The 101,804-nt window shown below is 44.3% G+C and overlaps 1 protein-coding gene across 6 annotated transcripts; it reads right to left on the reverse strand.

The window, feature by feature from the left end:
• Positions 1 to 11,723: 11,723 nt before the first annotated feature.
• C4H4orf19 (chromosome 4 C4orf19 homolog) lies at positions 11,724 to 100,225 on the reverse strand. Of its 6 annotated transcripts, none has more exons than XR_005987291.1 (5): positions 99,814 to 100,223; positions 30,895 to 30,944; positions 16,426 to 16,479; positions 12,323 to 15,424; positions 11,724 to 12,060 (listed from the first exon to the last, which is right to left on the reverse strand). XR_005987291.1 is itself a non-coding variant. In XM_041751857.1 (5 exons), the coding sequence occupies exons 4-5, from the start codon at positions 16,455 to 16,457 to the stop codon at positions 14,767 to 14,769; spliced, it is 690 nt and encodes a 229-aa protein (XP_041607791.1). In that variant the 5' UTR covers positions 16,458 to 16,479; positions 30,494 to 30,681; positions 30,895 to 30,944; positions 99,814 to 100,225; the 3' UTR covers positions 11,724 to 14,766. The 6 variants fall into 6 exon arrangements, 5 of the variants coding, with proteins under 5 accessions (XP_041607791.1, XP_041607790.1, XP_041607789.1 ...); XM_041751857.1 differs by adding an exon at positions 30,494 to 30,681 and having other exon boundaries at positions 11,724 to 15,424; positions 99,814 to 100,225; XM_041751856.1 differs by adding an exon at positions 19,137 to 19,258 and having other exon boundaries at positions 11,724 to 15,424; positions 99,814 to 100,224.
• Positions 100,226 to 101,804: the final 1,579 nt, after the last annotated feature.

The following is a 101,804-nucleotide window of genomic DNA, read 5'->3' on the forward strand; positions in this document are numbered from 1 at the left end:
AGGCCAGCAGGCTGCAACTGAGGTGTCTGCAGGCTGATTGTGAAGTCCCTGAGGGAGAATCTGTTCTGTGCCTCTCTCCCAGCTGCTGCTGGTTGCTGGCCATCCTGGCTCCCTTGCTTTGTGGCCGCTTCACTCCCATCTGTGCCTTTCCTGCGCATGTGCCTTTGTCTGCTCTTCCCATGAGGACACCAGTCATTGAATTCAGGGCCCACCACATTCCAGCCAGCTTCATTTTAACTGGGTTGCATTCGCACAGACCCTAATTTCAAATAAGATCCTATTTGCAGAAACCAGGAGTCAGGGCTTCAGTACCTCTTTTTAGGGAACACGATTTAACCCGTGGCACCATCCACTGGTGGATCTTACCTGCAACAGTTATGACTGGGGTGCGGCTCTTTCAGGTTGGTACCTGTGTCCTTTTGATGGGGCTCTGTGTTCTCTTTCTCCCCCTTCCTTCTCTTTCTCCCTCCTCCTTCCTTTCTTCATCCCTTCCTTTCTCCTTTACCCCTTGGCTCATTCTCACTTCGTGGAACCACAAGATGTTCCAGGCTCATCTTGTCACCTTGTATCTTCCTTGCCTTAGCCCTGGCACTGACCACTAACCAAGGAGCCCTGGTTCCTTTTTACTGTAGAATTGGGTTCAGGATGGTAGATGTGCTCATGGAAGCAGGACCTCACTGCTTCTAGGTTTCTACGTGTACACACACACACACACACACACACACACACACACACTACTAGCCCATGTATACACACACGTAGGTTCCTTTATCTTTAGAACAAGCATGGCCTGGGATTGGTTCTCTGACTGGAGTCCAGCTCTACAGAGCTCATGCCAAACGTCCTGCTTCCCTCGTTTGTCTCCTACAAGGAGAAAACTTGGTTCCTACTGCCTAAAATATTTTTACGTTCAATTTACGTTTCAATTTACGTTTTAGTTCAATTCTAACATACATATAAAGTCGTTTGAATATATAGCCCTGGGAGAAGCCAATTTACCAGCTAGAGCACAGTGTGTGTATACAGTTGGTTTAGTTTTCTTTAGCCTTACAGTAGGCAGCCTGTGCGCTGGTGACTTAGATCAGCTCCTTGGTTCCCCACCCCTCAGTGTGGTTATGTGATTCAGTTTTAACACAGAGTCATTTGTCATCATCTATACTCCATCCTTCCTTTATGTCCTGGTTAGAATTAAAAAAAAAATAAAGATTTTATTTGTATGAGAGAGAGGGAGAGTGAGAGAGAGAGAGAGATCACAAGCAGGGGGGAAGGGCAAGGGAGAAGCACACTCCCTGGTGAGCAGAGAGCCCGATGCAGGACTCCATCCCAGGACCCTGGGGTCATGCACCAGAGCCCAAAGCAGATGCCTAACCCACTGAGCCACCCAGCCTGAATTTTTAAAAATTTATATGCAGCAAAGTTCACTCTAGTGCCTCACTGGATTTTGATTTTTCTTCTTTTAAAGATTTTATTTATTTATTCAGAGAGGCACACAGAGAGAGGCAAAGCCATAGACAGAGGGAGAAGCAGGCTCCCCTCAGAGAGCCTGATATGGGACTCGATCCCTGAACTCCAGGATCAGGCCCTGAGCTGAAAGCAGAGCTCAATCTCTGAGCCATATAGGCATCCCCTGGATTTTGATTTTGAATTTGTGTGGGATTTTGTGGTTGTTGCCTTGAAAATAAGATGGTTGATAGTGGCTTATGTTAAGGAAATGGAAAAGCTGACTTGATGATTTCGGTTCATGAAAACCAAGAAATCCAGAATGTATCCGGTAGGGAGAATGTTAGACATTCCCTCCAAATTCCTTATTTATTATTTTATTTTATTTTATTTTATTTTATTTTATTTTAATTTTATTTTTTAAAAACATTTAATTTATTTATTCATATACACACACAGAGAGAGAGGCAGAGACACAGGCAGAGGGAGAAGCAAGATCCATGCAGGGAGCCTGATGTGGGACTTGATTCTGGGTCCCCAGGATCACACCCCAGGCTGCAGGCGACGCCAAACCGCTGCGCCACCAGGGCTGCCCAAATTCCTCATTTTATAGTCAGAAGGTGTCACTTGGAGTTGCGGGGTTTGTTCTTAGTTGGTCAGCCTTTGTTTTTTTAAAAAAATTTATTTGAGAGAAGGAGGTGGGGGGAGAGAGAGAGGGAGTGAGTGTGCTTGGTGAGGGAGAGGCAGCAAAGAGGGAAAGAGAATCTGAAGTAGAACCCGTGCTGAGCGTGGAGCCAGATGCAGGGCTTGAAACTATGACCCCGAGATCATGACCAGAGCCAAAATCAAGAGTCCAGTGCTTAACCGACTGAGCCACCCAGGCCCCCCTCCCTGTTGGTCAGCCTTTTGATCCTCTGGCACCAGTGTGATGCAGAATGGGTGAGGCGGTCGCTCGGCCTTCATGTCTAGCTCAGCTCTTAGGGGAGCAACGGGCAGCTGGGAGCGTAGGGCCTGTGGCCGTTCTGTTCCACCTGGAGACGGACGCCAACCTTGCAACGCCAACTTGAACAATGAGTTCAGCTCTCTCCCCGGACCAACAGGTCCCGAGTGACTTTGCCAACTGTCCGAGGCCTTGCTTGCTCCTGCACTTCCTTGTCAAATCATTTTGGTATCTTAGGCATCTTCCATCCTAATCTGGTGTAACAGAAAGGTGAGGAACCCTTCCTTTTCTCCCGCTGAGGACAGCAGAATGTTAAAGGCTACAAAGTAGGGGTCCCACGAGTCCGTCCTGGTCACTGAGGGCTTGGCTGTGGTCAAGGGGGACTGTTCTGCACCTGACGTCCTTGCCAGTTTCTGGATCCTCTGACCCTTTTGTCTGTGGAATAGGTTGTTTCTACCTGGGCTTCCCGTGCACATTCCTCAACTTCCCAGGCCCGGTCTTTAGGTCTGGTCTTTGATCTTCCCTGGGGGCCCCTAACTGTCATTCCAGAGACCTGAAAGGACACCTGAGACTTCTCTGCCTCTTGCGTTCTACGGCAGCTGGGCCACCGGGATCAGCAGAGGTTGCACCTGCTGATTTTCTGCGGTCACAGAGCTGGCACTCGCCCCCTCTGCTGGTCAAACGGGGGACCTACGGGGAGCTTGGCTTTTTTTTTTTTTAGAGGTAGATTTTATTATTTATTTATTTATTTATTTATTTATTTATTTATTTATTTATTCATTCATTCATTCATTCATTCATTCATTCATTCATTCATGAGAGACACAGAGAGAGAGAGAGGGGCAGAGACACAGGCAGAGAGAGGAGCAGGCCCCATGCAGGGAGTCCGACGTGGAACTCGATCCCGGGACTCCAGGATCACGCCCTAGGCCGAAGGCAGATGCCAAACCTCTGAGCCACCCAGGGATCCCCGGGAGCATGGCTTCTAAGGCCATTTGTTGGTCTATCCTTTCAGGGCCTGGCGCACAGAAGGCATTCGTGGTTATTTGCTCAATGAATAAATAAACAAAGTCTACCTCTAAACATGTAAGACCATCATTAACTCTTCGATGGGAATAAAAATTCAAGTTTGGCTTTTTCCTAACTCCTTTTCTGGCTGCCCGATTTTTCTTCTTTTTCTTTCTCTTTGGAAACCGGTTTGGTCCCCGGGAGCTTGTGTTACGGCAAGGGTTAGCTTGAGTGCTGGTGGGAACGGCTGGGTCCCAGGGTGGAGGACACCCATGGCCTGCGTCCTGCCATGGAAGTGGTGTGCCTGGAAGCAGTGTGGTCATGGAGGAGTAGCCGGGCCTCGCTGTTGAGTTCGAGCCCTGGCCCCGCCACTGCCTGCTGTGCCACACTGGGAAAGTCTCCTGCCCTTTCTGAGCCGCAGTGTCCTCATCTATAGCATGACCTATCTCACAGGGCGGCTCAAGGGGTAGGGAAAGCACGCAAGGTCATGGTGCCTGCTGTGGTCTGCGCGTCTAGGTGAACCGAGGCACTGCCATTGTTAGGGGCCATCCGTGGTGACCTGGCAAAGGGTCTGTGGGCATCTGTCCCACCACAGCTGATCGACGTGGCCCGTGAAGGGGCCGGCACGCAGCTTTGTCCGAGAGTGGCGCTCAGCCAGGAGTGTCTTGCTCTGAAGGTGAACCACAGTCCGCGTCCAAGGCCTCCCAGAAGAGCCACAGGATGGGGAAGGGTCTGGGCTTGAGGGGGAGGAAGCACAGGGTAGGAGAAGGAGCTGAGGCAGCACGTGCAGGGGCCTCACCTCTCCCTCGTGGGAGTGACGCCTCCTGCTTAGGAGAATTCCTCACCTCCTCCTCGGAGCCTTGGCGTGTGGGCCCGACTCCCCTGACCTCAGCCGGACTTGACCCAAGTGGACCCAGGACACCTACCTGTGACCTGGCCAAATGGAGCCCCCTTGGGATGTTTGCCAACTGGCCCTGGAGAACATGGCTCCTCTTCTTGGGGGCTAACGCAGTGGGCCCAGGGGCTGGCGGAGGCCATGGTCCCTGCCGGGTGGAAACTGAGGAAAGGAAGAGACATTGGTGCCACGTTTGCGCACGCAGAGGGGAGAGGGGCCGTTCTGTTGCCTTCCAGCCCACGCTCTGTTGCCCCGAGGACCCGCTGGCCTTCTGAGCTCCGCGAACATTCCAAGGACGGTTCTCTTTTGTGTCTCCCCTAGCTTGGGTTGAGTTTCTATCGCAACAGCAATGCCAACAAAGCCCCATGACTAATGCACTTATCCACCGAAAACTGGCCGTGGGAGGAGTTCTAGAGCCACGCGAGCAGTGAGGCCCTGGCGTCCAGCCCCGCAGCGGAGATTCCCAGAGCGGCCTTGCGGCCGACGCCAGGCGGCCTGGCCCACTGCGTGGTGGCCTCTGTCCTGAAAGATCTTGAGAACCTTTGTTGCTTTAGGGTAACCTCCCCGAAGAGCACATATTTGGGCTTTGGGTGCCTCTGGCCATCTGTGACCTTACATTCTTGGGACTTCAGTCTTCTCGCTTGAGAGTGAAGAGAATGTGTCGCTTAGGGTGGCTGTGAGGATTACCTGGAGGTGGGGGTGTCGTGCACACAGCCTGGCCGCCCCCCCCCCCCCCCCCCGTACAGCCAGCGGGGGGCTTCAGACGTGCCAAGTGCAGATCCTCTTCAGTGAAATAAGTGCTAGAAGGAGGAAAGTGGTCTTTTGAGAGTTGGTTCTTGATGTTTCTGCCATAATCGCTTTGCTTAGCATTTGAAGATGAACTTGGGGTGGAGGACTGGGTGGGATTGGGGGGGAGGAGGAGGAGGACCCGGGTAGAAGAGGGAGCTATAGTAGCTACTAGTCCCAACAGTCCCTGGGCACCAGGTTGGGTACTGAGGTTAAATACCAGTCTCTCTGCCGTTATTGGATGGCCGCAGATCCACAAGGGGCTTTTTCTTTCTGTGTTTATTCAGGCTGCCCTTTAACCTTATCACCCTCATGGTAAGACATGAATGTAGTAGAGTCATCTCTGTGAGTTTCAAAAGAATTTGATTTCGGGGTGCCTGGGTGGCTCAGTCCATTAAGCATCCGGCTTGGGCTTGGGCTCAGGTTGGGTTCTCAGGGTGGTGGGATGGGCCCTGCATGGGGCACCACCCTCGGCAGGGAGTCTGCTTAGCTCCTCTCTCTCCCTCTGCCCCTCCCTCTGCTTGCATGAGTACCTACATACCCAACTCTCTCTAAAAAATTAATCTTAAAAAAAAAACTTGAGGAATCTAGCTGAGAAATTATAGGTTAAAATGTCCTTAGAATCGAGGTGCCAGGGATCCCTGGGTGGCGCAGTGGTTTGGCGCTTGCCTTTGGCCCAGGGCGCGATCCTGGAGACCCGGGATCGAATCCCACATCAGGCTCCCGGTGCACGGAGCCTGCTTCTCCCTCTGCCTATGTCTCTGCCTCTCTCTCCCTCTCTCTCTGTTACTATCATAAATAAAAAAAATAAAAAAAAAATTAAAAAAAAAAGAATCGAGGTGCCTGAGTGGCAGAGTGGGTTAAAAGTCCTGATTTTAGGTCATGGTCACATGGGTCATGGAATTGAGTCCCATGTGGGGTTCTTTTCTCAGTGCAGAGTCTGCTTGGGTTTCTCTCTCTCCCTCTCCTTCTGCTCCCCTCTACTGTGCTCTCTCTCTTTCTCTCTCTCAAATAAATAAATCTTTTAAAAAAATGGTCTTGGAATCATAACATTATACCCAACCCACAAAATTTATGGGTTTCCTTATTATGGATACCTTAATGTTGACGAAATCAAACAAAAACCAACCCAAACAAATCCTCTGAAATAACAAACCAACGCTGCTAAACCTCCCAAGTTTTCTGTCTTGCATTAAATGCATTTTATTTTATAAACACTTCCTTGGGGCAATGAAACATAAAAGAAATAGGCCAATTTTAATGCCATAACTATTCATGTCAAATACGGTACGACTTAAATTTGTAACTGAGCATAAATTACTGTGTCCTAATAACGATGAAAATAAAGAATAATCATAAGAGTAAAAAATAGACTGTTTGAAGCACCCCCAAGATGCATTTTTGAGATGATTGTTAATATGGTAGGTAGAAAAGGATTTACTTAGTTGAGAAATTATTTAAAATTATTAGAAGTGGTTGGGGCAGCTCGCTGGCTCAGGTGGTAGAGCGTGCGACTCTTGATGTTGGCGTTGTAAGTTTGAGCTCCACTTCAGGTGTAAAGATTACCTAAAAAAAAAAAAAAAAAAAAAAGGAAGTGGTTCAGGAACTTTAGTGGTCATAGCAATTGAAGTGTTGAGTGTTACTCATAAAGAAAAGGTGGTCCAGTGTGAGATGATATTCTTTGGGTAGTAAAATCACATTTAACATTTAGTATTTATCTAGTGCTGGTAGGTGCAAAGCACTTTTTCTCATGTAAGTCTCATCAGGGCCCCAGAGGGAGGCATAGCCATGGCTTCTGCTGTCCTGGACCCAATCTGGGGAAAGGAATCTCAGCATATATTGTAATGGCTGTTCCTGTGGCGAGCATCATGTATGGTCATGGGGCCACCTCATTCTTTGTAGGATGAGAAATTTATAGTCCTGTGATCATTTAAAAACACAAGTATCATTGATAATAGACAGTCTGAGAGACTTTATAGATAAAAGCCGAGACTAATTTTTCAATGTTCTGTTAAAATCTTTGGAACCCGAAGATAACCTTTCCTTCGCAACTGACAATACATATAATTTTACTTTTCTGAAATTGAATTGTCTTTCTCGCCACCATTTTGTTTTAAAGTTTCCTCACCTTTCAGATCTCAGATTCACTTTATTGCTGTGATTGATGTGTTGCTTGAAATAAAGATAAATTCTTTATCTACCTTCTGATTTCTTTTCTCAGAAATTTCACATTTTGATTCAGCCATTTTTTTGTTTGATGGGAACATGGCTGTTTCCATAGGGAGGCTGTATTATGTTGTCCTTACAAGGACCAGTTTGTTGTTCAATCTGTATGACTGTGGATGAATTATATAGCTTTTTTTTAAAATTGATTTTTTAAAAGATTTTATTTATTTACTCATGAGAGACACGGAGAGAAGCAGAGACAGAGGCAGAGGGAGAAGCAGGCCCCATGCAGGGAGCCCGATGTGGGACTCGATCCCAGGACTCCAGGATCACACCCTGGGCGGAAGGCAGACACTCAACTGCTGAGCCACCCAGGCCTCCTGAATTATATAGCTTTTTGAGCCTCCATTTCCCCATCTCTGAAACAGGGATAATCCTATCTCCAACTCATGGGATCATGGTGGACTTAAATGAGATGATGCATATGCACAACTTAGGTTGTATGAATGCATAACAAATTGTCATTCTAAAAAATGTTAAGCTGTATTTGTACCTATAAAAAAACCTAAACCCATAACTGGATGGCTCCCATAATTATTACTGGATGAGATTTCTATATCAATAGTTGCATTATTTAGCAAATTATTTTTTAAAAGATTTTTATGCATTTATACATGAGAGACACAGAGAGAAAGAGACAGGCAGACACAGGTGGAGGGAGAAGCAGGCTCCATGCAGGGAGCCCAACGTGGACTTGATCCTGGGTCTCCAGGATCACACCCTGGGCTGAAGGTGGCGCTAAATGGCTGAGCCACCTGGGCTGCCCCAATCTGGCAAATTATTTTGAAATGGTGTCTTTGCTGATACATTTTTCTGGCTAGGAATTTTTTTCTCTATAAAATTGTAAATGCCATAGCAGTTCTTGATTTATGTGCTGGCTAATGGCTGATATCATGAAAATCTGGGGGCCTATGATCTTATGGCTTCATAAATGGGTAATTTGAAATTTCTGATTCCTTTTTTTTTTTTTAATTTTTATTTATTTATGATAGTCACACACATAGAGAGAGAGTGAGAGAGAGGCAGAGACACAGGCAGAGGGATAAGCAGGCTCCATGCACCGGGAGCTTGACGTGGGATTTGATCCCGGGTCTCCAGGATCGCGCCCTGGGCCAAAGGCAGGCGCCAAACCTCTGTGCCACCCAGGGATCCCTCTGATTCCTTTCTAAACATCAATATTTAAAACAGGGAAAGCACATTTGTTAATGGGAAGACACCATTAACCCTCCTTGCCCTGTGAATTTTTTTTTTTATATGAGTACCAAGGTTTACATGCACCATTCTCCATAGCTTTTTACCTATTTTGGAGAATGGAAAAGGATGAGTAGGATCTGGAAATGAAATTATTTTTGTGATTTTTTTTTTTTTTAAAGTTGGTAACTACTATCAAGAAAAAATGTTATGGTTTTTTTTTTTTTAAATGTTATGGTTTTGCTTTCAAAATAGCAAGATCCCAACCAAATAAATATTCTGATTGGCCTGTCCCCCAACTGTCTTGCTCATACTGGTTCAGAACGTGCAGTTTTGATAAGGGAGATGAGTAAAATTTTTTGTCTACCTTCTGATCTCTAGGTCATATTTTACTCTAGCTTTTTTTAGCTACTCCAAAATGCTTTTAAAAGCAGAAAATACAGGTGTTTCCTAAAAATCAGGCTCAAAGGGTGAGGCTGAATGGTAGCAGATGAGTGTGTTTTCACATTTGTACACAAGCTATGGAAGTGTGTTTTCACATTTGCTTGTGTACGGCTAAGTGTGTGGCTCACACGTATGTGTATGCCATATGTGTTGTCAAAAGCATTACCTCAGGGGCACCTGGGTGGCTCAGTAGGTTAAGGTCTGCCTTTGGCTCAGGTCATGATCCAGGGTCCTGGGACTGAGTCCCACACTGGGCTCTCTGCTCAGGGTAGAGTCTGCTTGTCCCTCTGCCCCTCCTCCCTGCTCGTGCTCTCTCTCATGCCCTTTCTTTCACTCAAATAAATAAAATCTTAAAAAAATTAAAAAATTCAACTTCAGTTTTGTCTATTTACAAACTGCTTTTATAGATAGTTCATCTGAGCTTCTTCTAAATCAGTGGTTTCCAAAGTTAGGTTTCACATAACAAGGGGCATGGGAAGAAAATATTAAAACTTTGGTATGTAATTGTTAACCCATCTTACTATTGCTTTGTCAGGTATATGACACATAGTACAAGAGGACGGTACGTTGAATTCTAAGTGTACTTCTATTAGGGGTAAAAGCACAAACTTTTTTTTTATCGGTAACTGCTGCAAGATCAGGAAGCTGCGGCAATTCTTAGTATATAGTTTTAGGGTTTCTCCACGTGTGGCTGGAGAATTACCCGCATCAACTATGCAGATGCCAGGTCCCCACTCAAGACCTGTGGAATCTGAATCTCTAGGAGGTGAGGCCCATAAATCTGCTGTTTGGAAACAAGCACACTGAGATTTGAGAACATCTGCTTTCAACCTGGAAGGTAGGAATGATCCCCATTTTATGGGGCGGGGGGCAGCGAGGGTCAGCAAAGTTAAGAAGTTTAAACTCAAGGGTCACCTGGGTGGATCAGTGGTTGAGTGTCTGCCTTCAGCTCAGGGTGTGGTCCCAGGTCCTGGGATCGAGTCCCACATCAGGCTCCCTGCATGGAGCCTCCTTCTCCCTCTGCCTATGTCTCTGCCTGTCTCTCTCTCTCTGTCTCTCATGGATAAATAAATAGAATATTTAAAAAAGAAATTTAAAATCAAGATCACACAGTGAGCTAGAGGCACAGACTGACTCGGATTGCAGAGGTGCATGTGTGCGAGGGCTTGGCACGTGCCACGTGGTCACCACCTCAGAGACCTGGAGGTCATGACACATGGCTGCAGGCAGTCACTGAAGAGCCAACCCCGAGGGACAAATGAGTCTTGTTATACAAACATGCAGCCTTTTCCTTTCTCCCTTGGGATTTTAAAGATTGAGTTCAGAATGAGTGAAAAATGTGGTCAGCCACGTTTCCCATTGCGGGCAGGGGTTTCAAACCCCTGAAGTTTATGTCTCATTTGGGGATTAAGGTCCTCAGAGTAATGTAGCCTCAGTCTAGAGACCAAACCTTCACCGCATGCTACTTCACCACCTTGCCACAGGCCACTATAAAGCCCCGCTGTTCAGAGCAGGGCAGTCTGAGAGGGAAAAGCATGAATAATAAATGCAATTTCTTTACTCTCAAATTCACATAGACTTGTGCTTCTGTGGCCCCGCATTCATACTACCATGTGCTCCCAATAAGCACCCCAAATCTCAGCGGCAGGAGGTCTCCTCAACTATCTGGAGGGGAGCTGTGACTCATCTGCTCATTGAGTTCTCATCTTCCGTCATATGCTGTCCTCGATCTAGGCAAAGGCACTGGTCTGTTACAGTTGGTTTCGTTGGAAACAATTGCTAGTAGTCAACTCCAGCCGACTGATTTCATGTGGCAGGTAAGAATCATCTGTAACCAGCTTTTTATTTATTTATTTATTTATTTATTTATTTATTTAATTTATTTATTCATGAGAGACAGAGAGGCAGAGGGAGAAACAGACTCCCCATAGGGGTCCCGAGGTGGGACTCGATCCCAGGACCCCAGGATCACGCCCTCTGCCCAAGGCAAACACTCAACTAGAGGGAGCCACCCAGGCATCCCTCTAACCTGCATATTTAATAGGTGTCTCTAAAGTGTTGTTTCACCAAGTGGCCGGTGGTCACTTGAAGGTTAGACTGCTCACAGATGTCTCCTATAACCTCTCGCATCGGAGGAACTTACCAATTTAGTAAAGAAATGTGCGACTTATTTTTCCCATACGTTAACAGGGAAAGCATCTACCATGAGAAACTAATGTCAGCTTGTCTCTGTTTAATTATCACCAGTTCCAAAATAGAGGGTTTCCAAAATAGCCGAGGTTTACTCTGAAGTTAAAAATAAACAAGCAGATGGCAAGAATTTCCACGTTTTCATCCTAAGATCCCCATCCCAGACTGGAGGCCTCATTCCTGTGCCCCGTGGGACACAAAATAAAGGAAGTCAGGTCTTCGGTCACGTTCTCGGATTCTGAGCCTCCTTCACTGTTTGGAGGGTCCTCCTGCTTGGAGACACTGATGGAAGACTTAGGAAGAGAGTCTGATGCTTTAGGTCACAGGGAGAAGGAGAAAGGGAGAAAGAGTGACTGGCCAGCAGTTACTAAGCATGGACAAATGGGTGTGTGCTAAGTGGCCTCAAACTCTCTTCGTGCCTTTAAAATTCTGCTTTGACAGCTCTAACAATTGGCTACTACTTGCCTTGGAAACTAGGGAAAAAATATTTTCTTTCCTATTTATATGGTAGTTCATATGGTAGTTATATGTATTTATATGGTAGTTCAACTTCCCCCAGCAAAAAAAAAAAAATGTATATACACACGTTGCACACACACAATATATAGAGAAAATCTTATATTAAAATCAAGATTTAAAGTGGTAAATAGCCACAATACAATTTGCTTCGATCATGAAAGATCAGGATGTCCCCTCCTGATCACAGCCGGTGCCTTACATCCAGACTGCATCCGTGCTTTCAAGTCGTCCAGAATATTAGAAAAGTTGACTATTGCCAATCATCACTTTCCTGATATCGGGTGGCAGCAGGCTGCAGAAAGTCACTACACAGAGTAGGATGCTTAGCCAGTTGCTAGACAACCTGGTGGACAGGGCTAAAATCTGGAATTTCTTTTCAACCTGAAGATTCTGATTATCCTCTGACATCCTTTGGTAGAACCTGGATATGGGGGTAGACAAAAGGAGCCACGATAGCTTAAAAAAAAAAAAAACACTAAACAAAAAAGACTTGAAAATCTTGGTCATCAGCTAACCTTTCTGAAGCAGTTTTTTGCAGAAAAAGAATCTTTAAAACTCAGGGGAATTGTTAATCATGGTGAAGTATCTGCAATAGTCTCAAAATGTGAAATTACGTACATGTGCCAGGCGCAGAAGTGTGTTTCCATGCAAGACAAAGAGACCTGTCTGCACTAATTCCTCACCTTACCCCTTTCCTGTCTGAATTTTCTTCTCTCATCCTTCTGTTGTAGAGACAGCAGCAGGAAGTCAGGACTGGACCAAAGGCTGAATTCCCATCTGTGTTTTATCAAATGTAAATACAACCTTTCAACCTCTTGCAAACTGGCTGTATCCTGGGCTTTTGGGTTCTGAGGGCCTGGGGTGGGAGAGACTGCAAGCTGACCACCTCAACACTCAATGTCTATTCTCCTTCTCAGTAAGCAAATGCTGAATTTATTTTGAAAATTTAGACAAAAAAAAAAAAAATCCAGACAGACAGAGAGATAAGTCTCCTTAGCCTTTCTTGCATCTCAGGGTGACCAAGTGACTAGATGCTGACCCAGGAGGTATAAGTGTAAGGATCAAATTATACTTTCAGGAGATCCTTAATGGGGAGGGAATGAGATTCCTTTATTCATTTTCCTGCGTGGAAAGCAAATGTAATGATTGGATGGAACACTATCGCCCTGGACCGCTAACCCTGGATTTTCTTACATAAGAGGTAAATACATCTCTATTTTTATAAGCCATTTATCACATGCAGCTGAACCTAATCCCCAGCAGCTACACTTTGGGAAACTGTTGAAGGAATCGCTCTCAAATATGAAGCATGCGGTGTGCTAAGTACGGTAGCAAATACAGCCACAATGCAATGAGCGGTGACAACAGTTTACATTTTAAGGGCTCTGCGTGACCTTAGAAGCAGAGATGGCGCGTCACCAAACACACTCAGGGTCATGTATGTCTCTTAAGCATTTGTGAGGGTGCCTTCCTTAAAGATGCCGGAAAGCTCAGAAATCACATTTTATTTCAGTGATTACCAAAGTGCAGTGATGCCATTATTGACACTTGACAGTATGGGAGTTTTCCGTGGTGAGGACATACAACCATTTTTAAAGGATTTGTTTTTAACTGGTAAGACTTATCATTTTATTGAGCGCCTACTGGGTGCGAGGCTCCGTGATAAATACTTGCGTCACCTCATTTCATCTGTCCGACTACATACTGTTACTGTCCCTTCACGGGAGGGCGACTAGAAGGGAGGAATTACTTGCCCGAGGTCATGTGGCAGAGCTGGAAATCGAACCCGGGTCAGACAGATTTCAGAGCCTGTGTTGTGAAATGTCATCCTATGGCATCTTCCACGTTCATATTTCTCTGGATAGACTTGACCATCCTCTAGAATTTCCATGGAGTCTTGTCAGAATGGCAGTTCTTGGTTTTTTTTTTTTTTTTTTTTTTTTTTTTATGTTAGAAGGCTGGAATCCAGGGAGGGCTGTTGTTCATCCTTAGGTAAGATGGGCCCACGTGCTCATGGTGTCACGAGTTTGAAGGGCAGGGACAGGCAGCCAAGGCCATTCTCAGCAAGCGTCCCCTGGGACTTAGTAGCACAGCTCTTGAAATGGAGAAAGAAACCTCAGGGCTTACCTGGCGCTCCGTCTGGGAAACGAGAACCACCTTTGAGTTACCACAGACAGACACGTGTGTTGTCACATTTTAATCAGAACCAGACATTGAGCGGCATGAAACATCCATCTCTTCGCTCTTCCCAACCTCATGAGCCTAAGACTCCACTACAATGCAGGCCGTTTTAAGAATGACTTTGACCGGCTCCCCAGTCCCAAAGGAGATGGATCACGAAGTGATGCGTAAAAAAAGTTAAGGTCGAGGTGTCTTGGCGTCGCGGCTGACGACTGACCATCTGTCTACCACGGGCTCCTGTCCCCCCCTGGGAGCTGCTGAGCTTAAGCCGACGCCGACCAAGGGGCTGGTTGTCAGTCCCCTGGGCGCCGTCCCTGCAGGTAAGCCGTGCCCTGGGGACACACAGTAGGCACTTTCAGTGGGGGGCGGTCACCCTTCCCGGGTTGGGCGCACAACCCGCGGGCCCTGGAAAGCACCACAGAGGATGCGCGCCCGGGGCGCCCCGCGGCTCTGCACCCCTGGGGCTAGGCGCCGGCATCTCAGGGGTGGAGTCCCCGCGGCTCTGCACCCCTGGGGCTAGGCGCCGGCATCTCAGGGGTGGAGCCCCCGCGGCTCTGCACCCCTGGGGCTAGGCGCCGGCATCTCAGGGGTGGAGCCCCCGCGGCTCTGCACCCCTGGGGCTAGGCGCCGGCATCTCAGGGGTGGAGCCCCCGCGGCTCTGCACCCCTGGGGCTAGGCGCCGGCATCTCAGGGGTGGAGTCCCCGCGGCTCTGCACCCCTGGGGCTAGGCGCCGGCATCTCAGGGGTGGAGCCCCCGCGGCTCTGCACCCCTGGGGCTAGGCGCCGGCATCTCAGGGGTGGAGCCCCCGCGGCTCTGCACCCCTGGGGCTAGGCGCCGGCATCTCAGGGGTGGAGCCCCCGCCGCGGGGGTGCGGGGAGCCGCCCGGCTGGGCAGCCGCTGCCTGCGCCCTGGGCGCGCGAGGAGCACCCGGGGGGCGCGGGGGCCCTAGTCGGCCTCGTCCACGTCCTCCCCCGCCGTGGCCGCCTCGAGGGCCGCCAGCGCCTCCGCCACCGCCGCGTCCTCGGGTGCGTCCTCCCAGCGGCCTGTGGACCCCGCGGCCGGAGCGGCCCCCGGAGCGGCCCCCGGAGCGGGCCCCGCATCCTGCAGGTAGAGCCTGCGGACGTCCGTGGCCGCGGGCTCGCTCGGCGCGTCCCGGCTGGCCCCGGGGGGCTCGGGCGTGCGGAGGCCGCGCCCCCCGGCCGGTGGGTGCCCCCGCCCCGCGCCCCCGGGGCGCCCCGCGCAGCCCTGCGGGGCCGGGTAGTCCGGGGGCGGCAGCCGCGGGGCGGGCGCGGGCGCGGGCTCGGGCTCCTCCGCCGCAGGCCCCCCGGCCCCGGGGTCCGCTGCGCCCGCGACCCGGGGCTCCGGCCTGGCCCGCCGCACGCTGCCCTGCGCCCGGGGGCCGCGCTGCGGGGCCGAGGCGGGGCCGACGCCGTTGAGGGCGCTGCCCGCCCCCCGCGGGGCCTCGCTCGGCTCCTCCTTGTGCACCGGCGCCTCGCAGCTCCGCTTGCCTCGCGCCTTGCCGGGGCCCGCCTCGTCCACCTTGCAGCTGTTCACCTCGTTGACGCAGCCGGGGGAGGCCACTTGCACCGGATCAAGGAGATAGCTGGGGGGACAGGAGGGGGGCGGGTTAGACTCCAGCTGGCTCTGCCCGCCAGCGCCCTGGGAACGCCCGGCTCCCGCCGTCCAGACTCCTGGGGGCCCTGCTCCCTTCCACGCTCCCGCTCATCGCTGTGGTTGCCCCGTGGAGCCTCTGCGCGTGGCTCATCCAGCTCCAGTTGGTGTAAGCGGGTTTTGAACCCAATGTGCAAGCACAAGGGACAAAGTGGCTAAGCGCTGACAGCCCACCCCCTTAATGGAGCATTATGCAGTCGTTGGAACGACAAATATGAAGTCTGGACTAACAGGAACGATACTTCTTCTTCTTCTTATTATTATTCTTATCATTATCATTATTATTTTTAGGAACGATACTTATAATGCATGTTTATTCTGATGTTTTTTGAATAGTGCCTACCATCACATCGCATTTACAACGGCATAAAACTTACACACACACACACGCACACATGAATGAATGGGTGTAGGTATGTAGCTATAAATGTAGAACTAGAAATATTAAAAAGTGTTATTTGTGAAGGAAGCAGATTAGTTAATTCCCCCCCTCCCTCCTCCCCCTTTATTCTGCATAGAATTCTATTGAGGTGATCCAAATTATTCTGAAATAGAATCTGGACAAAATTAAAAACACATAAGTGACTGGGGGAAATTCTTTTCAGGGACGCGGTGTCAGGCACCATCGCTGAAACCCAAGCTTTTCTTTGCACTGGAGCTCCCTGGGGAATTGTAAATCCAACCTAAACCAAATTCAGGCTCAGAGCGTGATGTTGTTTCCAGCACGCTCTGAGCGGTGGGCAAAACCGGGTTTAAAAATCCAGGCCACATGTCTTCTTACATGATATCAAAGCAGTTCCTAACTCATAATTTCTTGGCAAGGCTGGTCATGCCCCAAGCTGGATAAATGCACTAAATCCACGCAGGGTCTTTACAAGGGCCTCCACGGTAACCACAGATCCCTCCGCTCAGAGGTCATGGTTGCAACTTTACCTTTGTATCATTTTACAGCATCTGCACCCCATCTGGATTATTTTTTGTTACCGTCTGGAAAAGAAAGTTAAAAAGGAGAGAACATAGTGAATAGGAATTACGTTTGCTTTTGCCTTTCTAGATATTCCAAGTGCGTTGAATCACAGTGTTTGGCAAAAGGATACCACGTGCGTGAGGGAGGCCACGGTTCCTGGGGACATCTTCATTGACCCAGCATTGCCCATTCAGAGTTCTCAAGCATCTACTGACACTGGCCTCTGTGCCAGGCCCTTCCGCCCATCCTGGGGGTTCCACATGGCACCTCCACTTGGCAAAGGAGGAAATGCAGGCTGAAGAATGCCAGGGAGAGAAAGGCGGGATCAAGAAACATCCAGGCCACTTTCTATCTCACCGCCTTGTGCCAGGGGCCTCAGGAACTGACTAGGGTGCCACCACTGTACCGCAGCGGGGAGGTGACGGGGAAGAGCGGATTCCTTACCCTTACCAGTCCTTAGCTCCTCAAGTATTTAGGGACCTCTGGGTAAGGTGGCTGCCCTGCGTGTTCCACTACAGACACCCATGAGGTTACAGCTGCGGTCATCATCCAAGCTTCTGGGGACTAAGCTGCACCTGCTCTGCCTCTCCCGCGACTGGGCCAGCCCTGGCCTCAGTCCAAGGGCTCCACTCTCTAGCAGCCCGAGGAGGTGCCCCGGGGGGCCTCCTGGCAGCAGGTGGGCTCGGCTCTGGGCCACTTTTATCTCCCACCTGTGCCTTTCCAGGTTTCGAGTTTCCAGATGCTTGCCCCCTGACTAAATCTTCCCTCCGTGTAGAACCCACCGAGTTGTTCTGATCTCCCCATGAAGATCCTAAAAATGGGCGTAGAAGAGTCTCTAAATCAGTTCCCTTGTCTGGTTTCTACAACTTTTAAAAAAGCCGAGCCAACAACAGAATCTACAGCCCCGGTCTCTGGAAGACGGGAATCCGAGGAAGAGGCAGAGGGCATTTGTCGTTGGCTGTGTGGCTGCCCCCCCGGCCCCTCGTCTGTCCTCTTCCACCTGAATTCCCAGGGCACTGCTTCACGGCCACTTCATGAGGCTTTACCCACATGGAAAATGACCAGCGCTCTCTTTTTTCTTTTAAAGTTTATTTTTTTTTTAGTCATCCCTACATCCAATGTGGGGCGTGAACTCACAACCACAAGATCAAGAGTTGAGCGCTCTTCTGAGTGAGCCAGCCAGGCACCCCATGATGGGCAGGTTATGGGACCTAGGTAATCCACAAAGAACCTGGAAAACAGCCCCCGAAAGATATCCCCATCCTAATCTCTGGAACTTGTCACTGTTCCTTCTTATGACAATCAATCAATCAATCAATCAATCAATCAATGTCTTTGTAGGTGTGATCATAGGTTGGAGATGGGGAGATTTACTTGGATTATATGGTTTGGGGCCCAGCTGTACGACTCTGGGCCTCAGCTATTTTTCCACCTATAAACAGGGATAGTGCTATGTCTATCAGATGCCATCATCCGGGATTATGTGAGTTAACATCCACAAGAAGCATATACTTTAGGGCTCAGACCTGTTTGGACACAGCATGTTAAAAAAACAAAAAAAGAGGATGGAGGCCTTGCACCTAAGAAAGATACAAGTTAGTTGCCACAACACACACATGAACAAAAGCCTGCACAATACCAAGTAATCGTTGTTTTCTGGCATAAGGGCCAAATGGTGTATTTCTATCAACTGTGGCACCAAGTGAAAGATATAAGCCCCAAGTGCCACAGAAGTTCCTCAGAGGGAGAGATCATTGGGAACTTAGCCAGTGGTTTGTGTGTCCAACCATTTCCTTCTTCAAAGCACTCTCAATTAAATGACCCCGTTTCCAGAGCCCGGGATTTTGTTCCCAGCCTCTGCTCCCATTTATGCCTATTTTCTGCTAATAATTTACAAATCAGCTGGACAAACAGGATAGATAAATACTGCATGCTCCTCCTCGCCCCCATCAGCCCCTGTCTTCCCCTCCCCTCCTCCTCTCCTCCTGCTCTAAAACCATGCCCCTTGGCCTGCTTGCGGTACTTTTATTTATCTTGGACTCTATTTAAAAACACAGTCGGGAGGATTGGTGGCAAAGGCAAAAAAAAAAAAAAAAAGGTCAAAGAAAAGGAAAAACCTGGCTTTGAGGTTTTTGAGAGAGGGCAGACTGTGGGTCGTCACCACATAATTGAAGCCACCCTGAAATATGGCCCATTGTAAAATATCTGGTGGGTCAGTCTTAGGATGGGGAGTCCAAGAGGTGTGGGAGGGGAAGGTTTGCAGGAAGGAAGAGAGAGGAAAGAAGGGGGGAGGTGAGGAAGGGGCCTGCAGCCCCACTTTGGGTTCCCAGGTCCCAGAGGTGGACCATTGTCGACCGACAGTGGGGAACCCTGCCTGGGCTGCAGGCCCCCACCCTCTCCTGGCCTGGCCAGGGCCCCTCAAATGCAGTGACTGCTGAGATTTCACAGGCCAGCTGGAGAGCCACCACTTCCCCGTTTCCTACAGAATTTATAAGTCACCTGTGGCTTTCAGCTCCCCACCTCCTCCCCCAGGAAAAGCAGAGGATCCATAGTTTTCTTCAAAGCCATGAAATGCGAAGGATGTTTCAGGCTCCTGTTTCTGGCTTGCCTTCCCCCCACCCACCCCTTCCCCCCGCCACCGTATTGCCTGGGTTTTCCTCCAGGCGGGGTCCCCTACCTGAGGGCCATGCTCCGGGCCTCTCCTCCTGGGCAGAGGCCCTGCCTTCTCGCAAGGCCCCGGGTTTTCCCTCCCCGGCGGTGGCATTCCTTCCCTCACTGAGGCAACTCCTGGGTCCCGGGCTGTGTGACCATGACAAAAAGGGTGGGGACTAATGTATTTACACCCGAGGCCTGCTGCCCGCATCCACAGTTTCCTTCCTTATATGAAGAGCCCTCATGGCACATCCAATCTCTCTCCACATGTCACTGCCACGTCCACGTCTTGCTCTGAGCTGCTGAGCTCTCCCATTTCCAGGAGGGGAAGGGACTCATCTGTGGCCGGTGTGACACAGGGGAATGGGGGGCCGGTGGGGGAGGGCGGAAGGCTTGCTCGTTTGAAATTGAGACTTGGCTTCAACATGGGCTGTCCACCTGCTATCTCTCTGTGCCCCCGACCGGCCCCCCAACTTTGACAACGGCTAGCTTGAAGGCCAGCTCTCAGTTGTCAGGTGCCTTTTATTATGTAGCAGAATCAAAATCTGCTTTCTCTTTGGAGTCTGAAAAAGCAACAGAGAAGCAAAGGGCAAATCCTTTGCAACCACCGGCTGGTTTACACAGGGGAAAAGCAAACACCATTAGGATGGTAGGTCCATCCACCCCCGGCGCCCGCCCACTTCTGCACTGGGGGGTGGCCCTGCCCTGCCATCAGTGTTGAAGTTAAACAGTCCTGTGTTTGAGGATGGACACGCTGACGCTGTCAGTTACTAGTCGAGTCTTCTTGCTAGAAAGTCCTGTTCCACAAGGGGGGGTCATGGTGGCAGTGGGGGGAGGCCAGAAGATCACAGGAGTTTTCGAACCAGGCAGAGACACTGAATATTCATCAGGAAGTCCAGAGGTAATAGAAAAAATCTCCATCCGGTTGCCAAGGGCTGCCTTTGAATAGTGACAGTCTGAGAAAGTGACAGGGGCAGGTCAAAGGACACAGGAACCAGATGGCAAAGGTTCTACTGGCCAAGTTTGGAACAACTGGAGCATCAAAATAAATACGACTGGTATAAAGGATTATAACCTGCTGCATAAAACGAGGACCTATGAATCTACACTGATCGAAATTTAAATGTCTACCTTATAAGCAGAAAGCCAGTTAACACACACACACACACACACACACACACAAGGGACTAGAAATGGGACTAGAAAAATCACCATCATAACAGTAACTGATTCCAGCAAAAGGCATCAGCGGATGCTGAGAGTAATGGGCAAGAGTCTGGGAAGAACAGGATGGTTAGTCTGCAAGCGTCTCCCTGCCACATGCGTAAGGGTAAAACCAGATCTGGGCGGTGGAGAAATAGGCACACAGCACCTGCATCCAATAACACTGCCTGCAATCATCGAGACTAACCAGCTTCAGGTGCCCAGGATGGGTTATGCTAAGAATTCAGCATCACGTTTCTGGTCTTCCTGGCAAAAGAACGTAAGCTGGGTGGGAGTGTGAAGCAACATCTGTCACCCCACATGGAGGGATGTTCTGCAAAACAGCTGGCCTGTACTCTTGAAAAAAAGTGCTAGTTGGAAAAATACAGACAGACTGAGGAGCTGTTCCAGAATTGAAGAAGACAGGATGTACGACGGCCAGATGACACGCATAAGTTTTTGGCTAAAAGGTCATCATCGATACAACTGCTGAAGTCTGAGTAAGGCCTATTGATTAGGTAACATTATCAAGTCAGTGTTAATTTCCTGATTTTGATCAATGCACTGGGGTATGTAAGAGAACAGCCTTGTTTTTAGGGAATACCCAGGGACGTATTAAGGAGGAAGGGGGGCATGATATCTGTGATTCATGAAAATGATTTAGAAAAAAAAAATTGCATGAGTGAGCATATCAAGAAAGAGAAGGATAAAGCAAATGTGGTGCCTAGGACTGGCACCCTGGTAACTTCTGGGAGCTGTGCATGGAGCATATATGAAGATTCTTCGTACCTTTCTGAGAACTTTTCATTAACCTGATGTAATGTCAAATGAAAAATTAAAAGAAAAAAAAAACAGGAAATAAAAAAAAGCGCCAATCTAACGTCAGTTCTTGTTCTCTTTATCCCTAGAGTAGGACCTAACACCTACGGGAAGTCATGGATATTAAGATATCCCCCCCCCGAAAAAAAGATATTCCTATAAAGAAGCACAGGGAAAAAGGTTTTGGAAAAGAGCTCACCAAAAGCCCACCAATTTTTTTTTTCTGGATTTAGTTATTCTGAGTACGTCCTGAAGACCTTTCCTCAAGAGCCAGTCCTAGGCACTGGGATTCTGAAGGCAAAGAAGGTATGGTTCCTGTCCTCAGCTGCCTCCTCTTCTAGGGGGACTTCCAGGCTAGTGCTTCGGTATCCTCAGCTGTCTGCCTCCCCTTCCACTCCCGAGCTCCTCGCAGGCAGCGCCCAACACTGGGCAGCGTCCAGCAGGGCCCTTTGTGCTTGGTATTCAAACAAAGGAATGACTGGTGAGTGATGGCTGTGAGTGAATAAAGGATGCGCAGGAGATTTTCTAAGTTATCCCAACAGAGGGCCTGCCTCTCCTGGTGATCACACTACCCAGGGGTCCAAATCAAGGAGCCAAGCGCAGCTGCTGGGAGAGATGGGTGGGACTCGGTTCTTCCCTCCCGGCTTGGGAAAAAGCAAAACCTCCCTTGGGCAGTTCCCAGGGTCAAGGGTGTTCTGCTTCCAGGGTTCTAGTCCATGAGCTGTCTGTAGAGGCAGCTGCTGGGAAGTGGTCTGAGTTTATCAAAGCTGGAATGTTTGAGAGAGAGAGAGAGAGAGAGAGAGAGACCAAATGAAACCCTTAAAATTTCAGCTCCGTTTTTGAGAAAACCAACTTGCCAGTGTTTGCAAAACAGCGGGGATTCCACGTTTCACCTGGGCAGCAGGTGAAGTTGACGAATATTTAGTGAGTCATGTCTGGGTACTGAGCTCCTGGGCTCGGGAGGACTGAATGAACGTAATGGCCAGGTGCTGAAGAAATTGCCAGGCGCTTTATAGGATAAGTAAGGGATGGCCTGCCCAACTTCAGTGGCTGTGCTGAATTCACAACAGGAAAGGGACAAGATAAATCCCTAGACTACTCAATCCATTTCCTCCTTTTGGACAGCCCTTAAAAACTCCTGGTGTGTTTCCTTTTCTCCTGAAGAGGCTGAGCTTGGGTGATTTTGGACAACCTGCAAGACTATGAGGATCTTTATTATTGGCGCCATCACCTAGTATTTTATGCATTCTCAACAGCTGGTGGGTGGGGTGCCTGGGTGGCTCAGTCAGTTTAAGCATCTGGCTGTTGGTTTCGGCTCAGGTCATGATCTCAGGGTCATGAGATCAAGCCCCGCATCAGGCTCTGCTCTCAGCTGGAGTCTGCTTGAGATTCTTTCTCTCTCTTCCTCTCCACCACCCACTCCCGCTTGCTCTCTCTCAAATAAATAAGTAAATAAAATCTTCGATAGTTGATGTGCTATGATATACGTGTCACCCAGGGCTGGGTCTGATGGGATATTTATGTGCAGAGATGTGTTTGTAGGTTTTTTCCCTCAGAAAGGGGTTCTCGGTCAGATACGTTTGGGAACAGCAGAGATTAAAGACGAACACATTTGTGGTTATGAAAAAGAACTATTTCATCTTGTTTATCTCAGTGTTTCCCAAAGTTATTTGACCACAGAGCTTTTTTTTTTCCCCTATAAAAGACTTATTAACAACCAACAAAAACTTGTGTTTTGTGAAACATTTTGGGAAGAATGACTGTTGAAGTGACAATCCTAGCTATCAGGGTGTGTTCTGTGACACTGAAAGTGTCATATGGTGTCTGGGGGAACCTGGGCAGAGAGAGTCCCATGGTAGCAACAGCTCCATTGCCTGCCCCACAGATGTGGGAAACTCTGTGATCTCTTGATGCCTCAGTTTCTTCATCTGCAAAAGGAGTCTTTGATGTCAAAGCTCTCATCCAAATCTGATGACCTAAGAGGTGAATTGGTGAAGAAAAGGGGACTTCCTTCATGACCCCCTTTTCAACTTGGTTTACACACCGTTAACTCTTTGAATGCTAAGGCAAGGCGGCCACTTATAGGATGCTGGCGCAGGCCAGGTTTCTCTCAATGGCTTGTGAACTACCCCATGGCCACACCACTGAGGTGTGTTTGGGTCTCGACTCCACACTTGCCCCAGCCCGAGATCCCTACTGAATGCACAAAGCTTCTCCTCCTTGTCCTCTCATCAGGCCTTGGGTTCTCCAGCTCTTTCCCTCATGTGTGCGGCTCTTTTGTGGCGGTCTCCTCGGCCTCTCTCCAGAGAGTACTGGGGGAGAGAGAGTAACAGCAAAGCCCCTGCGAGGGGTGAGGACTCGGGTCCTGGGGATCCCGTGAGGCTGGAGGAGGTGCGCTGCTGGATTCCCTTGTCCACTGGAGTGGGTGATGGGGAGGCGCGGGCTACCGGCCAGGAGGTCAAGTTCTCAGGAGCCAAGGAATCGGTCTCTGGGGATGAAATGGCAGGGCTGAAATAGGTGCTTCTCGATGAAAGGCTGCCCTGGGCCCACTCAAATCATAATATTTAAAAGGGCTGCCTCCCTGGCCTCTCCCCAGGCTGTCCTTGCTGGTATGTTCACCCGAGGAGGGTGTCTACACTGGTCCTGGGGTGCTTCCATTGCAGGAACCTGCAGAACAAGCCAGGTCCTGGTCCCAACACTTTACTGCGGCTGGGGTCACAGGATCCTTGGTGTCCGTGTTAAATATGGAAAGACGAGACTTTTACAACAGTTAGAATGTCACTCCATTTTTCTCTTCTAGTGGACCATATGCTGGCATGTTGTAATCTTTCTGAAGGATCTTTAAAACATTTCCATGGCCCCTTCTTCTATTCAAAAATCATTTTTTCTTTGCTGACGTGGTCCTCAGTCTGCTGTCCCTAAGCCAGATGTTTCGTGAATGGTCACAGTCATTACACAGTGTCTCCACTGATTCTTTGGCTCTTCAGTGAATCCCTGGTGTGCACCAGGCACTGTACCAGGTTCTGGGGAAACAGCAGAATCCAGGTGCTCCCTGAGAGAACTTACAGTCTTGAATGTGTGTGGTGGTGGTGGTGGTGTATATGTGTGGGGTGGGATGGGATTTATATAAACATTTGGGAAGATTCATCACACCACAATGGCATTTCAGCATAGTGGTCAAGGGAGTAGTCTAGGGCCAGGATTGTGGGTTTCAATTTTCCCTCCACCACTTTTTTTTTTTTTTTTTTTTGTGATTGAACACAGTAAGTCCTTCATTTATGAAGAAGCTATGCAGGATTCAGGAGTGTGTCATTTCAGTTTCACGTACAATAGTAAAAACTAAAAACTCAGCTTATAGGGAAAGAGATTTCTGGATCCTTTGGAGCGGGGTGACATTTTGAAGCAAACTCACCCCAGTACCATACTAGATGAACACAGTGAAGTGTGAAAATGTGATAAATATTACTGTGATTAATAGCTCAGTTTATTAGCTGTTTTAATAAAGTACAGCTTTATAGTGAAAATAATGTACTAGAAATAGCTTTGTGACCTCTACACAAATTTCTTAGCTTCTTTGAGCTTCAGCTGGCTAATCTGCAGAATGGGAATGATAACTCTTCCAGCTTGTCAGGATCATTTTGAAAATTAAATGAGATAGAAGGGATCCCTGGGTGGTGCAGCGGTTTGGCGCCTCCCTTTGGCCCAGGGTGCGATCCTGGAGACCCGGGATCGAGTCCCACGTTGGGCTCCCGGTGCATGGAGCCTGCTTCTCCCTCTGCCTGTGTCCTCTGCCTCTCTCTCTCTATCTCTCTGTGACTATCATAAATAAATAAAAATTAAAAAATAAATAAATAAATGAGATAGAAGTTTGTAGGGTATTTACTATGGTGTCTGGCCTACTGCCGGTACTTATTAATACTTAATAAGCAGTTAACATTTGAGTGTTTCCTATGCATCGAGGACTGGTTTGGGAACTTTCACGTACTCATTCATTTTGACAACAATCCTGTAAAGTGAGTACCACTATTTTGTAGACAAATGGATGTAAGTTAGAAAGGGGCACAGTGGAGCTATTATTAATGCTGTTGTTCTAATTTTCATTATTATTAACATTTCCTGGCGTCTGTCTTGGTAGGTTCTGTTGATTTCTGAGTCCGCTGAATTACACAACAAACAGCAGTAGTTTTTGCAAAAGGGAGCCGGATCCTCTGAATTTGGGCTTTGATGGAGTTTTACAGGCGTGCTTGCTCTATGACCACCAGATGGCAGTACACGGCGGTTAGTTAATTGAACACTAACTTCAGAATATTTTGTGTTAGAAAAAGCAAAATGTGCAGGATTACTGGAGTTAAGCAGAAGGCATATAGAAGTTCCAAGTCTGTTAGTAGCTTGGGGCCAGCCGTCCAGATAGCTCACCAGTACCCCCATCCTCCTGTTCCCTTGGTGGGAACTGTTTTAGGGAAAAAGTTTGACTAGCTCTGCCTTTATTCTCTGGAATGTAAATTCCTAAGAGTAGGCTTCTGGTTGGGGCAGGTGCAATGTAATGAATAACTGAATAAAGGCTGGGGTGTGTGGGCGGATCCTAGGGGACACAGGAGCAGGGGGCACGGGGTCCACCTGGGTCTGGGTGGGGCCTGATAGCTTGAGTTTCTAACAAGCCCCAGCTGGTGCTGATGGAGCTTCCTGGGGACCGCACTTTGACAACTGCTGCTTTACTGCTGTGAGGGTAGCAAGGCAGTCCAGGCATCTGAATTTTGGTAGGAAACTAATACCTGTCATCACTGATCCAATCCCATCCCTAATTGGAGCAGTTTTCCAATCTTTCTAAGTTTCTAAAAACTGTTTTTTGGAATTTGCATTTTTTTTTATTTTTTAAAAAAGATTTTATTTATTTATTCATGAGAGACACACACAGAGAGAGGCAGAGACTCTCAGAGGCAGAGGGAGAAGTAGGCTCCATGCAGGGAGCCCAATGCGGGACTCGATCCTGGGACCCTGGGATCATGCCCTGAGCCAAAGGCAGATGCTCAATCACTAAGCCACCCAGGCATCTCCAGAATTTGCTTTTAAACACTTTGTAAATTATATCTGTTGTTTTTTAAATCCTTCTCTATGAGGGTTGTAACAGTTGGAAAAGTTAAAATAACCTAATGTCTAGAAATATGGGATCAACTTGAAGAACTTAATGTTTACTAACTGGGAAATAACTGGAACAAATCCATGACCCCGGGCTGATCCGCTGCCTGTCTGCTCTGAGATCTGCGCCTGCCTCCTCTTGCTGGCTCAGTTTCCCAGGGCAACACAAGGCTGAGGAGCCTCTGCCCTCTGGATGTGGGTGATCCCCACCAATGGGAGGTGCTGGTGGAAGACCAGGGAAAAGATGGGAGAAGCCAGGGTATTTTCCCCTTTCTCTCTCTCTTTCTCTCTACTTGGGCAGTATCTGATCCATCCTGGCCGACCTCCTTCACAGCCTTTGAGGCAAATAGCTCTGAGCTCCATGGTTCCAGCTACTGCCCCAGCATCCGGTTCTGCATCTCTCCCTAAGGTGGAAATGTCTTCCTGCCTTGACCATATCCGTGTTGCCTCACCAGCTGGTTTCCTAGCTCTGCCAATATCTGCATAAGCCACTGACTCTAATCTCCCACTGTCTGAAAGGAGGGCTTCCTGTCTTTGACCAGACCTAGCCTAAGAGCAACAGTATCCTGGTCAAAGGCTTTCTAGCTAACCTACTAAAGAATATATGGCAACAGTATTGGACTCTGCAAAAACTGGTATTCTCGGGCACCTGGGTGGCTCAGTGGTTGAGCATCTACCTTTGGCTCAGGTCGTGATCCCAGGGTCCTGAGATCCAGTCCCATATCAGGCTCCCTGTGGGGAGCCTGCTTCTCCCTCTGCCTCTCTCTCTCTCTCTCTCTCTTTCTCTGTGTGTCTCTCATGAATCAATAAATAAAATCTTAAAAAAAAACCCTGGTATTCTCTAATGCATATGTTGTTGCTTGTTGCATGTCTGACACAGGATGGGCACTGGGGACGTCAATGGTGGTTGGGGAAAGGACTTAAGCTCCTCCATCATCTCCATCAAGTTCTCCTTCCTTTCTCACAACAAATCAGTCTGTCTCCTGTACAACGTAATGTCCTTACAAGTCTCCTATCTTCCCCTCCAAGCTGTTAAACGTTGCCTATATCTATTTACAGGTATTCTTTTTATTTTATTTTATTTTTTTATTTACAGGTATTCTAAAACTGCCACTGGAGATGCTATAGGGCCATAAAGACCTTCATACTATTTCTAGTAATCTCATGAAAATACTCAACATCATTGAGGAGTGTGGGTGACGGCAGTTAATAAATAAGCTTATAGATGCTCCTTATGGCTGGGAAAATAAGGAAGTTGTTCCCTATTATTAGTATAGCATGGGGCATATTGACCCTTTCCCCTATTGTTACTATGGTGTCAGGAGGCTAGTTTTTAATATGCCCCTAAATACTTCAGTGAGGATCCACATCAACAGCTTAATATAAATATCTAAAACTCCTAGCGTTGGTAATCCAGATATCCCCATGTGCTTATCAACATGCTTTTGAAATATATGTTGAAGAAGTCGTGCAGATTTTCCCAGACAGCTCTGAGGAGAAAGTGACTGAGACCATACATACATCTCAACTGATCTTCATCAGTCACGTGGAATTTTGATGTTTCCCCCCAATTCTACTACTTGAGTAGAATCTTGTTTGCTGATGAGCCAAGAGAACGTGCCATTGAAAACCAAACCAAGCATGCTGTTCAAGGATAATCGCCAAAGGGATCCCTGGGTGGCGCAGCGGTTTGGCGCCTGCCTTTGGCCCAGGGCATGATCCTGGAGATCCGGGATCGAGTCCCACGTCAGGCTCCCGGTGCATGGAGCCTGCTTCTCCCTCTGCCTGTGTCTCTGCCTCTCTCTCTCACTGTGTTCCTATCATAAATAAATAAAAATTAAAAAAAAATGGATAATCGCCATGGCACCAAGACTCAGACCCAACTGATGATGGGGAGGGGAGGGTAAACCATGATCTTCTGAATGGCTTTCACTTTCCAAGAATTTGAACAAGTGCATTCTGGAGCATCTTCAGACAATAGAGATATAGTTTATTTGAGAATATTTTAAAGACCTGAAGATGGTATGTTTTTATTTAACACGTGCAGTTCTCCTTTTCGTGTGTGATTAGTGGGCCCCCTTCTTCATACTCTTGACCACCTTGGTAACAGTATCATCTGACAAAACCCAACTCAGTTTGTTGGCTGATTGAGTGACTTTGGTTCAAGCCATATAGGAAGCTTGGCATTACCCACCAGTTAGCAGGTATCTGCTTAGAAACATAAAAGACATCCCTGGCATTAGCACATGACCACTTTCATTTTTCTGGCCGTGTTACCAGAAGGATGGGTCAAAGAACATGTACAAAATCACATAGGGGGTCTAGGAGAAGAGGAGGAGGAACTTGAAAATCCAGTGCATCGAAGACGGTCTAGTGTTATAATTATGGGAATGGGCTCTGGAGTCAAAATCTGGATTGGCCTCTTCAAAGCCGGTGATCTCCAGTGAGCCAGTGAGCCAGTGAGCCAGTGAGCCATTTACCTTCCATTTTGCCAATCACCAGATGGGGAGCATAGTAACACGCAATCCTGCGGGGTTCCCAGTGAGATCACATGATTTAAACATGTGATGGGCTTGGCAGAGTGAATCTGGCAAGTAGGAGGATCTTAAAAGTTGACTGCTCTCAAGTTCATGGTCGTTGTCCATGAGAATATTCTTGAACCATGGGTGCTATTTGTTTTTAGACACTGTGAATAGAAATAATTGATGTTCTGACCGAATCCTCCCTGGAACTACATAGGAATCAGGGTGCATCTCCAACACACAGTACGCCTCCTGTTTGGTAAATAGCTTTCTTTATCTGGGAGTGGAGAGAAGTCTGGAAGAAACCTGAAGTATTTAGAAAAAGCTAAGTTCTGGAATGATGAGGAAGCCCCAGAGGAGGCGATGTGGATCGAAGTTTATACCACAGGGCCTTAAAAGGCTACAAATAATGATAGCTTACAAGTAAGAATAGCTCAGGGCTAGAGGCTTGGAGTCAACGAGTTCTGGGTAAGTCCCAGTATCCTAGAGTGCCCAAAACATAGAGAATCTTCGAGAACATTCCACTCCACAACCTCATTTTATAAATGTGCTCAGGACTCGAGGCTGGAAGCATGAACTGCTCAGGGAACAACAACAACAAAAAAACCCCAGATGGTCTCACACTTCAGATGACCGCTACATATATAGAATCGAATCCCCAGTGTTTCTCTGAAGTACAGGAAAAACAGTTTGTGCACTTGAAAAGACTGAACATGATTCTGAGGCTTTAGTTACTCCTCATCACCCAACTGGGAGCAACACACTCTGCTAGTTATCAGGACACAAAGAGACAGAAGAAAGGGCTCCCACCCACTCATGCAACATACATTCTCTGAGCACATGTTACGTGCCAAGGACTGAATTCAGTTCTAGGGATCCAGCAAGAGTTTACAGTCTAGCAAGGGAAAAATGTATAAACAACTACGAGCTGATGACTAGTCTAGTGTTAACATGATTGCAATGCGTCACCTACACTGGAGGCGGGTTGGGGGATGGGGCACCTGGGTGATGGGCATTACGGAGGGCACGTGATGTAATGAGCACTGGGTGTTATATAAGGCTGATGAATCAATGGCCTCTACCTCTGAAACTACTAATATACTATATGCTAATTAATTGAATTTAAATTTAAAAAAGAAAAAAAAAAAGATGCGTCACCCAGTGTTACATAAGGAGCTCCTGAGTAATCTTGGGAAGATTAAGAAGGCTTGTGGGCAAAGGTGAGCAGATAATAGCGCTGGTGGAGTTCTGAACCACATTCCAGGGGGAATGCAACATGAAGGCAGAAATGCTACCTCTTACACGGTCTCTCTTAGCGCCACCCTTCTTTTCTCCATGTCCACTGCCACTGCCCCGTCCCACAACATCGTCCTCCCGTCACCTGCATCCACCTGATACCTTTGCCACACGGAAGTCATGTGATCTTTTTAGGACACAAATCTGAATCATAGCACTCTCCCTGCCTATAAAACTTTTCAAAGGTGCCCAATGCCCTCAGGATATTTAATAACATATAATGATGATGATGATGATGATGATGATGATGATAAAAGTATCAAACTCACACAAAGCTTCCTAGGTACCTGGTGTTAATCTACTTGCTTTATGAGTCTAGTTGATCCCTGTTATTTGTGGATTCCATCTTTGTTTTAATTCATCTAACTTGCTAAAATGTATTTGCAATCCCCAAATAAATACTCACTGTGCTTCTGCAGCCACAGTGGCAGTGGGCCGAGTGGCAAAAAATTTGAGTCATCTGATGTGTGTGTTTCTAGCTAAGCTCACACAAGGCAACGTTCCGCCATCTTGTTTCAGTTCCTCATACTGTAAATCTTTCAGTGTGAAGACTTGGTTGGGTCATGCTCATCTCACATGTCCTACAATTGTATCCTGAAACAACACAAGTAAAAAGGAAACAACGAAATTCTACTCAAACCTGAATGAAGCCTGAAAGACAGACTTTGGGGATTGCTTGGTTTACTGGTTTTAATGTTTCTGGTAATAAAAACTGTAGTGAAAGGCCAAGTAATAAGAAGATGAAATGGAAAATGGGAAGAATAGACTTTTCCCCCAAAACATAAAGAAGAGAAGAAAATTGCTTACCTGTTGTGGAGATTGTCCATTAGGTCTCTCTCGAAGTTTAACTTCTCTTCCTGCAACAACAAAAAAGTTGCAAGTTGAGTCTGCAAGTTGCCTCCTGTTCACAGCCAAGTTGCCTCTTGAAACGGACAGCAGACAGCATGTCCCGAGGGGGTGCTAGGCACTGATGTAGGGGAATGGAGTTCCAGGCCCAGGAAGACCAGCACCTTAAAACTTGCCAGGCCCAAGTCTGCAGCCTAGGTGCTGACAATCAGCAATAAACTAACAATCCACCCAAACTTCAGTGTTTTCCTCTGTAAAGTAAGGTTGTAGTGAGATTTAAATGGCACAACATGCAAGCAGTCTATCATGTGCTGTGCATGCTGGACTCAATCAATTACCAAAAGCCACTGTCGTTATTTACTACTGTTGATAAACATCACACGACAACACAACTCTTCTCTGATGGGTGACGTTTCAACTAAGCAGAAAAAAATTCAAGGAATTTGCTTCCTGGAGGCATATCAGTCAGAGTTTCAATGAATACATGTACAATATTTTAATAAAATACATAACTTAGAAAATAGCTTTGCTCTGTGAAAATAATGATGCATAAGATTTGAGGAGGTAAAGCTCATGTTCAGATTTTTACCAACTTCTCTGTGATTATTAGAATCTGAAATCTGAGAAAAACAGTGGCAGATAGAAACATAATGATGGTCAGATGTGGTGGGAGGGCCTTTCGGGTAGAGGAAACATGACAAAAAGGAGACAGGAAGGGATGGAGTATTATTTAGTGAACAAATAACTAAATTCCTACTGTGTGCCAGGCACCAGGAAACTGCAGTGAATGGGAGACCATGCTGTGTGGTCTTATGAAATAACAGTCCTATGTGCAAAAGAGGGAATATTCCAGATTGCTTGGTGTTTAAAGAACTTGGAACTAGCCATGTGGTTGGTAGACTTGCCATGTGCCAAGTACCTCGTAGGAAACCCACTGGATGCAGTAATTTGGAGTTACAGTTAAGAACCTATTTAAGAGTGGGGAATGAGGGAGCACCTATGTGGCTCAGTCGGTTAAGCATCTGCCTTCAGCTCAGGTCATGATTCTAGGGTCCTGGGATCAAGCCCCACATCAGGCTCCCTGCTCAGCCGGAGTCTGTTTCTTCCTCTCCCTTTGCCCCTCCCCTACTCACACACATGCACACGTGTACATGTGCGTGCACACTTTCTCAAACAAATAAAGAAAAATCTAAAAAAAAAAAGTGAGGAATCCAACTTGAAGAGGGAGCATTTAAACTGAGTAAACTGAGATGTACAAAATGAGGTGGAGCCAGCCATGCGCTCAGTAAGCCATCCCTTTAACAAGCCATCCCTTTGTTAAGAAGCCTCAAGTGATGGGCCACCTGGATGGCGCAGTGGTATGATCCCACATCTGGGGATCGAGTCCTTGCATCAGGCTCCCTGCAAGGAGCCTGCTTCTCCCTCTGCCTATGTCTCTGCCTCTCTCCGTGTCTCTCATGAATAAATAAATAAAACCTTAAAAGAAAAAAGAAAAGAAGCTGTAAGTGGTTCTGCATTGCCTACCAAGTCTTTAACATTCTCAGCTCAGCATCCAGGGCCTTCCACAATATGACACCAGTGGCTCTGCCAGATTATCTCTGGAACTTCTCTAGCTAATCTTATTTTCAGTCCATCTGGATTTTTTGCTCTTTTCTAAACATGCTTATATTTTCCTATTTCTGTGCCTTTGTACATATTATTTTTCCCAGTCAGTATGCCTCCGTGCCCATTGATATTTTGCAAAATTCTTTTTTTTAAAAAAGATTTCATTCATGTATTCATGAGAGACACACACACAGAGAAAGGCAGAGACACAGGCAAAAGGAGAAGCAGGCTCTATGCAGGGAGCCCGATGTGGGACTCCATCCCAGGACCCCAGGATCATGCCCTGGGCTGAAGGCAGGCGCTAAACCGCCGAGCCACCCGGGGATCCCCTATTTTGCAAAATTCTGATCCTTCAAGCCTATTGCCCATATCACCTCCCCCATAAAGTTTTTTTTTTTTTTTAAATCCATTAAACGTAATCACTCCATTCTTTTCTATAGAATCCTTAACTTCTTGGATGGTTCTGATGACTTTTTGCCTTGCATTATAGTGATTCACTTATATAATGTTCCCTCTGTTAGACAGTAAACTTTTAGTAGGGAGGGGTCATGGCTTCACCATTTTATCCACATGTAGTGTCCTCTGACACAGTGACATGCATATAGATGGTACATGGCATATCTTTTAGAAATGTGTTATAAATATCATTGAAAATGTTACGGTGCTTAATACCAATGTATTATATAATATTGTACATATTTAGCCAAATCTAAGATGCATATGTATTCATTTGCCTTTTAATACTTTTTAAAAAAGATTTATTTATTTATTTGAGAGAGAGCAAGCTGGGGGCAGGGAAGGAGAGAGAATCCTGAGACAGACTCCCTACTGAGCAAGGAACCCAACGTGGGGCTCCATCCCAGGACCATGAGACCATGACTTGAGCCAAAATCAAGAGTTAGCTGCTTTACTGACTGAGCCACCCAGAAGCCCTTGCCTTTTAACACTTCTAAAACTGAAACGCGTCTTACGATCACTGGCACATCATAGTTAAGTTGGTGACATTATTTTCTAGTTTTGTGTTATATGAGATGTATATAAGTACATGTTATAACCCCTGACATCTAATATTCAATGAAATACGGTATTTTAATCCTATATTATTGTTTGTTATCTCAGGAGCATGTTATGCATACACTTTACTAAATATATCCTATGTTAAATGAGTGTCTGCCTTGGACCCAATTATATGAATATTATATGAGTATAAGACATGGCCCATTTACCAAGAATTTCTAAGATGAAAACTAACACTACCCAGAGATGCAGTAAGGATTTTACCACCTGTAAGCACTATATAAAGACTATGTATCAAAACAAAAATAATAACCACAAATAAGACACTTCAAAGAAATTCTACTTTTCCTCCAGGAAAGACTTTTTGAAATAAATTCTTTCAAAAGAAAGTGTTTGTGCACCTGCTTTGCTGGCGCCTTAGGTACATGACTAATTTATTTGTTGGGCAAGATAGCATTGGCATTACATTGGGTTGTACATGGTGAGGACCCAGTGATTAGTAAAGCCAATCAGTTCTAGCCAATCATGGAAGTTTAGGAGAAGTAGCAGTCCCAGTGTAGATGAGATGCCAGGAAGGCTTTACGGAAAAATAGGGACATGAGAGGTGTTAGAAATGAGCAGAGACAGTTTCAGTAAAAGGAAAAGGCTACAGAAGATTATGACTTGTACAAAAGACAATGGAGAGGCCCATGCTGTGGATTTGGGGATGGAAATGGCATGTGCGATGATGTTACTGGGGCTCTTGAAAGTAGGCACAGAGGACCACATGTGACGTGATGGGTGATGGGAGTAGGTTCTCAAGCAGCAAATGGCAGGATGGTAGCAATATATCAGAAAGCCCCACCTGCTAGCAGCAAACAGGGGAAATAACAAGAGTCATGTACAGAGAGACTTGCTAAGAGTTGATCCTTAGAATTAAGTGATGAGATGAAAAAGCCTGGTGTGTGGTGGTATCAAAGAGAAATCCAAAGGAAAGAGCAAATTTGGAAAACTTTTTTTTTTCAAGCTTTCCTTGGTTTTTGAGTTAAGCATTGATTTCTACCATCTGGTTTCTCTTAGCACTTTGGCTTATACACTTATTATATATAGTGTCTTGGGAAAGTTGTGTTGCCCCACTACCTGTTTTCTTATGCGTAAAATAACATATGGTAGTGCCCTTTTCAGAGGTAGTTGGGGTTAAATGAAAGAACACAGTAGAATATTGAGCACAGTGGTTTGTGCAAACTATAATCTTAACGTTAGCTCTGATTTGTCATTCATTGTCTCTACCACTATCACTATCACCCTCATTACCACCACTACTCCCACCACCATCGTCATCATCTACCACTTTCTGTTTTTCTACCTGACACTCACTGGAAGTTCTTTGATTCTAATGATCACATCTCATTATCTTTGCTTCTTCAAAAAAGAATACAAAGTAGGACTTTCATAAATATGTACTGGGTTTTGTGAAAAGTAAACAGCCAGATCTCCATGAAAGAAGGAAGTAGTGTGACAAAAGAAGGAATTCTTGAAATTATCCTATACTTGGAGGCTGACAAGTGGGGAAAATGGTGGTTTCACAAACAGGGCAAGTGGAAGGAGAACCACGTGCAGTATTTGAGAGAGCCTGAGTTCAGCATTTACCGTCCTGTATTGAAGTGATGGGTGGGGAGATGGTAGGAGAAAGGTGCAGACTGAACAAATGCAGCCAGCCACCTTCCATTACAAAATAAGAAGAGGCATACATATGCTTACAGAGAGAGCAAGAGTCAATAAAAACAGAAGGCCCATGGATGTGAAGTCAGCAAGTCAGCAGTGTAGAAAGCCAAGAACCAGCCCAATTTAGCAGAATCCCTAATGGCTTTAGGACACTAGGGACAAAGAGGGGAGGGCTAGAATCAGGATGATTTGGAAGGTGTTTAAGAAGCAGGTTCCTAAATCTCTTTCTGCACACTCAGCTTTTGGGGTAGTTTCCACTCTCTATCTCATCTGAAGAAGGTAAGTTAAGTTTCTGGAAAGGGGAAAAGCAGGGTTTCTGGACTAGGAACATAGTAGAGAACATACAGCAGAGGGCAGGGGATCTGAATCCAAAACAGGATTAAGTGAATGTGTGCACATGGAGTGCTGAGAGCCTCAGCCTGCTTCTCTCTTTGGCTCTGGGAATGCTGGCACTCACCCTTTAGTTGTCCTCCAGACATCTGAGGAAAGTCTCTAACAGGAAAGACAGTTTGAAAGCAACCAACCAACCAATGAACCAACAAAAAAGCACTCAACACAAAAAGTAGAGTGAAGAAAACTAAGTTGGAAATTAAAACAAGACAACGGGAGCCCCTGCGTGGCTCAGTCAGTTTAAGTATCCAACTCTTGATTTCCACTCAAGTCACGATTTCAGGGTGGTGAGATCAAGCCCCTCATCAGGCTCTGCACTCACTGGCAAATCTGCTCTAGATTCTCTCTCTCCCTCTGCCCCTCTTCTCTGTTCTCTCTCTCTCTCAAATAAATAAATAAATCCTAAAAAAAGAAAACCCAAGACAACAAAAATGAATATTTCATTGGAAAGTCTGGAAGAAAAAGATGAGGACATCTTATATAAAATAGCAAAAGAGACAAGACATAGAAAACCAAACAGGAAAAAAAAAACAAAGAAAATCAAATAGACAAGTTAAAAAAAAAATTAGAGGACCAGTCCAAGAGGTCCAACGTCTAAATAACAGGAGTTCCAAAAAGAATGAACAAATAAAAGAGGGGAAGAATTCATCAACAAAGTGATTTGAGAAAACTTTACATAACTGAAAGACATGAGTCCCTAGATGAAAGCACTCAGCAAGTGTCCAACATAATAAAAACAGACTCAACACCAAGACATATCATTGTGATATTTCAGAACTGGGATCCTACATAGACATCTAGAAAGAGAAAACCAGATAATATCCAAAGAGGGATCAGAATGGTTTTGGATTCCTTAAACACACACACACATCATCATCATCATCATCATCATCATCATCATCATCATTCTAAATCAGGACAAACGACCCATTAAGTGAGAGAGTAGGATAGAGACACTTTCAGATATGAAAGGTCTCAAAAAATTTACCATGCACATTTCTTCCCCTCCTGGGAAGGAAGCTATTGGAAAATGTCACAAATGAAGAACTAAACCGAGAGGGGAAGGCAAGGATATAGGAAACAGGATATTAAACACAGCAGAGAGACAAAAGTGTCCCCAGGATGATAGTGGCTGAGATCCCAGAATGCCAGCAGTGGCCACAGCCACAGAACAGCTCGTTCAGGCTGGACAAGGCAAGAAGGCCCGAGGCAGTTTTCTTTTAAGAGATGAAATCGATAGAATCATTTAAGGATCCCAAGGAGAAAGATACATACAATCAGAAAAGAATTTGGGGTTGAATCAGTGTAAGTATGCAGAATATTGAACAAAAAATGAAACCATGAGCCATTTGGGACCCCCAGAGAAAAAGCCGTGTGGGAAGGGAATTATAATTCTCCACCTGGATTGGCTGTGAACAGCATTTACAGAGTTATAATAGACACTAGATATTCACCAAGCTAAAACTGGAGATGCTCAGTGGGGATTGGGAACATTTCTTATGTGTGGTGGAACAGGGGTGTGAGCTGAATGAATTTCCATAGTGGAAGATGATGTCTACAACTGAAAAAAAAACATCAAGAAATAGTAATAGAAATATTTAGAGAAAGAGAGGCAAATAACCCAAATAATTAGCCTAAAAATGTGATTTTTCCAAAAAAAGGGGGTGTTTTCCTTGGAAGAAAGAAAAATGAAAAATGTGCAAACAAGGGAGCAGTCTGGGCTTCATCTGAAGATGTGGGAATCAATCTAGACATAAGGGCAAAATCTCGAGAAAGGGTAAGCCAGACGATAGCAAGCACTGACAATGATGTTTTTGAAAAAGCCAAGTTATGGGGCCACTTAGGTGGCTCAGTGGTTGAGCATCTGACTTTGGCTCAGGGCGTGATCCCGGGGTCCTGGGATCGAATCCCTGTCGGGCTCCCTGCATGAAGCCTGCTTCTCCCTCTGCCTGGGTCTCTGCCTCTCTGTGTCTCTCATGAATAAATAAATAAAATCTTTAAAAAAAATGAAAAAAGCCAAGTCATATCCATTTACTTAACCTACATCAATTATTCAGCATCTAGTACTGCGGGGCTGGCCATGTGCTAGTAGATGATCACAGCCGACTGCATAGAGCATAAAACTTATAACCTAGCAAGGTGGACAAATCATAAATAATTATGATCCAGTGATATAATAGGGCTTATTAAGCAAAGTCTTATGAAACTGTGGGGACCAGCAATCAACCTTTCAGAATATTCTAGAGCTGTGTGTCCAATATGGTAACTACTGGCCACATGTGGCTAATTAAGTTTCTTAAAATTAACTACATCAAAAGTTCAACCTCGGTTACACCAGCCAGCCATGTTTCAAGTGCTCAAAAGCCACATGTGGCTAGTGGTTACCATATTGGGCAATGTAGACATAAAACGTGTTCCTCATGCCAGAAAGTCCTATTGGACGGTGCTGGTCTAGAGGTTCTTAAATGGTGCTTTTTACAGTGTTTTCAAGTACATTAAAGCCCTGAAGGGATCACATTCCAGGGGTCTATTAGTAAATAGAGCCTTGCAGGGCTTGATAATTAACCAGCTAAGTTATCTGAACATGGAAAGGAATTTTTACTCTGGTAGAAGTTTAGTTTTCCACTGGAGCCACTCAGGGAGCCAGGAAAGGGTATTTCTTACATCTCCTGATACTGTTTGACCGCGCACAGGGGTTGGGAGCAAATGCTGCTGATGACCAGACTCTGTTGAGTCTCTGGGAGAACGCTTATGCCTAGTGGAAGGAGGGGAAAGTTCAGGAGAATGCAGAGACTCCTGAGTTTGAATTTTGACACCACTACTTGGTAGCTCCGTGGCCCTGAGCAAATCTCTCAACCTCTCTGGGCCTTTGTTTTTACAGATGTGAGGAGCACAGAAAAGCATGGATCAGGATAGGCAGGTGGCTGAAGCACACAAATGGCAGCTGCCATCCTCCTCCCTGCTCTTAATCTCCAGCAGGCCAGGAGCAGGCTGGGGAAGAGGGGGGCCCACGGTGGGAGGGCTGGCTCTCCTCATTTCATCACATCACTACCCTGTTTTCTGGCTTTGGTTAAAGGATCTGTCATTGGCCAGGAACGGGAGTACCTCTAACAGGAAGAGGAATTTCTGTTCCAAGCAGGGGAAAGAGAAGAAGGAGGGCAGGGCGCTGGCATTTCCCAGAAGCCCAGGACAGGCCAGACCCAGTGGCAGGTACTGTATGTCCTCCTGTAAATCCTCCCAGGGCCTGGAAGAGGGAGGATGTGAGGAAGGTGGCTGGAGGGGGAGATCTGTGGGTGTTGGAAGGACAGCATGGTGGGCCATAACCCCACCAGGGATGGGCCATGCAGTTCCATGCATGTCGTGCGAAGGGCCCAACTCGATGGCAGCAGCGTGTTGGACTCACTGGTGGGCCCAGAGCAGAGGGAGTGAGGAGAGGCAGCCGAGGTGAGCTGGGCCACCCCGTCTCTCATCCGCAGACGGGTTGTTTTGCTCAGAGTTTATCCTACGTGGTGGACAGTCCATCTCTGTTATCTTCTTTAACTTCCAGGAGAAGAAAAACAAAGCTTCCTTCCAAGTGGAGTGAAATTCTAAATATGATAAGCCCGAGTTGGCACCAAGGCGGGTTGCAAGAATGAACCTTTCCTTGTAATTTGTAAGTGCATTCAGGCTTGTTGGTGGTGGTGGTGGGGGTTCTTTTAAGGGTTTCCCCCACCCCCACCCCCAGTCAAGGCCAATATCTGAATAGAAAGAAAAGATCTCCAGCTGGGCTCCTTTCTTCGAACAAGCTTTGCAAGCTTTGCAACATCTTCCTTGGATACGATTCAGCTGGGGGCCTTCCCTGTATTCCAGAGGAATTCGGGCGTCCTCACACAGGGGCCCCTTTGTTGTCTGAGGTTATGAGAAGTGAACCAGGGCTTCGCGCGAGGAAATATCTTTTCATTGTGTGAAGCGGTGATCAAAGAGGAATGTCATTTAAACAAACAAAAAAAAAAGCCAATACCGCCCCCCCCCAAAAAAAAACCCAACACAAAACTACCCCTCCAAAAAACCACCAACAAAAAAAAAACCAAAACAAAACAAAAATCCCACACCAAAACCATGATTTCTATCTAGAATCTCTACAGAAAAAAGAGGACTGAGTTACTTCACTTAAGCACAGTCATTTGCAGTATATAGTGTAAAATGAACTCATCTATTGGTGGATTTTAAAGTTTGGTCCTTGGTACAAATTCTAAGTACTCTTTTGAAGTATAGAAACTTTTTTTTCCTTTTGCATCTGTTCTGCTCACAAGTATCTCCAATCTTTTCCAAATGGTTAAAGAAGTTTTCCATTAAAAAATGACATGTGCTTTTGTACGTATATACGTCTTCATACAATGTACATATATATAAACAGATACAATGATACACGTGCCTATAAGCACATAAAGTTTGGGAGGAGAGTGCAAAAGAACGTCAGCCGTAATCATAGCAACCCAACCCTGTGCTATGTGCTCATCTTCTCCCCCAGGATTTGTTTTTGGTTACGTCCATGGAGCTGCTGATTTTACACAATACGTAAATAACTTCACGCCCTGCTTTTTTTTGCACTGAACATTTTGTTTCTGGCCTTTCCCATGACAGTACATAAGGGTCCATAATGATCGTTTGAAATGGTGCAAATCATTCCAAGAGTGACCCTCAGCCAGTTGATTAACCATTCTCCTCCAACACTTAGCATTTCTGGAAACTTCCATCTTTGGTAAAGTCACTCTCCTTATAGTTTCCAAGTTTCAAGTCTACAGCGCTGACTATCAACATGACAAAATCATAATGTGGGAGATGATTTGGATTTTTCTTGCCTTTCCTTCTACAGATTTTCTTCTGATACGATGTAAAGATGGTCCCCTAGGACCCAGCAGTGAGAGGCCAGCCAGGAAGCTGTGTCTCCATCATGGACCAGGAAATGCTGGCCCCAAGAGGCATCACTACTATTCAGATTCAGAAGTCCAGGAAAGGAGCAAGGAGAATCAGCTCAGCAACGACCTGTGCCAGGTACAAATCCTCCTTTGCCCGACAGTTCAAGACACTGCACACATCAGACCCCAGGGATCAGACCCGGAGACTAACTCCAACAGTTAATCTGTTCTCTGTCTGCACACAAGCTCTTCCCGGAGGAGGCAGGAAGGTTTGGCTCTCTTAGCAGCAGGCGCCCCAGAATGGCTCACAGTCATCCTATAAATCTGTAGGTAGGCACTCCGATGCCCTTTGGAGATTGTTTTCTATTTATAAAGTCCTATTCCGTCTCAATTTTCTCACATTTGTGGTAATAAGAGATTTGTCTCAGATGTGCAAACTGCCTGGCCCATGTTCATTTACCAGGGTCAGGTGAGGGAAGTAGGAGAGGATGGAGGGAGGCAGATCCCGGGGCCAAGTCACCGAGGCTGCAGTGTTGTTGTCAGCTTATGTGTGAATGGGAGCTTAGGGCAGTGGTCACCACAAGACTCTTCCTTGGGCCCTGGCACGCAGTGTTGGAAATCAACTGATTTTCAAAACCCAGACCTGGGGCTCTGGATGGCTCTGGTGCATGAAAGTGTGTGTGTGCGCGTGTGCACATGGTGGTACTGAAGCTGACACGTGAGCGTCCTTTATGTGCTTGATACTATATACTCACTACCTCATTTTCCCCCTGGCAACTCTGTGAAATAGGTATTACTAGCTCCATTGTGGGAATTGCAAACTTAACTCACCAAGTTTCACAGCTAGCAAATGATGAGGCAAGAATCTCAGAGTTTAAGCTTTTTTCATTGACACCATGGAGTCTTTAACATGACGGGATGTATGCAGCCAAGCCTACTACTGTGGGCGTGGGCAGGGAAGATGGGAATATGGGATACAGGACGCCCATTTACTTGGGCCTCCCATTCATGAGGGGCCTCAAATGTAGACTCTTGACAAGTATCTCCAAGTACACGCCCAGAACTACACTGACAGGACTGATAGAAGACAATATTCATCACATAGCTTTGAACTTCAGCCTTATTTTTCCATAATAGATCACTTCCAGTGCCCTATGAACCAGTAGTTTATCTTAAGAATAGGAAAACTTCATCACCTTTAAGCATGTGTGCAATACGGCACATTTCTATATGTAAACATTTAAAATATTAATTTTTACAATCCTGTTTTGTCATTATTTTAGTACGTTAATAATTGAGAGCTTCCAAAACAACAAAAAAGTATTTGAGGCCTCTTTCAATGTCTGAGAGACCTAGATCAGATGCCATAGTTCAAGAAAAAGCCGGTTGTATGCTCACCATTAAGTATAAAGCAAAAGTAGATATTAGCGACAGATTTCTGAGCAATTACTTTAAGGGAAATTCTAGGGGGTGGGGGGCACCTCTCACCTCTGGTAGAGACTCCAGTATTCGTGATTCCTTAAGTATTTGAATCTTAAAAACCTTAAGAGCTGATATCTTATAAATTATGTACTTTAAATGGGCACGGGTAGGCAGCCAATCACCAGTAGCCATTATTATGATGCTACCGGGCCTCCAGCTTCTGGGCCTTTTCTTTCTCATCTAGGTCAGCAAGAGTCCTGCTGCCCAGAGTCTGACTCTCTGCCCCAAAGCTGGCCTGTCACACCATGAGTCACTGAGACTATGCATTCATAGGAGGAACTTGAACGTGTTAAATCCCTTAAATTTCTTCCATTCTAAAGTGACATTTGTAAAGCATTTTGAAACTCTGGTTAAGCCTATTAGTTTTAGCAGACAGAAAGAAAGAAAGTGTGCAAATAAATGGCTATCAAAAAAAAAAATAAATGGCTGTTAAGTGGCTGTGAATAAAGATTAAAGTCAAAATCACAGCATTTGTGGGGTGAGAAGTCCCCAAGAACATACTAATCTAACCCACATATATTACAGATTGGGAGCTGTAGCCCTGAGAAACTAAGTGGACACCAGTGTTAGTTTTGCTAAACCAAGCTGCTGCCCTTATAGAGAGATCTAGAGCAGGGACAGGCCCCTTTTTGCTGGTCAATAAAATTCTACTGGAATGCAGCTATGCCCATTCATTTATGAGTTGTCTATGGCTGCCCCTGTGCTACCCAGCAGACAGCTGGTATTTGCAACAGACGTTGTTTTTACCTGCAAAGCCTAACATATTTACTATCTGGCCCTCCACAGAAAAAGCACTGACTGCAGCTCTCCTGGATAAACAAAGTCCATGAGGCAGAACCAAAGGATGCCAGCAACCATGTGAGTGAACTTGGAAGTGGATCTTTGGAGGCCTGCCAGCAGGCACCTAAGTGAAACAGATTCTCCAGCTCCACTCCGGCCCGGAGATAGATGACCGCAGTCCTGGCCGACAGTTTGCCTACAACCTCATGACAGACCTTGAGCCAGAAGTGCCCCATTAAGCGGTGCCTAGGTCCTGACCCACAGACACTGTGAGATAACAAATATTTCTTGTTTGAAGGTGCTAATTTTGGGATCATTTGTTACTCAGCAGCGGATAACTAATACACCTGCATCTTTTTTTAGTTGGGCTCCTCCTTTCAAGGTGAGCGAAATTCTCTCTCCAAGGTCAAAGTCTCATTGTGATCTGCTGCGTGGGGACTTTTGGATCCTCTGTCCCCAACTCCAAATGGAACCATGTCAATGCACTGTGCCAACTGCTCGCGCCAAGTCTATCCCGTAGCTGTGTGGTCAGTTATGCAGATGTCTGTCTGCCTGGCTGGTGCTGTGTCTTATTCAGTTTTGTAATCACAGGAACTGATTTAGTGCCTAGGAATTACAACAGAATGATAATAATCCATATTTACTGAGCGCTTACTATGAGTCAAGCACTTTACGTACATTATCTCATTCTACCCTTATAACAACCCTCAGGAGGTAGTACTATTTTAAAGCCATTTAATAAGGGAAAAAGCAAAAGTTAAAGAGGAAGGAAGGAACTTGCCTGTTCTGTCTGGCAAGTGATAGCCAGGATTTGAGTCTAACAGACCCTGAAGCTGTGACACTCTCCTGCCTGCGACCCAGAGTTCCAGGATATGTGGCTCCAGTCTTGGCCCTGCCATGTCTAACCGTGGACCCAGCAGAGTCACTCATGGAGGGGAAACCAATTTCCTCATCCATAAAGTGGTGATGACGATGATGATGATGATGATGATGATAACGAAGATGCTCTTTTCCTATCTCTCAGGGCTATTGTGAGGAAAAGCACATGCCCCAAAATAGTGATTTTCAGTTTACAGTAAATGTGGAATCAAAACAAAGTGATTTACTGGTCTTTGGACCAAACATCCCTTAGCTGTGGCAGACCTAAAAGATCAGGAAGGCAAGCAGAGGTGCGCAGAGGTGCACAGAGGTAAGAGAGTATTTAAGGGCAGAGCCTGAGGGAAGGGATAAAGGACACTGAAATCCATTTCCTGTCCCTTGTCCCTTTCCTGTTCTTCCCTGTTTTGCTCTTGGCATCACTGTGGCTCTGCACCTTATCTGCAGAAATCCTCATAAACGATGGTGGTAGAGGTATCAGGTCAACGAGAAGAAAGCCTCAATTATTTAAAAAACATCTCATACTTTCACACTGTGGGAATTTTTACTAAGACTGCATATGAGCTTTCTCTTCCCTGGAAAGCCCTCTTTACATTACCAGACTCTAACTTCTCACTCCATCTCAGCCTCTTCCAGCAAGGAAAGCGTCCTGGATCCCTCCAGGCTGGATTAGATAGATGCTCTGGTTTTTAACTCCCACTGTAGGCTCTGCACCTCTCATAGAAGACTCTGAATTTTTCACAGTTGAATCCTTGGTGTGTGGAAGAGTGCCTGACACACAACAGGCATTTCATCGATTTTAAGTGAATAAAGGAATGGATTTTCACTGGCTTCTCAGCTGTTCCATGTAAGAATGCAAATTCCATAAGGTAGGAGGTACACAATATTTGTTAAGTGACTGACCCTAAAAACCTGGGCTCACACTATTAGATTTAGGACAGTATGGTCAGATGAAAGAAAGTAGAGCTCAAAGAAGGGCTTCAAGGTTAAGAAGACACCTGACTCTGGTCAAGGTGCCAACTGTGGCCACACAACAAAGGATGCGGGGAATCTTTCTGGACATAGGCTCTTGTGACTTAAATTCTTCATGATGTCGTATCACCAGTGGGATTCATTCATCCTCTAGGACAAGTATTACCCATCTATTCTGAGCAGACCCCAGCCAATGACCTTGGATTTAAATTGTATATTTTGGGCAGCCCAGGTGGCTCAGAAGTCTAGCACCGCCTTCAGCCTAGGGCCTGATCCTGGGGACCCAGGATCGAGTCCCACGTTAGGCTCCCTGCATGGAGCTGCTTCTCCCTCTGCCTGTGTCTCTGCCTCTCTCTCTCTCTCTTTGTCTGTCTCTCATGAATAAATAATTAAAAAGTTGTATGTTTCTTGGAACAGTGATTTTCAAAAGTTAAAAAAATAAAAATTGTTACTTCTGCATGGACTGCTTATTTTATCTTGCTTCCTTCAACGTCACCAAAACACACACACACATACACACACACACACACACACACACACACATTGCTTCCCCCAACCAACAGTCCCAAGAGAGAACTTTGTCAGAGTTTCTTTTCAGCGTCATTTCTGATGCATTAGGTAAAACAGACATCCCAAGAAAAGAAAGAACCTGATGTATTGTTAATGAAACCAGAAGAAAAAAATCCTGCCTAATAATCACCAGGAAAATGTGCACTGTAAGTACTTCCCACCATTACTTGGCAATCTACCTGCTATTCTAAGGGAACCAAGGACTCTGCAGACAGGCTCTGTCTCCATTAAGATGACTGTCCGAACCTAAGTCAAATTTATATTGACCAGTTATTTTAATCCCTTCTACTTCAGCATTCCTAATCCTATATAAGAAAATTTCCACAAAATACTGGATGAGTCCCTAGTTTTGTTTTGTTTTTTTTCCTTCCTTCCCTTCTTCCTAGCTACCTGCCTTCCTTCATTGTTTCTTCATTAACAAACATTAAATGTTCATAATAGTGAGGTGAAAAGGATAGTTCTCAAAATTTTGCGTATTACAGTTTGCTCAAAGAAAATGACGTTTGGTCAAAGAAAATTTGCTTATTTATAAGCTAAAATCAACAGGACAGCCTCACCAGCTATCATGTGGAATGTAATGCAGACACAGTCTATGGAAATGGTCCCAAACCAATCAAAGTAGATTTAGGTAACCGAGAATATAAAAATATGTGTGACGATCCACATATTTCTAGAGTATTTCTAGAGAGTGGTACAGGGTAGAAGTAAAGCAAAACCAGACACTGATAAGCTCTTAGCCTACTTTTATTCACTCAACTATGTAAATGTGAGACCGGCTTAAATTCTCATTTTTTTCCATCCTTAATGTTTCCTTAGCTTGATACACTAACCTGCAATGGATATTAGCTTACTGTCTTGGGGGGTAAAAATCCTGCTGCTTAAGCCAGAGAGAGCTGGAAATGGATCCTATAATCTTCATTAGCAAAAGAAAAGAAAAAGAAAAAGAAAAAAAGGTACATGTACAGCACAAAATGCATGACATTTCAGGAGACGCTTATCCACAACCTGCTTTTGCATAAAGAATTCCTGACAGTATTTTCTTTTGCTGGTAGATTAATGCAGAAAATTTAATACCAGGGGGAGTGGGCATGCTTGCTAGCTTCTCTTTTTTAACAGCAGTATAGAAGCTGTGTAACTATTTCAGTTACGTCCGAAATGGTGGCAGTGTTCTGGGGGAAGGCATCAATTTTGCTCTGCAGTTCTGGCAGGTGCAAAGTTTGCAGACCAGTCATGCCGCCCAGGCACTGGTATGCTGGCCAGTATTTAACAACTGGTTCTATAGAAAAACATGTTTATCATAAAAAATGTGTGGAACACCCTTGGTAAATAATAGTAAAACAATACCTTCTATTATAAATTCCCTGTAGGCAATTGGTTTTCACAGAATGCTTTAGCTGAGTTTTGCCAGACTCTTCTATCAGTGGCTAACCTATGGTTACAACTGACACCTACAGTTCTAACATGAATGAATTTAAGCTGACAAAGTTAGACAAAAGTGAAACAATGATCCCATGTGTTGGAGCATCACTCGTTTGTGAATGACACAAGCAAATTCTTTTCTGAGTCGGATAGCAGTGTTTGAATACCGGAAGAGAAATTTCTTCAGGGTTCTTTTGTGTTGTTCCCGTGTACCAGCTACAGACTCAGCAGAGTTCCACGTTTCACTTAACATTTTCTTTATCATATTCCTAAGTGTGGTCAAGCAACAAAACATTCCATTGAGCTCTGACTTACAGTTTTTGCTAATTTGCACGGTGTCGATGCTCCTGTGGCTGATTTCGGGACACAACGTTAAGTCAGTGAACGGGAAACTGGAAGGAGATACACAGCTGTACACCATTTTACAGTATTTCTACCACACAGACACAATAGATGGCCCAGTAAATATCCTCAACAGCTCAGAAAACAATAAAATAATTTGGAAGTGATGAGTTTTGAGTACTAGTTAATTTTGTTGTCAATACAAGTTAATTATACTCTAATACAATTTTTAAAATTAATTAATTGGAGAGCAGAGAAAGTGGGAGAGAACACGAGTGGGGATGGGGCAGGGGGAGAGGGAGAGGGAGAAGCAGACTTCCTGCTGATCAGGGAGCCTGATGCGGGGGGGTGGGGGGGTTCAATCCCAGGACCCTGGGATCATGACCTGAGCCGAAGGCAGAGGCCCAACCGACTGTGCCACCCAAGTGCCCCTACTTTAATACACTTTATTTTATTTTTTTTATTAATACACTTTAATATTTAAAATCCTCTCACAAAATTTCTGAGATTCTAAAATGAATGGCTAGCTATGGCTAGATCTGGCATAAGGCTTCAGGGTTCTGAGCCTGAAGGGCAAATGCTTTCTCAGACCATTTTCCCCCAGCCACACACCACTAACCTCCAATTAACAGTCACCCTAAGACCTGACTTCCCTTGCTGTGAGTTAATCAGTCTCAAGAGGTGGATGGCTGGCCCCAAGTTCCCAGGAGAATATTAACACTTAGTGAGGGAGAAAATGGCTCCAGGAAGGTGATGTGTCTTTGAGACCAGACTCAGTTTCCCCACCTGTGGGATGGGGACAGTGTTGTGCCTAGGTTTATTGTAGAGATTAGACCAATTACACGCAAAGCTCCTGGATAATGCCTCAATGCCAGCAGATGGGGAATGACATGCTGATCATTAAATTGAGGGGACAATCACTGTAAAACAGTCCTTTTCTGGACACACCTGGGTCTGTCAGGCCAGCTGCTTCCTTTCCCAAGGAGGAGCAATTTTCAAACGTGATTCAGCGAAAAGGGAGTTGGAGACCAAGCTAGTCATGGTCAGATTTCTTGAGTCCGTGGAAGATTGTTACCTGGCTCCCTAGGATCATGACTTCCATCTCTTTTCCAGAAATACCAAAAAAAGGGAAGGCAAATGTGTAACCAGAGAGTTTCAGCAAGGACCCCAAAGGGTAACTTCTGACAGTGAGTATTTTATGTCAGAATCATGGGCTAGGAGTTAGGAAGCCTCCTTTGCCTCTTGTGAAGTCAATAGAGACAGCACTGGTTTGGGAGCATCCTGTTTAACCACAAGATCTTTTGAAGAGTTTTTGATATTCTGAAAAATGTGGTGCCCTACAACACTCCAGGTGCCCTGGAACATTTATCATTACTTTTGAGATTCCAGGCCTCTTTAGGTTCTTTCTTTGCCTCTTTTCGTTTTTTTTCCCCCTTAAAGCAGACATTTAAAAGGCAAAGTGAAACAACACAAATATCAAATGGCTCACATTATTTTTTAAATATACAGATTTGGGGTAATAATACCCATCTTACAGGTTGGTTGTATTCAGTGAACTAAAGGATTTAGTGCATGGAATGTATGTGTAGTGCACTTGGGTGGTAGAGGGGGGTGGGATACACCTAATAGTCACATGGAGCACACTGAATTCTTTCCCCTTTTCAAAATCAATTTAAGGTTAACTGGGGCCGAGAGGGGGGCAGTGTTGGGGGGCAGGGCACAGACGAAACCCCTTCTTCCTGTCTTCTACATGGTTGAGTAAGCAGGTTGAATTGGTTCCATTTTTCCCCCTCTCTAGAAGACGGTATTTTCTTCCAAGAACAAAAAGAACAGCCCCACTTGTGATAGTTATTAACCAGATCAAATTTCAAGGAAGTCAGATTCTAAAATCTCACTTGTCCTGTTATTTATGTACATTTATGAACCCTATTCTTTATTCTGGATTTCAGGGACATGTAGGATTCATTGACGAGCCACAGGCAATTTCGGCAAATACTAAGTGCTTCGAGCACAGAAGGTATAATAGAGTGACCAGGAGTCAGTGTCGCCTTCAGATATAAGATTTACAGTATCAATAATATATGATCATATTGTTGGGGAGGACATACACAGGAAGGAATACATAGGAATCTCAAAGCTAGAAATACTAAAAAAGAAACTAAATAGATGACTCCAAAGTACCTAGGATCTGTAACAAGTATATTTATGTTGCACGTTATTGAAGACAATGTGATTACATGTTTCTGGGGGAAATCACAGAATTTAGCCTGGAAAACACTTTAAGGTATAAGGACTTCAGGTAACATATTGGTAAGTCTAGCAGTACCCAAACTCAGATTCTCTGTGAGCTGCTAAATTACCCCATTTCGTAAAAACTCAATCTAGGTCCCTGGGTAGAAAATATTCTAAATGGAAAAAAAAGTTTTTCCAAATATGATAAACCAAATATGTCAGATTTAAAATCTTAAACAGTGAGCACTGAACCAGATTACCCACACTGAATGTTTGAAATTAATAAAATGAGTGTAAGTGTGTGTGTGTGTATTTACATGTGCAAACTTTAAGCTGGAGCAAAGCAGGAAGTTTTTCCCTCCTGGTGGAGTTGTTCACATAATATACACTAGGGCTCAAACTGTTCATGAGATGGGCTCCTTTAACTATGGTATATTTTTGAATTTGAGTACCTACTGCTTTCTGGTTTTATGTGAATTTGGAAGGAATGCAGAGTACATTTATGGGATCAGTGTTTCTAATTCAAACTCTTCCTTCCCCAAACGGGCAGCTCTCCTTCCTAGGAGAATGCTTTAGTAAATCAATATGGGCTTCTTTCTCTCTCTGAGCAATTGCAAAAAGCTGTGTTTCTTTATTTTTTTTTTCTTCTGAAGCATTTTCTTACCTCACCAGGCATTTGACCTCATCAGACCTATATTGGGGCTGTTCTGCTGATTCTTTTCCTTCCTTTGTGCCAGAGGTGCCCCAAAAGCTTACATCCCAAGGCTACAATCCTAGCAGGTCCTAGGGACTTTACACAGTTGTGCAATGGTTAAAACCCAAGCAGAAAATCCAGCCCTGAGCCCTTTTGGCTGGGGTGTGGCTTCAGGTTGGCGGTGGGGCTGATGGCTATTGCTTAACCAAACCAAACACTCAGCCCTAACTGTTGCCAGGTGCGGTGATTACATATTAAATAGAAGGCCCTCTATGCCTTCCCTTGCTGGGGACATGAGTGAAAACATGAAATCCCTTTAGTCAAAGCTCTTGGAGTCAAATACTATAGTGCTTTTCAACTATTAGCATTCAGGCAGTACCTGGAATAAAAACAAACCAGAGTACTAACTTCCATCTCCTCGGAGTTGATGATCGACATGATTAAATCTGGTGGAAGAGGACAAACTCAAAAAAATTCTGAAGTGAAGCCAAATATTACCATTTATATTTACATATGATGATTCATATGCTATGCTTATCGCCTGATGAAGCTTAATATGTCTTGGAACCAAAGCTGCGAAATGACATAAAAAGAAAACCATACAAAATGTGTATAACATTTCCATTATTCATTGCAATCTTAAATTGCACCGAATCCTTTCAAGTGAGCCAGGCAGCGTTTTTTTTTTTTTTTTTTTTAATTTATTTATTTATGATAGTCACACACAGAGAGAGAGAGAGGCAGAGACATAGGCAGAGGGAGAAGCAGGCTCCATGCACTGGGAGCCCGATGTGGGACTCGATCCCGGGTCTCCAGGGTCAGGCCCTGGGCTGAAGGCGGTGCTAAACCACTGAACCACCCAGGCTGCCCCAGGCAGCGTTTTAATGGCATTTTAGTCCGCTGAGGCACTTTAGAATTTCCAAGCAAATACAGAATTCTCAGGCCCAAATATTTTATATCGCCATAGATTTTAATAATTAAAAAGTATTTATCCTATACCTGCATGTACCTATATGAATCTCACACCATCATAGCCATTGTAGGAAAATAAAAAAGTATATGTATTGTACGACCCACTCCTCAGAATTTTATACTGTGATTGAGAAGCCAAATCCAACACATGAAGCAATGTGACGGTAACTACATCAAATACGGTCCCGGACACCAATGTGTTAATAGGTGTTAGTCCTCAACTCAGCTCTGCCTGCATCCACTCTCTGGCTAAGAATTTGCAGGTCTCCTTTGCTCTGAGGTCTATAGTTTACTTGATTATAAACAGTATGAAATAAATGTTTAGTTTATTAAACCCTAGGGGTAGTAAAAATTTTATACTCCAAGGGTGATCAACTAGTATCTAATTAGGAAGGCCAAACCAAATGCAACGCCAGCTATCTGCTGATTAAGATACGAATTAGTGAATAAGCGGGTTTTCATTCGTGGTTTATTTCATCAGGAAAGTAAATGTTAGAAATAGACACTACCTGTGGGGTTTGAGGTTGCAGGTGTATGAACAGGGAGTGTGAATCTAGGGAAGCTTGCAGTCGACACCCAACCCTGGGCACGTTGCCTGAAGCCGGATTCATGGTCCTGTGACTCGCCATTGGGTTACCTGATTTCTGGTGCCTGGTGCTGACTCCAACAGTAACGGGATACTATGTCTGGGATATTGTCAGGTCTGACTCAAGAATTTTTCTCTCCAGGGTGGTGATAGGAGAACCTAAAAAGTCAGAGGACTGGCCTTTCAAGTTTACAAAATGGATTGATGTTTTGTGTCTGCTTGCTAGTATTGCTAGTAAATGGGTTTAAAAATACACACGTGTGGGGAATCTGGTCTGAGACTTGCTTTCATTAAATCTTGGCAGGGAGGCTGTTGGAGAGTGGCTGATTCTCACCCACCTTAAGCCTTCCTGTGGCTGCTGTTAACTATATTTGATCTAACTTAGTTTGATTTTTAGATGCTGGGAAGACCTATTTTTTTTTAAAGATTTTATTTATTTATTCATGGGAGATACACAGAGAGAGAAAGCAGAGACACAGGCAGAGGGAGAAGCAGGCTCCGTGCAGGGAGCCAGATCTGGGACTCGATCCTGGGTCTCCAGGATCACGCCCTGGGCTAAAGGCGGCACTAAACTGCTGAGCCACCTGGGCTGCCCAGGGAAGACCTATTTTAAAGTTCAGTGCAACTCTGGTCTCTACTAACTGGTTATGTGGCTGACCAGACATCCGCTAGGTTCGAACTTACTCCCATTAAATGAGAATAAGAACACTTACCTCCCAGGGTTACTATCAAAATTAAAAACAACTGTGTACATATCCCAGTTAGCTACTCACTGTTAGTTCCTCCCTCTCTATCACTGTCCCATTGCTATTCTTTTCCTGTCCTAGAGGAAGCATACGAATGTTTGCAGAATTGAAATGAATAACCTCTTCTACTGTCTAATTTTAGTGTCTTTGGACTGAAAGAATTTTGGAATTGTTAATTGGGCACCTACAACTCCTCCGTCTTAAGTCTGGATGCCCTGAATCATCAGAGAGGCTGGCGTCCTCTGGCCTCTACCATCTCAACTGTTTTCTAGTTCCAAGCATCCCTCTTTACCCCTCTGGAATCAAATTCTGCTCCTTCACATTTCTTGGACTCTCCAAGACTGACTACTGCTTTGGCCTCTCTCAACATCACCTCAGCTGCCTTGGATACACTTAGGAAGAGGGTACCTAGTTAATCTTCATTTCATAAAAGAACCGTGTCTTTACTAAGCAGAAGGTGAGAAAATGCAGCAGGATGGTTAGTAAGATGGGGGCCAGCCTTCCTACTGGCCTCCCCATGGTCCTTGCCAACTGGTTCGCATCCCTCCCTCTTCCCCCACTGAACCAGGGCTGGCCAGTGTGGTCAAAGGAATATGGCAGGAATGGTGGTGGGTAAGTCAAGGCTAGGTTAGGAAGGGCATGATGGCTTCTGGAATCCTCTCTAGTGCTGCTCACTCTGAAGGGAGAGCCAGCTACTTTGCTGTGAGGACAGGAGCAGCAGAGGTGCCCCCTCGGGAGGTGGATGCTCCAGTCCCAGCCAAACCTCAGTGACTAAAGCCATGGTTGACAAGTGGCTGCAACCTTATGGGATATCCTGAACCAGAAAGGCCTACCCGGGGCCACGCTCCAATTCCTGACCTACAGAGACCATCAGAGATGATGTTTGCGGTTGTTTCAAAGCATTACTTTGGGGAACCTTTACTATGCAGCAATCAATAAACCATTAAGAATGTACTTCCTATTCTCAAATGGCCTCATGATGGTGATAATCCAATGCAGGTGAGGTATTTTAAAGAAGAAACCTACCTTGTACTTGACTAGTTACCCTTTTTGCCACTTACTCTTTTTGAAATATAAATGCTAATTTATTTTTTAAAAATTTATTTTATTTTATTTTTTGTAAATGCTATTTTAGCTGTGAGAGAAGTTCTATGGGCTAAATATTTGTGTCCCAAGGTCACAGGTTGAAGTCCTAATAATCCCTGCTGCTGCTGAGGTATCTGGAGGTGGGGGGCATTTAGAGGTTTAGATAAAGTCCTGAGAGTGAAGCCATAGGACAGGATTAGTGCCCTTATTAAAGGAAGAGACCAAGATCGTTCTCTTGCTCTCTCTTGCACATGAACCAAAGAAAGGCCATGCGAGTGCAGATCCCAGAAGAGGACCCTCACTAGAAACATGGCCAAGTTGAGATCCTGATCTTGAACTTCCAGCTTCTAGAATGATGAAAAAGAAATATCTGTTAAGCCATCCAGTCTATGGTAATTTGTTATAGAAGCCCCAACTAAGGCAGGGATGCTATGTCTATGTGCATATAACACACAAGTATGTAATTTCTTTTTGCTTGTGCAGGAGAACGGAGCATATAATTCTCCTTTTGGTCTTTGCATGGAATGTCTGTGCCCCTCCCACACCCTGGCCACATGGAATGTCTGTGCCCCTCCCACACCCCGGCTACAAATTCATATACTGAAACCTAAACCCCAATGTGATAGTATTTGGAGGTGGGACCTCTGGGAGGTGATCAGGTTATAAAGTTAGAGCCCTTACGAGTAGGATTAGTGCTTTTATAAAATAGGTCCTAGAACGCTCTCTCACCCCTTCAGCCACATGAGGACACAGGGAAAAGATGGCCATCTGTGAGCCAGGAAATAGACCCGCACCAGACACCAATCTCCTGGTGTCTTGATCTTAGACTTCTCAGCCTCTTGAACTTTGAAAAATGAATGTGTGCTCTTTATGAGCCACCCAGTCTGTGGTATTCTCTTACAGCAGCCCAAAAAGACTAAGACAGTCTGATGTGAAGACTGACTGGTAAATTCCAGTAACTCTGCAAAGAATGGGCTGTTCTTTGTGCCTGTTAGGCACATAAGGGTAAAGGTGTGTCAGTGAAGTCAATGACAGTGATTGTTTTATTACACAAATAATATATTGTCATTGCAAACAAATTAGAAAATATGGATGAAGCAAAAGTGTAATAAATACCATTCAAAGATAGTAACCACTAACTGTGGTTATCTCTAGCCTTCTTATCTACTTAAAATTACATCATGAATATTTTTTCATATCAGAACATATATACAAGCACTTTATAATTTTTAATAGCTAGATTATGATTCTTAGAATTGGAAGCATTTTTTTACATTAGCCTATTAAAAGTCTACGCCAATTTATCATTTTGTAGACAAGTAAGTACCCATTCCCCACAAAGAACACCAGATATCACAGTTCCTTAAAATATGTTATGAATTTCTAGAAAGCCAAAATGTAATGATCTGTTATATATGTCAACCAATATTTGCTTTGAATGTGGAGAAAGGATTTTAAATATATGACACTTTGTGAATTGTTCATTCCACTACAGTGTGTCATGAGAGTATTCATGTGTGAGTGGCCAGTAAGACTTAGGATTGAGCCATTTGAGCTCCTGGTATGATTTAGGCCAGTGGGTGTCTAGATGGGGTACTCGTACCTCTGGAAGTTACTAAGATGAAACACTAGGGGTTGGGGGAAAAACATTACAACTCCTATTGATACCTGTTTATCTCATCTTTTAAAAATGTCTACTTAGTGTATAACATTACAAAATATTAGTATAGTTTATGGGTATTATACAAACACACATGTGCCAATTTTTTTTTTACTGATAAGCTGCATGATCCAAATACTTTGGAAACCGTTGATTTGGATCACTGCTTCCCAAACTTGAATGTGTTCAAGAATCTCTCGGGCATTTTGTTAATGTGAAAATTCTGATTCCACAGGTTTAGAGTTGGCTCCAAATTCTCTTTTCAACAAGCTCTCAAGTGATACTAATGCTACTAGTCCACAGACCCACTCAGAGGAGCAAGGATTTAGATCACTCTTCCTCTGGCTTCCACAGTACATGTACTCACTTAATCAGAGATCTTGTCACAAGGGCTTTCTTTGAATGAACAAGTAAAGAAGGAATACAAATGACAGGACTGGATTCCAGCCACTGGTTTATGTGTTCTCAGTCCTCAACATCTGCTATGGACTGAATGTTTGTGCCCCTTCTACATTCATGTGTTGGAGCCCTAAACCCTCAGTTTGGCTTTATTTGGAGAAGGGACATCTAAGGAAGTAATAAAGGTTAAATGAGGTCATAAGGGTAGAGTGCTGGTCTGACAGGATTAGTGCCCTTATACAAAGAGACATCAGAGATGTCTTGCTCTCTCCATCTCTCTCTCTGTATACAAGGATTAGGGCCACATGAGGACAGAACAGTAAGATAGCCATCTACAAGCCGGGAAGAAGGCTTTCTCCAGAAACTGAACCTCACTAAGACCCATTTCCTTGGACTTAGTAGGTTCCAAAACTGTGGGAACACAAATTTCTATTTTGTAAGCCACCCAGTCTCTGATATTTTGTTACGCAGCCCAAGCTGACTAATACAACTTCTGGGAACTCTTTCAGCAACTGAGAGCAGATAGATAGAGCAAGCTTTGGAATTAGACATTTCAAATCAGGTGCTGGCTTTTGGTGAGCATAAGGAGCTTACTTAACCTCTCAGAGTCTTTGTGATCTTAGTTGTAAAACATAATGAGATTCATTTCAAAGAATTGTATGAGAAATCAGTGATTTTCTGGGGAGAGAGGTTACTGCCCCATAGGGGACACTTAGGAATATGGGAAGGATATCTGGAAATGTGTGAGGGGATTAGTGTTTTAGTGTCTCAATGCCAGGACACTAATGACATTTATGTGTTGTTATGTGTAACAAAATTATAATGCTTGGGCTTGTCCAACACAACAGAGAATTCCCTTGTTCAAAATGTCGGTTGTATACCACTGAGGAAACAAAAAATTATAAAGTGATTGGCAGATGTCCATATTTACTTTCTTGACACTATCTGTAGTCTGTAGTTAAAGGAATAGTTTCTGTCATCTGTAAAAATTCCCAAGCTGTTTTATAAATAAAATACAGTCTTACACTTAAATCATTCATGTCATGACAAATCTCTCTCGGTAGAGTGGTTAGGGGAAAGAGAGAGGCTTATAAGCTCTACAGAATCTGCTACAGTGCCACGGACCAAGCAGATATGCATGAAAGTATTTGTTGATAAAGCCTAGGATGACTATTAAGCTAATATATTAAGAAGTGAGAGAGAAGAAAAATTTATGATCACAGGTAAAGTAGGGTTTTTTTTTTTCCTGATAAACAATTAAAAAACTTTTTAATTTGGAATCCTGTAATTCATCACTAATTAGAATGGATAATTATATGTTCTTGGATCTCTGGTTACTATGTTGGTAAGTTCCTTCCTTCCTTCTTTCCTTCTTTTCTTTCTTTTCTTTTCTCTTTTCTTTCTTTACTTTCTTTTCTTTTAAAGATTTATTTATGTAATTGAGAGAAAGAGAAAGAGATGGAGAGAGAAAGAATCCTGAGCAGACTCCCCACTGAGTGTGGAGCCTCACACATGACGTGGAGCTCAATCTCATGAACCCAGGATCATGTGCTGAGCTGAAATCAAGAGTCAGATACTCAAGTCACTGAGTGACCCATGCGCCCCTACCATATTTAAATACGTATGGGTAGAGCATCAGGCACAGACAGCAGATCAAACATACTCATCCGTTTTGGCTTACTCTTGAATCTTATCAAAACAAAAATAATTCTATATATATGTATATATACATATAAATACACACATATATATATTTTTAGAGACTTAATTTATTCACGAGAGACACAGAAAGAGAGGCAGAGACGCAGGCAGAGGGAGAAGCAGGCTCCCTGAGGGAGCCCGATTTGCACCTTGAACCCAGGACCCCAGGATCACCACCTGAGCCAAAGGCAGACACTCAACCGCTGAGCCACCCAGGTGTCCCCATATATATATATTTTAATAATACAACCAGGAAAGGTGGTAATAACAGCATTATGAAAGCTAGCAAACAGGTGGATAGTAACCACTCACTAAGTGGACCTGAGAAAGCTGGACCAGAAACTGGAGGTGGGCCAGATGTGCACCACCAATTTATGCAGGGTCATCAGAAAGCTCAGCGATTGGTGACGACAGGTGCCTCAGGGAGTGGGGTAAGTTGAGGTCAGAATGGTAGTGGTGGTTGAACTATGTTTAAGAAGCAGTTGACATTCCCTTCCTTCCCCAACTGTCACCTGATGACAACCCCTACTTCATCTCAGCAGAAGCCTGGAAGTTTATCCTGTACTGGGGGCAAAAGCAGAAGGCCTCTGAATTGGGGGATGTACCAGGCAATTTTCAAGGTGGGATACTACATAAAGACAGGATTCCTCTAGTCTACTTTTCACCTTCATCTCCCAAACAAACACTGGCAGACAGATTCTTACCGTCCAGGCAAGAGCTTGGAGTTTTCTTAGAGGATATGATTAATCCATGAGGGAATCTCTAAAGATACTGACACTACAAGTTCCCCAACAACTGGCTCAGGGAGATTATTACAAGTCACCATCAATGAATGCTCCCTCCCTAGCTCTGTCCCCTTCATGTTCAGAACTTCAGTTTTAGGTTTCCTGCTCTTACATATGAGCAGAGCACCAAAGATTATCAAATACTTGAGGAAAACCAGAAACATTCTATAGGGATCGGGGACTATGAAGGAAAAAGAAAATATCATTATCAATTATTATTAAAAACCTTATGGAGGGGCACTTGGATGGCTCAGTCAGTTGAGTGTCTGACTCTTGATTTCAGCTCAGATGTTGATCTCAGGGTCCTGGGACTAAGTCCTGTGTCAATCTCCATGCTCAGCAGGGAGTCTGCTTGAGAATTTTCTCTCCCTTCTCTAGCTCTACTCCCAAAAGAAATAAATCTTGGGGGGGAAAAAACCCTAATGGTTATAAGAGAATATACTGCATCATGAAGCAAGAAAATGATGCTGTAAAAAAGGACACTCAGAAAACAAAACAAAAAAACCTCTTAGAAATTAAAAGCATAAGCACATAAATAAACAACTCAGCTGAATTAGCATGACATCTGTTATAAACTGATAGAATCATGGAACATGAATATTTAGACAATTAGTAAATATTTTAGTATTGGATGAATGGTTAAGTACATAAAAACACTCAAGAGTAACAGACATACAAAAATAAATAAGTGAAAGGAAAATTATTAACTCTATGGGTAAGTTGTGCAAGAAAAAAATACAGTTTAGCATAGACCCCATTTCTGAATAGCATATATACAGTTGAGCCTTTAACAATACCGTGATTAGGGGCATTGGTCCCTCTGTGTGGTTGAAAATCCATGTATAACTTTTGACTCTCTCAAAACCTAACTACTAATAGCCTACTGTTGACTTGAAGCCTCTACTGATAACTTAAACAGTTGATTAACACATTATATATGTTACATGTGTACTATATTCTTACAATAAAGTAGGCTAGAAAAATGTATATTAAGGAAACTGATGGGAAGAGAAAATACATTTACAGTAGTGTTCTGTATTCATCAAAGAAACCTGCATACAAGTAGACATGCATAGTTCAAACTCCTGTTGTTCAAATGTCAACTACCTAGTCAATATAAACCTTGGATATTTTTTCTTTTCTTTCTTTCTCTCTCTCTCTCTTTCCCTCCCTCCCTTCCTTCCTGTTTTTAATGTAGGCTCCATGCCCAGCATGGATCCCAGAGCCCAATGCAGGGCTTGCACTGATGACCCTGAGATCAAGATCTTAGTTGAAGTCAAGAGTCAGATGCTCAACTGACTGAGCCACCCAGGTGCCACAAAACAATGAATATTTTTCTAATCAAAACCAAGATATAATTATATTGTGAGGATAGAAATTGATTGTGTGTGGTGTGGATAAGAAGAATAAAGAACTAAGTCTTCATCTTCCATAGGGGAAAGTCAATGTACAACGCCCCAAACTAAAGAAATCAGGAGGTGGTAATTCTTGCTTGCCATTAAAGTATGTGGAGATAACACCAGGCAAAGAGTTGAAAGTGGTTTCTTTGGGTAAGAGGAACTGAAGAACAGGAGAACTGGTACCTGTTCTTTTTCTTGAGAAACTTTGCAAAAGTAGCAGGTCCTGGGATGCCTGGGTGGCTCAGCGACTGAGCATCTGCTTTTGGCTCAGGGCATGATCCCGGAGTCCTGGGATCAAGTCCCACATCAGGCTCCCTTCATTGAGACTGCTTCTCCCTCTGCCTATGTCTCTGCCTCTCTCTGCGTGTCTCTCATGAATAAATAAATAAAATCTTTAAAAACATCTAGCAGGTCCTTTAACTGTACCCTACTATATAGCTTTGGCAAAAAAATTAGAAAATAATTCAAAGTGCAATAATAAATAGAGAGCTAACATGTGACTGCTTTCTCAAAATAATATCTATGTTATTTTGGTAAATAATACTTTGGGTGTTCATTTTTCTTTTTTATATGTTGAAAGGCTTGCACTGACTAATTTGTGAGATCTCTTGACCTCTGCATGTGCATTTAAAAAAAAATCTCTGAACATGTTCCTATACTTGTGAACACAAACACACAGAGATCTGATCACCAAGAGTGGAATTCCTCTGATTATTTTGATCATTAAAAATTATTATGCATTATATATGTATCTACAAAGGCATGATCTGGTTGTACCAAATGGAGAATAAAGGGCACAACCATCTACACATTTGTAGAGAAACACCTGAAGCTGCATTTCTGTCTTCTGCCCATGTGAGAGGAGACACAGGTAGAGACTAAAGTTCCCTGCTCTTTAGACTCTGGCCTGTGACGCATGGCAGTGCTGACCTAGAAGTTAATATTTATCCATCTTAGTGGGTTAAACTCAGCTTTGGAGAACTTGGTGGGGGGAAAAGGGAGGAAAGGCTTACAAATTTGGGTAAAGATTTGTGCTAACATCAAGGTTAATTTGGTAGCATAGCCAAGTCACTCACATCCTCTCTAGCACATGCCAAGGAAGACCATGGCTAGGACTATAAACAATACCAACATTAGCACCAGGAGGATGGACAGAGAGCTCTGAATTAAAGAGAAATATGAAGACTGCCCAATTCAAACCTTCTATTACTTCCTAGATTTGGAAGATTAATTGCTTAGGCTCTTTATGCCTTGGGTTCTTCATCCATAAACTGTGAATACCATTCCATTTGGTTGTTAGGATAATTTTATGTGTTAACACCTGTAGAGCACTATTTATTTTTTTAATATTTTATTTATTTATTCATGAGAGACAGAGAGAGAGGCAGAGACATTGGCAGAGACATAGGGAGAAGCAGGTTCCTCACAGGGAGCCTGATGTGGGACTCAATCCCGGAACCCTGGGATCACACCCTGAGTCAAAGGCAGACGCTCAACCACTGAGCCACCCAGGCATCCCGCTGTAGAGCATTTAAACAGTGCCTCGATATACCTTCTCTCAAAATAGATGCAAAGAACATAATGGATTCACAAAGGCCTTGAATTCATGGCATCATTTCTTTCTTTAAGGTATGTAACCTGGTCTCTAGAATAAAAGAAGACCTAAGGAGAGAATGTCCCATGACAAATTTGGTAAAGTCAATGTCAAAAAGTCAAAACATTGTTCATTGACTATAAAAATTGTGTTTGGTAAAATTTCAGTTTACTCATTTGCACTAACATTTTGGATCTGACACTAAAGCTATCCTTTGGTTGCCAGATGTATTCGGCGCTCTGGATTCATGGACAAACTCAGTGCTACTGCCCGGTCAAGGAGTCCAGTGATTGCTTTAGGGACACCCTTTCATTCTTTTTTGTTATACCCGATCTTCAGTGATATTTCACACACAAAAAAGATCCCCAATAAATGTTTGTTGAATCAAACATGGAAAAGTACATTGGTGTGCTCCTCATAATGAAAAATTACATAACCATACCTTACAGTTACCCACAATTCTTTCATCCAAGGATGTAGCCTTATTTTTCTCATTCATTTTGTTTACATTAGAACTTGTATAGGTTAAACTACTATTTAAATGGAACATTACTAAAAAAAAAATAAAAAAATGGAACATTACTGTATCATATCACCATATGTATAATATACATTAAGAAAATTAATAAAGAAGATTTTCATCCTACTGAAGTGGTACTCTTAAATGGTGAGCTATTTTTGCCTGAAAGCTCCCAAAGATCTATGTCAAAAGTCAGACATAAAAATAATATGAAACAAACATTTCTCCCCTCCTCCCAAATAAGATCATAAGGTGTATGAGAATTTAGTGTGTAAAAAATACAGAATTTCAAATCCCTGGATTTTATTTATTGATTTACTTACTATGGTAAGAACACTTAATATGAGATCTGCCCTCTCAAGCAAATTTATAAGAGAATAGCACAGTATTGTTAATTATAGCAGGTCTCTAAAACTTATACTTTATACCAATTGAACAATAGCTCGAGTTCTCCTTACCCCAGCCCTTTGCACCACCATTCTACTTTATGTTTCTATGAATTTGACTATTTCAGATATCTCATGCCATATTTGTCCTACTGTGACAGACTTATTTCACTTAGCATAATGTTCTACAGGTTCATTCTTAATATGGCAGGATTTCCTTCTAAGGCAGAATAGGATTCAGTTGTACATACATCTATGTTTTCTTTTTCCAGTAATTTATCAATGAACATTTAGGCTATTTCCACATCTTGGTTATCGTGAATAATGCTAGAAAGAACATGGGGGGTACAGATACCTCTTTGAGATCCCGATTTCACTTCTTTTAGATGTATACATATAGTAGTTCTATTTTTAAGTTTTTGAGGAACCTCCGTACTGTTTTCTATAGTGGTTACACCATTTTACATTTCTGCCAAGTGTACAAGATTCCAATTTTTCTACAATCTCACCAACACAAGTTATATTTTCCTTTTTTCAGAACAGCCAATCTAATAAGTGTGAAAGGACATCTTATTGTGGCTTTGATTTGCATTTCCCTGATGATTAGTGATGTGAAACATCTTTCCATATATCTATTGGCCATTTGTAGGTCTTTTCTGAAGAAATGTCCATTCAAGTCTTTTGCCATTTTAATTGTTATTTTGTGTGTGTGTGTGGTTTGTGTGTGGGTTTTTTTTTTTTTTTTTTTTTTTTTTTGCTATTAAGTTGTAGGAATTCCTTACATGTTTTGGATATTAACTCCTAATCAGGTATATGGTTTGCAAATATTGTTTTCTATTCTGCAGGTTGATTTTCCACTCAGTTGATTGTTTCCTTTAGTGGGGAGAATCTTTTTTATTTGATGTAGTCCCATTTGTCTATTTTTGCTTCTGTTGCTTGTGCTTTTGGTGTCATATCCAAGAAATCATTGCTAAGACCAATGTTTTCTTCTTGGACTTTTACAGTTTCGGGTGTTATGTTTATATCTGTATTTCATTTTGAGTTGACTTTTATTTTGGTGTAAGATGAAGGTCCAATTTCATTCTTTTCCATGTGAATATCCGGTCTTCCCAACACTATTGGCTGAAGAGATTATTCTATCACGACTGTGTATTCTTAGCACCCTTGTCAAAGTTGACCATATGCTACAGACTGGATGTTTGTGTTCCCCCAAAGTTCACATGTTGAAACCTAATTCCCAATGTGACAATGGTCTCTTGAGCTGGGGCCTTTGGGAGATCATTACATCATGAATGCAGGGCCCTAATGAGTGGAATTAGTACCTTTACAAAATAGATTCCAGAAACCTCCCTTGCCCCTTACACCATGTGAGGTTATATCCGGAAAAGAATTATGAACCAGGAAGTATGCCTTCAGCAGACAATGAATCTGCTGATGCCTTGATCTTGGACTCTCCAGCCTCCAGAAGCACAAGAAAGAAATTTCTGTTGTTTATAAACCACGTAGTCTATGGTATTGTTATAGTAGCCCTAACGGACTAAGACATTCTATATGCATGGTTTATTCATAGGCTATTCTGTTCTATTAGTGTGTGTGTGTGTGTGTGTGTGTGTGTGTGTGTATAATATATATTTGTTTTTATGCCAGTACCACAGTGGCTTAATTATTGTAGTTCTGTTGATATATTTTGATAGGAAGTGTGATGCCTCCAGTTTTGTTTTCCTTTTTTAAGATTGCTCTGGCTATTCTGGGACTTTTGTGGTTCCATATAAATTTTAGAATTGTTTTTCTTTTTTTTTTTTTTTTTGTAAAAAATGCTACTGGGATTTTAACAGGGACTGCATTGAATCTGTAGATTACTTTGGGAAGTATGAACATTTCAACAATAGTAATTATTCTGATCCATGAACATGAGATATCTTTCCATTTATTTGTGTCTTCTTTAATTTCTTTCATCAGTATTTTGTAGTTTTCAGCGTACAAGTCTTTCACCTCCTTGGTTAAGTTTATTCATCAGTATTTTATTATTTTTATGCTACTGGAAATGGGATTGTTTTCTTAACTTCCCTTTTAGATAGTTTGTTGTTAGCATATAGAAATACACTTTTATACATTGATTTTTGTATCCTACAACTTTATTGAATTCATTTATCACTTCTAATGGTGTTTTTTGTTTGTTGGGTGGAATCTTTTGGTTTTCCTACATGTAAAATACTGTGAATTTTTATTATTGTTTCATAAATGGTGCTGGGACAATAGGTTATTAGTAAAAAATTAGATCCTGAATGATACTATATGAGAACAAAAAATTATCAGAGGAAAATACAAGTTAAAATTTACTTAAATTAGGAATAAAGAGGATATTTTCAGTTACTAAAGGTCTGGAAAAAACATGAAGTGAAAGATTAATGGATTACATAGGAAGTAAACATTATTCACCTTAAGAGACAACATTAACAAAAATGTAAGACCAAATGAAACAATATTTTGACACAGACAATAAAGGGTTACTATTCTTAACTTTAAAAGGATATTTAATCAGATATTTATTAAAGACACCAAGAAAAAAATAACAAAGAACATGATTAATTAATAAAAGGCTAGAAGAACAGCCAATGATTATGAAAAATTAGTCAATTACATATATAAATAAATGGATAACAACACTTTGTCTAATAAATTGACATTTTAAAAAAAGATTTTATTTATTTATTTTTGAGACAGAGAGAGAGAGAGAGTGCAAGTGAGTACAAGCAGTGGGGAAAGGCAGAAGGAGAGGGAGAAGCAGACTCTCCAATGAGTAGGCCTGACATGGATCCCAAGGCCCTGGGATCACAACCTGAGCTGAAGGCAGACACTTAACTGACTGAACCACCAGGTGCCCCTGATGTTTTTCTTTTCTTCCTTTTCTTTTCTTTTTTCTTTTCTTTTCTTTCTTTTCTTTTCTTTCTTTTCTTTTTTCTTTTCTTTCTTTTCTTTTCCTTTCTTTTCTTTTCTTTCTTTTTTTAATAATAGCCACTGTTTGTTTAAGAGCCATTAAAATACTAACAACTTCTTCAAAATTCCAATTATTAGAGTCTAATAAAAATATAATCAGAGAATCAGAGAGGTGAACAAAGGTCTTTGAAAAAGAGTGTTCCCCTTAGTTTTTATTTTTAATACTATAGGACATTTTCAAGAACTCTGGTGCTCAAAAACAGAAGCATCTTTATTTATTTTTTGTTTATTTTATTTAAATTCAGTTTGCCAAAATATAACACTCATGCTCATCACATCAAAAGTATCTTTAAATAAATATTAATATATTTATAAACTGGAAAAAGGAAAAGTAGTACTAGGTTAAAAAAAGCAGGTATGTATATAAATTACAATTTCAATTTCATTTTAACAATTAATAAATGTGAATATAAACACATATGTAAATAATCAAAGAGAGAATGTACTCAAATGAAACAAAAGTCACCTGGTAAGTAGGATGAACTTAAAATTTTTGTGCAAATTGACTCACATTTTTTTTTTAAACCAAGAAATAGCCTTATTGGCAGTCTCTATATAAAGATAGCATGTATCATCTGATGCTGGGTGAGAATATTCTCTTAAAGCAAATTTTTATTTTTTTTAAAGATTGTATTTATTTATTCATAAGAGACACACAGCAAGAGGCAGAGACACAGGCAGAGGGAGAAGCAGGCTCCATGCAGGGAGCCCGATGTGGGACTCAATCCCGGGTCTCCAGGATCAGGCCCTGGGCTGAAGGCAGCACTAAAATGCAGAGCCACCTGGGCTGCCCTTAAAGCACATTTTGGAAAGAATTAATAAGCATGATTTTTAAAATCGCTATCACATGGATTCAAGGAATATCTTAGAATACTGGGAGAGTTGTGTTAAGTTCTCCCTCCACATGTCTTTTTTCAATTTCTTCTTTATTACTTTCTTTTTGCTAGTATTTGAAAGAATTATTTGACATATACAAAATCATGATTTTATTTTTTGCTAGACATTATACCCTTGATCAAAAATTGAAAGAATATTTATTTTATGTTTTCTTTCTCCTTGAATGCATTTATTTCTTCTGATATTAACATGCAGTCCCTAATCTCTTTTTGTTGCATTTGTTTGCCTTACTTTTGCCTTTCTTTTTGTTATTTATTTTCTTTATCACATTCTGGGTGAATAGCAATTGACACTACTCCTTTCTGACTCAACCTAAAAGTCTCTGCCTTTAATAGAGAAGTTTAAACCATTTACATTTATGCTATATGCTGAATCTCTCTTTTGTTATCTTATTCCACCATTTTCTTAATGCCTTCTTGTTGTTTCCTTTATTTTCAGACTTCAGACTGCTTTTCATTTTTGCTTTTTTTTTTTCCTCCAGCATGTATAAGATGTGTTTTAAAAATCCTCCTGAGGGTACCTGGGTAGCTCAGTTGGTCAAGCATCTGCCTTTGGTTCAGGTCATTCCATTCCACGGGATGGAACCCTGCATCAGGCTCCCAGCTCAGGGGGGAGTCTGCTTTTGCCTGTCTTTCCCCATGCCCCACTGCCCCCCTCCCCCACCTTGTGTTCTCTCACCTGCTCACACTCTCAGTCTCAAATAAATAAAATTTAAAAAAATCTTCCTGAGAGAAAATATTCTTTTATCCTCCTCTTTAGTTATTTATATACATCAGTGCCCAAATGAAGTTTCACTTCAAGCCTTCATGTGTAGCACTAATTGGTCACTTTTGAGGATAAAGGCAGCAATTGTATTAATTATGAAGGAACAAGTGTCAATTGGAAGCATCTTAGGTCAACAAGGATTATGGTCACTCTATCTCTGGGTAATAGGAATAAAGAGGTACAGTTTTGAGGTGAGTACAAGATTTCACTTTGGTATGTTACATATCTAAAGTGACTGATAAATATTTAAAAGTAGGTGTTCAGTTGGCAGTTGCATACATTGGCCAAAAGCTCAGGAAAGAGCTGTGGGCTTGATATAAACATTTCATAGTTATCAACAACATAGCTAGTAAGTAGGGCCATGAGGCTAATTAAGAAAATAGAGACAGTAGTATATAGAGTTAAAGGAAAAACTGATTCCTGAGGAGTACCAATTAATGTTAAAACAACAATAATAAACCTAAAAACTAAGCAAAAAACTAAGAGAATCACAAAGGAGATATACAAATTGCAGTCAGAAGAGCAGGAAAAGAAAAAGAGGATTGACTCCATTCCTTGCCATGTCTTCTCACAAGACTTTCAGGATCTAATGATTTCTGGCCAAGAAACAAAAAGAGGACTGTCCCATTCTGCAATGGATTCAGGAACCTGGTAAGAAAATCTAGTATGACTCCAAGAGGAGACACTGGAGAAGAACCCAACCAGGTTTATAAGACCTGCGTAAGTATGCTGTATCAAGGTCACCAGCACGTATCTTTCCATATCAAGCTGAAAACATCACCACTATCTGGGCAGTTGGATAAGCATTATGGAGAAAATGATTTTTTTCTCTTTGTTTCTATACCTCTGTATTTAGTATGTTGGTTCAGTAATAAATATGTGAGATTTTTTTTTGAAAATAATTAAAGTATGTGCAGCAATGGAAGCAGGTAAGGTGTTTTAGGAAGTAAGGATTTGCCAGTGTTGTTAAATGACATTCAAGGGCCAAGTAAGGAAAGAACTGTACAGGCATATCTCAGAGATATTGCAGGTTTGGTTCTAGAACAATAAAGTGAATATTGCAATACAGCAAGTCAAATGAATTTTTAGTTTCCCAGTACCTATAAAAGTAATGTTTACCCTTTAGTGTAGCCTATTAAGTGTGCAATAGCATTATGTCTAAAAAACAATACATACCTTAACTAAAGAATATCACTAAAAAAAGCTCACCATTGGGGCTTAGTCGGTTTAGCATTTGACTCCTGATTTTGGCTCAGGTCATGATTTTTATTTTTTAAAGATTTTACTTATTCATTCATGAGACACACACACACACACACACACACACACACACACACACAGAGGCAGAGACATAGGCAGAGGGAGAAGCCGGCTTCCTATGGGGAGCCTGATGCAGGACTCTATCCCAGGACCCCAGGGCCCCAGGATAATGACCTGAGCCACCAGGTGCCCCGGCATGATCTTGCAGTTGTGGGATTGAACCCCACATCAGGTTCCATGCTGGGTTCGGAGCCTGCCTGAGATTCTTTCTCTCCCTCTCCTTCTGTCCCTCCCCCATGCTCACACTTACACATGAGTACACTCTCTCTCTTTCAGAAAAAAATAAAAATAAAAATAAAAAAGCTAACCATTACCCAAGCTTTCAGCAAATCATAATCACTGGTCAATCACAGCTCACCATTAACAAACACAATAATAATCAAAAAGTTTGAAATATTGTGGGAATTGCCAAAATACAACACAGAGACACAAAGTGAGAAAATGCCTTTGGAAAAAAAAAAGGTGCCTGTAGACTTGCTCGACACAGAGTTGTTAGAAACCTTTGGTTGATAAAAAAACACAGTATCTGCAAAATGCAAATAAGTAAAGCAAGGTGTGCCTGTAAACGTCTGTTAGCTTTAGCACCAAGGATGTAACTGGTAACCTGGAAAAGGCTGTTTTTTGTGCAGGAGTGAATCTGGAAGCTAGGTGGTTGTCGGGTAACCAGTAGTAGAAGGGGAGGAAGAAGAAACCCTGAGCACAACAACCCTTAGAAGGAAGCAGGCCATGAATGGAAAGTGAGAGACAGGGAGAAGGAAGTAGGATTGAGGGGAGGACCTCGTAGGTTGGGAAATCTTTCAAGTTATTTGGATGCATTGGTGGGAGACAGTTGGAAGAAAGGAGCTGAAGACCAGAGGAAAGGGCATAATTAATCGAGGTCCATCAGCAGGCAGGCAGGAGGGAAGAGCCAAGTATTAATGGGCCTTAGGTGGGAGACGGGGGAGGAACAAGGTGGATGTTCAGGGGGTCAGTGTCTTCATCTTCTGTGCCTGACAGTTCTGCAGGGCCCGGACAGAAAGAAGGAGGGTCCCCCAGGCTCTCTGGCAGGAAGGTTCCCATGCAGACTTAGATTTAGACAAACCTCCACAAGATGAGAAAGTGGAAGGAAGTGAAGCAGAGGTTGCACATCCGCTACTTCTGCTTTTTCTGCAGGCGAGTCCTCAGGGGACACGCTGCGTTTTCCCTTGGTGCCCTTCCAGAGGGCAGGTGCACTCTTGCTACCAAGAGCCAGAATGCCGGGCATTGTTTCCTGGCCGAGGTGGATCCACCAGGCGTGGTGTGACTCTGTGGCCACCACCTGTGGCAACTCACCAGCTAACAGCAGCTAAGGCAGGGTTCCTGGGGCCAGCGTGCACCGTTCATTTCCAATCCCCCTCCTTTCTGATTGTGTAAAAAGAAGCATTTCCTGGAAGAGTGAGCCCTGTGGCGGTGTTTCTGGTGTCACTGAGCTTGCTGGTCCAGGCCTTCCAGGGATATTGTCGTAAGCATTCAGTTCCCTGTATTAGATCTCATTTTGCTTGAAAGAGCTAATGTAATTTCTGTTTTCTGCAAGTCAACTCTGGCAGCGGGGGACATCTATTCTTGTTTGAAGAGGGAAGGGAAGATGGGTGTAGATATAGATAAATAGTTTTTTTTTTCTGGTGATGGTAATCTCTTTGAATGTTGGAGTTTTTAAGCTGGGGTATGGGACACAGAGCCCCAAGGGGGTTCATGGATAGAATTCAGGGCATTTGTGAACTTACATGAGAAAAGGTCACATCTCTTCTTCACTAACTACTAAAACTTGGCTTTTTTTCTCCCCAATTCTGAATGTAGACATCAAACTATAGCATCAACAGCAGTTCCCGTGACTTTGTCTCTAATAGAAATCACAGATGTTTGCATAGTATGCTAAGAATTGTTACAGGTTTCAAAACACTGTTTATCCTCATAACTAATTTTTTAAAGATTTTATTTATTCACTTATTGGAGGGAGAGAGAGAGAGAGTATGTGCGCATGAGAGAGCATGAGGGGGGTGAGGGGCAAGGGGAGAAGCAGACTCCCCACTGAGCAGGGAAACTGATCCCAGGACCCTGAGATCATGACCTGAGCCAAAGGCAGATGCTTAACTGACTGAGCCACCCAGGCGCCCCATCCTAATCACTATTGTAGTTATTAGACTTGCTGCTCGATCTTGTTCTTTAATGCATTTATAAAGAAGCACATATTACTATATCACAAATTTTTAAACTCAACAACTATTTCTGTCAAAATCTTACGTATTTTGTTTTATGCATTTACAAATATTATTCTGAGAAGGGGTCCATAGGCTTCAACAGACTGATAAAACAGTCCATAGCGTAAAACATGTTAAGAAGTCTGTTCTAGGGACACCTGGGTGGCTCAGTGGTTGAGCATCTGTCTTTGGCTCAGGGGGTGATCCTGGAGCCCCAGGATTGAGTCCCGCATCGGGCTCCCTGCGTGGAGCCTGCTTCTCCCTCTGCCTGTGTCTCTGCCTCTCTCTCTCTCTCTCTCTCTGTGTGTGTCTCTCATGGGTAAATTAAATCTTAAAAAAAAAAAAAGTCAGAACAGACTTTTTAATGTCTCCTATTTTCCCTTTAAAGCAGGGTTTCTGAACTTTGGCACTGCTGACATTTTAGGATGGATAGTTCCTCCTTGCAGGGAACAGTCTTTTGCATTGTAGGATACTCAGGAGCCTTGTCCTGCTGTGTGTTGGTAGCATCCATCCTGACTACATGACAATCAAAGATGTCATCGCTTTGGGGGCAAAAGTGACCCTGGCTAAAGAACTGCTAATGTGAAGTAGTGCTAAGAGTGAGGGACGGCAGGCGACTGGGTCTGAGATCTGATCGGAGAGAAGGTCTAAAATGGATGCAACAGAAGATGACAGAGACATCTGACAAAAGAAACACGTAGCTGAGCAATGCTGAGGGACCAGGAGAAAGAGGTTCTCAATTTGCTTTTTTCTGCTTGACGTACATGGTGAATAATATTCAAATGATGGAGAGTCCACCATCAACAGTATTTGCGCAGTAGAGGTTACTTAAAAATGTGAGTTGCTACAACCCAAAGAGCCGTTTCTCCCACCAATGCCCCATATACCAACATGTCTTGACGCAATGGTTGGGATATACACCATCTTCAAGCAAAAGGATAATGAGAACACTTGGAGTCTAAAAATAATTATTACTCCTTGTTCTGCTATTGTACATGGACAAGAACACTCTGGATTTTAATGTATTGGGAGTTGCTATTCTAGGGAAATCTGAGCCCAGTAGGCTGGATATATGAAGGATCCGGAGCGATCTTATGACGCAGCAATCTGACTCCTAGATATTTACTGAAGAGAAATGAAAACATATGGATCCACATGAAGCCTTGTCCAAGTGTGTTGGTAGCAGCTCCATTCATAATAGCCCCAGACTGGAAATGATTCCAGTGACTCTCAACAGTTTAACGTGCTGAAATACTACAAACGCAACACTATTGAGCAATAAACAAAAGAATACGCAGCGTCATGAATCAAACTCAGAAACATGCTGAGTAAAGAAAGCAGCCTTACTCAAAAGAGGACTCGTGGGTTGCTTGATTCATTTATTTGAAGTTTTGAACAAACTAATCTCTGGTGACAAAAAAAAAAAAAAATCAGTGTCTGATTCAATGTGGGTGGGGATGGGGACTGATTCAGGGGATAGGGAGACATTCCTGGGGCAATAAGAACGTTCTCCACATATCCTGATGGGGACCTGGGGTGCATGCAGCCGCCCAAACTCACCAAATTTCACACTTAGACGTGTGTATTTCACTGTATATAAATGCTACTAGAGGAACAGGTTGGGAAGGGGGAGAAGAAGAGAGACCCATAAAAACTAAACTCATGATTAATGAAATACCTGCTGTGATGTTTGAAATGAACTGATCCCCTCAATACCCTGAAATAGCTTAGACAACGCAGTTAGAAAAATGGGTCGATGGGGAGCAAGGTGGCTGAACAGGTGACAAAGAAAAGATGCAAAAATGTTAACTGCAGATTCTACATGGTGAGATGCTACGGTTCGTGGGCAACTCTTCCAACTTTTCTATATTTGAAAAATATTCACATCGAAAAATGTGACTGTGGGTGGGTTTTTTTTTTTTTTTTTTGTTTGTTTGTTTGTTTGTTTTTGCCTTTTGAACAATTTCATTCAACTTTGGGCAAAGAAAGCCACTTCAAAACAAGCAAAGCATTTCATTTGGCTCTTGCCCTATTTTAAACAAATGGATGCTAACATGCCACATGCATCAGCCCCGTCCAGGGACAACCAGCATCAACCACTGAGACCATTTCTGGGTCACAGGAGCTGTCCCAGGCGCTGCGCTAAGTACTTGACACGTTCTCTTTACGTAGAGCAATTAGCGACCTGCCTTCTTGTTTAACAGAAAGCTCTGGGCTGAGTCACGTCTTCAGAAGTTCCAGGCAGCCACGGACTAGAACAAGCAGATGTCCAAGAGGAAGATAACATCTGTGACGGCAGGTATTTTTAGGAGAATGTATTATTCAAATATGTTATGAAGTGATGGCACAGAGTGCGTGCATGCATGCATGTGTGTGTGTCTGTGTGTGTGTGTGTATGTGTGTGTGTGTTTGGGTGAAGTGAACTCGAGTGGGAGAAAGAAAATATATTTTAGGAAGAAGCTACACACTGCTAGTCCTTAAAAGGAACAGTAACTTGAATCCAATTTCTACAGAGAAATAAACCTTGTTCCTTTTCTCTTTTTTCTTAAGCTCATTTCCGATGCCACAGGATACTGTCGCCTGGCAAAGCGGTGTGACAAAGGCTGCCTGCATCTGGCACCCTCAGCTCTTTTGTGGCTTTCCTTTCTCAATAAACCTTTGACAAAAGGTCGTGTGTTTGAAAGGCTGGGTTTTTCCTTGTTGGGTCTAAGTGTTTCTTGCTCAATAGAGTGATTCAGTGTCTCTGAGGGGCAATAAAGAAGTGGTTTCAGTGAAGCTTTCTGGAATCTGTCTCCCCTAGCAGGCTGCTGGGTGGCGTGCCTGGGATTGGTTTGGTTTTGTGTGAAACTGGTAAATAAACAATGTAATTACCAGGAGGCCCAGGCCCAGGCCTCCTGACACCTGCAGAGCCACACATGTGAAGAGAGAGCAGGGGATGTAGTATCTTCATCTCAAACCAGGAGTCTGAGGCTTTGAACTTGCACCAGAGACCAAGGAAATGCCAAGGTGCTAACATGGTGGGGCCGGATTTGAACTAATGAGATCTCAGGAGCACTGGCACCGCTGTGAGAGCCCTAGCAAGAGTCCATGAATTAAGTGAATATCTGCTAGCCAGCCTTGGACACAGACACATCAGCCTCTTCATCAGCTTCATTCTGAGCTATGGCTAGAGGCCATACTCCAACCCGATTCACGAAATGGTGCCCATCACTACTGGCGAGGTAGAGGGGGAGCCCACCAGAATTGGACTAGAGGGACCCCCTGTTGAACAACTTCAGGGAGATCTGTTCTGCTCAGTTTGGTTTTGTCTCATGGACCCTCAAGTGCTGTCTTTAGGGAGAGAGTGGTGGTTTTCTGCAAAGCCAGGCCAAAAAATCTATTCCTGCGAAGTGCTCTATCCTTGACTGACGGGTAAACCAAGCATTTTCTGCCTGCCTTGTTGGGATAGTACAAGGGATGCCTTTCGGAAGACAACTCACTTAGTGATACCCAGGTTCCAAAAAGCAGCAGACTTTGAGAACTTGAGAGGACTGAGAGGGAAAAGAAGTTTTGGATCACTCCCTAACACAAATTGTATATCATCAGCAAATAAGCAGGCGGTTTTCATTGGTTTGTGATTCATTTGGGACTGAATTCCAATAAGGATGATGTGATGACATTTTAAAAGCGTGGATGAAACTAGATACACAGGGAAACCAGAGGTGACTTCGGTGGACATTACAGAATATAAAATAGTATACAAGATGAAAAAGTATTCACCTCTTGGCTGGATTTTTTGAGTTGCTGATTCAACACAACTGGGCCGTGTTCACCACCTGACTACTAGCATGATGGGAAATAGGTGACAGGCTTGCTTTTACAAGACTGTTCTGGTTTCGTTTTTTTTTTTTTTTTTTTAAAGATTTTATTTATTTATTTGAGAGAGAGAGAGAGAGAGAGAGAGAGATCACAAGCAGGGGAGAGGGAGAGGGTGAGGGAGAAGCAGACTCCTCGCTGAGCAAGGAGCTTGACGTGGAGCTCGATCCTGGGACCTTGAGATCATGACCTGAGCCGGAGACGGGTGCTTAACCAACTGAGCCACCCAGGTGCCCCCTTGTTTTTTATTTTCTAAAAGATAGAGTGTGGGACGCCTGAGTGGCTGAGTGGTTGGGTAGCTGCCTTTGGCTCAGGTTGAGATCTCGGGATCTGGGATCGAGTCCCACATCAGGCTCCTGCGAAGAGCCTGCTTCTCCCTCTGCCTATGTCTCTGCCTTTCTCTCTCTCTCTCATGAATATAAATAAATTTTAAAAATAAATAAATAAAAGCTAGAAGGCTCTATTGGCATCATATCATCATATCATATTCTCGGTCATTCTCCCAGAAGAAACAGAAATGCTGAATGACTTGCTTTCTGTGTAGACAGAGAGCATCTCACAAACTGCTTGCCCCCACGCTGCACCCCCCATTGAGGAGGCCTGCCCTCGTGGATGCCCCACTATGGGCTGCAGGCACAGGGCCACCGAGCAGATGGATGTGCACCTGTGCTTGGGTGCTCTGGGTCCTCAAGGTGAAAAGCTGGTCTCACCTGGTTAGAAGTAAAATCCAGAAACCTCCCCTAACATCTCTGTCTCTGGTATCTGGGTATGGGGTTGATAAGAGGAATACTGAATGTTGCATTTTTCTTACCTTTTTGTTGTTGTTGCTGTTTTTATAGGATTACTAGTAAGTAATTCTGAGAAATAAAGATCTCGTCACTGCGTGTACTGGGAGAGTGCTGATGATGGAAACATTTCAGGATGGCTCTTCATGACACAGGAACGCCAGACTTTGGGGTGTGGTGTAGGCTGTGGATGCTCAATGGGGGTCCTGGCTCTAGAAGAGGATTTTATGCCCTGGGGGGTGGGAGGCTGTTATGGTCTGAATTTTCTCCCCTTCCCCACCAATTCCTATGCTATAGCTATAACTCCCAGAATGTGACTGCATTCAAAAAGACCTTTAAAGAGGTAATTAGGGGAAAGGGGGACATGTAGGGTGGGTCCTAGTCCAATCTGACTGGTATCCTTATTGGAAGAGATGAGGACACACAGACAACATGCAGACCCAAGGATGAGTGTGTGCAGTGGCACCAAGAGCACGCGCACCTGCAAAGCAAGGAGAGAGGCCTCAGGAGAAGCAAAGCTGCCAACACTTTCATCTCAGACATCCAGCCTCCAGAACTGTGAGAAAATAAACCTCTGTTGCTTCAGCTACCCAGTCTGTGGTGTTCTGTTACGGCAGCCCGAGCAGTCTAATACAGGGGTGTCAAGAAAAAATGTGAAGAGTATCTGGAATTGTGCAAAGTCAAAGCCCACGTAAGCTGGTAACTCAGAGTTGTCCCAACTATGTTCCCAGGAAATTTAGTGTTAGCAGAAAAGGAGCAGGGGGTTGTGGGCTCAAATGCACCTGGGCCACGCTGGCCTAGTTAGCCAGGTTTCTGCTGCAGGACTTCTCAGAGTCTTCAGTGTGCCGAGTCACACATTAGCATGATCCCCAAGATCTGCGTGTCCTCCTTGACACCTGTCTTTCCCTCACATTTTATTTCCAGTCCATCACCAAGTCCTGATGACTGTATCTTTGAAATACTTCTTGGACTAGTTTACTTCTCTCCACTGAACTGCCACTGAGACCCAGACCACACTTCCCATGTCTCTTGCCTAGTCCGTCACCAAACCTGCCTGATGGGCCTGCCCACCCCAGAATGTACTCTCCAGCCCATTCTCCACAAATACCTCTGGAACAGCCTTTGCCAAGCACAGCTTGGATCGTGTCAGCTCCCTGATTATTTTAAAGACATTTTAGTAGCACCCCATTGCTCCTAAGAAGACACAATTCCTGCTCCTATCTTCAAGCTTATCTTGAACCATCTCCCTTTCCGGGTTTCATTTCAAAGGTCTTCTTTTAGACTCACTTTATTTTGCTCCTGCCCACTAAAGAGCCTTTGCTGTACCCTCTTCCTGGTTAACTCTATCTTCCTTGAGTAGCTTCTTTCACTTCCCTCATTTATTGGGTCAAATCCCTATACTATTGATTCAAATTGCACTTATTCCTACTAAAAGTTTACATTTATTGATTATTTGGTTGATACCTGAATCTCCTTCTTCTAGCTACAGCTTCTGAGTTTGTAGAATATCTTTTGTGAAATAGCTAATTTATTGATTAAGGTTTGGGAAGGACACATCTGAAACTCAATGAGAAGAACTTTTATGAATGTGATCAGGGTTGTAGACAAAGGTTTTGGGTCCTTAGAAACTTGTAGTTGGGGCACTTGGGTGGCTCAGTCAGTTAAGTGTCTGTCTCATTTGATTTTGGCTCAGGTCATGGTCTCTGGGTTGTGACATCGAGCCCCACAACGGCTCTATGGGGGAACACAGTCCGCTTGTGGTTCTCTCTCTTTCCTGCTGTTCCCCTACTCCCTACACACATGCTTTCACTCTCTAAATAAATAACATCCCCCGACCCAAAAAAAAGAAGAAACATGCAGAGACTTGCTGAAATTTAGCACCCTTTGAAATAAACCACCCATTTGAGAAGTCAAATATTGAGAGGATATGATATTAGGGCTACGTTCTGGAGTTACATATGGGTGTGTAACTTTTCTTTTTTTAGTAACAAAAGATTTGTATTGAGAACGTACACATATCATCTAATTAACCAAGCATTTGTACCCAGAACTCTTGCATTCAATAAGATGAAGAACTCAATAAAAAATGGGCAAGGTCTTGAATTGATTCTTCCCGACTGATGTAGAAGGGCCATGAACAGAACTAGCCATCTGAGTGACACTGGTGCCAAAGAGGGACTGAACACATGCCATAGCCTAAAACACCTTTGAAGGGAGATAAACAGTCCAACGGGAGGAGTATGTCATAACTACTCGCGGAAAGGAAAACAGGCCAAAAGATCCTTTGGTTTACTAGACCTTAACGACTGAATTTCTCATAACTTGTTTGCAGGTGTAGCCAACAGGGAAGTCTCACAATACCGGAAAATGCACGGAGGCTCACCGGGTGTGTCACTTTTTGTTTTTAAAAGTTTGATTCTGAAGCATTTTGAATCCGTAGAAACCTTGAAAGACTGGTACAATGAACAGCCACCTCACCTTTAAGCAACCTGCCTAATGTTTTGATTTTGCTCCAAAAGAGCTGCTCTTTCCTGCTTTACTGTGGACAGGGCAATTCTCATCATGACTTCAGAAAGACAGGAAGGAGTGTGTAATTATAATTTTTAAAAATGTTTTATTTACTTGAGAGAGAGAGGGAGAGAGAGAGAGAGAGAGAGAGAGAGAGAGAGAGAGAGAGAGAATGTGCACACAGAGGGAGAAGGAGAAGCAGACTCCCTGCTGAGCAGGGAGACCAATGTGGGGCTTGATCCCAGGACCCAAAGATCATGACCCAAGCAGAAGGCAGATGCCCAACAGACTGAGCCACCCAGGCAGCCCTGGGCTGCGTACTTAGATCACTAGTACCCACACTGTGGGAAGACCACTCACGCCTCCTGGCAAATAATTCATCAAGAAATATTTAGGGTTTGACCTTACATAAAGTGCTGTGGGAGATAAAAAGACATTTATGGGGCATACTTTAAGAAAAAAAATCTACCAACACATGAGAAAATAAAACACTTTCATGTGAAAGAGTAACCAGCAATAAAAATAATAGATAAGCCTTGATGGAGGGAGATGTAGAAAGTGTGGACAGAGTTAAGAGAAGACCGTTTCTAGGTAGGTTTTTTTCATGGAAGTGGATTCCCTACAGAAAGTAGCACACCTTCCCATCGGTTCATTTCCTTGTACTAAAAAGACCAACTTGGGATAATAATTTTACAAGGCAAATCACAAACAAGTACCTCTAGTGTGAACAAACAGAAGTGTAAGAGGGCCGATTCCTTATCTGCACAATATTTACAATTATTTTAGCTCTTTACTGGAAGGACAATTCAAAGCTAGGGGAAGTTATTTGTTCCCTTACAGGCTAACGTTAGTTTGGTGGACTTTAGCCAAATAATCCATTTTTTCCCCCTGACAAAGAATGGGCTACTATATTCACCTGACGTATGAGGTCAGGCTGCTCTGGAGAGGGCATGATTCTCAGTGTCTCCCAGGCCTGGAGATCTGGGCAGCATTTCCCTTAGAGCCCATTGTTCCTAGAGGTCTGCATCTAGGGCTTAAAGAAATCAGAACTGGGAAAATACTGAAGAAGATCACAATCTGGTACAAATGTTAATCAAATAGGAAGAAAAATATTGTATAAAGGGTGGAGTAGGGGAGCTCTTTAATGGCTGTGCAAAGTAAGCAGGGGTATGTTTTTAAATTAATACACACGGTCACTGCGTTTGGGCACAGTGTGGCGTACACTAGAATGGAAATTCACCTTCAGGTTCAAGTGATCATTTTCGAGAAGGTTCTGTCAAATGCAGTTCACGTATGTACATGGCATGAGAACTTGGATCTCTAAAACCTATACTCTAGATCAGATTTTCCAACTTGGGAAGGAGTCAGGAGGGAATATTGCTCTCAGAATCACAAGGTTACTTTAATTTATGCTTTAAAGTATTTGAATTTATTTAAATAATAAATTTAAAGGTTTTCTTTAGAAAAAGAAAGAATTCAAAGGTTTTCTTTAATTTATGCTTTTAACTCATTACTTTCTGAGTTTTTTCCCCCAAATTGCATACATTAATTTTACAATCAGGAAATAAACAATAAAAGTGTTTATTAAACAAAACCACCTGATGGCTCAGTCAGCTGAGTGTCTGACTCTTGGTTTCGGCTCAGGTCATGACCTCAGGGTTGTGGGATTGAGCTCCACCCATGTTGAGCTTGAGATTCTCTCCCACTCCCTCTAAATAAATCTTTTTTTTTTTTTTTAAGATTTTATTTATTTATTCATGAGCGACAGAGAGAGAGGCAGAGACATAGCCAGAGGAGAAGCAGGCTCCATGCAGGGAGCCCAATGTGGGACTTGAACCCAAGACCCAGGGATCACATCCTGAGCCAAAGGCAGATGCTCAACCACTGAGCCACCCAGGTGCTCCAAAATAAATCTTTAAAAACAAACAAATGAATGAAAGAAAGACAAAAGTACAAAGACCAGAGTTGAAGGTTCTCACTGTTAGACTGCTGTTGTAGGCAAGGAAGATTCTCAAAAGCTACTGGCAAGTCAAAGCCCATCAATTGCTCTGATGTGGTAATTAATAAAATGTCTACTGACCTCTACTCTAAAAACTTTTAAGCACCCAAGGATACTGAAATTACTTAGAAGTCTGTTACCTTACCTCATTTTAACAGTTTTATTGATATAATTCACACACCTTACCGTTCACCTACTTAATGTGTACAATTCGATCCTATTTGGCATATTTACAGACTTGTGCAACCAACGCCACCATCAATTTCAGAACACTTTCATCAGCCCCAGTTCCCTTTAGTCATGAACTCCTTATACCCCATTTTCCAGAGCCCTAGGCAATCATCAATCCACTTTCTGTCTCTGTGTTTATTTTGGATCTTTCACAAAATAGAATTGTACAATAGGTAGCCTTTTCTGTCAGGCTTCTTTCACTTTACATGATACTTGCAAGGTTCATCCATCTGTAGCATTTATCAGTTCTTCATTCCTATAGTCTGCTATATGGCTGTATCCCATTTTCTTTGTCCATTCAACAGTCAATGGACATTTGGTGTTTCTACTTTTTGGCTATTATGAATAATGCTGCTATGAGCATTCATGTTCAAGTTTCTGTGTGGATGTATGTTTTTATTTTTCTTGGGTATATGCTTAGGAATGGAATTTCTGGGTAATATAGTTAATTCTAGTTTTTAATTCTATGTTTTCTACTTTAAACATTTTTATTTACTTATGATTTATTTACTTGATACAGAGAGAGAAGAGTGTACACAAGCAGGGGAACAGCAGGCAGAGGGAGAGGGAGAAGCAGACTCCCCTTTGTGCAGGGTGCCTGACTCCACGGGGCTTGATCCCAGGACTCTGGGATCATGACCTGAGCTGAAGGTAGGCACAACTGATGGAGCCACCCAGGAGCCCCTTTTTATTTTTTATGTAAAAACATATATATATATATATATGTATATATACATATATATATATATATTTTTTTTTTTTTTTAGGAGAAAGAACGTATATGCGCATGAGCTGGGGAGAGGGTCAGAGGGAGAGAGAGAGAGAGAGAACCTTAAGCAGGCTTCATGCCCAGCATGGAGCCCCATGTGGGGCTCGATCTCATGACTCGAGATTATGACCTTGGTGAAACCAAGAGTCAGATGCTCAACTGAGCCACCCAAGCACCCCTATGTTTAACTTTGTAAGGGATTGCCAGACTGTTTTCCAAAGTGGATGCATCATTTCACATTCCCACCAACAGTATATGAAGGTTCCAATTTCTCAGACCCCTTGCAAACACTTGTTATTGCCCATCTTTCTTATGATAGCCATTCTTGTGAGTGGCTATTATAAAGCGGGACACTTCATAATTTTTAACATATGTCTTTAAGAACTATTTTCCGATTACAGAAGTCATACAGATTGACAAGCACAATTTCTGCGTGCACATGCACTGATTTGATTCCCAGCTTCTAGGCCAACTGTACCATCTTCATTTTGACACAGTTATGTTGTCCAATCTTACAAAAAGATGGAGGCTCAGGGATGCTAAGCAGGTCTAAGGCTGGGACTTGACCCTAGGTGTGTCAATAAGCTTCTGGTTTTCGCCACAGCGTTATTCTGGTATGATGGGTACTATGTGCACACATACACATGTGAGGATCAAATGGGATAATGAAGTGAACTTTATGAATTTATAGCATCTAGTAATGAAGAGTAAGATGTTAAAGGGACATGACTTTTGGATTATATAAGCAGGCGACATGTTATCTGTTGAGAGATTAAGGAACAGAGCGGTGACTTCTGTGGCCACAGAGAAATTTAAAGGAAGACCTGAGATTAAAGAGCCTCACATTAGTTTGGATAAACTGGAGTCTTTATCACCCCATTTGGAGAATGAGGACTTTAATCGTTTTAGAGTTATGGTCATAAATAGCATCAAAACATGTGCTAAACGTGTTCACCTTTAGTGAACATTAAACATGTGAACATGCTTTAGTGAACATTTAGCATTAGAGAAAATGAGGCCAGTTTCTCCTGAATTATTGTCTCATCTGAATGCAGCAGGATCACCTTATTTTGGTTTTGTGATTATTTTCTAATGCACATAAAACAGTTCCTTTCTTTTATTCTTTATAGTGGAGGAAAAATTATTTTGCTATAATTAAAATTGAGTTTTGGCCACAATCATGAGCAGTTCTAGAAATTAAAACTCCTCATGCTCTAGTTAAATATTATTAGAAAAAAAGTTCCTGTTTGCTACAGTCAGTCCCTTCTCTAGAAATCTATTCTGTGGAACTACACACATAATGACAATATCTTTATCTAGACTCTTTCCAGTTTTCAAGTTTGCATATGTGACTCAAACAGAAGATTTCAAGGAAGCTGATCCTCTAAGTAACTACTTTGTGGACATTGCTAAAGGTGCCGTATTTTTACACATCGTTTCCTGAAGAGAACTAGACGAAAGATCCTCCAACTTCAAGAATCCTAACAAAAGGGGCAGGCTAGTTTGGGATGGGATAGACTTGATTCAGGAATGAGAGCTACAGACTAGAATGCTCATTATTTGAAAAATATGTGTATTATTGGGGCCCCAGGATGGCTCAGTCATCTGCCTTCGGCTCAGGTCATGATCTCGGGGTCCTGGATGGAGCCCTGCATCTGCTCCCTGCTCAGCCAGAAGTCTGCTCCTCCCTCTTGCACTCCCCCACCCCCAGGGCACATGCACTCTCTGTCAAATAAATAAAGTCTTAAAAAAATGTGTATTTTCAGCAAAGGATCCTCATTGTCTCAATCTTTAGCTTGCACTTGGCAGCCTGTATTTGGAGGGTTTCTCCTTTCATGGGGTGCAGGGTGGGGCTCTGGGTGGGGTGGATGCAGATAAGATAACAGTTCCAGTTTTACCACTCTTATGAATTTTGTGCTAGGGTTGAAGTGCTCAGCAGGAGGGAAAAAGGAGCCCTGTTTCTGTGGATTGTACAAAGAAGAGGGAAGGAGGAAATGGTAGGAGGATGATTTCTCTTAAAAGGTGCTCTTGTGGCTGCATTTCCTCTAAACCCAACATTTGGTGTCCACTTTGAGTGAAATGCATCTTTCTTGGTCAGGCATATATGGAAAGATCAAGAAGGATTTTTTCCTAAACCAGCAGAAGATCTGGCAGGAAAGCAGGGAGAATTGACTCTGTTGACTCTGTTGATGTATCCTCAATAAGTGACCGTATTGATCTCTGAAATCATTAAGCTTTGGTATTTTGATCTGTCCAAAAAGGTGGAGGGAGTTCTTTTATATGAAAAAAAAATCTGCTGGAAGATTATAAACTAATTCTGAATTTCTAAGTAGCATTTGACCTTCACAGGCACATCAGTAATGTCACTGCATAAAAAGCAGCCAGGGCCATCTAATCTAGTGTGGAGGCATCTACACTGAGGAAAGAGTCTGCTGGCTAAGAGGGTGGGCTCTGCAGTCACACAAAACTTGACCGAGTCCCAGCTCTGTCACCTTGAACAACTTGCTTAATCTCTCTGAGCCACCCCTTTAAGTTAGGTGATGTATAAGTCACTTTGAGTACCTGACACATAGGAGATGCTCAGTAAATGGTAGCTATTCCTGCTTGCCTGACAAAGAGATTTTTAACTATGGTCAACATGATATGGGGCCTTGCCCTTCCAACTCATCCTAAAACAGGTATCATGTCTTTTGTATTTTATTTGGCCTTTCTTTTTGAGTGCTACTGTTGTCTGGTAGTGTGCCCTGAGGAGTCAAAGAAGCCTGACCCAGAGTCCTTGAGTTTGATGGAAAGAAAATCTACGTGATATCATCAGTTGAGGGAAATGAGAAGGAGAGCCAGTCAATGGGGTTGGCAATGGGACAGCAGTTTCAGATGGGTTGAGTTTAAAGGGGTTTGGGAATATGCAAGTGGCTCTGCCCTGCAGGCATCTGTTATCAAGGGATCTGGAGCTGTGTGAGGAGATGGGGCTGGAGATAGGGCATTTGGTGCCATGTGCATCTGAGCCATGAGTGGTCTAGACACTGTGACACTGCCAGAGGTTGGTCAGGAGCTAGAAGACATAAAGGACTGTGGGGTAAGGGAGGAGCCTAGGGACACAACAGTGCTTGGGAATGGTATGTGGCAACTGGAGTGTTAGGGTATCTCCTAGGGCCCAAGATAACATGATGCGTGTATATCTAGGTTTTTGATTAATATTTATTAAAATAACATCCAAAAAAGTAGCTTTCTATTGAGATAACTGCAAATCTTATATTCTATTTACAATTCTCTAAACTCAATCCTTTTAAGAGTGTTTTTTCAACTTGGTTAATTAAAGGCAAGGATAGTTAAATGTTTTACTTAAAAATGTACTATACTTGATTTTTTAAAAGTGTCTCAGTGACCAACAGACAAATCCTTTTGCAGTACTTAAGTCATTTTATAAAACTAATAAACTCATAAATAAGGTAAATCTTCAGTTGTCATAAAACAAAGCAAAACTGGGGTGTCTGGGTGGTTCAGTAGGTTAAGTGTCTGACTCTTGATTTTGGCTCAGGTCATGATCTTGGGGTCATGAGATTGAGCCCCAGGTTGGTCTTCCCTCCCAGCGGGGAGTCTGCTTGATATTCTCCTTCTGCCCCTCCCCCCTCAATAAAAATATATAAATTTTTAGAGAAGATTTATTTATTTGAGAGAGAGCACAAGGGAGAACACAAGCAGTGGGGAGGGGTAGACGGAGCAGGGGGAAGCAGACCCCCCCCACCAAGCAGGGAGCCCGAAGTGGGGCTCAATCCTAGGACCCTGGGATCATGACCTGAGCTGAAAGCAGATGCGCAGCCAACCGAACCACCCAGGTGCCCCCCAAATAAATAAATCTTAAAGAAAAAAAAGGCAAGAAACTATCTGAAAGGTTTTAACTTAAAGATCCCAAGACAAAATCAATTAGCTAATGATGTATTTATTTATTATTTTTAATGACATATTTTAAAGTGAAATCATAAGACTCAACATGTTAATTAACAAATTATCTTACGTACTGTGAACACTGTCCATGTTCAAAATGTTGACTACAGACTCTTCCACAAACTTTTCTAAAAACATAAATACTTTGGGTTTCATTTAGTTCCTCATATCTCTGCTTAATTCTAGACCTTCCCAGGGTTAAAATGCTATCTCATAAGGACATCATCTGCTTCAACATGGAATCCATCCATACCTTACAAAGGGCTCCGTCTTCTCACCTCGGTCCCCAAGATTCAAATTACGAGTTAGCTAATTCTCAAGTCCTCTGGCTTTTCCACCTCTCACGCAATCTGCCATTGACCAGAATTGATGACTGGTCACCGTCTGATAGTACTCTGAATTTTCTGTACACCCTTCCTTGATGACAGAGTCATAACTCCTAAGTACGTACAGGACCTGTGATTGGCTTCTGCATCACCAAACCCCAGGGTCAGACTTGATAGGAGATGGCAGGCAAACAAGGGATGGGTCATGGAAGCAGATGAAAAACCAGGAGTGAGAAGTGTAATGGTAGAACAGAAGTCAAAGGAAAAGAGAATTTCAAAAAGGAAGGCAGCACCAATGTCAGTACTTTAAAATGCTACAAGGGCAGTTTACAAGGTAAGGGGATGAAATGCAACTGCTAGTCTTTTTTTTTTTTTTTTAAGATTTTATTTACTTGAGACAGAGAGAACACATGAGCAGGAGTGGTGAGGGGCAGAGGGAGAGGGAGAAGCAGACTCCCTGCTGAGTGTGGAGCCGGCCGTGGGGCTTAATCCCAGGATCCTGACCTGCACCGAAGTCAGATGCTTCATGGACTGAGACCCAGGTGCCCCACGATGATTAGTCTTCATGGCCATACATTTATATTTAAGATTCAAATTTTATCAGTGAAATTTTCATGTCACAATGAAGGTAGAAAACAAATAACCATAAATAAAGAGTGAATTAAGTGAGAAAATGGGAACTGCATTTATTTATTTATTTATTTATTTATTTATTTATTTGAGGGGGGAACTGCATTTAAAGGCACCAAGGAGTCAAGAATTCTTTAAGACTTTAAAATTTCACTTAATAATTTAACAAGGAAAGGGGGTGGGTAGCCAAAAAGGAAAGGAATGAGGTTCCGAGGAAGAGAGGTCTGTTCTGTGCTAATTTTAATTAAAAAATAAATAAAAAGGTTTGAGTGTGTTTACCGAGGGTTGACTTCCTTTTCTTGGGGGGGTGGGTGGGGTGGGGAAGTAGGGAGTACTAAAAGCTTAAAGATTTAGGACAGAGACAGCATTACTACTTGATGAAGCAATGTCCCAGAGGATGGAGGCTAAAAGTGAAGGAGTCCATGTGAAAAGGTTGACCTTGAACAGGAAAAGGAACACTTTATCCTCTGAGAATGGAGGGAATGAGGAAAGAATTGATAGCAAGGTAGATAGCTGGGAGGCCGGGGCGGGGCAGGCATTGGCAGCTGGGCCAGCCAAGCTGCCTGAATCTGGGCCCCGTGGCCAGCCTGGCAGGGTGCACGCAGCACACAGGTCCTGGGAACAGACTGATTCTGGGCTGGGATGGTGACAGCTCCAGAAATGGCCCAGTGGGGACCAGCAGAGCTTCTGGGTAAGGGAGCAGTTCATATTAATCACAGATCAGTGAAGAGATCCTAGATGTTTCTGCTCAGTGTTGGTGTCTGGGTTAAAGAAAATGAGACCAGAGGTTAAGACGTGCTCAAGAGCAGTCGTTAGCATCTCTTCAACTAGAGACTGGGTTTTTTCTTGGCTTCCAGAATTATGCTCCCCTCTTTTAAAACAAAAACAAAAACATAATCCATTTTCTCCTCCACCTCTCTCCCTGGCTAACCTGTCCTCTTTCTTCCTGTTTCAATGTGCGTGTCATTTTCTCTGAAAAGCCTTCCCCGACCTCTCTCCCCTCCTGTATGAATCAGATCCCACAAAGGCTGTTAGACGCCCCTTTCATCCTTCTTTTGTTGCACCACAGGATGAAATGTTAGTTTTATTTATGTGACTATTTCAGATACTGTAAGCCATATGAGGATAGGGACTCTATTTGTTCACCTCTGTATCCTGGTCAGCACATAGCTCAATGCCTAGCATGCAGTTAGTGCTCAATAAATACAACGAATGAGGGGCACCTGGGTGGCTTAGTCAGTTAAGCGTCCAACACTTGACCTCAGCTCAGGTCTTGATCTCAGGGTCATCAGTGCAAGCCCTGCACTGGGCTCCATGCTGGGCATGAAGCCTACTTAAAAAAAAAAAAAAAAAAAAAGATGATGAATGAATTTATATTCCAAGTGTCTGGTGTGGGAGCATGGGATTCCACAACGGTATTTGCCTGTTAAAGTTAACTTAACATTTGTGAAAAATGCACACTGTGGGGTTCCCAGGCAGGCTCACTTACACTTTCTCTGTAGGTCTGGCATCTGGGAAATGCTCAATACATATATGATGAGCGATTAAGAATTTTTGCACTATTGGAATTTTAATTCCCTTAAGAAAACAAATATAGCTGCCTCCAAGTCACTCAAAAAAAAAATTGAAAGATATTACCTAAACATTAAAAGCAACTTCTTTAAGAATAAACAAATTAGGGCACCTGGGTAGCTCAGTGGTTGAGCGTCTGTCTGTGGCTCAGGGCATGATCTTGGGGTCCTGGGATCGAATCCTGCATCAGGCTCCCCTCAGGGAGCCTGTGTCTCTGCCTGTGTCTCTGCCTCTCTCTGTGTGTCTCTCATAAATAAATACATAAAAACTTAAAAAAAATAAAAAAAAATAATAAACAAATTAAAAAATTCCCCAACAGTGTCATTCAGAAAAAACACTAGAGCTCACCAGTAGTTTCTTAATAACTAGAGTGAAAATACCGATCATATAACTAAGGCAGCTTCTGGGAGAATATATGATTAGAAAACCCAATGCTTAATTTCTGAAGTTTCACACTTTTGAAGCATCTCAGAAACATCTTAGATCCCACCTTGATACTAAGTGAACTCACCGATTTTTAGCACAGAAATTTATGGACTTGCAAACATTTAAAAAGAGAAAGCATCACCAATGAATGCTTTGCCACTTTTCTCAGGAAAGGAAATTCGTGAACACATGCGTGAAGGTTAGTACCATACAGTAGGCAAATGTTTTTCCATGTCCCACCCAAAGCAAACAAATGAAAATGAAACTTCAGAGACAATTATAAAATAGCTCCAAATTTAAAGACACAGTATCCTTTTCTAGATTCGCCACAGGAGGAAAAACAACTCATTTGGAAGAATTTAAGACTAAGTTTTACATAAACGTGTGTGTATATGGCGGTGGGGGGGGCGGGAGGTGGTGAGTGTACAGAGTCTAAAAAAAAAATCAAACAGATGGTAATCAAAAAATGGAAATGCTTAAGATACGGAAAATGCTGAGTTGAAATAAATTAATAAAACACTGGAAAACAGGCTCACCAAATTTTTTTAATGGGAGCAGAATAGTTTCCGAAAGACAGGGGCCCATTTAGGTGATGAACACCAGATGCTGGGTGTAGTTCATTATAGACAAAAGTATTCTGATTAGCTTCAGGGGAGAAGGAGAAAAGGATTAGGCTCCAAAGGTGGGAAAGCCAAACACAGCCCTCCGCAGCCTGCTGCAGGCGACTCCCCAACTGTCCCTAGATAACTCCTGGTCTAAGGACAAAGCAGTTCTCTATCCCCTCTCTGGTCACTGAATCCGGATCCAGAGTCATCTAGTTCACTGGGCCACCACCCTGCACGGTGGACAATCTGGAAATACTGCTGGACCCACAGTCAGGGCAGGGTCAGCTGTGCTTCCCGTAAGAGTCCCTGAGAGCCAGTCTATGAAAAGGGCCCTGAGAGCTGCAAAAAGAGGGCTCAGAAGACAGCTATGGGAAATCACTGACGTGATCGACTCATTAAAGGAATCCTTGCACAGGGTTGTCTTCTTCTCTGGAAAGTCCAGCACATGGGTGTGTTGTTGCAGGGGAGACGGGGACTCGTTGGCCCTCCCTAAGCCCAAAGTCTGTTTTCCCAGCATGACCAATGAGGCAGTGAGGCTGAGTGTCCCTAACATGTTCTTCCTGTGGTGTGTGTGTGGGGGTGTGTAAGGGAGGGGGGGCGGAGGCAGGGGCATTGTGGGTGTCCTTCTCCTTCTCAGGTTTCAGTGTGGCCTCTTGGGTCTGAAGTCTAAAGTCTATCCGTTGCTTTAATGGGTGTTTTTCAGAGTGTTGAGCATGACGCTGGACCCTGGCGGAGTCTGAGCACATCATTTACTGACGCACAGAGATTTATTTACTTGCCCGCCCAGTAAAAGCCAAGTTATTCACAGATGCAGTGTGTGCTAGAGAAGACTTAGCTTGTAGGAGAAAGAATTCTAGACCCAGAGTTAGCATATCTCTGGATTCCAGTCTTGGTTCTGTTATTAATTTAGGGCCATGTGAGTTTGGCCCAGCCATTAACCTCTCTGGGCCGCAGCGGCCTCGGAGGTGAAGTGGAGAGAGTGAATCAAATCACCACCAAGACCCTTTCTGGATCTAACACTCTGCGAGGAACGTGGCCTGCGTGTTCAGAAGAGGGAGTGATCAGTCTGGGATCAAATGATCAAGGGTTTTCATAACTGAAGCAGTGGAGTTTGTTCATTTTCTACAAAGCCTGGTTTCTCTGTTGCAAAAACCCTGGAGCACAGAAATGTCCAATGTAGATTGCAAAAGTCCCCAGGAAGCTTTGCCCCGTGCATAAATACTGTTAACTGTTCGGAATTTTTTCTTCCAGAAATTTTAATTATAAGTGCTACCTAGAGTCGTTACTACTGGCTAAGTGCTAATTATAATAATTACTATCTGCGTTAAAATGGAACATCAAGTATATGTTTCTTCAACAAATTTTTACGAATTTAAAATTATGTCCTGGGTGTCTTTGCACCATGTCACCGTGTGCATCTCATTATTTTTATTAGTGCAGGGTGTTGCATTGTGTCTCTAAGTTGTGCCTCATTGAACCAATGCATATTGACGATGGATGAATTGTTTTTTCTTTTTTTATTATAAACACTGACTATGACCCTATAAAATTCCTTGTATACCCATGTTCTAAAATCCAATCTTGACACTGCCTGCCTTGCTTTCCATTTCTACCCATCACCAGGTCCTGGTGCTGTCATCTAGTATCTCCGGAAGCCGTGGCCTTCTCTCCATCTAAGTACCTCTGCTTGAATGAAGCGGAGGTCCAACAACATCTCCTGCAACCACAGCCCCTTCACGGGTCTTCTCTCTCCCCAACTCTGCAGCCAGAGAAGCAAATCTTATTACTTACAAGTTGAAAACCTTCAATGGCTTCTCACTGTTCTTAAGGCCACTGACTTAGAATGCTCTTATGGTCTATAATTTGCTCTAAGACATGTTGGCATAGACTCTGGGATGCATGAGTGTGTTTTAAATCTGCACCCTAGAATGTACGTTGGTTGCCCCAGTCAGGAACATGCGTGTCAGAGGTCCTTCGTGAGAATGTTCTCACAAGGGCTGCAGTCCAGAGGTGGTTTCTGCAGGTAGATTAGCTTCCTTATCTCCAGTCAACACAAAGGGCTTTATTAATTAGAATATGGATGTTAGAAGCTACTTTTCACTAGGGAAATCACTCTCGTAGGAGATTTACAGATGGGTTGCAAAGAGTGGCGGCATCCCCATTCATGCACCACCACGGTAGATGGTAGATCCAGGCACCTGCACCCTCCCAGGGGGTTCCCAGTACTTGTTTCTGAAAAATGACTGACTAGTGGGCCAGCTCAAAGGAATCTTGCTGCTTAAGTTAAACTCTGAGGTTAGCCAACCTTGCCTCTAGGAGAGTGTCCGCTTTGCCTCTACTGAACTTCCCGTGAGATAGAGAAATCAAAGGAATGGAGGCAGGGACTTCACCACGCCTACACAACAGGCTGCCCGATTGTTCCGATTCCTGCTTACTGATCAGTGTTGGAAGGTGGGGCTGAAATGAGCCTGAGATTTGCTTTTGGACCACGTGGGAGGCTGTGAGGATGAAGACCTTTACCCCCACTCAACTCTAGATAGTGGCGGTTTCAACACCCACCCCCAAACCCCTAAATAAATAGGAAGGATCACATCAGGAGAGGTCAGGTTATATACGGCATGTGGCCTACCGGGCCCTGCACCATCCACGTCCTGCCTGCCTCTCCTGGGACCCCTTGAGCTCAGGACATCTCTAGGAACACGGCCTCCCTCTGGACCCGTGACCACACTGGTCCCTCTGCTCCCCCTGTGGCTCCTCTGCCTGCTGAGGTCTCACCCTCGGGTCTCACCTGGATGTGCTTCCTCAGGGAAGCCCTTCCTGCCTCTCAGCCCAGGTCACAGCTCCCATCCCACCACTGGCGGCACCCAGGACCTTTCTCCCTGCCGTCCACACAGGGACGTAGCCTGATAGTTCTGTGCGGTTATCACATTGGTAGCCGTGAGATTGTGTCCGTGTCTGTTTTGTTCACCCTTGTATCCCCACCAGCTGGCACAGCCTCCGCACACATTTGCCTAATAGTAGGGCATTTCGATTTTTGTCCACACAGCAGTTGTAGAGGGCAAAAAAAAAAAAAAAAGCTTTTTATGGCACTAGGTTCACTAACTGGAGCAGGCCCTCTACAGTGAAAACACTTTACAATGAAGTTCTTAAAATAATCCAATCAAACTCACAAGGCAAAGGATGCACAATATATAAAATCGCAAAGGTGAGGCAATGGCCCTCTCTTTTAAATACTATAAATGCTAACTTTGTTATTTTGAAAATCCTTTATGGTGGGCAGCCCTGGTGGCTCAGTGGGTTTAGTGCCGCCTCCAGCCCAGGGCGTGATCCCAGAGACCCGGGATCGAGTCCTGCATCGGGCTCCCTGCACAGAGCCTGCTTCTCCCTCTGCCTGTGTCTCTGCCTCTCTCTCTCTGTATCTCTATGAATAAATAAATAAAATGTTTAAAAATAAAAAAAAGAAATAAAATCCTTTATGGAAATGAAAAAGTTGTCATCTTCATGCCTCACTTTGCCTTCTTTTAGGTTCTTTTAGTCTTGGCACTGACAGGCTGAGCATTTCAGCATGTACCCAGGCTCTGCTTTCTCAAAGAAGCCCACCTTTGTCTTCTCAAACGAAGTCCTTGGCTCCCACCCGACTCCCCGCGAATACAAACATGGAACTGTGACTACATTTCCCCCTAACCCCCAAGGTCTCTATATGCTTGAGGTACAGAGAGCATTTAAAACAGACCCTGGACAGACATTTAGGCAGATGATTTTATACTAAGGAAAGTGAAATATCCAGTTAGAAGTTCAGGGCAAATCCTATGTGGTTCAAGTCTGAAGTCTGCTCTCACTTGGTGTGGCTTTTATCAAAGGTAATGATGCTGTGAGCCCTGGGCCACCTGATGGCCTCCCCCAGGCCCATCCTTTCCATCCATTCCATACCCCATGGTGCTGCTCTGGCCCAAACTTCACATTTTACACTTGAGAAAAGTGGAGGCCACGGGCTGAGAATCAGAGTTATCAGACATTTACGAAGTGCGGACACATGCTTGGAGAAACACTCAGCTTCCCAGTTTTACAGATAAGGACGCCGAAAGCTGGGGCGATTGAGTGGAATTCCTGAGGTCCCACATCGAATGGCAGCATTGGCATCCAAGGCTGATGACAGTCCCGCCCTCGTTCTGGTCCCTTCTGGGCAGGGGGGTCGCATCTTTTACTCCTCCAAGACTCACTCAGAGAGAGCAGCTCACCAAATGGCTTAGGGGTGGAAGAAAATCGAACCCCAGCTCCCAGTTTCTTTTCAGAGGGCCCACATAAGCTCAGTAGATGGTAAACACTTGCAAACAGGAGTGAGTAAAGATATTTAATGGGACCAAACATGCATATGATGCTGTCATCTGTGTTTAAGGGGATGATTCTGATGATTTCTGACTTACAGGCAGGCGGGTACGTTGCCTCACCGGCCACACCTGCCATTAGGGGCCCTGCAAAGGGCGCGGGTGGCAGATTCTTGACTTCTTGTTTGTTTGCTCGTTCTGCTTTTTGTTCGTCTAATTAACCCTTATGGAGCAACTGCCTGCCAAGGGTGCAATTTCAGTAATTTTACTTTCTCTAAAGATATCTCAGCTTTTTTTTTTTTTTTTTTTGGATTACATAAAAGTCACACTCCTTTTGCTCCCATTAGAACTTTGAATTCAGGCAGGGTATTAAAAGACAACCCCCTAGCTTTCTCCACACCAGCGGGCTGTGGCCTTGTTTTCAGGTTCTCTTCCCCAGAGCCACAACTCAGCCCTATACTTCAGCACCACAGAAACACTAGCCTTTTAGCTCTGAAAAGAGAAAAGTGTCACATCAGTAATGGAGACTGAGCTTAAAGTGGGGGAGGATCAGGCCTCTGTTAGCGATCTCATGAGGCTGGACCTGTGCCTGGGTCGCTGTGTTGCGCTGAAGCTTTTACTATGTCCACTTCTAGAATGTTTGGCTTCCTTCACCAAAACCAGATCCTGGTGGGGATCATAAAACCTGTCCCGTCAAGTTCAAAAGAGAATGCAGATAAATTGTACTTTGTAAACTAAATCTTGACTCTCTAGCCAATTAACTCTCTTTTATGATTCTTTCTAGAAACGACTGCAGCAGTAAATGCATCTTGTTATGTGCTAGATAGCCAGCAAATGGGGATTCAAACCCAGGTCATCTTGATTTTAAAATGTGAGCTCTCCCAACTTCCCCTCAGGATGCCCAGCGGAGGCTGGGGAACACAAAAGGGAGAGGAATTGCTTTGAAGTCTTTTAGTCAAAGAGGGCAGGGCTGGTGGGGGTGGGATGGGGTGAAGCCCAGGGTTCCTGCCCTTGCTCTGCCTCCAACTTGCAGGGTAGCCCTAAACAGGGTGCTTTCTCTCCCCAGGCCTCGGTTTTCTTCTCCATAAAACCAGGTGTTTGGATCAGTGAAGCCCCTCTCCAGGTCAGGATTCTGTAACCTATAGACATTCTCAGAACCTTAGCTTAGTGCTTAAGAAAATAGGCTTAAAAATTTACTTGGAAAAAAATACAGATCTTTTTATCACTCAAAGAATCAGAGGAAAAGGTTGCAATATTACGTCATCTGTAATATAATATAATAACATGTTATTATATTATTTAAATAATATAAATAAATATAATATGTCATTTGTTACCACTGGAACCAACGTAGGGGTTCAACTTGATAAGGAAAGCAGATAAGGGAGGAAATGTTTTTATGAGGCATTTTTAAGTTTCCATGAAATAATTACTTCAAAATCGCCAACATAAACTTTCGAACATCTGAGTTAGGCACAGTGTCTATGAAAAAAAAAAAAAAAAAGAATGCAAACCGCAAAGCAAAAATTGATCAGTTTGATAATTTCCTCCAAAGACCAGATAGAAAACCTGTAGAGTGCTTTCCTCCAGAGACCTTCCCTGCAGGTCCGTCAGAAGACTCGGCTTGAAGTCAGCAGATCTGAGTTCAAGTCCTGACTGAGTGACATTGCAGCCTCTCACTGTCCTTAACTATGAAAGGGGCATAATAATCTTGTCTCTGAAGATGTCATGGGGTAGATCTAATAAACTGAACAACTATTTGAAGAACTGTTTCATTATAACTAATAGCCAAAAAAAAAAAAAATTCTTTCACTATATAGAGGGAATTGACAGGGGATACAGATTTGGAACTTCGTTTGAACTGCTTCTTAGCAAAAGTTGAAAAACTGCTACAACTCAAAGGAGTGAAAACAAACAGACAGAAAACCAAAACAACCATTAACACCAAAAAGCATCTTCTTTTTCAGGAGTAAAGAAGGCAGAGGTGACACCCCAGCCTGAAGTGTGGGAAACACAGTTGAAAACTGGGCAGTCCAGAACCATCTTCACTTCCCTTTTTTTTCTTTCCTCAGAATCCAAGTTGACATCAAGTCTTGGGGGATGTGCTTTGCTTCTCAGACTTTACTGTACTTAGGAATCGTCTGGGGATCTTGTTAAAATGATTCAACAGATCTGATGTAGCAGCAAACCTGTATTTCTAACCAGCCATTCCACTGGTCCATGGACACCACTCTGAGTAGCAAAGCTCTTGGCTTATTGGAAAAAAGAAATGGTGGAGGGTTGTTTTTGGAGAGGGGCAGACATGGGTCTGAATGCCATCTTTATCAGCTCTTAAGTGTGTGACCTTGGGTGAACAACTCCATCTGTAGAGTGGGACTAATACCTGTTTTATATAATAGATAGGAGGACCCTTTGAGATATTAACAGATACGGTTCTTTTCTAATTTGTCTTTCCCTTGGCTCCCCTACGCTCATTATCTTGTCCTCTATTACTCTTCTCTGATGATCCAGTTGGCTTATTTAATCTGAATCTTATTAAGTAGCTTCTGTGCACATGCACACACACCATACATTCCTTGAGGGCATTATCGTCTCTGATTTTATTTCGTTTAGCAAGTAAATCAAGCAAAAGTATCCTTAAAGTTAAATTCTGTTTATACACATCCCTGAATTACACGATAATACCATCCTTCCCCATCCTTCCCTTAGCATCATGCAGAGAGGCAGAGCTGTGTCGTGCTTACAAACATGCGCTTTGGCTCAGGTCTGAGTAACAGAGCCGGTTCTAGACCATGCCACCTGCATTTCCTGCCTAACTCAGACTGGCATGTCTGGGTTTCAGTTTCTTCACCTGTAAAATAGGATTTCTGCTTTAACCTCAAGGGTTGTTGGGAAAATGAAGTCAGTTAAGTTATGCAAAGTGCTTAGACAATGTGGTAGATTGCAAACATGACAATTCACCACCCTTCCTGTCAAAAGGTGGGCTTTTGGAGGAGAAGCAAACTCTGTTTCCCTTTCAGCCTCAAGGAGCATTGCCCCTGGGCTCCCTCTTCCCACCATGCTGAGCCAACACATGAGCAAGCCCAGGCGGCCTGCCCGATGATGGGGGGCGTGTGGCCCTGCTGTTCCGGGCTGATTTGGCTGATGGTCAGCCAATACTTAAGGGCAGGGCTGCCTTGTGACCACAGGTACATAAGGGAGTCCGACAAGGTGAGCAGAGTCACCAGGCCCCAATTGCTGACCCACAGAGTCATAAACTAAATAAAGACTAGTCATTTTAAGCCACCACGCTTTGGGCTGGTTTGTTATATAGCAATAGATCATTGATACTCTATGTAAGTACCTTTCCCCCAAAATATCGTAACAGCCCCCTTTATGGAGGAATTACTTACATGGAGCAATAAACCTTTGCTATGTTGGCTTTGCTGTTTAGGAGCTGGTTGTGACTACATTTCACACTTATCGTAATGGCCTTATGCAGAATCTGGAGGTGTGCCTCCTTGCTGTGGACCAGGCACCCACACAGCCAAGCTCATTAGGAGTCCAAAGAGAAATAATTACATGTATGTGCTGGTGGCAGTCTAAGCATGTGGCTCTTAACAACTCTTTACGGGTGCATGAAGACCTCACTTCATTGTTAGGTTGCCATAGTCTAGAGCCAAGCTGTTGGCTGTCTGGTCAGAGGGATAATGCTTCCCAGCCATGACGTACAGACCCACTCTTTATCACCCATAAATGACCCAAAGGATATACTCAATTATCGAATGGAAGGAAAAAGACTTAGCACCCAAGTCAAAAGAAATGTCCAAACTCTAAAGTTTGACTCTGGGACTCAGAAGCAAGTGAATCACAAATAAATCCAAATATATGTTGTATGACAATGCTATGCATGTAATAGTGACGGAGGTGTCACAGGCACTCTGTGCCTCCTGCGTACTGCTGGCGTGTGCTGCGACAATGGCACTTCTGCACACACAGCGGAGGCTTCTCCATGACACACGGCAGGCTGTGCTGTGGCTGATTTAAACAGGAGGCCGTTCTACTGTCCACTAGTACTACAGCTACACAATCAAGAGTCAGGGTGTTTTTACTCCCAGAAGGAGTCAAGCTAAATCAGAGAACGTGTATTATGACACAAGGGTGACAGTTTATCCTAACTTGGCCTTCAGATGTACATATTTAGGTCTGCGTGAAGCAGCACTGGGTTGTTGGAAGTGTGAACTATACTTGGCTCATTCTTTATCAACACGTTTCTCCGTGAGAGAAGCAAAGGATGTGCCGCCCGAGTGTGGCAACAGTAGGAGGTAACGTGCTGTGATGACACACTCATCACGGCTCACACTTACCTGCCTGCCACAAGTGTATTTTGAAATGCCACAGAAATCAACTTCAGAGACTTCAGTCACCCAATATTTTCTTTGACATGATGTCCTAAATACCTTTGCCCCACTTAGTATCTTTAGAATCAATTTACTTCTCACTCTTCTCTCCTGTGGAGTTGTACAGCAGCTGTCTTGCTGGTATCTTTCTCACTTCAGTCTTCTCATTGCAGCCAGAGAGAACTTTCTAAGAAACAGATCTCTCGGCTTAAACCCCTCCAATGGTTTATCTGAAGACTGTAAGATCCCTGGAGGCAAGGACGCTGTCCCTGACACCTCGCTGAGTGTGGCGTCTGAAATCTCTGACCTTACAAATGTGCTGTCTCCAAGGTCAGGGATCAGTATCATTTCAGAGAGCCACTTGTACACTGAACAGGATGGGGTTCACTGCACAGGGTAAAATTTGAGACCTCTTCCCCTTTCTTTTACTATTTGCTGCAGTTCAGGGGCATCTTTCCTAAAATGTTTGATGACACTAAACTAGTATTTTGAGTTAAGTATCTGCTTCAGGACACACATTCATCTGATGGCTACATTACACTTTAGGGTCATTAAATTTTTTTTTAAAGACTTTATTTATTTATGAGACACACAGAGAAAGGCAGAGACATAGTTAGAGGGAGAAGCAGGCTCCCCGTGAAGAGTCCAATGTGGGACTCGATCCTCGGACTCCAGGATCACGTGCCGAGCCAAAGGTAGATGCTCAAACACTAAGCCACCGAGGCCTCCCAAGGGTCATTTTTTAAAAAAGGTTGTATTTATTTGAGAGAGAGAGAGAGAGTGAGCCGAGTGAGCATGCACACAAGTAGGGGGAGAGGGAGAAGCAGGCTCCCCGCTGTGCAGGGAGCCCAACTCCGGGCTTGATCCCAGGACCCCGAGATCATGACCTGAGCCAAAGGCAGATGCTAACTGACCGAGCCCCCCAGGCGCCCCAGGATAGAGTTATCTTGATGATATATGGTCCTTCTGAAGATTCCAAACTCTAATGGAACAGGAAGGTGAAAAAGCTGCGAGTAGATAACAGATTCCACTTTCATGTTATTCTCTTAAAACAGCTTTCAGGCGGTAACCACACTAGGAAAGGCTACAAATGGGTGACCCATCGGACCTGCAGATGGGTGAAGGCTCAGGTCTATCCTTCCCTAGGAGGAGGCTACCAACTCTTCTCATCATCTAGAAAGTCTACCTGCAACCAGATAATCTAATGAAAAAAAAAAAAAAAAGGACAGGCAGGAGCTAGGTACTATTTAACCAAGACCTCAAAAGAGCCCAAGAGTCATCGGAAATATTGTGAAACTAAGGGAATTTGCGAGTCCAGGTAGAGGAAACCCAGCTACCGGGAGGCCGGTATCCAATTATCTGGAAACTGGAGTCCCTTCCAAGCAGCACAGTACAAGGGCTCTTGAGGCACCAAAGGCAGCGCAGCTCTAGGACGCAGGCAGGCAGGCAGTACGTGCTTCGCCCTTGGCCTGCGACTCGAATCTGGCCCGCGCTTAGCGAGGCTCAGCCAGGCTCGGAGACACACGAGGCGGGAAGTCAGGGGAACCTTTCTGGTTTTAGGCTACTGAACATACTTCTTGACATGCAGCTTTTTGCCTGGATTTGAATCCAGATGCGCAAAAGCTCTTAGAACATAGCTAAGACTGGTCACATTTGTCTTTAGATGTCACTGGATACTGAAATCTTCAGAACCGTTAAGGACCAGGCCCTGGGGCCAGGTGCCAGGGGACAGGCACTTATCACACACTTGCTGAACGGAGGGAGCAAAGAAGAGCAACCCAAACCCTGCCTTCCTGTATTCACGTCTTCTCCATTTCTGTTCTGTGATCAAGGCAGCTGCCTCTAACTGATTCTTCACATGTTAGGGAGGTACAAAGAACCCCAGAGTCCTGCTTACCCTTGAGGGCTTCAAAGTACTGTTTCAAAGACCTGCCTCATGACCGCTGAGGTGTTCTATAGGTACCGGCGTTTCACATCCGAACCTTTAACTTCTGTCTCCTTAAAATATTAGTAACTGGAGGATTAGATGTGGGAATAAATAGAATTGATTGTGTTGAAAAGCAGCCACCACTCTCTATTTCCTTCTGATTCAGCTCTCAAACGTTTCTCAGCTTTCCTACAGCACCGCTCCTCACGACAGCTTGGGCACAGCCACCCAGGACATTCCTAAGCCATGGTGCCAATTGCCGCCAGGAATACAGTGAATGAAAAAGTAAAACACACTATTCTTTGATGACTGGTGAGCCACCTCATGCAACGCTGGCTTCCTCTAAATTCACGAGGCAAAAAGCCTACAGCACAACGGAAAAGAAAACGCACTAAGTTACTAAGGAGAGTTTTGGGTTTTGTCTTGAAGGTTAATTACGGCCCTGGAAGGGGGAGGGGAAGTCCCACTGATGTTGACATCTGGAAAAATTCCTCAGTGGTGGTTTGTGAAAAATCTCACCTCATCAGGGCGGCCAAGGTCAAATGCGACCCAAGCAATCGACCTGGGGGATGCTGGCCTAATTATTAAATATTCAGCAAACAGTTTGTGACCATTTAACAGCCTGCACCTGGCACGCTCTTTCCACACGCGCCGCTCCCCAGCGCTGCACCCGCCCCACCGCGACCCGGGGCGCAGCACCCCAACCCACCCAACCCAACCCCAGCCAGCCCCGGCACCCAAGGACGTTTCAAAGCAACAGCGGCGGGCAACATTCCATTTCCGTTTTATTCGAAAACGCTCAGATGTTTACAGATGGGGGCGGGGGGGGGGGAGGAGGCACTTAGAAATAAGGGTGGAGATCTCTCTCTCTCTCTCTCTCTCTCTCTCTCTTTTTAGGGGGGAAATCTCTTGCAAGTTTGCCCAACGCACGTTCTCAGGGGCTGTTGAAAGTTCATTAATTAGGGATTTAAAACCCAAAGTGTCTCCTACAGCGCGGGGATGCCAAGCTCTCCAAACTGTCCGGGTCTGGAGTTTGGGGGGGGGGGAGGGGTCGTACGAGCCCCGCCCGCCCCCGCCCCCGCCCCCGCCCCGTGCCTTTGTTGAATTCCGTAACTTTTCCCAAGTACTCACACTGGGAACTGCCTCAGCCCCCGCAACCTTTTATTTTTTCCAGCCACAGGGAAGTAAAGAACTAAAAACGACCCGCGAGAGAAGTCGGGGCACGGAAGCCCCAACGCGGAGCTGGGCGGGAGGCAAAGCCAGGATGGGGCGGGGGGGGGGGGGGCGTCCCTACCTGGGGCCCGGCGGGGGGGGGCGCGTCCCTATCTGGACCAAGGCACGGGGCAGGGGCGGGGGGCGCGTCCCTACCTGGGGGCGGAGGCCGGTTGTTGGCGGAGGGTGGGGGGGGTAGGGGGGGCGCGTCCCTACCTGGGGCCGTGCGGGGCGCGCGTCCCTACCTGGGGCTCGGCGGGGCGCGCGGGGGGCGCGTCCCTACCTGGGACCGACGCGCGGGGCAGGGGAGGGGGGCGCGTCCCTACCTGGGGGCGGAGGCCGGTTGTTGGCGGGGGGTAGGGGGCGCGTCCCTACCTGGGGCCGGGCGGCGGCGGCGGCGGCGGGGTCGCGGCGCCCATGGCTTCGCCGGCCTCGGGCGGCCGCGCCGGGGAAGGCCAGTGGCTCAGCGCCGCCCGGAGCCCGCCGCGCTCGCAGCGGCCGCCCCGCCGCCGTCATTGGGCCGGCGCGTCACGTGGCGCGGCCCCGGGCGAGCCTCCCCGGCACGCGTAACCCTTTACCTGCGCGCCCCGAGCCGCGGGCCCCCAGCCGGCCGCCCCCCCGCCCCCCGCCCCCCCCGGGCCCCGGGCGCGCTCGGCCTCGCGGCGGCCACGGCAGGTGGCCCGCCCGGGGACCGCCTCGGCGTCCGCGTGTCCGCCCCGCTGCGGGACACGGGAGCCCTGGATCGGGGCGTCACGCGGGGCCCGATCCGGGAAGCGACCCCGTTCCCGCCGCCGCCCTGCCCACCTGCGCTGCGCGCGCCCCGCGTCTGCCCCGGGAAGCCGCACGCACCCGCCTGCTCCCTGGAGACCCGGGGGCGCCCCGCGGGGTCCCCCCCCCGCCCCGCACCGGCCAGCGGCACCGGGGCTCGCGCACCTCGGCGGGCGGAGAGCGGCGGCTTCAGCCAAAGGGACCTGCGTCCGTGCGCCCCAGGGGGTTGGCAGGGACGGGAAATGGGTTGAGCAACTGCGCCCCCTGCGGCTCGCCCCGCTCCCCCCCTGCGGTGACCGGGGGAGGCCCGAGAATCAGGCGCCCGACGGGGCGGGGACGGGACAGTCCTCCTTAGGGACCCGCGTACTGTCCTTGATTTTCAATGTGTCCATTTTAGTGATTCCAGCGCCATCCACGCCTTTGTCCTGCTTTATGGGAGAAGACTCAATGTTTTTTTTCCCCGAAGACTCATTTTTAAAGATTCTTGTCCTTCGTGTAGTAGCTGCATGCTTTAAACCATAGGCCTAGAGGGAACTTCTATTTTACATCATTTTCTGATATTGTGACCCTTTTTCACAATAAGGGATTCTCACGTCCAGCTTCTAGTGGCCGCTTCAGTGATGTCCACCGCATATTGGTACGTTTATCAGTTAAGTTACTCTGACCAAAAAAAGACCTTGGTGTTTATCTTAGGTATTGAAGTGTAGTTCCCAGGCTCGCAGAATCAGCTTCATCTGGAGGGATACAGTAAAAAGGCAGGTTTTGGGGCTCCACCCTAGACATAGGGATTCTGAAATAGTTGGGGTTGGGGAGGGTGAAGTAATCAGAGGATGCACGCTCGAGGCTGAGAACCACTGCCCTGCCTATGCTCAAGCAGCTGAGTTACCTTCATCTACCAAAGGCGGATTCTGCAAAGCCAGAGGTGGTGGGGTTCTCGGTCATCTTAAATTGGGTGCCATATCATTTGTCGCATTGATACGCTGAAACGAAACCCTCCGATATGTCCCTATACGTGTAATCTGTACTTTCTGCAGATCATGTGGAATGCCAGGCGGAGCTCTGAAGGGACCCTTATGAAAAAGAGAAGAAAAACCTATGGTTTCTGGATGCATGTGGGAGTGAAACACCGTGATTCAGTTAGGTTTGAGGTGTGTTCCTGTTTTCATTGGCATAGAAATCGTTCCCAACCGAAGAGTCACGGAAAAGAGGAAAAGTAATTTGAGTGGATTTGTCAATATAGTTCTAAATCTGTCAATAAGGTTCATAAAAAAAGAAAAAGACCCACAATTTAAAAAAGTTTATGGTATTGGCTTACATTATAACCAAAAAAAAAAAAAAAAAGAGTCATCTTAGGCATTTTAGACTTTTGAGAAAGAGATGAAGGCGTAGGTTCTTTGCTTTGAGCTACAATTCCTCCCCTGGTGGATAGCACATTTCCAGTTGCCTGCACAGATGTCTTTACTTTTGAACTCTCTAGGTCCAAATTTATTTTAGTATTTCCTTCATTTTCATCTCCTAACCTATTCATTTTACATCTGCAATTCTCCCCTCCGCCAAGTTGCAGTTGGAGCTGGAATTGTGTGGGTTCTCCCTTGCTC

This window comes from Vulpes lagopus, chromosome 4, assembly GCF_018345385.1.
Source record: "Vulpes lagopus strain Blue_001 chromosome 4, ASM1834538v1, whole genome shotgun sequence".
NCBI classification, from domain to species: Eukaryota; Metazoa; Chordata; class Mammalia; order Carnivora; family Canidae; genus Vulpes; species Vulpes lagopus.

What these genes read in the sequence shown, in the direction of transcription:
- C4H4orf19 (XM_041751857.1), bottom strand. Translation starts at nt 16,457, where the DNA reads ATGGGGTGCAGATGCTGTAAAATGATACAAAG. An exon ending in TGCTGTAAAATGATACAAAG is followed by an intron (nt 15,425 to 16,425) that starts GTAAAGTTGCAA and finishes CTGTCCCCCCAG; the next exon opens with CTATCTCCTTGATCCGGTGC.